The sequence below is a fragment of the Rhipicephalus microplus genome, chromosome 4 (assembly GCF_043290135.1).
Source record: "Rhipicephalus microplus isolate Deutch F79 chromosome 4, USDA_Rmic, whole genome shotgun sequence".
Lineage (NCBI taxonomy): Eukaryota > Metazoa > Arthropoda > Arachnida > Ixodida > Ixodidae > Rhipicephalus > Rhipicephalus microplus.
The window spans coordinates 3,836,991-3,973,323 of NC_134703.1; the positions used below are offsets into that span (position 1 = coordinate 3,836,991).

General features: G+C 45.8%; 7 protein-coding genes across 10 annotated transcripts in view; 2 read left to right on the forward strand and 5 right to left on the reverse strand.

Moving 5' to 3' along the window:
- The window catches only part of LOC119171901 (atrial natriuretic peptide receptor 1-like), a 76,120-nt gene extending 66,068 nt beyond the window's left edge, over positions 1–10,052 (reverse strand). For all 4 annotated transcript variants that reach the window (XR_012894819.1, XR_012894820.1, XM_075892110.1 and 1 more), the window contains exon 1: positions 9,200–10,052. Coding sequence is in view for 2 of the 4 variants with exons in the window: in XM_075892110.1 (XP_075748225.1) it covers positions 9,200–9,935 (736 nt within the window). In the remaining 2 variants the exon portion in view is untranslated. The remainder of the gene's footprint in view (positions 1–9,199) is intronic.
- Positions 10,053–22,742: 12,690 nt separating this feature from the next.
- On the reverse strand, positions 22,743–43,139 carry LOC119172602 (uncharacterized). Its single transcript, XM_037423758.2, has 6 exons — positions 43,007–43,139; positions 30,717–31,069; positions 28,711–28,934; positions 26,294–26,574; positions 24,164–24,439; positions 22,743–23,246 (listed from the first exon to the last, which is right to left on the reverse strand). Coding segments are annotated over exons 1-6 (1,488 nt in total). The 5' UTR covers positions 43,009–43,139; the 3' UTR covers positions 22,743–22,894.
- A 2,723-nt stretch (positions 43,140–45,862) lies between these two features.
- Positions 45,863–47,437, forward strand: LOC142814090 (acetylcholinesterase-like). The gene is made up of 2 exons (XM_075892030.1): positions 45,863–46,471; positions 47,039–47,437. The coding sequence occupies exons 1-2, from the start codon at positions 45,989–45,991 to the stop codon at positions 47,315–47,317; spliced, it is 762 nt and encodes a 253-aa protein (XP_075748145.1). The 5' UTR covers positions 45,863–45,988; the 3' UTR covers positions 47,318–47,437.
- A 1,779-nt stretch (positions 47,438–49,216) lies between these two features.
- LOC142813846 (uncharacterized) lies at positions 49,217–53,788 on the forward strand. The gene is made up of 2 exons (XM_075891808.1): positions 49,217–51,818; positions 53,495–53,788. Exons 1-2 carry the CDS (start codon positions 50,308–50,310, stop codon positions 53,718–53,720), a joined length of 1,737 nt encoding a protein of 578 aa, XP_075747923.1. The 5' UTR covers positions 49,217–50,307; the 3' UTR covers positions 53,721–53,788.
- A 10,283-nt stretch (positions 53,789–64,071) lies between these two features.
- On the reverse strand, positions 64,072–88,225 carry LOC142814091 (uncharacterized). The gene is made up of 12 exons (XM_075892031.1): positions 87,883–88,225; positions 85,333–85,368; positions 80,778–80,790; positions 80,185–80,270; positions 79,649–79,672; positions 78,266–78,466; positions 77,545–77,714; positions 76,594–76,800; positions 74,709–74,818; positions 74,448–74,559; positions 65,251–65,553; positions 64,072–64,215 (listed from the first exon to the last, which is right to left on the reverse strand). Exons 1-12 carry the CDS (start codon positions 88,157–88,159, stop codon positions 64,072–64,074), a joined length of 1,683 nt encoding a protein of 560 aa, XP_075748146.1. The 5' UTR covers positions 88,160–88,225.
- A 16,111-nt stretch (positions 88,226–104,336) lies between these two features.
- On the reverse strand, positions 104,337–106,247 carry LOC142814093 (uncharacterized). Its single transcript, XM_075892034.1, has 2 exons — positions 105,925–106,247; positions 104,337–104,811 (listed from the first exon to the last, which is right to left on the reverse strand). The coding sequence occupies exons 1-2, from the start codon at positions 106,245–106,247 to the stop codon at positions 104,556–104,558; spliced, it is 579 nt and encodes a 192-aa protein (XP_075748149.1). The 3' UTR covers positions 104,337–104,555.
- A 652-nt stretch (positions 106,248–106,899) lies between these two features.
- On the reverse strand, positions 106,900–119,485 carry LOC142814150 (uncharacterized). The gene is made up of 6 exons (XM_075892111.1): positions 119,453–119,485; positions 118,103–118,203; positions 116,605–116,695; positions 111,190–111,351; positions 109,595–109,745; positions 106,900–107,439 (listed from the first exon to the last, which is right to left on the reverse strand). The coding sequence occupies exons 1-6, from the start codon at positions 119,480–119,482 to the stop codon at positions 107,054–107,056; spliced, it is 921 nt and encodes a 306-aa protein (XP_075748226.1). The 5' UTR covers positions 119,483–119,485; the 3' UTR covers positions 106,900–107,053.
- Positions 119,486–136,333: the final 16,848 nt, after the last annotated feature.

A 136,333-nucleotide genomic window follows, 5' to 3' on the forward strand; every position in this document is an offset into this window, starting at 1 on the left:
TGCCATCAGCGTGCTGCGGGTGGCGGATATCACGCTCAGTGCTAATGTTTAGTTTACTTTGAAGCGCACCGAATGGCGCACTCTCGCGAGCGTTCGAGACAGCGTTATACAATGCGCAGCTGTCCCGCTTTTGACGATGGTTTAAAATAGAACTGACAACCGGAGTATTCCGAGCGGGAGCTCTTGCCTGAGTGTGCAAAGGAAGTTCATGTGCTAGAGATACAAAAAGCGAGAACACTCGGGGAAAAAAAATAAATAAACTGAAAGCAACCAACAACACGTCGTGGTTTCCGGAGGTGACATACGGGACATACGGGGGACTGCCCGAAAAGTGATCAAGTTCGAAAATACTCCAAGCCATGTAATGCTTCGGTCATGCAAGTAAAACGAAACAAGTATTCTTATTGGTAGTTCCCTTTTTTTAAACAAAACAAAAGAAATTATGAGTGGCCTTGTTCTATACATTGACAGATTTTAAGAACTCTTACCGTTTACTTCTAGATAACACACGTCTTACGCGCTTAGAAAGGGTATATATTGTGTATTTTGTCATCAGCGATGAATTATGTTTTCGAAATTTGCATTGTACAAGACATCTTACGACTTGTAGGCATGTGATGGCAACAGTATCGAGTAAACGTCTTGATTCACACCATGGATGCATATGTTACACCTTTTCACTGAAGAAGCTAATGGCTTAGTTGCTTATGCTGCTGTTATCGTTGCTATTTATGAACCGCGGCGTGAGAAAGAAGTGGTACAATGATTTGTTTGTACAGTAAATATGGCTGCGTCAGTAAAAATTTATCATTATAAAAAAAAGTTAGCGCAACTTGCATTAATTAGGTCGAGCAAGATTAGGTGTCACATAAGAGCGGCTGCTGGCACCGGTGGCTTTGGCTTCCTGGGGCATTTACTATGTCACTTGTCTCTTTGCCATTCCTTGCTTTACTATAACTTATAAGTCGTTATGCTTGCTATTTAATAGTGTGTAAGTGCCACAGAAATTAGGTAATTTCCATGAATAACCGCACTGGTTCACAAAAAGTTAAGGGAACACACGGGCGGCAAACATCGATCAAGGAACGCATGTTACAGCTTATTTTGTTAACCATTTGGTTATTCATTGCTCGAGTGGTGATTGAGCACGTGGTCGTTCGTGGTGATGATGATTGTCTACGTCATACTGCAAACCTCGAAAATAAGAGCAGTGCTGTAAAAATATTAATTAGTCACAATCGATGCACGCCTCGTCCCGTATTGTCCTGTTCTTCTGTTGTTGTTTTTATTGTGCCCATAGTTTCTTAACAGATCGGTACAACACAACGTGGCAGTGCCGTTATTTTTAGACAAGGACACTTGGCTCGTGGTCGCATCCAAGCCATTGCTCTTTTACCTTGGTCGGATCAAAATGAAAAATAAAATAATAACGAACGCCTCCGTATGTTTGAGCTGTACGTTAAAGGGCCTCGAGTTCATATTATTAGTAGTTATCAATTACGGTATGCTTAGTAATCATCACCTCCTTTTTTATGCACACATGCAATTCATGCAATGCTAAGCATTTTTTCATGCGCATTTCATATTCATTTTTTTCATTAGTTTTGTACACACAGTCGAGAGTTCGACGGAATGCCGTCTGGTCAGGTAAAGGCATTGTTGAATAAAACAGGTCACTGACCAATGTCAAACAAAACAAGACGTTTCGTGACCCGTACGGGTCCCTTGTTCACAATAATACGTACGGGTCCCTTGTTCACAATTGTACACACGTTAGCTACCTTTTGCTAGCTTCAAGAACTGATTGTCCCTAATTTGTGCTAAGCTTATGAAATGATGCTAAAAGTTTAATAATATATGGCCTGCCTAATTTGACAGTTATTATTGCATAAAAGTTTTAGTGTGAGTAGCTGACGTGGCCCCAGAATAAAAGATTAAAGAAAATGCAGGAAAGGTCTATAGCTTGGGAAGCTCTGCGGATGCATGTGGTCCCTTTAAATATATATCACGTTCATCTACGTATCACACCATTGTTATTTTGCGCTGATGTGTTTTGTAAGCCTTTTGCCACTTTGTCAGTTTTTTTTAAAGTTTGCGCAAGAAACGTCGATGTAGAATAAGACCAGCAGCATTATATATAAACAAAAGTTTGTTGTGCTCTAAGGCACGCAACGCCTTTGATTTGAAATCAAGCAAGATGCAGTCAAGTTCCGACTGCCTTTCTGATCAGTGTTGCCGTTGGGTGGAATTGAAAAAGCGCCAGAGCCGTAGCCAAATGTAGCCAAAGTAGCTACGTCATTCAGTATATTGTCGCCAAATGTGTAGTCGAGTATAACAGGAATGGTATTATCAACGGGTTCTTTGCTGTTTTTGAATGAATAAAACCACATATTTAACAGCGCAATAAGTAGCCATGGCACCAACTGAAAACTTTCGTCACCCGATGGCTCGAAAAGTATCCAGTGGGGTGGAAAGTAGCCACCAGTTGCAATCCTGTTTCTGATAAAGAAACACCGCTCGGGTACCGCAGAAATGAAATGTTTCAAATTGTGGTGTTTTACGCGCCAAAATCATGGTGTGATTGTGAAGCGTGCTTAGGGGGACGCTCCGGCGCTATTACGTAAGCGCACGACTGTTTCTTTTCACGTCTCCCCCATCGAGATGTTACTGTCGTGTCGAGAATCGACATGACCTCACGTTTGAAAGCGCGAGAAGTCAACCGCTAAACTGCCATGTTCTGTAAAATGCCGTCCGAATGGGCCCACGTTGCTGTATAGGAGCCCGTAATCCACTTCACTTCCAAAATCTCACGTCCGCGTCGCCCTGATGTGGCCGAGCGTGCGGGCTACAGAGGCAACGGCGCGCTGCTCTCCAACACAAATATTTGGCCTCCGGCGCGCAGTTCGCAGGCCGCCGACCATGCGATTCGTCTTTCACACGCTTCGCACCCCGACACGCTGTGGCGCATGCGCGCCCGGGCTGTCGCTTCGGGGCTCTACTGCGCGTGGCGTATCGCAACACTTTTTCTCGTGCCCGATTTTCCAATCGTATTTTTCGCCTCCATGAGCCACGAAGTAACCGATTGCTTTGGCCCACATGCCGGCGAGTTGAAATGATTGGCGCGAATGGGACGGTGTGACGCCGGCGCGTGTATTTGTTCGTTGATGCGATCAGGGCGTTGAAGGTGACAAAAATAAATGTGATTGCGAAGACGCAGTGGACTATGGTTGCAAAATCTTATCAAGAAAGTTGTCGTTAAGCTTGGAGTGCCTTACGCAGCTGGTTTAGGTTATCACTCGCAAAAAAAAATCATGAAATTTTTTTTTGTAATCATGGCGACATTTGTAAAATGTGTTTTGTTTTTTATATCCGAATTTCTTGTGAACATGCTTTCCGGCACTTTGTGGATGCGCTATCACTTTCAAACTATCAATGAACAAGACACTTGAAGCGGTCAATAGGCAGTTTGTATAACATGAAGTACATTTGTTAGAAATATCGACTCGCAGGCTGTCCAATCGAAAGAAAGTGGGAAGCAAGAGTGGTTCATTTTATACGATGTACTCCTGCGGGCTTGAAACAGAAGGTTCAGCTAGTTGGTAATCGTTCATCGTGAAAGAATATATTGTATGCTGACATAGAAAACCGTATCTGAGACACGTTGCTACCCACGGTCTTTTCTCGTTTCATATCTGCAAGCCTTACTTTTCCCTTTTAAGATGACTCCCTCGAGGATGCAATCGAGACAGTGCGTGAGGCGTTGAGGCATATGTTCGCATCTGTAACTAATAAAAATGAGCAAGCTTGATTCGCAACAGTACGGCTGCCTGTATGTCTTTTAGAGGTTACTTTACTTGAAGCTGGTCTTGATAAGAACCTTGCTTGAAATGCGTGGCAGCACTGCGACACGCCATATAAACGCCACTTTGTCTGTTTGACATTCTTGAACGCTCGATAAATGTTCTCAAAAGTTCTACTTAAAAGGCTATACCCACATTCGCGGTGCACCAGAGAACGAGAAATATTTTTTATTTATCATTCTCTTGAAGGTCAAATGTCATCCGCGTTGAGGGAGAGCATGTTTTAGCTTCGAGGGTTGCATTAGTATATTTTGCTAAAAACAAAAAAAGCGCCGATAGCCAGGCTTCTAGTGACTTTGCGTGAGCCAGAAATATACTATCTGGAAGTGCTTCTTACCTAACTGAATCTGCGATATGCATTAGGCTATTTAACACACATCCTCTAGATTTTTCGACATTGTTTCTTACTTTCATTGAAATTTCAGTGATCAGTAGGCTCTCGTGCTATCGTGTTCTTGTTTACAGTTGCTTTATTTTAACAGCGAAGCCAGTGGAAAGGCCATTCTGTGAGGGCAGAAAAAAAATCTCGCCGAACGATGACGTCATCATGCGTCGCCTATCTACGCGTAGGAAGAAGAAAAAAGCAGTCGAGGAGATGAAATAAATAAAACGAAATAAATTTCTTGGTGAGGTGGTATTCGAACCGCGATACACACTGCGCGAGGTCGAGCTTCGTAACCAATCGGCTTCCAGGCACACTATAAGATCGAACATTTAGGGAAACTGCGTTGCCACGGGCGAAATAACGGAAAGAAGATAGAGAGATTGAGAAAGAAAAAGAGAAAGAATGATACAGAGAAGGAAGCACACAGAAAGTAACAGAAAAATTCGCTTAGTTGATTTCGACGGTTTATAAATAATAATAAACTCTCCTCAATTACTGGTGACATCTATCTATAAATCCTAATAGCTGACTACCGCTCACCCAGCTCCACTGGTCTTCCAGGCTGGGCACAACAATGGGCGAAGCCGTCCTGAAATTCGGACAACCCTTAACAAGCAGTATCTATCGAAGTTTATTTTTCGGCATTTACACAATACACAACTGTGCATTTTGAAAGCTGCCGAATCGATTGAAATACTATACAGCTGGTTCTACAGTACAACTTTTTTACTCTTTTATTTTTTGCTCTTACCAATTACGTCCCTGCAGAGCATCCCGCCTCTCTTGTTGAACCTCCCTGCCTTTGTTCTGCTATCTCTCCCTTTCTCGCTGTTCTTTTTCCTAGGATCAGCAACGTGAATGAATGTCTCTGTGCGAGTTGAAGCGTTTTGCAGCGTTGCTGTCATGCACGTAGCACTCGCCAAGCACAATACTGCGTGAACGTGCCGCTATCGCAACTTATTTCGTTTTATATACGGCTCCCGAGAGCAACGAAATGGTTAACAAGGGATGGAAAACGCAGTCGTGTAAGGCTGACAGATGGAGTGACGAACTTAGGAAGTTCACGGGGTTAAAATAGCATCAGCTCGCAGAGGATAGGGTAAACTGAAGATCATTGAAAGAGGCCTTCACCCTGTCGTGCACTAACACAGGCCGAGAAAGATGATGATGACGACGATCGTGTTGAAATGAAAAATACAGAAAGACCACAGTTTATGACACTGCGTAGTCAACAAGGACAGGACGTCATTTGACAACCTTGACTGCGTGTACGCGCCGTGACGCGCGGGGAACATATGACGTCACACGGTCAGAGCGAGTTGCCTGACCGTGTGACGTCATGTGACGTCATGAGTTGACCGTGTGAGTTGACAGCCTTGCTAAACTGAGACAAAGGTTTGCCCGCGAAGCAGATCGGGTTAATTGAGGGTTTCCGCGAGCGTGACCGCTCTACGCAACCGATAAGTGCAGTGTTTCAGTGTCGGTGCGTGTGCCTCAAGTCACGCGGCAGGCTGCTTGCCAGCTTGACTTCGTGGAAATGGGACCTAAAGACCGCGAAAGCTATTTACGGCGGGTCGGAGAATCACCCGATCGCTGTGAAATCATTCTCCGTCTAGAGAGCCTTCATACCAGAGCATAAAGACTGAATAACAAGTTATCTCAACGTCTCATGCTTTGGTACGCAGCTAAGCTGATATATTCTGATACAAATGGCATAATGTTTCAGGTGCCTTGATGTGAACGACTTCGCAATGCTTGCTGCCATTCGTTGCTCGGGCTAAGTGCTGGAACACGGAAGGTGCAAAACTTAGGTAGATGTTTAATGACGTGTTAACCTGGGCTACCATTGACTTGCTTCATCTTCACAACAAGCTAAAACAACGGTCGTAAATCAGAGGGTTTTTGCGACTGTATTTTCGGGTTAAGCGTGGCGAGACGTAGCTGAGTCATTCATAAAGACAAACTCGCTGAAGAACTCTGGTGTTATGCCTTCCATGAAAATCGTACTGTAATTATTCTTCCGTTCATAATAATCCTCAGCTAACGTTCATGAAATAAACTTTAACAGGATTATTTGTTGTTATTGAACCATGAAAAGCTTTGTTCTGAATTGATTTTCGTAAAGTTTACGATCACACACACAAAAAATTGGTCCGGGAAGCCTTCCTATAATCTTGATTAGAGTACACGTTTTCACGACGCATTTACGATGCGAAAAAAGATATAAAATATAATAAAGAGAGGAAGACAGAAAATGTGAGTGTAAGAGGAAAGAAAAACAAGGACCGGCATAAATAGGAAATATTTCTTCGCTCAGTTTTCGCTCCGAGCAACATGTTGAACGGCTCGTTACATGGCAAATGAATAACCATAAGCTCGGAAGTTTGGGAAAAAAGTGTAAGTCAATGACCGCCGCTTAGATGAGCCTTGCGGGCGTGCATCTTTCAGACTTTGTCAACGCGCATTCAGTATGCGGAGGCATGCTTTAGTTGGAGCCGTGACGGCGCGTGACGCGAATCCATAAGGCTCTACTCTTCGTACTGGCCCTCTTAACTAGGGCTAAAGAGGTATGCACTGCTGCTGGTGACGTCATATATCGTCTGACCAGAATTTAAACTCACCTTTAGAAGGGATGACCTTCTAGAAGCCTTTAATGAATGATTTATACGCATGGTCGGGAGGTTTCGCTCCTGTTAAATCACACGTATTAATTTTTTTCATTCATTACTTACTGCTGACACGTTGCAATCAATAAAAAATGTACTAAAGGCATGATGTACAGATGTAAGTAATTTTATAACTGCCCATAACTACTTTACCTTGTAAAAAATATAGCGAGATTTAGTTCAATCCGCTATTACCACCTTTGTTGAATGATGCATCAGCTGATATCTAAAAAAAATGAACCAATACCCGTTATGCGTGTCGAAAAACTGACATTACATAGTACGTATTCCACAGTGATAGCATATGTAGGGCGAGCATGGTTTGATAAATGAATAATTAGTCTCACCGATTAACAACGACACATTTAATTTTTTGTTTTTTCCTTTGCTGAATTCAAGATGATGGTACTTGAGGGAAAACACACGTGACAATATTAATATTTTCGTAATAAAACTACAAGTGAACGAAACGAGAGTGCAATGAATCTCTAAATTATAGGAGCACTACGCTGGTGTTGGCACACCTAATTAAGACGTCAATTTGTTGCCTAAAACATACATGACTGTGATGTTTGGTACCTCGGAATTATTTATGGTGTTTGGTGACCCATATATGATGTTCGCATCTTATCACATAGTTGTTGCTAAAAATATTCGTGGTCGCAGATTGCTGTCATAAGCGTAACTGTTAAATGAGGTGACAAATTAAATATGGTTGGCGTTTAACATGCTTGGATATTGGGAAGCCAGGGCTTGTGGAAACCACGAAGCGAGAACAATATGCAACATTCAGTTGGCTAGCCAACTGGACGTGGTATTTTTTGTGCGTTGTCTGTACGCCTGTCGGCGAAAATCCGATGCGTCATTTTACACTTAACAATAGGGGCACCATGGCAAACACTGCGATTAACACGGACGAAGACCAGAAGTCGACAGAACGCTGCGCTACCTTTAAACTGAAATGTTCATAAGGAAAACAACAGCACGTTTTCGTCCTTGTTAATCGCACCGTTAGCCACGATGAATCTGCCGCAACTCGCCCAGTATTCCAACCTTTTGAACAACAGGAGCTTTACGAACCTTTAGACACACGTTTCGCAGAGCATCCTGAAGTTTTCATGGACCGAATTTTTGTTTCATATAAAAGAAAGCATCTACATTCTTTCAGTTTTGCATCAACGTCATCAGAAATGATGGTGACGAATTATCATGAATAATCAACAAAGTAAAATAAATAATAAAGAAGACAGAAGTTCAGTGGAAGTTCGAAGCTTAGAAGAGACGAAAAATTCGCGAGAATTTGCGACATACCGTGCTAGCGAACTTTTCAGCCCAAACGAAGTCGCTTTATTTTGCGTCAGGGTCGTTAACTGCCACTGGTATCTTCTGGATGTAGCAAAAATATTTCGCAGCGATAAACAAGGCTTTATCTGCATTCTATCTTGAAGCTCGCTGTCTGTTGCAAGTAAGAAAAAAATTTCTTCAGTTGCGGCCATAAAACGAACAAATTTTGCCATAGTTGAATGTGTGATATAATAAGGAAACTTCAGAATTTCAAAAGTGTTTTTTACAATAAAACACACAGTGTCCGATGTTTCTTCGTGACAATAATAATAACTAACATACAGTCTAGATGATTACTCAGTTACATGTTGGTAACTATAGAGCTTTATTTATACATTATCCTCTGTCACACATTCAGGCTTACGGTCATATAAAATTAAATTTGAAATGTGGGAACGCACCTCAAGTTGATTTCTTGTCACTGTACATCATAATATTCCCGCAATGTGTGTGAAGAGAGAGCCAGAGAGAGTATATATATATATTTATGTATATTCACAAATTCTGGTGACTTAATGCACCTATAGAGCCCCATGGTGGGTCGTTCTTACTTTATTATATTGAGTCATTTGTTGAATGACTCAATATAATATAATATATGACTCAATATAATGTCCTTCCGGCATTTGTAAAGAATCCATTAGTTCATACTTTGATGTATTTCAAGACGAATATGATGACATACGTCAGAAATAACCAAATATCAATGCCAATGTAGCTGAGAGAAAGAAAACGTTGACGTTACACTGAAACCTCAAAAGGAAGTAAAGTTGTGCAAGTTTAGGATTTGATGTTCTGATCCTGCTGCGGCTGCGTACCTTTCAATAGATTAGTTAAAAAAAACATTGGGCTGGGTCCACTTCTTTCATCCAAGCAGACGCACTAAAGCGGAACATGTATTAAAGGTCAGTACACTCGATAAGGCACAATTGAAGCTAACTTACTCCTTGCGCATTCCTTAATGTCAGCCATGATGGCGCGCAGATCGGACATGACCACCTTAGTCTTCTCGTCGCGAAGGAAGTGTCGTTTGCAGGTGATGCTCATGTTGAGGCCCTCGGCGAGCTCGCTCAACTCGTTGAACAGCGACTCGTAATAGACGTTGCGGTCGCGGTACACGATGCCGAACCGTCGCCAATCGAAGTGGCCCAGGAAGGCCAGTATGGCCCTCGCCTTGTCTCTGAGCACGTACGACGTCCGTATGAGTGTCGACGTCTGGTTCGGGGTCCTCTCGAAGCTGTCGCCGAGGCCCGTGACGATGGGGATGTGTCGGTAGCCGGCGAAGCTCTCGACGATGTACAGGTCGCTGCTGCACGACGGTCCCACAAAGGCGGTGACGCGTGGTACCCGCTGGACAAGATCCGTAGCCCTGCCGATGGCGAAGCGGGCCGAACATCGGTGCGGATAGTAGGCTGGAGTGAGCTGGAGTTTTGTTCCGTACACGTGACGACAGGTCTCTTCAGCCGCGATGTCGATGGCTGGACCGATGCGCTGGATGTCGAAGCGGTTCTCCTCCGAGCGCGACACCATGATGACCCCGACGACGTACTCAGTGGATGAAGCGGCACTCGGTAGTAGAAGCATAGCGGTGAATAGGACGCAAAGACGGTGCGAGGTAAAGCCGCAAAAGTCCGTGGTGGCCGTGCGGTGAGACGAAGCAGCTTTTTGGACGCGATCCATGAGGGAGGCAAAGGCACCGGCACGCCCCGCTTAAAGCACGCCGGCTGTTAAGATGCCGCCTTGGGCTGTATAGCGTGTGGGCCGAGTAGCGCGGCACCGGCCCGCTGGCGTGGAGCGACTAAGGTGAACTGAGCAGTGCCCTGTTGCCGCGACTCGCGGGGCGACCGAGGCGCCGCCCGAAGCAGCGCCCAAATGGAGCGGGGGCCCGCCGTACAGGTACCACCGGCTTCCCTCTCGTTCGTTGCCACTAGTTCGTCTTTTCTTGCGCATCAGATTCACTCTTGGGGAGTGTGCGCGGCCTTGCCTCGTAACGGTAACTGCCTGCTGCTGAGTGACGAAACTGATAGCCTTCAGTTTGTAGCGGAAAATACAGAGCGCCGAGTTTCGCTTACGGAGTGCACTTTGCTAGCCCGGCGTTTACTTTCAGCGCTAAGTGGTGAATAATCACGCCGATCAAGTGTTTTCAGAAGAGGCAAATTAGTCTCAGTAGAGGTCTGGTTTTTGTTGTAGGAAAAAAAAAAACTGAAGGAAAGTGGTGAAAAGACAAGCTGTGGTTTTCTGGCGAAAAAACTTAATTAGAATTCGCCGTCACGTAGTCACTCGGTGATAAAAGCACAGAAACCACTTTCTGCAAAGCTGACGATGTCTACACAAGGAAATTCACCGGCAGTCTGGATAAAAAACAAACAAAAAAAAACAGGGGATGGGCAAGTTTTGTACTAAACCTGTATATGCGTTTATAAAGTTTTCACTTCGCGACAATTAAAATGCCTTTTGATAACTCAAGTTTGCCATTGAGAACTATGATTTGGCAATTTGTAAAGAAAGTAGCGTAAATGCTTCGTTTTAAGCCTACGAGAAAAGAATATCTTCACTATTTAACATATATGTCTAAACTGTACTTTACTTAACATCTGCGCACGTAATTCTGTATCGCTGTCCGTTCACTACATCTGTCATTTATTCTTTATTTAATGTGAAAAATATATCTAACTGGAAACTTTGTTGATGAGTGTGTTCGCCTTTTCCAAAATGATATACATGTTAACTACAACCACTACAGTAGCACTAGAAAAACTTAGATAAACTAAGTAAGATCCAACGTGATATTAAGCTATATAGCAGCCCTGCCTCTTAATATGCACAGTTTGCTACCGCTGTTCACAGTTCACTGTCACTACCACTCGTTATGAAGTTTAGTGTTCCTTCCGCCTTCTTCGAAGAAAACGTGGATCATGGGATCATTTGAACTACACACACACAAGACGTTGTATAACCAACCTAAAATCAAGAGCTACGTATATAACTCCTTGGCTGCAGCTCCAGTTTATGTTGCACTCTACCGTGCATCTCCGCTTCTTGTTATGCTCACTTTGTAAAAAGGGCCGCCTTGTGACGCCTTTTAAATTGGAAGAATATTTTTGACTCTAACTCGATTAGCGTGATGCTTTAGACTCGTATTAGACGAATGCTGATGACAGCTAATAGACTAATGGTTAAACAAGGTGTAAAATCCGCTGTTCTACGTATCAATAAGGTCACTTCCGCTCGAACAAATATGCTTAAAGTACTTCCATGGTAAACATTCATCTTATGACAGGGCATTTACTAAACATCATTGAGTTGCTTTCGGAAGACAGCTTGATATGCGACGACGCCATAATTATTGGCAATACAAGGCAAGCATTGCTCTAGCTCCGAGAAGAGATGTAATGCTATAGGTGGACCTACTAGCATGAATGCGGATACACAGGTGTCTATATCGTCTCATCTTCCTCGAAGGGAGACCTTATCGAAGAAATAAAACGAGCTGTGTTCAATGAGGTGGGACATTGACCCAAATAACTAATAAAAGTGGTTTTCAATCCAGATGAAGAGCGTACTGTTACAATGCGAAAAGGTGCTACGTTTGCAACGCTAAAAGAGAAAAAGAAGAAGAAAAAAGGCCTGTGATATACTTTCGGATCTGACTCGGCAGTTGCGAGTCAAACATTTTCCCGCCACCGAATATTTTCCGCTCTAAAACATTTTCGCTATACGTTTTCAAGCGCCCGGAACACGCAGGTTTCCTTTCTTAACCGCGTCGGCTCCGCCCCACGGCACACTTGACAATTGGCTAATATATAAAAAAAAGCGTGCGTAGAAAGCAATAAATTGCCCTCCGTGCTCTAGAGAAAAAATAAAAATAATGGCGACTGATTATACCCCGTTGCGCATATTGAATATTGAATAAGGCAAAGAATACGGCCTAGATTCACGCTTTCCGCGGGGTTTAACGCACGTGCGTGAAGGTGAAAGTGCTCCGGGCGCCTTTCTTTAAGCAAACGTCGAGAGAGGCGGCTGTTGACCGGACGTCCGCTGGGCGGGCGTGTCACAAGGAGGGACACTCCCACTAGTCAAACATGTCCGCTGAGGGGCAGGTTAGAAGGACAGTGACCATGAGCCAAAGCTGATCACATTACCCAACGTTTGTCAGTGTACTTTCGGCACCGGTCGTCACGCCTGCTGTGCAGCACCTACCTCCCCTGTATGCTTTTACGTGTAGCAGGTTTACGGATCATCTCACCATCTTACGGGTAGTAAGATGAGCCTGATTTATTGCCATTTACTTTTCGTGTGTGCAATATCCTGCCTTTGTTATTTCCGCTATTGCGGGATATTTTGCTACAGTGATTAGTTTCAAATTGATTTCTCCGAGTGTTCTTGGAAGACACATTATATATCTGTTACCGTTGATGCCGTTGGAGTGCAAAATTTAATTCACAAGCTTAAGTTATCCTCTTCTTGTGGCGTAGATGAAATCAACTCAAAGTTTCTAAAAAACACTGCATTGTATTCATCAATTTACTTGTCCTTAATCTTTTCGCAATCTATTCAGACCTCCACTTTGCCGCTTGACTGGAAGGTGGGGAAGGTGGTCCCTCTGCACAAATCTGGTAACACACAGTCTCCTCTCAATTACAGACCAATGTCCCTAACCAGTGTTCCTTGTAAAATGTTAGAACATATAATTTACTCCAACCTTGTCTCATTCCTAGAATCAAATTCTTTTTTTACTCCCTACCAGCACGGATTCCGAAAAAGTTACTCATGTGAAACCCAACTTCTTTATTTTACTAATGACATAGCATCGGCTTTAGATCGCGGCTCACTTGTGCATCGCATTTTTCTTGACTTTCAAAAAGCTTTCGATAAAGTACCTCACCAATTACTCCTCCTGAAAATTAGTGCCTTAAACATTGACCCGAACATTCTTAAATGGATTGAATGCTTTCTGACTAATCGCACTCAGTTTGTAACAACTAATGGCTATAACTCACCTCTTTCTAAAGTAACATCCGGCGTACCCCAAGGTTCCGTATTAGGCCCTTTACTTTTTCTTATATATAATAATGATCTCCCAGACAGCATTAACTCCGCTATAAGGTTATTTGCAGATGATTGTGTAATTTACCGCGAAATAAACAATGAATATGATAACCAATTTCTACAGTCAGACCTTGACACTGTCTCAACCTGGTGCAATAAATGGCTTATGACTCTCAACTCTAACAAATCTAAATGCATGTCAATAACCCGGCGATCTATTTCTCCCCCCTGTACCTACAGAATTAACGCCGTTCCCCTCCAGCATGTCTCTTCATATAAGTACCTCGGCGCTTACATTACCAACAATCTATCTTGGCACACGCATGTTACCTACATCTGTAATAACGCTAACCGAACGCTAGGATACTTACGCCGCAATTTTTCTCGCGCTCCGCTGTCCCTCAAAATTCTATTATACCGATCACTAATTCGCCCAAAGCTTGAGTACGCGTCCGCTATATGGGATCCCGTGCAGCAAAATTTAATTAACGCGTTAGAATCTGTTCAGAACCGCTCAGTTCGATTCATTTGTTATAATTATTCCCGTACTGCTAGCATATCTGAAATGAAATCTAACCTTGACCTACCCAATTTAACTGTCCGGAGGAAACTGGCGCGACTGCATTTTTTTCATAAGATATTTTTTCACAATCCATCAATGAAGCGAGACCTCATTTCACAACCGTCATACCACTCATCGCGCATTGATCATCAGCATAAGGTTGCCATTCCGTTTTGCCGCACCAAATTCTTTTCAGCAGCCTTCTTACCGAAAACAGCCGCCGATTGGAACCACCTTCCCTCTTCCGTTGTAACAATAACAGACCCTTTGTTATTCAAGACTGCAATTTCTCAGCAATGCTTGTAACTATACGCAGTTTCCATTATCTATCTTGGTCTTGTATGTGCTTAAATTCTTATACATTTTTAGTTGACTTATGTTGCCTTCCTGATTTGCGCATCTGACACTTGTTTCTTTATTTTGTCTTTTTTTTCTTGTGTGTTATATATGTTGTACCCACCCCCTCTGTAATGCCCTACGGGCCCTGAGGGTATTCTAATAAATAAATAAATAAATCTGTTTCGTTTATTTACCCTTGCGTTAAGGTACCGACGATTTTACAGTTTTGTAACGTTCGCTTGTAGTATCTGTAAACCCTTTCTTGACAGTTTATGGGTACTGTTTTTTGGAATTCCCGATGAGCACAAAGAGAGCTGGGAAACTTCTGAAAATAAAATTATCGCAGTATGCTCAGATAAGTTAGCGATCACCACTACCAGTTCTCAATATGAACGTGTGCACCGGCTGGGTAAATTTGCTTCAAACAAATGTAGGCCAATAATTGCTAAGTTCAGGTTTTTTAAGGACAAACAAGCAATCCTCGCCGGTGCACATCGGCTGAAGAATACTGGCTTCTCTATTAGAGAAGATTTTTCGCAAGCAACACGGCAAGCGCGCAGGAAACTGCTTCAGTTTGCTAGGGAACGGAATTGTCCTTTCAAACTAAATGTCGACAAACTTCGTATCGATAATACTACATATATCTATGACACTTGTTCTGACACTTTAGTAACAGCTAGATAGCTAGTGTCCGATGTACGCAGTGGTAATGTTCAGCAGCCGTCTACTTCATGTTCTCCTTCACTTTCAGTATCATTTACTAATATTCGCAGTTTGTTACCGAAACGTGTCTTGCTTGATTCATATCTCGAGGACAGTAAATCAGATAATCTATTGCTAACCGAGACTTGGCTTCACGCTAACGTATGCGACACTGAGCTATATCATTTTTCAAATCAGTACTCCATTTATCGCCATGACCGGGCACATAAAAGGGGTGGTGGCGTGCTGTTAGCCATCAAACGAACTATATCTTCCTTCCTTGTCGATACTGACACTCCCCTCGATATAGTCTGGGTCGCCTGTCCTACCTTAGCTGGAAAATTATTGATGGGCGTATGCTATCGCCCTCCGTCCTCTGACTGCCTTTTCGTGTCTGAGCTTCACAGAAGTATTTCCAGGGCTCTTGACCTGTTTCCCACCAGAAAAATTTACTTATTCGGTGATTTTAATTTTCCTAATATTAATTGGTCTCGCACGTCTTCTTCGAACAGTACGTCAAGTGAATTCATCGAACTATGTCTTGACTTTAATTTCACCCAGCTTGTCTCAGAGCCCCCTCGTGATACTAATATTTTAGATCTTATTCTGACAACAGAGCCACATACCATAGGTAGAATTGTGCAATTAGAGGGTTTTAGCGATCACAACCTTCTACAGTTTTCAATTAATATTCCACCAAAATTTCCGGGTGTTCAGCGCAAGGTAATCAGGGATTATAGCAAGGCAAATTACGATCTAATGAACTCTGAACTTGATGTCTTCCTACACAATACATTTCTTCCCTCATTCACCAACAGGTCTGTTCAGGATAACTGGAATTCCTTTAGAAACATTATAGCGCTCCTCATAGATAAATATGTTCCACTAATAACAATCTATAAGGACAAATCCAACCCTTGGTTTAATAAATCGCTTAGATCGCTCAGAAATAAAAAGAAAAGGTTATATGCTTCAGCTAAAAGGTTATCATCTTCTAAGTCACGGTCTATGTATAAAAACTGTTTAAAATCTTATTGTCTTGCGATTAGTGAAGCGAAAAAGAAATATTTTTCCGCCGACCTGTCTTCACTTTTACTGACTAACCCTAAAAAGTTTTGGCGTGCCATTTCGCCTGACCGTGGCAGTGACATTGTTACATTACATAACGCCGATAATGTTCCTGTTTCTGCATCTGAGTGTGCTTCAACCTTCAATTCGTTTTTTGCTCGGTTTTTACTAATGAAGACTTTTCTTCGGTTCCCTGTGTCCCCGATCGTGAGTACTGCTTCATGTCTTCTATCATTGTTACTGTTGAAGGCATATCTAAACTTATACACAGTCTAAAGCTGTCTACATCGTGTGGTGTTGACAATATAAATTCCAAGGTACTTAAAAACACATCCGCTTCTTCCAGTCAAATTTTATGCCACATTTTTCAACAGTCTTTATCTTCTGGTCAACTTCCCACTGACTGGAAGATAGCAAAGGTTATTCCGATATTCAAGGATGGCAACAAACACACACCCGGTAACTACCGCCCCATTTCGCTAACATGCATCTGTTGCAAGCTGCTTGAACACATCATCACCTCTCATATATACAGCCATCTTGAGTCAAATAACTACTTCTTTCTAAATCAGCATGGTTTTCGGAAAGCGTTGTCTTGTGATACTCAGCTATTAGAACTTACGTCTGATTTACATAACGGCATGAATAGTAATAAAACTGTTGACTGCATCTTTTTAGACTATGCGAAAGCATTTGACAGAGTTGCCCATTGTCGCCTAATAGCTAAGCTGTCTGCACTTAAACTCGACTCATCAACATTATCTTGGCTTAGACATTTTTTGTCAAATCGACCGCAGTTTACATTTGTCAATAATTTCAGCTCGTCTACTTCATTTGTTTCATCAGGTGTGCCCCAGGGTAGTGTATTAGGCCCTCTTCTTTTTCTGATTTATATTAATGATTTGCCTTGTAACATTTCTTCCTCAATTCGTCTTTTCGCGGATGACTGCGTAATGTATGGAACTATTAACTCTGAAGAAGACCACGTACATTTACAAAAGGACCTCGACCTAATAAATCAGTGGTGTGACCGTTGGCAAATGACGCTTAACACATCTAAGTGCTGCGTACTTTCTTTCACCCGTAAGAAATCGGTTTTTAACTTTTCCTACTCTATCTGTTCAGCTGTAATTCCCCGTTCATCTACATACAAATACCTTGGTGTCCATCTTTGTACTAATCTTGCCTGGTGTACTCACATCGACAAGATATGCGCGAAAGCAAACAGAACTCTGGGATTCTTGCGCCGGAATCTGCATCATTCCCCATCTACCATTCGGCAGCAGGCCTACCAAACGTTTGTACGTCCTCAACTGGAATACGCTTCATCGATCTGGTCTCCGCATCAACAATACCTAATAGATAAAGTGGAATCCATCCAAAACCGTGCAGCCCGCTTCATCACTTCAATGTATAACTGCCACTCCAGCATCACCAAAATCAAACGCGATATTGCCCTTACTAACTTCGATTCCCGCCGCTCTGTCACCCGTCTATGCCTCCTCCATAAGTACTACTACAACTCGTGGACCAGTCGTCTATCGCTTGACATTCCTTCGCGTACATCTAGTCGACTTCATAATCATCTCAGTTTCAGACGCATCTTCGGCAACACACAGTCATTCAATAATTCTGCATTGCCACGCGCCATTGCAGTTTGGAATAGCCTTCCGGATGAAATTGTTTCTGTGAGAGATCCGGCCAAATTTCATGAGCTACTGCAAATTTATATGTTCTCTTGATTTTGCATAAAGATGCTTTATTTTTTTTCATTTTGTTTTTTGCTGCATTTGCTTATAGTGTTTGTTCTTCTCCCTTCCATGTGCAATTTTCTTTGTTTTCTTCGATATATTTCTTTTTATGCTTTATGTATTGTGATTTTTTTGTAACCCCCCCTACTCAATGCTCCTCTGGGGCCTGTAGGGTAACATGAATAAATAAATAAATAAATAAATAAATAAATAAATAAATAAATAAATAAATAAATAAATAAATAAATAAATAAATACTGTGAGCTGAATATTACGGCGCAGTTGATAGCGATTGGACCAAAGTTAGCCTACGATGTTGAGAAGAAATGCTGCGAGAAGTAAAATATTGCTGTCAGAAAAAGAAAGACGAAGGAAGGAAATAAATCTACCGCCTATAATTTAGCAGGCTATAGATGTAAGTGCCGAAGATTGTGAATTTACGAACAATACGTACACCTCGCTTTCACGGTGTTTAGCTAAACAGTGTGTACCTGCTGTTAGAACAAAAACATGGGGTTTTCAGTGAAAAATTCTGTACCTAACGTGCCGAAACCATGAAATTATGAGGAACGCTGCAGTATATATAGGCTATATTATGAATGAATTTAGCCCCCCTGGTTTTTTTTACCTTGAATTTTAGTGCATGATTCACCTCTACATGGATGGGTTGGTTACTTCCGCAAGCTCAGCAGGGTCAGTGGTAATTGCGGAGAAATCCGTCACGATAAAGTTCACGACATCGCATCTGCATTAACCAATGGCTGCAGAACTCGCTGCCACCCGTGGTGCTCTAGAGTTCCTAGCAGAAGAATCACCACAGACATGGTCAACATTCTCCGACTCCAAAGCAGCCCTTTAGAGCACTACCTCGTCATATCGTCATGGACCGGAGGAACAGCTAGTCGCTGAAGTCCGGCTGCTATATTACCGGGCTATAGAGAAGTAGCATGACGTAGTGTGTCAATGAATATAGGGCCACTGCGGCATCGACGGAAATGACCATGCAGATGAAACAGCCCGATCTGCTCATGACGCTGCCCCTTGTGCAGGTATACCATTATCAAGAACGCACGCCGCTACAAGGCTTCGATCACTTGGATCACTGACGCTCAATCGGTGGGTTAAGACAGCATTTACCAACGCCCATCTTCATAACTTGGACCGACACCTACAGCTTCGTCTTTTGTTGGGAATAATCAGAGCTGAAAAAATGCTCTTGTGCCGTGTGTGGCTCTGGGTGGACTTTACGAATGCTTAGTCGTTTCAAATCAGGATGGCCAGCAGCCCGACGTGCGACAATCGTGGCTGCGTGAAAACCATTGCCCACCTTCTCTGCGATTGTCCGCGCTTCAGTGCGCCTAGAAAAAAAAACTTTCGAAAGTTTCAGACAGAGTTTATAATCGCCAATTGTCAGAATAAAGGGTCTTAGGACACTGCCCGAGATTGTCCTCGGCAGGCAAGGGGTTGAGAGCGTTGTTGTGCTTCTTGTGGGAAAATGGTCTCAGAGGCAGGCTAAGCAGTATCGTCGACTGTACTGTAGTTTTTTTTTTCTTTTTTCCTTTTTGCATCTATTTTTCGTCAACTTTTGTTTCCCTTACCTCCAAGCTGATCTGAGAACTAACTAAACTTCCAGTTCTTTCTTTCCTTTTCCTCAGTACGCGATTGTTCTCGCACATTGCTCAACCCAAATATCACCGCCGAGTCCGCACGTCGAACGTGTCCTCAGCAGTGCAGCACTCAATCTACTAAGCCACCACCGTGTGTCTACCTTTGAAGTACCCCGGTAGTTCAAGTCGCAAGAATTGAAATCGTTAGATACTGGCAGCTTAGTTTATATCGTTTAGTTAATGCTGGAAAGTGAATTACTGTAGTTGTGATTTTGCACGCTCGCGGTAACTGCACGATAGCAGCAACATTGCTTTAGTATCATTTACTCGTGTTAGATTTTAACAGTGATGCTGTTTAAGTTACCCGTAATTTTTGCGAGTGGTCTGTCAGAAAGCTATCAAAATTAGGGGTGTGTGATTAGTGAATTTTGGAGCCAAATCGACTACGAATCGAATAGTGACGACACCGAATCGAATATGAATAATATAGAACACTGTTCGAATAGTTTTTTTAATAGTAGGTAGACAATTTTGAAAACAGTCTTGATACACTATATTTTATTTGAAATAAATATTCAGAAACTTCCATAAAACGATTGAAGTTGTTTTTAAAGAACTCATAATACCCCAACTACAAAACTAAAGTAAGCTCGTATACAGCAGGAGCTAAAGCTTTCGTAATACTTTGTAACTGTAGGTTCAAATACAGCCTTCACAACTGTTATCAACAGAACACTTTGTCGCCTATCTTCAAATAAAATTAGCACAAAAATCTAAATAGTTTTCAACCGTACACTGCGGATACAACTAAATATGTAATCAATTAGATAAACCCGCCATCGCATGGCCGGCGCGCTGAAAGCGTTTAATTCATAATCGTAGACAAATATATGTGCCACAGAAATCGGTGAAATCTCGCTGCTTACCTCTGCTTCCCACAATTAAGAAGTGAATAGCTAGCCCTGTGTTCTGACGGTAGCGCCCCGACTAACCTCGAGTACTTACGAGAGAAGGACGACAATGACGGTGCCCGTATATTGGTGCCAATGCTTGGTTTGAACGGAAGTTTCTGGAATTCGGACATCCGTGTTTGGTTGACTTTGTGCTTTGTTTTGAATCTGTATTTGCTGTAAATAAACCTAGAAACAATTTAGTATCACCTAGCTCGAGTCTAGCAACGACCTAGAAGCAACATTAAACGGCCTGCATTACCCAGCCAAAGCCCAGAAGCCACCAAGCGACTAGATCAGTCTTCGGAATCGCCCAGTTACGTCGTTTCAAGACTTCTGCAACCGAATGCCAATTTGCATTTTTTTAAAATCCTGAACAACATATTCGTAGAATGGCGCAGTCACGATACATTTTGGATTTTTACTTACCCTTAACTACCACGTAAGCTAAGGTTCTGGCTATATTGAGATTTACGCTGAGTGACTTGTTGAGCGAGTAGGTTCATTCTTAACGTAGCTTATGGCACGAAAAAAAAAAAAAAAACACGAGAAAAGGGCAAGCGCAAACTACCAACTAATTTTATTCAAAAAATCGCACACATGTATATACAGGTCAACAAAGTCACAAGTCGTATTAGCAGAAAAAGAAAAAAAACTTTTTGGTGGCAAGCACTTAAGTAATCTATCTCGGTGGCATGCAACGTGATTGAGGGCTTCGCCACGCATGTTTTGTTTTTGTTTTTCGCACCATAAGCTACGTTAATAATTGAGATTCTCGTTGTAGACATTTGGCGGTTTTGTTACATCGGCTCTGTCCTTAATTAAGTACCAAGTGAGCTAAGGTTGTAGTTATGTTGATATCTCTATTGTAGATATTTGGCGCTGTTCGTGACGTCGACTCATTATCACAATCATTGGCAATGAATCTTTACCGTCAGAAGATTGCTATATTCAGGCATGTGGCACCTTACGGACGTAACTCAAGCTGCATAGAGAGGGCTGGTAGAGGGAAGAGAGGTTTTGCAGTGAAATCGCAGTGAATTGCGGCAAAGTTTGAGAGTGGAGTTATTAAAATTTCATTGACAGATGCGACAATATTTTTTATTCATGTCACGAACATGATGTTTTTTTTCGAAAGTTCACAATGCCTAATCTGCAAGTCACCCCAATTTTACTTTGTTAGCTGTTTACAACCGCTGTATTTAGGGTCAGTCCTACTGTGCGTAAGACGCAACTGATGAGGCACGTATTATTAGGTGCGTCGTCAACAACAACAACAACAACAACAACAACAACAACAACAACAACAACAACAACAACAACAACAACAACAACAACAACAACAACAACAACAACAACAACAACAACAACAACAACAACAACAACAACAATGACGACGAGGACGACGACAACAACAACGACAACGACGACAACGACGACGACAACAACAACAACAACAACAACAACAACAACAGAACGCAATGTCACTGCAACGGGCCTTCGCTCTACTAACGCCGTAGCTTAGCAACACAACAGGGTCAAGGCAGGCAAACTGAACACATTATATTGGGAATGCAAGGAACAATTTGCCAAGCGAGGCATGTGGCTGTCAGGAACAGAGGGCAGTTTGCTTTCCATCGAAAGTCTGCACCTGCGAATGACAGGATTCGCTTGATTCGAGTGCGCTTAAAAGAGAGGAAATCAGGCGCACAGGAGAATGATCACGAAGACAATTGGGGCAACACACACTTCAGTGAACTTTCGTGCCCTAATAAAGGAGCATTCAGCACGTTTAATTTGTTTTTACTCTATCAAAAGGGTTTGTACATGTCTACAATAATCGCTATGTGCCTTTCTTCCATGTTGACAAATTTCTAAATCGTAGTATAAGCGAGCTAAAGGTATGAGTTTGTTTATTTACTTCCTGCAATTTAATACTGCTGCTACGTATTTCAATCTCATTCCTTGGCACTTTAAGAACATAGGTTTTCAGGCCAGAGGTATAGTTAATGTTCAATATAGACATAGCGGTACAGCCTTTTAGACGATACGTCAATCTCTACGTTTAGTTCTCCGCATTAGGGCATACGCGTTATAGGAGACACATTTGCAGCAGGTTTCATATAGAGGTCACATTTTGTAACTGCTTGGATACCACTCTGCAATAATGTGCCGAAGTCAGAGCTGGGAACTTAGGCAACGTATCAATACAATGCGTGCCTATTAAGGTCACACTGCGAGATGGAACGGTATATGAAAATGCACGTGCTACGATGTTTATGTGTCGCATGTGCGTACGAGCTAACTTCCGAAACTTTAACTCTGAAAGGCGATAGTGTCAAAGCTATTTTATGATTACCGCATCCGCACCAGTGTTGAAATTTATGCAACACAGAATTCATTATTTCAAATCACAGTATATAGGTTTACGTTGGTTTACACAAGTGAGTGTACTAGTGGAGAAAACATACTTTATCGGCTTCCTTGAAAACTAATTAGTGCTTCGCTTATTCCGGATATAAAAAGAAAGGTCCATTCTAAAAAGGCTCATCGATTCACGGCTTTACATTCAGAGTCAGAGGAAGTGTCAGATGAAGACTGACTAGACCAGTCATCGGCACACGATGCTCTCGATGGCCAAAAGTGTCTGGCTTTCGGTTTCCGGCGTTACAAGCGCAGCCATCGTGGCTCCGGCCACCAGGACGAGACCTGGTGCGAGCCCTCGGCTACTCGACGCTACCGCGCTGAGCCAGGCATCTTCGTGCATCAAAAGGAAGGCGAGGAACCAGCGGCCGGCCCACGAGCTCCCCGCTCCTATGCAGCGCACGTGACCCGGAAGCAGCTCGGTGGCCAGCAACGCGGGCACGTGACCCAGTCCCAGGGAGTAGCTGGCCAGGAGCAGGCCGATGGCGTAGATGCCATTCCAGTCGGTGAGCCTGGGACGATCCTCTACTGTCCAGTGGCTGCACTCGTTAGTAAAGCGAATGAATGCCTTAAACGCCTCATCAAACACGAGCATAGACCGAGTGATGCAAAGAAGTAAATCATCTAATGATTACGTCACAATGTGACATCGTTGTGGTGTTACAGATTGCCAATATTGGTTGCATCATGACATTTCTACGATGTCCTACAGCGGGACGTCATACAATGGCGTAATCACATGGCGTCGCTTGCTCAAAGCGGGTTAGATCATCAAGGCAGCGCAGAACCAGATAAGGGGCAGAAAGCTTCTAATTCTTCCACTTCTGGGGGCTGTGTAAAAATCATGTGAAATGCAGGCGGCCTTTAGAAGGCGGGAAACTAAGTCAGTTCAGCGAATGAAAAGAAAGCACAAAATGGCTTCCGCCTTCAAGACGTCTTAAGCGAGTGCATAAAAACCTTGAGAGGATTTTTTGTTTGCTTGAATCAAGCAGTTGAATGCTCGTCTCGCGATGAATTTTGATTAAGGCGGAAAAATAGCCAAGGTGCGTTGATTGGAGCTTAGATTGGCAAGATGTCCGAACACATGAAGTTGAGGGTCGCCTGTACTCTGAGGTACATCCATGGACAATGGTATAAGCAAACTAATTTCCACGGTAACAACAGCTGCCCTGCACGTCATTACTTTTGGTCATGTTTCATTATCTCTTCATTCATGTGAAATGTGTCATGCACGTCCACATCTCGCTGTTTACCGGTCCGCATATTTTCAAGTGGCCATTCCCAAGCCTCCTGGTATTCACTGCTCTTCGAACATAGGTATGTGTTCATCTTCCTTTCGGTGAGACTTAAGCGAGTCGCTGCTTGTCTCGTGCTGGGCACATTAATTCGACACCTCCCACTTACAGTGCGACGCGAACAGTTGCTTTATGTTAAGTACAAAAGGAGAGGCGTCAACCTGAATACGGCGTGCTTGAGTGGGCTGAGTGCGACCATGCAGACGGCAGTGATGAACGCGGACAGCACCAGGAGGTGTCGCCGTCCGCCGATTCTGGTGAGTGAGGCGAAAACTCCGGACAGCGCGACATGGCCAGCGACCATCAGCACGCCCTCTGCATCCCGTGATTCCGTTTCTGCCACCAGCGACAGCATCACCTGATCACCGCGCATCAGGAAAAGCCGAACGCCGGACAGCTCGGGAAGGAGTTGGAGGAGCAACGCCAATGCCATAGACCTGCGTGACAGCCCGGACATAAAAATCATCCACTCTGTCAAGCAGGATGGCCTGCGAAGCGAAGCTAATCCGCAGATGGCGTAGAAGTGACTCGGCGAGGGCTATTTTGGTATGAAAGGCCTTGATGAAAAGCATGTTCGAACCAGTACACAGGGTATAACGCAGCACACCGTTGACGACGAAGGTATCGAGGCTATGAGTAGGCATCAGTGCCATAAGAAAACCAGCTTACATACTCCAATTTTGTGTACATGCATCACCAAAGAACCCAAGTGCACTGCTCGGAAAATATTTTCTAAAGGTTATATAGGGTGCCACATCATTATCATCATCATCATCATCATCATTATCATTATCATCAGCCTGTACATGCCCGCTACAGGACAAAGGCCTCTCCAATAATCCGCCAATCAACTCGGTCTTGTGCTTTCTGCTGCTCCGTTGTGCCTCCGAACTTTTTAATCTCATCGGCCCACCTAACTGTCTGTCTCCCTCTCACGCGTTTGAATTGTTTGGGAACCTCAGCCAGTTACACTTAATGACCAGTGGTTATCCTGCCTATGTGCTACGTGCCCGGCCCATGTCCATTTTTTTCGCCTTGATTTGAAGTACAGATGTCCCATGTCACCGTTTGCTTCCTGACCGAATCTGCTATTTTTCTGTCTGTCAAGGTGGTACCTATCATTTTCCTCTCCATCGCTAGTTGCGCCGCCCTCAACTTAATATGAACCCTATTTGCCATCCTCCAGGTTTCTGTTCCGTAGCTAAGTAATTGCAGGATGCAGCTGTCAAATACCTGCCTATTTAAGGATAGTGGCAGTGTACCAGTCATGATTTCACAATGCTCACTGAATGTGCTCCACGCTATCTTTCTTGCCTTGTTAATGACTTTCATGGTTCGGCTCCGCAGTGACTACCTGTCCTAAGTAGATGTATTTCTTTACAAATTCCAATGTCTTGCAACCTATCGCAAAGCGCTGTATTTTGCCGACACTGTTTCAAAATACTTTAGTTTTGTGCATATTCAATTTCAGACCTTCTTTACTGCACTCCGTATCAAGTGCAGCAATCATGAGCTGTAATTCGTCCCCTGAGTTACTCATCAAAGTAATGTCATCAGCAAATTGCAGGTTACTAAGGCACTCTTCATTAACTCTTATCCTTAACTGTTCACAATCTAGGCTCCTGAAAACCTCAAACCTTATGTAAACAAGCGGCGAATAGCACTGGAGAGATTGTGTCTCCCCGCCTCACACCCTTATTTCTTGGGATTCTGCCGCTCTCTTAATGGAGGACTGGGGTGGCTGTGGATGCGCTGTAGATTTCTTTCAGTATGTTTACACAGGCTACGTCGATTCCCCGATTCCACAGTTCGTTCAGGACTATTGGTATATCCAGTAACTTAAATGCCTTCGCAGAATCTATATTGGCTATGTATAGGGGTTGGTTGCATTTTCACGTAAAGTTTTTTCCCGTAAAAGTTGACTTGCTAGTATCAGATTGTCGTTTGACTTTCGTGGCCTTGTACGGCTTTTTTTTCGTGCTGTTTTTATTCATTGTGAACGACCAACTTCCCCGGCAGTCTATTCTTTTAAGTCAACTCACAGCCAAAATCTACGTGCGCATCTACATTTTCCGTGCTTGCGATTTGATGATGTAGAGTAAATACTTGGAATGAAAATTTATGTCCTACACTCTAAACTCTGGTAGATGCGATTTCGTGCACCTGAAGTATGGATTGCCAAGTCTTTACATTCTTAACTTGGTAACGCTTATAGGGACACACAATGACATCTATGAGTGTAGCAGATGCTGAAAAAAATAAATATTAGAACAATTCTTTTGGAGGCTCACTTTGCGCACTTGATGGGCGTGGCATTGGAGTTCTTTTTGGCAATATCATCAGCTGATCGTATCCTGAACTCGATGGGAACGTCGAGGCCATAAAATTTAAACAACGCGGCCCGGGCTTCAGCCTTTTTTCCGTGGCGCATTAGCCACTGGGGGCTGTCCAGGACGTAGCGTTGCATGCACATCAGCACCAGGGGCGGCAACATGCAGAAGCCGGCCTGTATCTCCCACGTGAAAAATTGGCCCAGCACGTAGGCTAGCAGCATCCCAGCACATCTGGCCACCTATCGTGGACGAAAGCGAAGAAAAGTTAGAGTCTGAGAAAGGTTTTCATACCAACACGTTGGCTACTTCATATTCTAACCGTTTTTTTTTTCGAGTTATTAAATCATTCGCGGCTTCATTTTTGACCACCCAGAAACTGTAGTGGCCTCTTTCACGGCGTCACTTCTGTCGCCGCCTAACGAGCTAGTAATAAAAAGTTACAGCGATCACTGTGACAGTTTTATAAATTATTTGAGAACTCAACCTTTGTGCAGTAACACATCGGTTCCTACATAAAAATAAAAAAAACGTAAAGTAAAAATATATAAACCTAAATCAATCAACCTAACTATGCCCAAGTTTATCCACTTCTCCAGCGGTTATTTTCTGTTATCGTAATGCGTTTTTTATATAGTAAACGTGTATAAGATGAAATCGTGTCACATCATGAAGATGGTTACATTATGTGATCATACACAGCAAGGTATCTTAGTGGTTAACGTGCTGCGCTCCAGAACACGACGTCGTGGTTAATAGTACGGGCTATATGCGGCCGCGTTTTCATTTTGGCAAGATGCAAAGGCACCCACATATCTAGATATATGCGCATGAGAAATAAATTCAGCAGGCCAAAATCAATCCGCAGTTCATTACTACTCATTGTTTATCGTAATTTTGGCATATAAAACCGTCGATTCGTTATGCAGCGAACGTAGGCGTGCGCACAGGGAGAGGGCAGGAGAGGCGCAAAACCAGGCTCATACATTCACATAATTATGAGGAGTGGTCGCTGCGACTTGGAGAGGGGGTGCATAGTCGACCCCATACATTCGGATATTAGGGGAGGGGGAGGGAGCACCCTGCGGCGAACCTTCACCCCATCTGAAGGGAACCCAGTGGATGCCTGTGACAGTGAACACTTGATACGGTGGTTTAGCAAGATAGTGTTTGTTACTCATTAAAAAGATATCAGGTGGCTACAAAAACATACGCGACAAAGTACGCGCGTAACGGTTTAGCCAGAATAAGCGACAGGTTGTCCTGATTTATATATCAATGAAGAACAACAAAAAAAATCCCAGCTTTGCCGCAAAGATGAAGCAATGTTGGCGATAGCAACAAATTGGAATGTCCCGCGAAGAATGGCAAGCAGATCACAACAACGTGCACCGCATTGCTCACGCTTAAATAACACCGTAAACGCACTCACAGGTACAGATGAATGCAAACACGTGTCTCAGTTGTTACTTTGCTATGTCTGAAAAGCGCGCTCTTTTTCACGAAAGGAGACTGTGCAGCGAGTGCAGTGACCTTTGTGCGTACGGTAACTACAACACAATCGTTCCGGTGAAAGCCCAAGGCCATGTTGTAAGATACAGACAATTTCAAACAATTGGCCAAAGGCGTACGATTCTCCCCAGCGTGAGATAAGCACGCACATGGATGGATGGATGGATTGATATGGCTGTACCCTTTAGATCGGGCGGTGGCTAACGCCACCAAGCCGTGTGAGCGTCTAACCCCCCTCCCCCCCTTGTCCTTCGCGGGGCCAGGTACGCGTGGGAGATGTCCGCATGAGAGCGCGTCGCCGAGTCGTGACTAGCAGGGCGCCGGGCTACGACGAGGGCACTCTCTGCACCACCTCACTGGTAATGCGTAATGCTGAAAACACGCTGGTATTTCTCCCGACAAACAGCTTACTGCTTGAACGCTGAAGGACGCGCGGCTTTGTGAGCATGGCTAACCACACGTGCTCCGAATAGAGGGGTAGAATGTTCGATTCTGCACGCCGCAAAGTATTTTTCTGAATTACCTTTTTTTGTTTATTTTCTTTATATATCCCTCTAAATATACAGTGTATGACGGTAGCAACTTACGCTGGCGGTGAAAACTGAAAGCGTCGGTACGACTGTTATCGCAATGAAAACGTGCACTTTCAATCGTAGCTTCTAATTCATTTATTTCAGAAAGTTACTCTATCCGGCTCACAAAAGGCCCGTATTCAAGCTTAACGATTGAGTTATTTGAATTTACTGGCCTCTTAAGGTCGTACACTGGCTTTTACCACGTAAGGTGAAAAATGCCAAAGTGCGTTCCGAGGCTCACTTTGCGCACAGGCGACGCACCTAACTGGCCAGCCGAACTTCGCGATTCACCTCGACAAATCCCAGGAAGAATGCTCGGCGTTCGCTGGGGCAAATCTCGGCAACGTGAACTCCGGCTGAGCTGGAGATGGCGCCGAGAAAAACGCCGGCCATGAGGCGCGCCACGAGGATCGCCGACGTGCCGGTCGAGAGGAGCAGGCTCAGCCAGCTGCCCAGCAGGCCGAAAGTGGACAGCAGCAGCATCAGCCGGTTACCTAGCATTTCCAGCAAGAAGCCTGCAGCGTGGTGCGTCCATAGATCAACCAGGGCCTGGGAACAACCTCCGATACTATTTTGTAACGTTCGCAGTAAGTACGGTTATATAGGTCAGAATTCCGTCGAAATCAGCAGTCACTAACGTGGAAGCGCTACGCGCCGCGAGCGCGCCACAAAAGACAACGATCTCGTGCTGCTCTCAGGGCTTTCCCGGTAGCGTCAGCGTTGGGCGGAAGGTCACCAGTACATAGAGTTTCCTAATATACACCAGAGAGAACTCTGGTGCTAGTGTTTATGGGAGCTGCAACGCACGGCGCTTCACTGAGCACGAGAATGATGGGTAGTACACACATTTGTCTAAACTTCGTACTTCTGGCCTGCTTTTGGCTCCGTGTATGTTCGTGTGACTTTAAGCTGTTTTCTGACGAAACAAAAATCAGCAAATGTTCAACAATTGCGCTTCACCACCCTTTTTTTTAACTTACCTTTCCAAGTTGGGTGAAGAAGTTCAAGAAGGTTGAATCTTTCTTTCAAAACAAATCCGAAACACAGCAATAAACGAAGCCGCAAGTACGATTCGCCGCCCGCAAGTACGAAGACTAGGCAAATGTGTGTACTACCCATCATTCCCATGGTCGCTGAACGATCGCAGCGCCAGAGTCCCCTCTAGTTAATTTTAGGAAACTCTATCCACCAGTAGAAGGTGCGGATGGCGCCATTACGCGAATACCTTCGTAGGCAAGCAAGTCCACATGCACCACACAACTGGGGAAGAGCAGACAAGAGACAATACAGTGAGCTTAGTGGGGGAAGGAGCCACACGAGTTAGGGCCGTGTCTCGATCACGGTGTAAGATACCAACATCTTACGTCGTGGTTTCGATCATGAAACGCGTCTAATTCCGCTGATACGGCAGCCTTTCCAAAAAAATATTCTCGCGATTACATGTTCATTTTAGACTCATGCAGAACGGCAACTCTACTATTACATTTCGAACGCTAGGTGTTTTAGGGAACCTTGAAGGACTGCGTGAAAGATGCCAAAAATGCTTGCCTGCTTTGCAAAAACTGGAGCAAGCAGAACTCTGACAACTAATGATATTTGCAAGAACGATGCCGTCTGCGACGACCCTCCCGAGGTCTGCCAGGGCTTTATTCAATGGACCTGGGTGGTCACCGAGATCAACATGAGGCATCCGGACAGGGGTTTCCGTCCACGTGATTGGCGTATATATAATTTCTTTTTATGAAGCGTTCTCGCTATCTCTGCAGACGACCTGCAGGGAGCGGCCCGCTGGACTGCTACTCACAAGTATCATGTCCTGGTACACGGAGACAGATCCAATAAACGCTCGATGTCTCTTTGTATGCAAACGTGTTGCCGATTGTTCTTTGTCAAGTCACGTTCGAGTTGCAGCACTTCAGTTGACTTGTATACTTGCAGTTAAAAGTGGTGACTTGCACATCTAGGTACAGCTTGAATGATGAATTGTCAGTCAGTGTCTGCAACGTATAAAATTTTATTTCTCTGTCCCAAAGTTCCAAACTACTTTTCGGTGCCTGTATTGATGTTGTCAGATCGTATATCACTGCCACCTTTGCGCAATTTCTCTTGAAAGTGATGCTTGCGAGTAGTTTATTCTAGCGCATTCATAATGCCCATCTACTGTGTATTGCATTTGCGAAGTAGAGACAAGGCCAACTTCTGCTTTTGACGTAGCCTCTACTATCACTGCGCTGCTTCACCGCGGTACTTGCAGCCCTAATAGCAATGCTGGTCTACCATGTGGTATGGCCTCTGACCTGCTCCGAGTGCTGCGGGTGCCGCCACTAGCAGCAGGATGTCGGCGAACCAGCGGCTTTCAGCCATGTTGTGGTGCAGATCGTACCAGGCCTCGTGTTCGATGGAAGGCATAGCCGCCGACGCGTAGCCCAGTGTGGTACCGGCGGCGCAAGACCCGAGGCAGGCGACTAACGCGCACACGACGTGGTGTCCGCTGGTCGCCAGCTCGGTGACCGTGTTACCAGAGGCTGGCGTGCCGCCGCGAACCGAGGGCTGCCAGTTACGGAGGGCCTCGATAGCCTTCTGGCCTGGCTGCTGTTCACTTGATATGTCGGCCGACGGCCGCCGACCCCGCTGGTCGGAGGCTGGAGGCCTGCAAACCCATTAGGACATTGATTATAGCAGAGCTGTTGTGCCCGCCATTTGTCCTATACTCGCGTTGCAGACAAGAAACTATCATCGTCATGTCGGCGCTAGCTCGACCTGTCTTCTGGTTCGCTCCTCGAGCACTTGCGCACGATGAGCTCTCTTCTCTGCGTCGATTTGTCCGGCATGGGACGCAGTGACTGGGATGGGCAATAGAACGAGTGCAGGGAGAGAGAGAGAGAGAGAAAGAGGCAAAAAGAAAGACAAAGAGAGAGAGCACAAAAATTGTAAAGACAAAAAGAAAGACAGAAAGAAATAGGGAGATGAAGACGTAGAAAGAAACACACACAAAAAAAAGCAACAAAAAGAGAAAAAATAATCAAATAAAGAGAAAGAAAGAGGAAGCGAGAAATAGGCAGAGAAAGAGAGAGAAAGAGAAGAAATAGAAAAAAGAAGTTAGAAAGGTATACAGAGACAAAAAGAAAAAGACGAATAGAAAAATAAATATAAAGAAACAGACACTCAGTCAAACCAGATAAAAATCTAGCCAATACTTTTGATTTACAAGTCGATCATGTAAACTCGGCGTGCATCGGAGTGTAACTGCACATGTGGCTAGTCTAGCTAGGACCAACCGAGCGCCGACAAATTCTGCTGTGTCTTAGCGTTGCTCGACTCCATGCCAGTTGCGCAAACTTTCTTTTATTGCATTGACTCATTTTCATTTCTGATTTGTTTCTTCATTTCGCTTCCACTTTAAGTTGTGGAAAGATATGAGATGTCTATGACACTTGTCGCCCCCATTTGAACTTCCGCAGAAGCCAGAAAATACAAGTATGTTGCGTAATGTGCTGTTCTGGGTAAGGTGTTTCGGATTTATGACTTTTTTTGTGTTCAGCAGTAATTACTAGAGAAAGAAAACTCTGTGTTGTTCAGTTAAGTCATGAAGTTGGTGGCTTGCAGATTTCGCTCATACATTCGATGTACATCTGATTACGATCAGGAGATGGACTTCGCATTTGTAGCCTGACAGATTCTTGGGCCTGCGTTTTGCAACGCTCCGTCTACCGTTATTATGACGAAAGTTTGAGAGCAACTCTATTTGAGAAGGTGAGAACATTTTGAGGCTGTGCCAAACACTTTTTGTACTTATATACCAACGTAAAGTTAACAACTACCTTGCAGTATCTCATAGCGAAAAATCCACCTGAAGCAGATGTTTGAAGATTAACCACGATGAAATCCTTTCCTAGTTCTTGTTTTGTTTTGTTTTGTTTCCCTGGGAGGTTGGCTCATACCCACTTAGGGGGATTGGCCAAGAAAGTGTAGTGCAGTTTATCTATAATCATTTTAACTATGTGTAATTAATTGGTATTATAATAAGACTAATGTAAAAATAAAAACAACATAAAAAGAGCAAACGAAAAAAAAAAATCAAGTTGAGCAATTTTGAGATTTGAGGTGTTATGTTTACCACTTAGCTGCGTTTACTTCACTCTGCCCTTGGGAGTAATAAATAATTTTTTTTTTGTTTTTGATTGAAGATCACAAAGGTATACGCTTGGTTGCCTGAATATAATCGCAAACGGCATTGAAAGCATCCCTGTGGCAATGTCCCAAAGCTGAGGCGCCAAAGCTTAGCGCCGTTTCCGCCGTCAATGTAAGACCTATTTTCCGAAATGGCATAACTAGTAACCTTTTTCTAAGTATTTCGTAGCGGCGACAATACAAAAAATAATGATCTAGTGATTCCATTTCTCCGCAGAATGCGCAGAGGGGTGATGTTGTCTGACCAGCTCTGTGTAGATATAGGTTTAGGGGGGGGACACGACATCGAAATTTAGTGATTAAGACTTCGATCTTTCTGGACTGACTCCAGTGGGGTTGCCATGGAAACATGAGGTGGTTATAGTCTGTCCATGTAATTACTTTTTCTATCGTATCAGTGGAGATTGCCGATTTTCGATATCTTATAGCCGTGATATATTCTACATCTGGCAGTATGGGCAAAACTGGCCCATCAAGTGCGGCTCGAGCTAAGGAATCGGCCAATTCATTTAATCTTAATCCACAGTGACCCGGAACCCATAGTAATCTCAGGAGTCTCAACTGCGGCGGTACTAATGTTTTGAATGTGCTTAGAATTCGAGAGTTCTCTGAAGCTGTCAGAGCTGCACAAACTGAAAGAGAATCCGTCATTATTACTGCATTGTTTTGATTTGATGGAAGTTTTCGAAGAGCTAAAATAATCGCCAAGAGCTCCGCTTCAAAAACTGGAGTAAAATCAGGCAGTCTCACTGAAAAGGACCAGTCAAGCAAATCAGAGGCAATGCCTACACCTGCCTTTTGATTATTTACGGAAGCATCTGTGGCTATTATATTTTTAGTTTTTGCATGCTCTAAGTAATCTAATAATATGCTATTTAAAAATTTGAGGGATTGTAATTTGGCGTTTTGCGGGAATATATCATCATACTCAATAATAACATGACAATTCGAGTCATTAGTCTCAATTACATTTCTAATGTTCACATTTATACTTTGTAGATTTTTTTGTACAAACATTATCTGAGGTGTGTGAAACCGTGGCCAATGAGCAAGGAAGAAGGCGTCTGGGTTTGCGATAAAAGCATATTGAGATCTTCTTGCCGGTAAGCTATAAAATTTTAAAAATGCTTGTACGGTCAAAATTCGAAATCGACAAAGTAGTGTAGGCAGGCGCGCTTCCTGGTACAGTACGTTGATAGCCACAAATCTAGGGAGTCCCAGACACATTCGCAGTGCTTCTCGCTCCAAGACAACTAGAGGTTTCGTTTTATAAGCAGGGCCACCCGAGAATAATATGCAGCCGAATTCCATGATGGGGCGCATGTACATCTTGTACAACGTTATCAAGGTGTGCCTCCGTAACCCATATTTCCGGTTACTTAGCTTGTGTAGTAAGCCTGAAGCCCGCTGTGCTTTGGTAGTTATATACTCTATGTGTGGACTCCAGTTAAGTTTGTCATTATAAATGATTCCCAAATATTTTATAGAGTCTACTTGCTGGATGGGTTCCTGTTTATATAGAATTGAAATTGAAAATGGTTCTGCAAGCGGAAACGCCATGAGCGCGCTTTTGTTGACATTTAACGATAACGAAATCGACTGCAACCAAATTTCCAACATGTTAATATATCTTTGTAATTTAAGTTGTAATGAGTAAATACCACAGTCAGCAGCAAAGAGTGCGATGTCATCAGCATAAATGTAGACAGTAACTTCTTGATCTGTTGGAATTGTGCTCATTAAAGCATTAAATAATACTGGAGATAAGACTGCTCCTTGGGGAACTCCGCGCGTTTGTTTAAATCTAGATGAGGAACATCCATCCTTGACGCAGTAGAATTCTCTTGATTTTAAGAATTCTGCCACCCACTCAATAAAATATTGTGGGAAGTTCAATCTCTCTAGCGTATTTAACAATATGAAGTGCTCCACACTGTCATACGCCTTGGCTATGTCAAGCGTTACTAAAGCAGCGTATTGCCTTCTTTTACGCGCGAGCTGTATTCGGCTCTCTAAATCAGCATGGGCACACCAAATTGAGAAATCACTACGAAAGCCGATTTGGTTCGGTTTTATTACTAAATTGTCTGCCATCCAGATACTTACTCGGCTATGTAGGACCCTCTCTACTAGTTTGACCATGTTAGATGTTAAAGAGATTGGCCTGATATTATCGACTGTTAATCCTCCACCCGGCTTTTTTAGTATTGGAATCACCTTTGCTATCCTCCAATCCTGCGGCACCCATGAGTTTTTTAAGGAGTAGTTAATAACATTGGCGACGTCTCGAGGCGATAAATTGAACAGAATTTTAATCATGGGTACTGTGATTCCATCTGGGCCAGGAGATGCACAGGGTAAATGTTTAATCACGTTGGATACCTCAGTCTGTGTCACTTCTTCAAAGTCAGACTTTGTCGTAGACTTGTGCCAGTTGTTTGGCACTACTGAAGTGAATCTGCTTTCCAGACCTTTACCGATAGCCTCTAAGGTAGTGGTCATTTCTTGTGCCGTCAGATTATCAAAAGCTACATTAACTGGTGATGGCAAGATTTTCCGAGCTCTCATATATCGGAACAGTGCTTTCATATCTTTAGGCTTCGACAGGTATTCATAATGTCTTCTGTCATAATCTTGTTTAGCCTGAGCTACCGTTCTTTTAAAGCCCGCAGCAATGAATTTATAATCGGCCCAGTTTTGTGGGGATTGATTATGTAAGAGCTGCTTCCAAGCTGCCTGACGTCTTCGGTGCTCTCTTGTACATTCATCATTCCACCAACGGCTGTATACTCTTTTTGTGGATTCAACAGTAAATTCGGCTCTTTTGTAGGATCGTTTAATGACTGCGTTTATTTTCAGTGCTTTTTTATCATCGCTCTCTTCCGAGTGAAAAGCCAGTGCTGACTTCAGGTCATTCCTAAATTTAGTGTAATTTACAAATACTCTTACATTTGAACAAGATGGAATTATCGGACAAGAAATTTCAAAACTTATCGGTAAGTGGTCACTGTTGGTGCCACAGTCCAGCGCTTTCCAAGAAGAAGTACTAATGGCTGAACTGACAAAACTTAAATCTAAGGCCGACCTGGAGTGATTACGAATGAATGTGGGGGTTCTGACGTTGAGGCACGTCAGGTCATTGTCCATTGTCCACTCCCACAAGCGTTTCCCACTAAGATCAGTTCTAAAACCCCAACTCGTGTGTTGGGAATTAAAGTCTCCAACTAAAACTTTGTCTTTGCACCACGATTTTGTAGCTAGATCCAAACTTCGTGTGTCTTGAACTCCATCCGGAAAATACATATTGACACACCTCGATGGGCGCATGAAGAGGAAGAGGTAGAAGCTGTCTGGCTCACGAGCAGCTCGGTCGCCGGTTTCTGGCTCTGAGCTGTACCGATCTCAACCATTTTCCTGTAAATAAACGCGTTCCTTCGTCACAGTTGTGGTGGAAGGTGCTGGGTAAGCCAGCTACTGTCAAGCGAGACCGGAGAGCAGCCGTCTACTAACGACGGAACCGCAAGAGCACGAGCTTCGCCGCAGCCGTCGACTAGCGGGCTTGCCACCACTACCTCAAGATATGAACTTGGACGGAGACATCCAGCAGCCGGTCGCGAGGGCGCCGTCTTTCCACTACCGAGAGCCACGCACATTTACAGGAAAACCTGGCGATGACGTTGAAGAATGGCTCAGCCACTATCAACGGGTGAGCCGAGCCAATGGCTGGAATGCGGCCAGCCAGTTGTCCCACGTGGGTCTATTTCTCGATGGCAGTGCTTTAGTGTGGTTCGAGAATCACGAAGACACCTTGACAACATGGGACCAGTTTATGGAGGAGATCAAGAAGTGCTTTGGCGACCCTGCGACGAAGAAGAAACGTGCAGAGCAAATGTTGTCGCAGAGAGCTCAAGCTTGTGGTGAGACATGCAGAACCTACATTGAGGAGGTACTGAAACTGTGCAAATGTGTGGACACCAACATGACGGAAGAGGACAAGGTGGGCCACATTCTCAAAGGAATTGCGGAAGACGTCTACCACTTCCTTATCGGCAAGGAGAGTCTTGAGTCTGTGGCCGATGTGATTGGGCACTGCCGAACGTTTGAGGCCCTGAAGACTCGCCGCATCACTACGAAGTTCGGACGCCTTGCCAATGTTACGACCGTCGCCACTGTCGATGTGTGCCAAGACTCCGTGCCTACCGACCTTTCGTCAACGATTCGCCTCATTGTACGTGAGGAACTTCGTCGTCACCTTTACGCGCCCTTGAACGCCCGAGAACCACCGTGCGATACACCGTCCACAAGTATCAATGCTACGAGTTTCGAGGAGCGCAGCTATTCCAACCGCGGCCCTCAGCTAAGGGCTCCACCACCGGCGTCTTCTTATGTAGAGCCGCCTCATGCTCCCCACAGTCGTTACGGCTACAACAGCCATCCACCTCCTTTTGCGTCTCAGTGGGAACAGAGCGCCGCGTACCCTCAACATCCAGCGACGTTCCCTATGCCCCGTGAACGGCCCGTCTGCTACCAGTGCGGTGTTCGTGGACATATCGCCCGATTTTGCCCAATGCGACGTAATCCACGTTCGACATTCCCTCAGAGATCCGCGACGTTTGCACAACGAAGCCAACGGCCTGACTACACCTACTGGCCCCCCAACCCAACTGACGAGCGGCACGCCTACCAGCCGATCAACCGGAGTGATTCGCCCGGATCTGTGCGCAGCTTAACGCCGCCCACCACCCGTCCACCTCGGTCACCATCTCCACGGCGCCGGTCACGAATGTCGTCTCCGCCACCGGGAAACTAGCCAGCGCGGCCGACGGAGGTGAGGTCGCTGGACGTACCGATTTTCATCAAAGAATGCCTCCACCAGTTTCTATGCTTCAGAATAAGGTTCAGGTACTTGTTGACGACGTTCCCACGATGGCATTGATAGACACTGGCGCAAGTGTTTCCGTGATGAGTTTAGTTTTTAAGCAACGACTGGGCCGTAAGGTTATGTTTCACTGGGACAAACCTGCCACATTTCGGGCAGTGAGCGGCGCATTCTTGCGTCCTGTCGGCGTCTGCACTGCGTCTGTTAGTGTTGCCGGTAAAACGTTCAAGGCGGAATTCACAGTACTGGCTCAATCAACGCATGACGTTATACTTGGCATAGACTTTTTGCGAGAGTGTCGTGCGACCGTGGATTGTGGAGCAGGTGAGGTTCTGTTGTCTACTCTCGCCCAGCAGCCTGATTGTGAGAAAGGTAACCTCACTGTAGCTAAAGATGTACTTCTGCCAGCGTGGTCCACGGCCAGCGTACAAGTGACCACTTCGGAAACCAACTCGAGTTTGAATTCACGTGACATAGTGATTGAGCCATTGCCTGTAGCTTGTCTCAAGAAAAACATCTTTGTACCACGGTGCATTGTATCTCTCGCAGACGAGACGGCTCAATTATGGGTGATAAACAGCTCACCCGAGTCGGTTGTACTACCGGCTGGTATGCGCCCTGCCCTGTTCGAAAAGCAGAGCAGCACCTGCATTGGAGCTTTAAGCGATCTTGAAAGGGCGGGTCCGGAAACTTCTGGTATGGAAGCTGAATTTTCAAAAATGGTTAGCAAGTCCATTTCCTCACAGAAGCGCAAAGACCTGGTTGCACTGCTGGCGAGACATGCTAAAGTATTTGATTTTGCACGGACGGTGCCTAGGGCTCAGATACCGACCACGCGCGCTCGTCACAAGATCGATACTGGCTCTGCTCATCCTCTCCGACAAAAGCCCTATCGCGTGTCCGTGTCCGAACGCAAAGTTATTGCTGAACAAGTTGGCGAGATGCTAGCCACTGGTGTAATTCAAGAATCGTCAAGTCCGTGGGCTGCACCTGTTATTTTGGTAAAGAAAAAAGACGGGTCCTGGAGGTTCTGTGTTGATTATCGGCGTCTCAATTCTATAACCAAGAAGGACGTGTACCCCCTCCCCCGCATTGATGACGTAATTGACTGCCTTCATTCAGCTTCCTACTTTTCTTCGGTAGACTTGCGATCCGGGTATTGGCAGATTCCCATGGATCCAGTTGATAAAGAGAAGACGGCTTTTGTAACGCCAGACGGTCTATTTGAATTTAATGTTATGCCGTTCGGCTTGTGTAATGCTCCGGCAACATTTGAACGCTATATGGATACCGTCTTGAGAGGCCTTAAATGGGAAATTTGTTTATGTTACCTGGACGATGTGGTTATTTTTGGACGAACTTTTGAAGAACATAATCATCGCCTTGACGTTGTTCTAACATGTTTGGAGAAAGCCGCCTTGACACTGAACTCAAAAAAATGTCGTTTCGGTGAACGGCAAACACTGGTTTTAGGACACCTTGTGGACAAAGCTGGTGTTAGGCCGGACCCGCAGAAAGTGGACGCCGTCAGCAAGTTTAAGCAGCCACAGTCTATCCGCGAGCTACGAAGCTTTCTGGGCCTATGCTCTTATTTTCGCCGCTTTGTACCTAATTTTGCTGAAAAGGCCCAGCCACTGACTGACTTGCTGCGCAAGGACGTCCCTTTCCACTGGACACCAAATTGTGAGTCAGCGTTTAAGCAACTAAAGTTCGCTCTCACTTCCGGGCCAATACTATGCCACTTCGATCCCTCTGCTTCCACGGAAATCCACACCGATGCCAGTGGAGTTGGTCTCGGCGCGGTGCTTATTCAACGACACAACAATGCTGAACACGTCGTCGCCTATGCAAGCCGGTCCCTGAGCAAGGCAGAGCGTAATTATACGGTTACCGAATTGGAGTGCCTCGCCGTCGTTTTCGCCGTACACAAGTTTCGCCCCTACATCTACGGTCGTCGTTTCTCAGTCATCACCGATCATCACTCTCTTTGCTGGTTGGTGAGCCTACGTGATCCATCTGGTCGACTTGCGCGATGGGCCATACGGTTACAAGAATTTGACTTCACGGTCCGCTACAAGAGCGGTAATCGCCACGCAGACGCTGACTGCCTGTCACGGCTTCCTCTACCAACGACCGAGTGTGAAGCTGATAATTTTGACGATTTTATCACAGCTATTGACTCTCATTTTCCTGACATCGCGGCTTTCCGGACAGCACAGCACGAGGATCATTGCTTAGATCACCTGTTTGCCTCCGCGAATGACCCGGCCAGTTCAAGCTCTTTTGTAGTCCATGACGCCGTCCTTTACAAGAAGAATTATTCTGGCCAAGGCGCCCGTCTGCTTCTGGTAGTTCCACGCGCTCTACGTCCCCAAATTTTTCGGTTCTGCCATGACAACGCAACCAGTGGGCACATGGGCTTCGCCAGAACGTTTCATCGCATCCAGCAAAGGTTTTACTGGCCCAAGATGCGACGCGACACAGAAAAATACGTAGCGGGTTGCGAACAATGTCAACGTCACAAGCGTCCCACGACTACATCACCCGGACCTCTCCATCCCGTACTACCTCCTAGCTCTCCCTTCGAGATTGTTGGTGTCGACCTTCTAGGTCCGTTTCCGCGGTCAGCCAGTGCCAATCGATGGGTCATCGTGTGCGTCGACCACCTGACGCGCTACGCAGAAACTGCGGCTATACCTACTGCAACAGCCTTTCACGTGTCGCAGTTTATGCTTCGGCATATCATTCTCCGTCATGGCCCTCCACGAGTCGTCATTAGCGACCGGGGACGTCAGTTCGTCGCTGACGTCGTTGAAGAGATCCTACGCCTGTCTGCCAGCCAATTCCGCCACGCAACCCCGTATCACCCCCAGACGAATGGCCTCGTAGAGCGGACCAACAGGACGCTAACGAACATGTTGTCAATTTATGTTGATGCCAAGCACAAAAACTGGGACGAAGTACTGCCCTATATCACATACGCCTACAACACCGCGAAACACGAGACAACAGGGTACGCGCCCTTTTTCCTGCTCTACGCCCGCTCCCCTCGCAGTTGCCTCGACACCATTCTGCCTTTTACGTTAGATGTGGAAACATCGGTTGCCGAGTCACTATGCCGCGCTGAAGAAGCCCGTCGCGTCGCACGCCTTCGAACCATTGCATCTCAACAGCGCTCCAAGACCCGGTACGACGCCCACCATCACTCCGTTGCCTACACAAAGGGTGACCTGGTGTGGTTGTGGACACCTGTCCGCAAACGTGGTTTATGCCAAAAGTTTCTGGCCCACTACTCCGGACCATTTGTAGTCATTGACCGTCTCAGTGACGTCACATACGTCATCTCCGGCGTCACAAGCAATGGTCGGCGCTCTAGCAAGACACAGCTGACACACGTCGCGCGCCTCAAGCCATATCACCACCAACCTTCCTATTGACTCGCCCAGTGGGCATCGTCTGCGAACGGGGGAAATGACACACCTCGATGGGCGCATGAAGAGGAAGAGGTAGAAGCTGTCTGGCTCACGAGCAGCTCGGTCGCCGGTTTCTGGCTCTGAGCTGTACCGATCTCAACCATTTTCCTGTAAATAAACGCGTTCCTTCGTCACAATATTAACTAAAGTGAAGGGAGAGCAGTTGGGCAGTGTAATGTCTACTGCCAAAATTTCGCATTCTGGCGACATATGTTTGTATGAGCATTTGACTTTCATACTCATTCTATTACTAATAAAGAGAGCTAGACCCCCACCTCTCGATGGACGGTCTAATCGAAAAGATTGGAAGTTATTTAAATGGAACAAATTATGTACAGATAGCCATGTCTCTTGTAATGCTATAATATCAGGAGCGAATTTAGAAGTCAAGTATATCAAATCCGTAGATGCAGAAAGGATTGATCGGCAATTCCAATGGAGAATCTTAAGCGACCCTATGGTTTCGAAAGAGCTGCTTCCGCTATAGCTTTCTCTAGAATGCTTTCTTTCAAGAAATCCCTCTTTGAAAGGCTCTCCTTTTCTTTCAGATACTTTTTGTTCTTTGTTTGTTTCGGTGAGTTAGTTTTCCTTGACACAGGGGATCTAGATCTCTTCAGGGACCTAGGGTCCAAATCCATGTCATCGGAATCTATTGTATATGCAGCTTTGTCTTCACTTACACTCTGTATATCTACTGCAGAGGGTGCTGTAGACGGAGGATACGATGGTGCGGTTTCAAATTCCTCATTTTGGCTGTGAACGCCTATTGCAGAGGCTCCTGCGGGCTGATAAGACGATGGCGCAGTTTCAGATTCACCGTCAGCTATTGGTCGTGAACTCTCAACATGTTGGGATACTAGGCCTGACTCTCCCGCTGTACCAAATATGCGAGTCATCTGGTTAGCCAAAACTTGAGATAGAGAATCGCAAAGGTTAGAAGTCAGTCGTTCCATGGCTTTTTCTAGAGCCTTTTCTATGGCCTCCGCTATATTCAGGGAAATCGGCCCATTTATTTCCGAGAGATGTCGTGCTGCAACACTGGCATACCCCTGAGTTCTAGTCTGTATTTCCGCTAGGGCTTCTCGTCGAGAACAGCGCCTACGCCCTATAATTTCAAGAATTTGCATTTCTCGAGCCTTTGCAGAACAATCAGGATTATCTGCACAGTGTTGTTCGTTGCAGAGACAACATTTCTCTTCTTTAGCTTTGCAGTAATTTGTTTCGTGGTTGTCACCACACACTCGGCATCTGAGTTCTGACCTGCATCCTTTAATAGTGTGACCGTATCGCCAGCACTTCGTACACTGGAGTGGTCGCGGTGATAGCGGTTCCACTCTGTATATTAGTGGCCATGCCTTGATTTCGCTTGGGAGATTCACTCCAGCAAAAGTTACAATTACCGACTCAGTCGGCGTCTTCTGCTTCTCTACTAGTCGTGCACACCTATAAACGGAAATAGCACCAGTCATGGCAAACATCTCTAATACCTCAGACGGGGTCAAGTTAACATCGACACCGCGAACAATACCTTTCACACATGCCAGATGCGGGGGAATAAAGGCGCTCACCGGATTGGTCGCGAAACTCGAGCACTTCAATAGGTCTTGGATACAGAGCTGATCAGATGAAAAACATAGAACACCACCTCTGCCGAACTGGCGGACCTCTGTGATGCTGTGAAAGTGAGACGTCACAGCTCTAAGCTCCGCCTGGATCACTTTCGGATTCTTCATCCGAATGAAGCCGTCGTTGCTAGGGACGAGGGCCACAGGAACTGCGGGAATGCCGTTGCGTAGAAACTGATCCACTGGTATATCCTGTGGCGGAAGTGAAGCAGACCAGGGGCAAGCCCCTGGTCCAGGTGAAGAAAACTGCATCTAAGTGAACTTTCTAGCGCTAAAAGCGCTTACTTAGCTGTAAAAGCACTATAGGAACACCTAATAAAGACAAAGAAACCACAGCCACTACACAAACTTAGGCCAAAACCCCAGAGCAAGCACGACCAGCTACTTGCGTGTTCGAGCGCACGTTCGCTGAACCTCACATCGCACGTGTTTCCTCGGACGTCGCTATGATGAGGTCTTTCGAATCACGGTGAGGAAGTAGCCGTAGCAGATGTTTGAAGATTAACCACGATGAAATCCTTTCCTAGTTCTTGTTCGTCTGTGGTCCTTCTCTTCTTCACCCTAAAACACGCACGTGGCACGAGTCGGATACACGTGGGCTCGATATATGATGACCACTGATGATGATGATGAATCAACTGCCATGGTTCGTACCCATGGCTGCTACGATTACTTTTTTGAATCTCGCAAACCCACAATGAAGCATGGGTCATGACCAAGAAAGCACAATTTAAGGCGTGCAAAAAAATATGGCTAAATGAGGTAAATAAACATTTAAATATAGTGTGGATGAAACTAAGCCTAATTAAGTACAGTAATGTGTAAAGGAATTTAGTCGGCGTTGCATAAAAGGGAGTAAACAAATAATAACAAATACTTAAGCTGGAATTGAAAGATACTTTAAAAACAACAACAGTGTTTAGAGGAACAATACATGAGACTTTTATTGCTAGTGTTCAAAGTGTACGAAGAATGTTTTACGAAGGGCGGTAGGGCCACTTAATTAAGCAAAAATTGCTCGCTTGTATAACGGTTTCATAATAAATTAACAGATAGTATTGCCTTATTAGTAGGCATGACTGGTAAAGCAGACCGGGGTCAGACGTTTCTGTCATTTTTTTTTGCCAATTATGAGAATTCGAGGAAGTATAAGACAGTAGTGCATAAGGGCAGGCTGCTCATAAGCTCGCAACAGAGTTTTACAGAAATATATGCAAACTAAATTGGGTGTTTTGTTCCTCGTCCTGCAGCGTTCATTTGGGCCAAAAAGAGTGTTATTGCTTGAATAATTCGTTATTTGGTTTTTTTTCACTATGCATTAGTTATAGCTCTCTTTAGCATACCAAAAGCCTCACTATAGTATATGTGTATGCCATTCTTTCGGTGCTGAAATGCAAGTCGCAATTCCTCAAAGTTACAGTATTGAAAATTGTACGTGTTATTCGTATAGCGCACTCAAAAGTCTCAGAAGAAGGCTCATTGCCAGCAGTGTTCATTTCTGGAGCCACCTGCGGGCGACACAGGACAGAGATGACTGGAGCGTACGCCTTTTATGCATGCTCTGTTTGGCATATCTAGAAATATTACATCCAGAAAGGAACACCAGCTGTTCGGCCTTACCTCTATACAACGCTAGCTGCAAGAACAAAACGAAATATGACATCAGACATTATAGCCGTGCCAGCAGTCCTTGCTTCATGGAGCGACGCACTGCATCTGTGCACTATGTCAGCTGAACGAAGATTTTGTTTCTTGTTTTTTTTTCGCTAACCGGAAAGTCTTAACACCTGTCGGGCTGCAATGTCAACATTTTTTGTTTTTGCGCACTGGTGGAGTAGGCTGGCACGTGTAGCAGCCTAGAAAAGCTGAAAGCGCTTTTGACGTTCGCAGGAGTTTTCAAGGTGTCCACTAGTAAACGTAGTGGTCATTATGTGGGCCAAGTGAATTTGCACTTTTGGTGTGTTTGCGCACAAGAATTCAATGATGTACATGAAGGAGGCAAAGGAGATTGTGAAAGCAAGAACGGGAACACCATTGTATCGGTCCGTTTCAACGGGAAAACAGTAAGCAAGAGCATCGCTATAACATCTACTAACCGTTTTGACACTTTGTCACAAGAATAATTTCGATTATTGAACGAAACGCCTCAAAGAAATATTGCGAAAGCGCTGTCACATTAAGTGAAGTTCGACAGCTATTGAAAGAGAGAAAGTCTTTCGGCTTCACAAAATTTCGGCTTCACACAATTTTGCAAATAACCTTCTTCGAAACGACTATTTCAGCCACTGTTTCTTTTCGTTTCATCGTACCAAAGTTCTCACTATTTTTAGTTCCGGCATAATTATCATTTTAACTCGCGAAGAAGTGGTTTGTCGTGTACGTGTCAGCCGCTTCCGGTCATATACACACTTATGTTTTGACGCATTCATGCCGTATGGCAGTCCGGACTATATAGTTCGGTGTAACATTTTTCAGCTGGAATTTCAGCAACTCTAACAGCAGTAGGTCACTCTGTAGGTGAGCGAAGCATATGCGAGTGGCCGGGCAATTATAGCTTCAGGCATTTCGCTATGCTGTTTTATAGACTAAATGTTTTTGTAAATAGCCGAGTATGGGTTTGTCTTATCAGACGTAGTCATACCCCGCCTACAATATTATGCCATTAGGGAGTTCCTATGTGTTCTTTGTTAGTTCTTTATAGGAGCCTCTAAATATGACAGCCTATTTAGAACAAGACTGCGATTCGGAGCTTTACCCATTCTGAATACACCAAGCCATGTCCACGGTAGTATATAATATTAGAAAAAAAATATGCCTTCGTGGAAAGCAGTTTTTTTTAAATTTTGCACATGTTCCTGCTACCACTATAACTTATAACTTACAGCTTGAAATCTGGGACTTCATTGCGAAGTTTAATTACCGAGCGAAAGGGTGGTCATAACTACGTGTAGTGTGCCTCAGTACAGATTTCTTAACTGGCGGGATGCTGAGCGTTTCGTTTGCATTGCAGCATTCATTAATAGAAGTTTGACACAAAGAAATGTGGCTCGTGATTTGCTATATATTGTGAGTTTTTGCTATATACATGACAGTGATTACAGCTGAGCCCTTTGCAATGAACTTCGTTATGAGTAATGCAAATGAAAGGAAAAAGATAAGCAGTGTAAATGCAGCATGTTTCTCTCCCATGGTGGAAATCAGTACTTCAGATGCAAATTGTGGCCGGAAATCAAACCACATTTCCTGTTCTTTCTTCTATCGACAGAGTCAAAGCATCTTCCTGGAGCACCCTTAAATGGGCGACGATCACAGCATTAACTTGTTTGGGGCACATCGCTACAGTGTCCGCCGTCGTTGTGTCAACGACTAATGGACGCGTCCGCGGACAAACACGAACGTTCATGGGCGAGCAGCTGCAGGTATTTCTGGGAGTTCCATACGCTAAACCACCAAACGGTGAACTGCGTTTTCAAAAGCCACAGCCTCCAGATTCGTGGGACGACATCTACGAGGCAACTTCCATGAAAGATTCATGCATGCAAGCACGAGTTCCGTTGGTCTTCCACATACCGACGCCGCTCTCGGAGGACTGCTTGTACCTGAACGTGTGGACACCAAACGTTACACAAGGAGCGAATCTCCCAGTCCTGGTGTGGTTTTATGGCGGAATATTCAAGATAGGTTCAGCCTACGAAACAAGATATAATGCCACCGCCTTATCAGCCCTCAACGATGTCGTTGTTGTGTCGGGCAGCTTTCGACTGTCCATATTTGGATACCTGGACGCGCCGACTATTCCTGGCAACGTGGGTCTGTGGGGCCATTTGTTTGTGCTCTACTGGGTGCAAGAAAACATACTAGCTTTCGGCGAGGATCCGAATTTGGTAACCGCATTTGGCCAAAGCTCTGGTGCTACGGCCATTCACGATATTCTGTTGTCACCATACAGCAGTGGCCTGTTTCGCCGCATTTTTCCTATGAGCGGGAGACAAAGCACAGACAGTGACATAGATTCAGTTTGCCAAACCACTAGTAAAGGAAATGCCGCGTCGAAATTTCTGGGCGGCGTAAATACCTTCAAAGATTTGGAAAATCGCCCGGAGAGCTGTGCTCACGTGTCTTCAAGGGAAATCGGCTGTTGAAGTCAGCGATGCTTCCGAGAATGTGACAGCGCCGAAAATATTGTCTTTTCTGCCCACATTCGACACAGAATTTCCACGTTTATCACCACCTATTGCCATTCCTGAAAACGTTTTCACCCTGTTGACGCAATGGTCAGCGTTACAGCGAATGAAGGAGCATTCGCGTACGTGATGCAACCGGACACTGAGCTTCTGTGGGGAGATCTGGAAGACTATGACGGAGAAGAGTTGAATAATATCCTGTACGAGGATATCCTGCCATGATGGCTAAAGGACAGTGTCCTTACGTTGGTCAAAGTCTACCTGTAGGAAGATTCCCCTAGTAACAATACCGAACTCAGACAAGCTGTGGCGGATGTCATTGGCAATGACTACTTCTATTGCCCGAGCAGATTTTTCGCTGAGTCGCATACAGCGAAAGGCGGCAAGGTGTACCGGTTTGTGTTTGGTCATAGATCCCAGAAATCTGACATGCCGGAGTGGATTCGAAACACGCATATGGAGGATGTACCGTACGTTCTTGGAATACCTTTTGTTGAACACGCAAACTACACCCAAGAGAACAGAAATTCAGCGCTTTCATTATGAAGGCAGTTGTTTCATTCGCCCGTGAAGGGTAAGGTGGCGAACATTTTTTCAAAGTTTACAAATAGCTTTATAAGAACAATTACTTAGAACAGAGTAAAAGAAAATGTGAGGTGAATTTGACATGCATTGTTTAGAGTTTACTGATAAAAGCGCTGTCACCTCAGGTCAACCTAATTAACTCAGTTTACTATGCACAAAGGAGTAATATACTGCCAACTGAATACCATGACGCTGTTGTTAAAGTTGCCGATTCACTCGGTATATTTCCCGCTAACAAAAAATCCATGCTTAAGAGTTCTTGAAACCAGCGACTTACTTATATAGAACTACTCATTATTTATTAAGGCTCGAGTCCTTCGTATCATTCTGCCATTCGTGAACTATGAGGATTATGCTGTATTTAACAAGAGTTGTGAAAAAATACGCCAATTACCGGACGACTCTTTAAAATTACGCGTCTCCCCCTACGAGCAGCCACAGTGGGATGTAAACCGCATCGAAGAAAGGGGGGCGGGGGAGAGTGCACATCGAGTTTCCGAATTGTCTCACTTCCTAACACAACCCTTTGAAAGTTAGAGTGAGAGAACGCATTGAGAAGAGAGGAGACCCTTATACTCGTCGTTGTTGCACCTTTATTTTTAGACCGTACGCGATTTCTAGCGTTGGTGCGCGTGGTATCTCGAAGGCGATGACTGTTCTGGCCTCAAACTCGCGTCGCCTCGTTGATTCAGAATCGGGAGCTGCCTCTCGACGCTGCCGTTGCTCTTCGACTTAACGAAGCCGGAGTTCGGGGTCGATTTGATAACACTGACGTTCCACCTCGGCGTGCTGTGCTCGTGTTGCTTCCGTAGAAGTTTCCAGTCGACGTTGACGTTTATGTTCGGCTTGCCTGGCCTGAACGTCGGGGTCCGCTTGTCGATATCGACATTTACGTTCAGCTACCTGCTCCGCCATCCTCTGTTCCATACTCTTCTCCGCGGCAGTGGCACTGCCGCTGCAACTATAGCGCCAACGTTGACGCTGTTCAAGGCGCTTCGCACACCGTTGCACAGAGAGAACGCCTTGCTGGAAGCACAGCCAACGTGCGCTTTATACAGCACCGTGACATTTGCGCCGCCTTCAGGCTTACCTTTAGAGCTAAAGTGAGAGAAAGAATTATATGCAATGATTTGCTGTGCCCTACCAGTGGTGGAGAGGGGAGAAGAGAAAGAGGAGAGCGCACACCTGCGTGGGTGAGGACAATGAGGGAGAGTTGCGCATGCACAATATTGGCGCGGACGCCGCACAACAGTATCTGCCCCGAGTGTAAGATGCTATCGCATCTAAAAATGTCTTCAATTCGACAGCAATTACCTCAGCCTGGCAATGCCACCTAATAATAGCGTTTGACATCCACTTTGTAGGTAAAAGGACCGCCACCTTCTCTTTTGAAGAACAGCCGCCATATTTTACTCCCGAAGCATCCACAGTTGAAACCTAAATATACCAGGCCGCATTTTGAGAGGCTCAGGCTACGCTGAAGCATCTCTAACAAAATGCGTGTAGTAAATGCTGCTTTCGGTGACTTAACCGATTGAGACGCCATGCTGAGGAATCAAGTATCGAGTACACGCCAGGACGGCGGCTCCGAAACAGGCAGGATGAGAGACAGAGGCGCAGGTCGAGAACTCCTTGTAACATATGCCTTGTGAATTATAGCACCCCTTGGGGAAAAGACGCCAGGTTTTCAGATCTAAATCGAAGCCTCTATTTATTCCTGCTAGTCAATAAAAAAAATCTCGGTACGTGTAGCCTCCTGCATATTCATTTTTCTGGTTTTTTCTGGTATCAGAAAGCACACGTAATTTGCATTCTACGTGCAAGCTCTAGGTGTCCCGTACTTGACGACAGAACCTTTACTCGCCTGCACTTGTTTTGCACGTGCAGTAATATTCAGAGATATGTTTTATAATTATACTTGTAGTTAAGACAGCTGCGTGCGTAGATGGTGGCTCAGGACCGATATTTCTGCCGCTAACATCTTTTTCTTCTAATAAATAGCTATGCATTTATTTGCACTTTCTAGACTTGAAGAATGCGTCAACCGTACTTGAACGTGCAGTTCTATTATCAATAATGATAGAAAATTTCCGCGAGTTCGTGAGGCTTTATTGTAAAGAAGCAGCAGAAGCAACCTTTCTTTTTTTTCTCTCTGTTCTTGTATACTAATGGAGGAAAGCAGGCAGTATTTTTCAGTCTTTCCAAAATTCATTTGTACGGATCGCTCACGTTTTATTGCTAAAAGAAACGAAAGAAGAAGCCGCACGAGTTGTCTAGAAAATCGAAATCGTTGTCGCTCCACTTACGGACATTAGGTGTGAACCACTTAAGCGCAAAATACAGTAGGTCCAGGTCTTGGGCTGGGGACAGCTGCTCCGAACGTCTCATACAAGTAAAAATGGTGCACGCCACCTGACCTGCCTCTTTATGACTGTCAGTGAGAAAGGATGACGACTCACGCCAGTCGTCATCGTTCAGCTCACCAGTTTCTGGAGCGTAGCCTGAATATCACCAGAGAACAATGTGTGCCTCATTGCATTGGCAAACACTTTATTTCCGTCGAAATGCTTCAAGCAAAAGCCTATGAGTATGTGTGTACACTGGTATATGCCGCAGTAATGTACATATACACTGGCATCCGTGATCATTGAAAAAAGTAAGAAAGCACTCATACAAAGACATTCTTGTTTCTATACCTATATCAAGGTGCTTTCTTTATTAATTCTTAGTTTAAAAAAGGTGAAAGAAAGAACTTAGTGCCACTTTTTTACACGTGCTTACATCGTTAAACGAAGAACACGAATCGCGACGTACCACTTGCGATCTATACGAACGCTTGCTTTCTGCGGGTTTCGTATGGCCGAACCGCAGTGTTAAATAAGTTCCTTTGTCTCTGTGAATGAAACAGTGTTTGTGCAAGCTTTAGCAGGCGAGGTGCACTAGCGCAAGTAATGAAGCGAATTAGCTATTCTTTCCATGCTAGCTTTATTTTGGCCACGTATTTTGCTGCTAGATCCAACCCGATAAATTCACTGATGAAGAACGTCACGAAAGCTTTAAGCGGACCATCAACACCGGTAGCTGTGCTCTATTCTTCAGTGGACGTGCAAGAGGTGACAATCTTTCTACGAAGCTGTACCGTTCCTGCAAGCGTGTGGACTCTCTCGAACGACAGCGAGTTGCAGAAAAGTTTCGTGGACCACGTCGCACCGCAAGTTTACATACCGAACCAAGCCTTCGTTCTGATAGCGCACCACGATTCCTTGCCAGCCAGCTTGTTTCGCAAAGTGACCTACTTCGAAAAATACCATTCGAATGTTCACTGGATTGTGTCAGTACGAAAGCACGATGACGTCCTCAAGAAACTCGTCAACCACACTTGCCAAGTCATTACCGTTAGCAAATTCGAGATTAACGAACATTTCGGTGACTATAAACACTGCACTCGAACTAATCGTCGAGTGCACCAAAATGCGCAAAAGCTTTCCCTCGTCGATAAGATATCTTCTACAAATTATCCCAAGCAGGCGACGATCGAATACGCTGTTTTTGATCGACAGAGCAACTTCGCTGCAGGTTTGATTGGTCCCAAGCCGCGCATGGTAATACAAGCATACCAAGCCCTCAACAACACGTTAATAGAGCGACGGGCCAGTGACGAAAGTGATTCGTTGCTCTTAGACAGGCGCGTTGAAATCATCTTGGGCACTCGTAATGTGCATTGTTGGTCCCACTGTTTCTTCTATCCCTACGCTCTCTACTCGCCCGATTCCGCTCGCATTCTCGTGAGGTTTGCAGGTCCTGTGGACCCGTCGTTCGCCAGCACTTGGCAGTCGTTCTTTTCTATCCCCGCACTACTGGCTCCAATGGTAGCGATCATCCTTTTGGCAGCGTGGATCCAGAGACGCCTCTTTCCCAGCGAATCTTCGTCCCTGTCAGGCGTGCTCGCTTTCGTCGTGAGCACATACCTCGGTCGCAGCCCACCTCCTGAAGTGAGCTCAGTCGCCACATCTAGTAAAATCATGATGGCCTCTTGGATGGTGGGCATGCTCTTCTTAATCAATTTCGTTCAGACGGAGATAACGTCGTCTCGAACTGTTCCGGAACGCTCGAGCGAGATTCGGAGCACGGCGGAGTTTATCGCACGAGTTCAATCTGGCACGACACGCCTTTGCGTCAACGCCGCCACGAGCAGGATCATCGAGAGAGTCACACGAGCGGCAGCGACCATTTCCTACCTGGCCCCACTGAACACAGTCCTGAGAAAGTGTGGGCGAAGATGCACCACGGACAACTTCTGGCGAGACTGCGCTCCGAAAATTCGCGGGGGCACGCATGTCGGCATCATTATGGCTTCCCCTTTCATTTTAGGCCTTGCGGTGCGGAACGAGCTTGCGGCCGGAGCGGAAGATTTATTGACTTCCAGTACACTTTCACCCGCACATGGCAGTTTTCCGTTGAGGTGAGTGAAAATGTTACGTGTTTAGCAAGTTCTGTGATGCCTTTTGAGGGGCTCAGAGGACTGTGCAAAACATTTATCAAATACTACTGGCTTAACTTCAAAACAACTTTTGTAGCAGTCATTACTTCATATTTTCTCGGGTTTAGAAACATGCACTGAATAATGGTATGCAAGCTATCACAATGATTTGCTCCTCCGTGTTTTAAGCGGGAGTCTCTGCTAACACCGACATATTTGCACCCTCAAAACCTTCATGGACAGAATGTATGAAGTTTTAGTTTTCGGGCAGTTTTCGTGATACATTTCCGTAGCTTTGGCATGGTGAGTATTAGAAGTTTCATCGCTGCAACCTAATTAAGAATATGATTGCGTTCGTTCTACGCGTGAAAACTACTATATAATTATAAGCCATGTCGTAGTGGGGGCCTCGGGGTTAACTTTGACTGCTTAAAGTTCATTAACGTGTAAGTAAATAAAACCACACGGATGTTTATAGCAATGCTTCCCTATCAAAATACGGCGGCATTGGCGGGCAATCAAGCCCACTCCTTGGAGCGTAGCAATGTGGCACCGTACGTGCTAAGCTATACCATGGGAGGTTCGGTATAGCCACTTACGTACTTATGTCACTGAAAGATGGACCGTGCTCCTATCAATAAATGAGGGGTGAAGGAAACAACCCTGATGGCGTACTATTGTCTCCGTCCGTGATCGCACGCCACCCTCTTCAAGAACACGTTTCGATACGCACACACTAAAATGGCAAGTACTGGTGTTAACTGAAGCATCTCACAACTTTAGAAAGCCGTTGCCTAATGTGTATACAGAAAGCTGCCCCGCGCAGGGGCTGCAGTTTGTGTTAATAACAACATTCGTTTCGAATAACTCTCCTGCGATCCCAAAAATGGAAGACGTTTTTGCTGTATAGCTCATTGGGTTTAAAGTAGACAAGAAAGCAGGAATGCCATTAGTAATGGGGTCAGGGAAACAGACGATCATCACTTGTGGGGAGCTTGTGTCATTGAGTATAAGCGGAAAGTACAAAATATGCTTCCCTCTTCTTATTATCTCACTTTTGTTATCACATAATATAGGAATTACTCATTACTAGAAAATCACTCTTCGTTTGCGATCATTTTTCTTCAACGTTAACACATAGATTTCTACAATACTTCTTTGATGTATTCTCTATGAGTATTGTTGGCGTGGCTACCTTCAACAATCTTTAGATGTTTGGTATCTTTTTTTTTGTTCTAAGTGTCAGTATCACGTTAGGATCATATATTGAAACAAATTACCTGATTCTGGCAACTTTGACGTGTTTCTGGCTGAACGAGTGCAGTTTTATTCTTGGCCTAATAGCAATTATTTCATAATTTATACATACTCAAACAAACAAACAAACATACGGACAAATTAATAGTTATTTATGAATTATATAAAGAGAAAGGGGGTACAGAGACGACGCCATCTACTCCGCACTGCCCAAATAATTTCTACACTACCTGCGAGTCGCCATTCCCTTGCATAATAACCTTTATCTTTTACCTCTATCTCTCATTTCTGGTCCTATATGTCCCGTTCCCTCTTCCATCCTGATCATCATGCCCTAGGCATATCCTTCGTGCTGACCCTTGTGCTTTACTATGTCCTCTTCTTTTCCTGTGTGACCGCAGACACCAGCACCGGCGCTTAGTGACGGCCTTGCTGGAGTCTGGGCTTCTTGACGCAAACACGGCTTCACAGATTCGACAAAGCAAAGTAAATGCTGTTTCGGTCCATGTACCATTCCGCGATTACGGGCTTGTCTACGTCGCGGGATGTGGTTTGTCCTCACTGCTGTTAGCTGTTGAGATAGCGTACCACCGCTTCATCCGACCAAGTCAAATGAATGGTATTTAACTTGTTATCGAAATGGGTATTTTGTGTGCAATTTAGTGAAATAGATGAAGGAAGCTGTTGTACAAAGAAGTGGCTTTACTCAATAGTTGTCATAGATTGTGATGGTATAGCATTCTGTTACACGCCGACCCTTTCACTACCAGATTATCATTATGTTCAACACATTGCAATAAAATGATTTCTCTAACGCTTGTTTGTTTCTTTCAGCAATCTTCGCGTAATTTACAATGTTTTAAGTGGTAACACGTTCGGTAGTTAACAAGTCTAGTACGCATGAACGCATAATTGACTTGCGGCAGTCGGCTGCTTCATATAGTTTCTTCGACAAATCACGCTATCATGCAACAGCGCCGCTGCAGCTACGATGACTGGATGAAACGGTGGGTCAAGGAACCCTGATGTGAATTCGTGCAATTTACCAAAGGCCTTATAGTTGTTTAATAGTTATCCTTATTAGCATAAGTAATCGCAAAAACACACGGGACACACTTGAAGAGGTACAAACGACTGATGGTTTAATGAAATAACTCTAAGCTTATGTAGATAGGAAGCACGTGTGAACCGTCGAACAACATAATCGAATAGCAAGGACACATCACAGCCTACAACAAAATGGCGATACACATTTTACATAAATCTCTGATGACAACAAAAGAACCAGAACTAAGAATAACATGCAAGAGAATAAGTTCATCCTGAGTAACTGAGACTTTCGGCGAACTAACCCGGTCCCTATACTTGAGCTGCAGTCGATAAATAATTTTTCTGTCAGCCATTTGGTGCAGATACTGAATTTACTAAATTACTGCGAGACGCAGTCCCCCTAAGGCGCCGAAAAAAGAAAAGGACGTGATAGAAAGGGCTTTTTTCTTCTTGTGTCGTTTTCTTGGGGCATTCACACACACACACACACACACACACACACACACACACACACAAACACACACACACACACACACACACACACACACACACACACACACACACACACACACACACACACACACACACACACACACACACACACGCACGCGCGCACACACACACACACACACACACACACACACACACACACACACACACACACACACACACACACACACACACACACACACACACACACACACACACACACACACACACACACACACACACACACACACACACACACACACACACACACACACACACACACACACACACACACACACACACACACACACACACACACACACACACACACACACACACACACACACACATGCACACACACACAAAAAAAAACGTTTCGCGGTAAAAAGTTTCTTTCGAGGATACTTCACGCAATCGCGATGCGGGATTTATCATTAGTGAAACCGATTGAGCAATAGAAAAATTCACTTACAAACAAGAAAATTTTGAATTCGCGTATAAATACTGTCCCGTGCCTAACTTAGGAGCTAAAAAAGCAAAAAATATTAGTTAATGGTGCACGATGGTTACATATTCAGATAGAAGAGCAGTCGGTGTGTTCAACCCCAGGTACCGTATATTAGTTGTGGACGAGGGCCGATTTTTCGTCGACTTGGTTGCTTCTCTTTGAAAAAATCTGCGTGTATTTTACAGCAAAACCTGTTAGAGGATCACAAAATCGGCCATTTTTCGGGCACCGTGGTGGGCCGCCACCGCTGGTTTCCGTAACCGCTATCGCACGAAATAGAGAAAAAACTAACTAAATAAAATACTGCCTGGAAGGAATTGAATTCGAACTCTGGCCTTCAGCGTGGCAGCGCAGCGGCTACTACACGACCTATGCAGGATTTATGTCGGAAAAGCATCGTGCTAACATGTGTAATACTAATAAAAGAGTAGCGCAACAACCAGGCACCACACAATGCGAATTGCGTAACGAGTTGGTCTCAGTATGCTTTCGATTCCCTGCAATACAAAACTATTCACACTAAACCTTCATTGTCACCAGCCACAGCATCAATAAAGCGCACATAAAGCTTCAAAAGTGGGCAGCGGGTACTATACACGAATGATGTCGTAGGGGGTGTTGATGCAGTAGTTACCTCAAGAGAGCTTTAAAAAGGCTATGAAAGGCCACGCTTCCAGCTTTCGCAGTCACTGTGCGGTGAGTTCTGCGCAGAGAGAGAGAGAGAGAGAGAGAGAGAAATAAACGTTTATTTAGAAACAGTGTTCCGAGCGAGGCCCGGTGTCACCCTAAGGTGGGAGGGTTCCTCCGTCCAGGAATCCTCTGGCTCTGGAGTTTTTTTTTTTTTGTAGTCTTATGGTTATTTAAAACGCTAAGCATCTTTTTTTTTGCCTGCTGCAGGTATTTTTTGTACATCTATTCACGTGTCTATCTATTTAGCCGCCTATGTCTCGGTGCTCTTGTGGTCTCTGCCTCAACTCTTTCCCGCATGGTGATCACCCCAGGTAACCTCGTTTTTTACTTTTTTTTCTTTCTCTTGAAACACGCGAGTCCCGCGTGTCGGACTTCGTATGGCACGTATTTCAAAGCTTTCGGCAAACTGACAGAGAGAACGCTACTTCGTTCGGGCTTGAATGTGGCGCGTCACATTTGTTTTAATCCGTCTGCCGTCGTCTTCGAGGCGTGCATGACAGTGGATTTGAGATATTCTTGTAGATATATAAGTATGTGCTGTTCCTGCAATGTTGATAGTGCTAGAGAGCATCTTTTATGTTGTATAACACTAAATACTATAGAAATGAAGACCTGTATAGCTTTACTGAACGTGATTAGTAGATCTTTACTGCATATGGTGGTCACCTCTAAACTAAAACTGATTTGCCGATTTTGTTTCTTGTGAGGAATTTATTTTCTGCAAAACATTTCGCCATTTTATCAATAAAACAATGTTTCCCGTCAGAAATGAAGTTCCGTGCATGAAATATAACTTGCGGCAAGCCAAAATTAGTATGAGAAGGTAAGATAATTTGACGAATATGACTTGCTGCTTAAAGCATGAATAATGTGACAATCACGTCGTGCATGTCGTCAAATTTTTTCCGCCAGAAAAGTGTGGCACATGCCCCTGTACCATGGGCTGAAGGGTACCGCATGTATGTGTGCATGTGCAACAGCTTATTGACAGTTTATACATATTTAGGAGCGCCGACAACAGCCAGTGGTCATTTGAACGCTAGAGCATTACGAAAAAGCCGACATTGACAGCGCTGACCAGAAGATTGCGAAGAATAAATGTCGCTGCCCCAACAGCAATCGATACCCAGCATTCTGAACGTCAATCAAGTATCCACCATAGAACCACGTAAGTCTCGTAACTGCTTTTCAAATAGACACCAATGTTCGTGAAGCGTTAATTGTGATCGCAGTGCTGGCTATCCAATTTCATAGACATTACTCCCATGTACTCCCATGATACACGAGTCACGTTGGATGAACATCAATATTAAACTTAAGCTCCATCCACCGAAGTTAGTCTACGTAATACTATTAAGGGCTGCCATCCTCAGAAGCACAAACTCAACGCATCAATTTACCACTCCTGGTGTTGGTGATATCCATGTTGCTGTTGGCATTGTTACGCAGCTGTAAACAAGAAGTCATAATACAGATGAAACTGTTCAACATATGTCAGTGCGTACATTTGTACATATCTTTAAAGTTATTTTGTAGCGTTTTGCTTACTAAGAAAATTACAACACAGTCAATTTCTCTCCGCATGCTTCGCATAACATTCATTCCCAAGGTACGTGGGATCTGCCGAATTTTTTAAAGTGCACCTAACATATTTAAATGCACCGCCACTACTTACCTTAGTAAAGATGCAATATATCTGTGATTCGTGAAACTTCATTACAAAAATGAACCTGAGGCTAGATTTTTTTTGTTCACCAGCTTTGCCTTATCCAAATGAAGACAAACAGGTAGCGGCTTTTAGTCTTTCCGAAATGAATCTATAAAAAAATGGCTTCCGTTTTGAAAAAAAAAAAAATGAAACGACTCACTCAAGTTTGTCCGCGACATTGAAGCCGTTGACACGCCACCCACGCGCGTTAATTCTGAGTCACTTTAGCACATATGTTTAGGGCCCAAGTGTGGCGGTGAGAAGGAAGGCGCAGAGCTTCCAATACAAGTAAAATTAAGGCGCATGCTACCTGAGGTGTTCATGAGCGATTGCCGATAAGAAAGTGTCACAACTCGCGCCGCTGCCAGCGTTCAGCTCGAAGATTGCTGGAAGCTTTTGTGGGTTCTTCCAGGCCACACTGAGTGGTATAATGCATCGGTAAACAGTATTAATGGAGGTAGAAATCCTTCAGCAACAGTGTGCGAAAATGCGTGTTTGCCTAAACACGCCTTCATGAAGTGGTTGTTGTCGAAAATCTGAGGTAGTTAGAAAATGTCCATTTGCTTATTTTAAGGCGTTTTTTTAAGTCTTTCAAGGCTTATAGACGTACCTCTTTTGTTAGCTGTAGTTTTCGCATAGCAATAATGAGCGAAAAAGAAAAATATCAGTGCTACCTTTTCGAATAGTGCTTTCTTCGCTTAGTAGGAGAACCCAGTTCGTGTAGACCCTTTTCACGCGTAGGTCCTTCGGTTTTTGGTAGAACCACGCATTTCAGAGTGCGGTGTAAATTACAAGTTTGTCAAATGGGAGAAAACAGTGTTGGTGCAGGCTCTAGCAAACAGGGTGCCACCCTGCCCGGGATGAAGCTGATGGACAAGTTTCGCTTGACGAGTTTAGTTGTGATCATATTCATTTATTCGGAATCAACCCAAATGAGCTCACTGATGGGTAGGGTCACAAAAATTATCACCAGACCATCAACTCATGTGGCTGTGCTCTATTCATCAGTGACCAAGCTGGTGGTGACAACTTTCTACGAAGCTGTCCCGTTCCCGTAAGTGTGTGGACTATTTCGAGTGACGGCGCCTTGCACGTAAGTTTCATTGACCACGTTGCACAAGCAGTTTACATACCAAGACAAGCCTTCGTTCTGCTCCCGAACCATGATAACTTGCCTGGTGGTTCTTTCGCAAAATGGCCTACTTCGAAAAATATCACTCCAACGTTCATTGGATTTTTGCAGTAAGAAAACACGACGTCCTCCTCGAGAAGCTTGTCAACCACACTTGCCAAGTGGTTACCGTAAGCCAATCCGAGGTTGATGAGCATTTTGGCGACTCTAAACACTGCACTCGGCGTCAGCGCAGAGTCCACCAAAGAGCGGAAAAGGTTTTCCTCGGTGGTATCACCATATCACCTACGGAGTATCCGAAGAACACTAAAATAGAATACGCTGTATTTGATTGGAAGAACAATATCGGTAGTGGTTCGTATGGTTCAAATCCGTGCATGGTAATGGGAGCGTACAGATCTCTTAACAATACCTTGATTGAACGTAAACCCGAGAATGAAAAGGAGTACATGTTGCTAAACAGGCGCGTTGACGTTGTCTTAGGCACTCTTAATGAGCATTGCTGGTCCGAGTGCTTCTTCTACGCGTACGCCATTTACTCGCCCAACTCAGGCCGCACCTTGGTCAGGCGTGCAGGCCCCGTGCTGGCGTCGTACGCTGGCACTTGGCAGTCATTTTTCTGTATCCCCGCAATGTTGACACCCCTCGTAGCGATTATGCTTTTGGCAGCACACATTCAATCTCGCCTCTTTCCTAGAGAATTGTGGTCTCCCTGTCAGGCGTGATTGTTTTCGTCGTAAGTGGCAGCCCACCACCGGAAGTGAGCTCTGTAGCCACGTCTAGCAAAATCATGATGGCCGCTTGGATGGCGGCCATACTTTTCTCAATCAGATTCATTCAAACCGAGATCACTTCGTCTGGCACTGTTCCAGAGTATTCCAGCGAGATTCGTAGCACGTCGGAGTTTGTCCTCCGGGTGCAATCTGGGACGGTACGTTTCTGCGTCAATGCCGCCACGAGCAGGATAATTGCATGAGTCACCAAAGTGGCAGCAATGATGTCCCATCTGGACTCACTGAACGAAGTCCTGGAGCACTGTGGGCAAGAATGCCTCACGGACAGCTTTTGGCGAGACGGCGCACCGAAAATTCGTTATGGCACGCACGTCGGTGTCATTATTTATTCTTCTGGCACTTCGGGGTTGGCGGAGCGCTACGAGCTTGTGGTCGGAGCAGACACTTTATTGACTTCTATGATGCTTTCGCGAGCACATGGTAGTCTCCCGCTGAGGTAAGCAAAGAACTTGAAGAACATCGTCGCCTTCAAGACTAGACGATATAGCGTAATGGTGTCCCTCGTGCGTAGCCTTCACAGATGTCGCAAGTCAAGAAAATTTGTGAACAGAACGTCGCTGTTTTAAGCTGTTACAGAATGTATACTGTATGTACAATTGTCATGTGCCCACTTCGCCACAGTTCTTTTTTTCATAAATGGCGAAGTACTAATTACTCGTCCGAAAGGTGTCACGTGCACTTGCCTAGCTGCACACCTCGTCACTCCTTCCTCAATTAACTCCTTGCTCTGTTTTGGAACACCCGTGGGTACATGCGCGAATAAACGTGAATCCAGGCGAGGATGATAACAAGGCTGATAGCAATGTTGTGGATGACTAGATAAGACCTTGCGTCAGCAAAAAAAAAAAGAGAATTCAATCTGACACGCGCAAGAAATATATCGTATATTGGGCTTTGGTTTAATTTAGACTCGGACTCGCTAAAATTTTCCTGAGACGAACTCAGTTGGACTCACACCCACGAAAAGTTTCATCAACCGGTCTCACATAAACTCAGATTCACGAAAACAGTACTGACATGGACTCCCTCAGACTCACGGCTCGATCTGAGTCTGAGTCCGAGTGAGCCGACTGATGAGTGCATGAGTTGGCCGACTTACGTCAGCGAGTACGTGATTCATCGAAGTGCCTTCAAAGCGGATTTAGGAAAGAAGCCTCGTTGTACAAGTTCTTATAATATTTATTTTAGTGAAAGATGGGACATGTGCACTTGGGTAAAGCAGTAGTTGACGAAACAACCCAAACGACATGCTGTTCGTTCTTGTTTTTGCTTAAGCACTACACCTTTCGCTAACATACGTATCGACAATAAAGCGCACATCTGGGAAATATTGTCCATGACTGAAGCATCTTAAAACTCATGAATAAAATTTTGGAAGTGATTGCACTGCGCCTGTACACAAGGTTGCTCTGCTGAGTTGCGGAAATCTTTGTAACCAACAATTACACATTAGTTCTCGTGGAAGCAGACAGAGTAAACGATGGTTTTGTTAAGATGTAACTGTAATTTATTTTTATGCTTTCATTGAATCCCGACCCTGAAGGCACGCATTTAGTGGGACGAGGTAGTCGGACTAGCATCTGGAATGCAGCTAATAATGCGGACGTTTCTGCAACGCACTTTAAGCACACGTGGCGAGGTTATGGCAGAATAAGTTCTTGTTGTTATTTCGTTAACTGTGACTCACACTTATACTGTTTGAGATTGGGGAAAATTGCGAGTTTCGTATAAATTTTTACCTTCCTAACCTTATCTATGAAACGATTATTGAAATTGTTTGCTTTTAGACTATTGTTCGTTTACCATCGTTATTGTGCAGCGGTAACACAAATATCTCCAAATTATATATATATATATATATATATATATATATATATATATATATATATATATATATATATATATATATATATATATATTATTTTAATAATATTGTCGAGATATAGATGTTTACCGTACACATGAATACGTGAACGAGGCCCGTAGGCAAATGGGTGCTTTAAGGGCCGTCCTCCCAGCCCCCGAAATTCGTATCTAGAGGGTGTTTCACCGAGAATAAGTAATGAAATAAGCGTTTTTCAAGGCGTTCAATAAATCGCCCCCACCCCCCGAAAAAAAAAAACTGGACTACGAGTCTGGCGTGAACTAATGCGCAGTCAGCCGAATATTTAGCTGCCATGCATCAGTGAGTGTTTTTTTCTGTGTATCTTTGCCACATAACTGAAATGAGTTTAGAGAAAACGTGTGGACAAGTGTATGGCCACAGAGTACGCGTGCACCAAGCAATATTTCGTAACTTCGTTTCATAATATGACTCCGAGAGACAAGAAAGTGGCCCTTGTGCCCAATATTTGAAGCTTCGGCCGACTGTACTTTCCTACATAAAAAACTGACTGCCAACACAAGAAATCTATGATGAAAGTTCGTTGGTACACTGTCGGTTCAAGATTTGGTTTAATATAACCAAAAACCGATCAAGAAATCGATTGACTACTGATCCCTGTTAACCTACAGTATCAAATTTAGAGACACGAATCCGTTTCTCGCTCTTAGCGTGAACTCACAGGAAGCAAACGTGACGAGCTCCCGTTCGGAAAGGTCACCCATCGAGCGTGGCAGATTCGTCAACATCCACCGTGTCGTCTACAGCAATGCCAACGGTCTACGACTTAGAATGCACTTGTCGACCTTCCAGTATATACCCGAAACTCCTGTGTTGTATGAAAAATCAAATCACACATTACATCACTTTGATTAAGAAGAACGTATTGCGTATGACTTTCAAGCAGAACGAACGCTTTCGAGCGATGTGCTTATTGACGGCTACAACATGTCGTTATGATTCGGTAGAAGATAGACGCCATAACCTCCCGAGGTGGCTCTTGATAGCGCACTGTTGTTGGTGTATAGACGGGGGCCACAATACCAGGGAGCCGCACTGCCATGTAGAATGTAATAACCCAACCTATTTTTACTAGGTCATGCAGTGGTTTTACTTTGTTTATTTATTTATTTTATTTAAAATACCCTCAGGACCAAAAAGGCATTCAAGAAGCGGAGTGGGTAAATACATAAAAAAATCCAAATAAAACAATACAATAAACACAAATAAAACAATACAATAAAAGAGAGATAATACGAACATTTCTGCAGAATGTATAAAAATAGTTATTTCCAAATATACAAAAACACATGCAATAAGCATAGGTACCAGATTTTCTTGATTACACAATGTTAGCTAATGCTAGCTCAATCCAACGTAACTTAGACGTTACGTCGGGTTAAGGTCGATTGTATACTAATTCGCCATCTACGGAAGTTCGTTTGCCTAACACTATTCAGGCTTACCATCCTCACAAGCACAAATACTACATATCAGCTTTCCGCTTCGTGTGTTGGTAGTATTCATGTTTCTGTTGGCACTGTAACGCAGCTGTAAACAACCAGTTGCATAAAAAAAAAAAACGCCAGGCCTGCGTGGTAGGCGCAGCACAGTCCCAGCTAAAGCTAGAAGAGGGGCCTTTCAGAGCCTTTTTAAAACGCTTATTGGGTAACTACTGCAAGCATACTTGCTTGGTACCCACTAGGGATATATTAATAAACGTTTGGGTAGTAGGCCGTCATTCGCTCTGCTATTTTTCGTCATTCTTCCGAGAAGCGTGGTATCCGCTAAACACTTGCAAGGAATTTTGTGCCAATTGTCCATGCAGTGTCTGACGATGATGAGGAATTATGGTTGTAGTGGGTATGCACCACAGTTAATAGAAAAACAAGAACAAGCTTTTGTAATGGGCTGGAGCATTAGACGGCCCACTCGTTAGGCTAATCGCATTGTGCCAAGACTGGTTGTTCTTTAACTGTTTTAAAGCGCTTTATAAGTCGTATTAACGCAATTGCTTTTGTGACATCAAGCCTGCCTAAGGCAAGTTTGACAACAAGTCACAAGCACCGGTGCAGCTCAATGGTAGAATACTGAGCTGGCACCCAGCGGACTCGGGTTTGAGCCCCACTGTGCCATTGGTGCTAGGTCATGGCTGCCTAAGGCAAGTTTGACAAGTTACAAGCACCAGCGTAACTCAGTGGTAGAATATTGGGCTGGCAACCAGTGGAGTTGGGTTCAAGCTCTGCTTTATCATTGGTTGGCGTTTTGCTCAGTAAAAAAACTGAAAAAAAGGAAAGTTCCCTTCACATGCTTCGCATAACGTCTATTCCCAAAGTACGTGGGATCTGCCAATTTTTTTTATAGGAATAGTACCCGACGTGATTCAACTACTAGAAAAGATACGCGAAACTCGGGTCGTGTAGGTGCTGCAGTGTCCATATTTATCTTCGCAATATTAAACATGATTCAACATGACTCAACAAGTGCTGTAGCTAGCTATACTTTATTTGCGAAACAATTTACAATTATTTTTCGTGTTTGATCAGACGAGTAGCAAACTGTAGAAGAATATTTAATAAGTTGCATTCACGCACCCATTTTCATGCATTTTCAGTGCTCGTTATATTTCCCGTTACTACGTGCTTAGCCTGCAGGAGCACGTATACACACAGGTAGAAATCCATGCCACAACCTAAACACACGTAACTATCCCACGCAGTCGCTTCTAATGCGGACTGCTGGCCGCGCGCATAGCGGAGATGCCGTGCTTGACTCGTCCGTATGCGCTACCATTTCTGCATGGCCAGTAGATGTCACGCTGAATCTCGAAGAAGGCCCAGCCGCCCGTCATGTTTCCGTAGCGTGCTGCCTGAAAAGAAGTACAAGCCAAAATGTCACCGTAAGAGCAACGAATATTCCAGAAACGAATGGGAATATTATACAAATTTAGGCTTGCAGCTGATTCCTTTATCTTCTGATCTGGCGTTACTCTACGATACAATGGCGTTAGGCAATACAGGCGCTCAAAGGGGCGCTGTAGTATTCGTGCTGTCACTTCAACGTAAGCGCTTACAGCACATAACGTACAAGGGTATGATCCGCCTACTGAGCTCAGCCGAGGTAGCGCGAGTGACCGCGCCCTTCCACTAATTGTCCCCCGTTGCTGCTCAAAAGTTCCGACACCCCCTCCCTCCTCTGCTACCCCTTCATGCTCTTCCATCCAAATGTAGCCGTCCGGTGAGTTTCATTGCTGCTTGTTCGATCCCACCTGTCTATACCTCAGTCGCAAGCTTTCGCTCGCGCATAGAACGTACGACACGTGGGACAATGCTAATCATCGGACATCATACGGCTCTCATGGGAGTCACGGTGACGGCAAAGTTGCGGCCCACCAATCAATTGTCTAAAGGACATATCAAACTCATATCTTCACACTTTCGGACCTGTTCAGGCGTTGTGTAATGTGCTGGTTGATGACGATAATGAGGGCCTATTACCAGAGGTGCTTCATTGCAACACTGATTTACTCGACACATTTGCTCCCGCAAAGCCGGGCGCCAAAGGCAGCTCGTTGTGAATAGCAGGTAAATGCTTCTTTTTCGTGTGTTCATCGCAGAGCTTCTCTATTGTACCGTCCAACGGTAGAGGGTAGGGTAGGGATGTAAAAGAGCTCCGCTACTCCACTTCCTAGTAATAAAGAATCCTGCGTACGACTATGCTATCACCCCTGCTTCTTCGAAAGCCTTGCGGCGATTGAATGAACAAGCCTACAAACAAGCAAACACGAATAAACTAGCTACCGAACTAGCCAATTAACTAACAAAATAACTAATTTAAGAAACCGCCCAGTTATTTTACTGACCAAATGTTGAACCATACTAACTACATATTGTATTTTCCTTACCTTGGCATTGAGCGAGTTGACACTCTCGAACACAAGCATGTAGCCTCCGTGCGCATCGCGGTAGGTTATGGACTCGGACATATCGTCCGGCCAATACTGCGTCTTTAGGTCGCCCAGTGTTTCTCGACAAGTGGAGTCGATGTCGGTAATGAAGAAGTGATCGCATTGTCTTCTGCGCGGACCGATGCTGGGCGAACTCTTGGCGCTCACGTACACCATCACGGACATGGTCGAAGAGAAGAACACTCGCAGGCCGGGAATCTCGAGCTCCTGTAAAAGTCTCAAGGCCACCTCGGCTGTCTCCTGTACGTTAAAACGATTCGATGTCAGTAAAGAGAAACAGTGAATAATCCGCAATGTTTGAATCGAAATTAATATTAAAGTGATACACGACATCCCAGCGTTAGCAGCAATTTAATGCGTTACAATTTAATGAAAAAAAATCACAGCTTTGCCGCGAGGGTGAAGCAATGAACGCGATAGCAACAAATTGAAACGTCACGCGCAGAATGGAAAGCAGACCGAAACGTGCCCCGCGTTTCTCACGAACAAACGACGCACGAAACGTACTCACACGTACAGATGCACAAATAAGCGTCTAATTTGTTACTATGTTTTGTCTGAAAAGCGCGCGCTTTTCTCAAACGGAGACTGCATTGACTGCAGTGACCTTTGTGCACCCGGTAACTACAGCAGAATCTTTCCAGGTAAAGCCCGAGGTCAGCCAAGGCGTACAATCCTCCCCTTCTCGCCACCGCGAGGTAAGGGCGCGCGAGGGAGCATCGCTCCCCTTCTCTAAGCCGGGCGATAAAGCGTTCGCCGCCGTGCGATATGGCAACGCGCGCTCATTGCGCTATCTTGCTCGTAATGCTGAAAACACCATTCCCCCGGGGTGCCAGTGAGCAGCGGTAAGTGGTAGATATAAATAGCTTGCCATTTAAACAATGAAGGACATGCTCCGGGGTGACTTAGTGGTTAACGCCTCGCTTTCACGACACAGATGTCTCACGTTTGATTCCGCGCGTTAGAGTGTTTTTAACGCGATAGCGTTAAAGAACTCGTGTCGTAGAAAACCCGCCGCCGCCGTCGGCCCCGGTGGTTGTGAGTGAAAAATCGTCTGTGCGTCTGTGACCGAAAATCAAGTTACCAAGATAGCCGCGGGAGGCCGCTACTTGTCCACGCGTGCGTGCGTGATCACACTGAAAGCCGTGCATTCAAAGAAAAAAGAAGTGCTCAAGGTCACGGGGTGCGGTAGTTTCTTTGCCCTGCTACCCCTCCCTGCCTAGCTTCCAGCGCTTTCGTCGGGACGAGAGAAGAGATAATGCAATTGCAGCATGCGACAAACCTTTCTAACTCCATTCGCACTGGACGGATTCTTAAAATTTTTGCGGCGTGTAATTCGTGAGGCAATAAGCTCTTCTAGTGAATTCATTCCATGGTTATTTGGAAAAGTGTTTCAGGGCCCTTTTAACACATTTTGTTCGACAGGTGTCACGACGAAAACGAGCCCACTCGGCGAAAATAGAGTGCGCTGGTCCAATCTACTGTGTGCGCGTTTGTGTGCGTGCGCGGGTATGTAACAAAACATATGAATAAGTATGCACTTAGCAGTTGAAGGCTGCACTAGGGGCCGGATTTCACTATCGCGTTCACCTCTTAAAGGGGTGAAGCTTAGGGGTCCCCCAATTTTTTCCTGGATTTTTTAAATTCTTGCGTTTCCATATATATATATATATATATATATATATATATATATATATATATATATATATATATATATATATATATATTGCAACGAGCAAGGCTGCGTAAAAACACAGGTTATTATTCAAGAAACGTTAGCCGCAACAAGCTGGTACAGGCAGAAACCCGGCAAGCACGAGCCAGCAAGCACGAGCCACACACGGACGTCAACGTCTTCTTTCACGCTGGCACAGAGCCGGCGCCACTATGCTTCGGTACAATTACTCCCCGCGCAGAAAGGAGCCAACCTGGCGACCTAGGGAAAGGACACGACAAGGGGGTCATAGCACGGTTTGAGGCGTGATACGTGTACTGTTTCACGCCCACAGCAGCGTTGGTCGAAAGGTGGATCAATGGGCTCAACTTCATAGTTGACAGGAGATGTTTGCCGCACCACACGGTAGGGGCCATGGTATTTCGATGAAAGCTTCGGGGAAAGACCGGGAGGGGTAGACGGGACCCAGAGCCAAACCAGCATTCCTGGGTTATAGTGTACAGTAGACGCAGAGGAATCGTGGTCAGTTTTCTGGCGCCATTGGTCTTCTGCGGTAAATGAGCGAGCGAGTTGACGACACTCTTCGGCATAAGCAGCTGCTTCGGAAATGGGCGTCGCTTCGGAAACATCAGGCCTGTAAGGGAGAATGGTGTCCATGGAGCATGATGGCTCACGTCCGCACAGGAGGAAGAAAGGAGAAAAGCCAGTGGTTGTTTGTGGCGCAGAGTTGTACGCGTACGTGGCAAAAGGGAGCACTTGGTCCTAATTAGTGTGGTCGTCAGAGGCGTACATGGCAAGCATATCTCCAAGGGTACGGTTAAAGCGTTCCGTCATGCCATTGGTTTGAGGATGGTATGCCGAGGATTTCCGATGGACAGTGCGACATGCCTTGAGCAGCTCGTCGACGGCGTTCGAGAGAAACACGCGTCCACGGTCACTCAGTAATTCACGAGGTGCACCGTGTCGCAAAATCAGATGGTGAAGAAGAAAGGACGCAACGTCTTTCGCAGTGGTAGCAGGTAGCGCAGATGTTTCAGCATAGCGTCTCAAATAATCAACGGCGACGATAATCCACCGGTTGCCTCGAGGAGTGTTGGGTAGAGGACCATAAATATCAATTCCGATGTGGTGGAATGGTCTCGCTGTACAGGTTAAGGGTTGCAAAGGGCCAGTAGTGCTGTGAGAAGGTGTCTTGCAGCGTTGACATGTAGCACATGGCCGATCGTACTGGCGAACGTGCCTATACATGCCGCGCCAGTAGTATCTTAGACGAAGGCGAGAGTAGGTCTTGAATACTCCAGCATGGCCACACTGGGGGTCATCGTGAAAGGCAGCGTAGATGCCCGAGCGCAAATGACGGGGGATGACAAGGAGCCACCTACGGCCATCCGTCTCGTAATTGCGGCGATACAACAAGCCTTCATGGTCAGCAAAGTGTCTTGCTTGACGATAGAGGGACTGTGAAGTCGATTCTACCGAACTGTGAGAGAGGAAGTCGAGCAGAGAATTGATCCAGGAATCCTTGCGCTGCTCGGCTGACATGTCGGTGATGCTCAGCGATGACGAGTCGCAGATGGCAGTTGGTAAGCAGGTAAGATCAGGAGGCAGCGGAGAGCGAGATAGGGCATCGGCGTCTGAATGTCTGCGTCCTGAGCGATAAACAACACGGATGTCGTATCCCTGAAGGCGTAAAGCCCAACGAGCGAGACGGCCAGTAGGGTCTTTCATGGACGCTAGCCAGCAAAAGGCATGATGATCTGTGACAACATCAAACTGGCGTTCGTAAAGGTAAGTGCGAAATTTTCCTATAGCCCAAATGATAGCCAAGCACTCCTTTTACGTGACGGAATAGTTGGACTCTGCCTTCGTTAGGGTACGGCTGGCATAGTCGACAACGTACTCTTCGCAGCCATCCATGCGTTGAGCGAGAATGGCACCGAGGTCGACACCGCTAGCATCCGTGTGAACTTCAGTAGGAGCATTGGGATCGAAGTGGCGGAGAACTGGTGAAGACGTGAGTAGCCGGCGCAGCGTCGTGAATGTGACATCGCAATGGGAATTCCAGCCCGAGAGACCCGCGCTACTGGAAAGAAGCTGAGTTAGGGGGGCGATTATAGAAGCAAAATTGCGGATGAAACGCCGAAAATACGAGCACAAGCCTACGAAGCTATGGAGCTCCATCAGGGTGGTAGGCTTGGGGTACTCGGCAACGGCACGCAGTTTGGCAGGGTCCGGCGATATTCCTTCTTTCGAGACGACGTGGCCGAGAATTGTGAGTTTGGGGGCGCCCAAATGACGTTTTTGTGAAGTTCAGTAGCAACCCGGCTGCTGTAAGGCACTGGAGAACTTGTTCCAGACGGGGAATATGAGTTTCGAAATTTGCAGAGAAGACAACTATGTCATCTAAATAGCAAAGACAGATGTGCCATTTAAGTCCCCTGAGGACACTGTCCATCATCCTTTCAAAAGTCGCCGGCGCATTGCAAAGACCGAAGGGCATTACATTAAATTCATACAAGCCGTCAGGGGTCACAAACGCCGTTTTTGGACGGTCTGGTTCGGCTATTGGCACTTGCCAATATCCAGAGCGCAGATCCAGTGAACAGAAAAACTCCGCACCTTAAAGGCAATCCAGGGCGTCATCAATGCGTGGCAGGGGATAAACATCCTTGCATGTGATTTTGTTTAGTCGCCGATAATCTACGCAAAATCTAACGGAGCCATCTTTTTTTCGCGCGAGGACCACTGGCGACGCCCAAAGACTGTGTGAGTGCTCAGTGACACCACGTTGGAGCATCTCATCCACGTGTTTAGTGATGACGTCACGCTCAGCCTGCGAGACGCGGTAGGGGCGCTGACGAAGTGGATTATGATGACCGGTGTCGATATGGTGAGCGACAACTGACGTGCGTTCCAAGGGAGGTTGTCCGTGGTCGAAGGAGGCGCGGAAACGGTCAAGTAGTTGAATGAGCTGATTGCGCTGGTCTCGCATAAGCCCGGTGTCCACGCTTCGCGACAGAACGTCTTCGTCAGGTAGTGAGGGTGCGGTGGCAGCCGTGACAGCATCCACGGACATCGGCGTCGTATCGGAAGGGGCATCGAAAGGAAAGATGGCATCATAAGCGTCAAGATGCCCAATACATTCGCCATGTAATAAGGTAGCGGGACAACGGAACAGATTGCACACGTACACGGCACTGGAACCATCGGCAAGCGTTATGACGGCAAACGGGACGACAAGGTTCCGGCGACGAGCGCATTCTTGCGACGGTATAAAGAGTGCAGTTGAATCAGGGACGGAGATGCACAAAATAGGCACCGCGGCGACCGAAAAAGCAGAGATGACGACGTCAGTGGCGACGGTCACCTTTTTAGGTGAGCAAGGGAGATCTATGAATGTCATGCTGAACGGAAACAAAACGAGTTGTGCACGGGCGCAGTCGACAACCGCATGATTAGCGGAAAGAAAGTTCCATCCCAGGATGATTTCATAAGACGCATGCGGAAGGACGACAAATTCAACGATGTACAGCACCCCCTGAATCACAACACGAGCAGTGCATGTGGCAGTAGGCTGGACGTGCTGCGAACTCGCTGTGCGTAAGGAAATATCAACCAGTGGAGTCGTCACTTTGTTGAGTTTCCGGCATAACCCTTCACTCAATACACAGATAGCGGCACCTGTGTCGACAAGAGCAGTTGTGGTGAAACCGCCCACAAACACGGCAATCTCGTTAGGAAGCGAAAGTTGAGGCCTTAGAAATTCCGTCGGTGGCGCAATTCTTGCCTCGGGAACTGCGACTGTTAGTTTTCCTCCTGTGCGTGGTTGGAATGGCGAAGCGTGGGAGAATGAGACCGAAGACGGGGTGAAGGAGATTGACGTGGGCTGAAGTCTGGTCGACGTGAGCGGGGGTCAGGTGCATCAGGTGTAACATGTAATTCTGGTTGCGGAGGAACGTTGCCGGAATGTTGAGCCTCATTAAAATAGAGTCTACGGCGACGACAGTAGCGCGCGACATGCCCTGGAATACCGCAGTTGTAGCAGACGGGCCGGTTATCCGGAGTGCGCCAAGAGTTCACAGGTGCTCGAGGTGGCGAGAAGGGTTGATTTACCGGATGAACTGAAACAGGCGACTTGTAGTAGTTGGTTGCTGGACTGTATGAAGGGAGCGGCGGTTGGGCAGGAGGTCGGCGGACGGCTTCTGCATAAGTCAGCGGTGCAGTACCTGATAATGGGGACGTGGCGAAGGGAGAGCCTCGGCAACTTGCGTCTGAATAGCACGGCGAAGTGAGTGGTCCAGTGCTGTGGGGGTTTCGTTGATGGTGGCCACAAGAGAGAGCTGTCGAGCAACTTCTTCGCGGATGTACTGTTGAATTTGGGGCATCAATACGGTGTAGTCGGGGCCACTTCTTTTGCACTCCAAAGCAGAACTATCTGCTGTTTGCGTATTAGTGCGACGAGTAGAAATTCGCTGCTTGCGCAGCTCATCAAAACTTTGACAGAGCTGAATCACGGCCGTGACGGTTTGTGAGTCTTTGGCCACAAGCATATGAAAAGCGTCGTCATCAATGCCTTTCATTATATGCTTTATTCTATCAGCCTCCGTCATCCTCGCATCGACTCACCTACAGAGACCGATCACATCCTCAATGCAGCTCGTGAAGCTCCCACCGTTTCGCTGAAATCGTCCCCGCAGGCCAAGTTCAGCGCGAAGCTTGCGCATAGCTGGACGACCAAAAAACGAGGTCACGGTCTCTTTGAAAACCGACCAGGTGGAGATGTCGGCTTGGTGGTTGGTAAACCATAGGTTCGCCAAATCTGTCAGATAGAAGATGACGTGAGTCAGCTTCGCAGGGTCATCCTACTTGATAATCGCGCTGGCACGCTCGTACTCTGCCAGCCAGTCCTCTACATCGTGATCTTCAGTGCCGTTGTAGACTAATGGGTCACGCAGATGAAGTAAACCAGGGCACATGACAGGCAGCGACGTGGAAGAGGCTTGTGGGTGATCGACACGCTCGGTCATTGCGGAATCAGATGGTAGCTTACGGCTGCGGAGCTCCAGGATGTTACCCAGCACGTTTCCACCAAATGCAACGAGCGAGTTCACGTAAAAGCACTTGTTAATAATCAAGAAGCGTTAGCCGCAACAAGTTGGTACAGGCAGGAACCCGGGAAGCACGAGCCACACGGACGTCAACGTCTTCTTTCACACTGGCACAGATCTGGCGCCACTATGCTCCGGTACAATATATATATATATATATATATATATATATATATATATATATATATATATATATATATATATATATATATATATAGCATCGAACGCGTTTTTCGAAGGTCGTAGGTTCGATTCCTGCTCACGGCTGGCTATTTTTTCATCCACTTTTCTTTCTTCTTATTTACATTCCATTGGTTCTAATAACTTCCCCTGTACATTCCCTGACATTACTGTCTGTTAGATCTCATTAATATTGTGTTAAAACACGGAAAAACGAGCCCTTACGTATACACTTTTTTCCCTTATCAAGAAAGAAAAATCCAGGAAAAAAAATGACTCCGGTGTGCGGAATAGAACGTGGGACCTCCGCGTCGTGAATGCGAGGTGTTAACCACTGAGCCACTAGTTTTTTTTTTATTTTCTTGCCTCTTTCCAGACACTATGTACATAAACAATGCCGTTGGTCGCGAAAACAAGTGCTGAGAATAGACACTACCTATAAAATTCTTTCAGAGCTGTCGGGCGGTTCCACCCTCTACAACCACTCAGGAACAGACTCCTGTGTTTTCGAAAGTTGCACAAATATAGCTGCACTCTCGAAAGAACATTCTTGCGGGTCGTGCATCTGAATCACTGTGAAATACTGCTATAGGAGCCCGCCATAAACTGTGGAGGCCTGTTAACTATATTAAGTTAAATGTCAAACCATCCTCATTTTCAACCGGCAGAAATCTTACCTCGTAAGGGTCTAGCGGGAATTCCTTTTTGATTGTCCTCTGCATTACATCCCAAAAATACACTCCCAACCAGCAATGCAAAAAAACAACAAAAGTTGGTCAATAGTTTCTGGCTTCTTACTAATGAGACAGTATGACCTATAGTGTAAAAAAAGACACCCCGCTCTTCTGTAAATACCTTGACGTGGAAAGTGCCGATGTGAAATCTAAAAAAAAAGACTTTGTGGCAGGAGCCACTTGCCTTATTTTAACCCTATTTAGTGCGTCCTGCCCTTGACCTCCACTTTATATGTCCCGTACAATAGAACGGGGAAAACTGGATCAGAAACATCTCTGTACAGTTCTTTGCGTGACGCTGAAAATAAGTGCTCATTGGAAATTCTAACAGAAAAAAAAGAGGATACTTAAGATCACCTCCTTGAGATATCTGTGGACAGCGCCATTCTTATGGTCTGTTCCCACTACATATCCAGGTAAAGCTCTCGTGAGCATCAGTTGGCACACCTTACGCAGAAATGAATCACTCGCGTTTCGAAAAAATAAAAACCTGTTTATGAGGTGCCTTATCAGTAGGTGTGGTAGTCCCAAACCACCTTTCATTACACGCCCAAATAAATTAGTTCGACTGCATCGTTCCCAACTTGAGGCCCACACGAACACCGCGAAGACACGGTGGACATTCTGTATATTGACCCGCGAGCAATGCAACACCTGCATCACGTACCACAGTTTCGAGACAAACAACAAATTGCAAACCTTCGCTCTCGAGAACATTGATAGGTGATTCGCCTGTGACCTACTCGCCTTGGACTGAGTTATCTTGCCTGTTCTTGCCAATAGTCATCATTGTCTTTGTAGTGTTCTATTGGTACCACTAGGTACTTGACAGGTGACGCACCCCACTTCATATTGGCAAACAACTACGGTGTGGATGACCACTCTCTGTTCCAAAAACCCAAGCATATTACTATAAAAGGTGGCACCAGCGAATGTTGTGCAAACCACAGAGTTTCTTGAAATTAACTAGGGGGGACTCTGGCGCTCAGAATGTTCAGTGACCATCGGAATGATTGGTAGTACACGCATTTGCCAAGTCTTCGTACTTGCGAGCGGTGAATCGCTCTTGTGGCTTCGTTTATTGCTGTGTTTTGGGTTTTTTTTAAATAAAGAACAAACCCTTTTCAACTTCGCGAGCTGATTTGCAATAGTAAGCCTAAAAAAAATAAGGAGGGGAGGCGCAACCGCTGAACATTTGACGATTTTTCTTTCATAACCAAACAGCTTCAAGACACATGAACATACACGGAGCCAGAAATACGAAGATATGACAAATCCGTGTAGTACCCATTGTTTCCATGCTAAATGAAGCGCCGTGCGTTGCAGCTCCCATAGACACTAGTGCCATAGTTCCCTCTAGTGTATAGTTAGGAAACTTTATGGCGTACACAGCCGGTTGAATCTCAGTGGTACTGTTCATACAGACGGGGCACTTACCCAATTCGGTACATCGCCGATTTCCTTTGCTTGGCTGATCATGTATGCGTAGCAGGACCTGTACTTGGCAGCTAACGTTATGTGGGTCTGTATTATGACTATGTCGACGTTCCTAAGGGTAAAAAAAATAGTGATTTCATTGAATGTTTTTTTTTCTGTAGTGGCAGTGGTAGAACAACACTTAACAGTCGCGAAATTTACCTAAATAAGATTCGCTCAGCTAAAGTGCGTCGTTTTTTGAAAGTTCACTGGATTACGTACCTTGTACTGCCTCGAATTCTCGCAAACGCCTCGGCGTTGCTTGTTGTGACGAGCCACACGCCGAGGAAGGTCATGGAAGCACTGCTAGGTCCCAGAGCTTCCTTGAAGTGCTGAAAGATTCATGTAGAAAAGACACTGTTATTGCTGACGTATCTACAAGGACCAATAAGTTACAAGCATTGAAGAATGCAGTCAATTCAAGCGCACTGTAACCAATTTGTCAATAAATGATACCTACGTATGATGCTAGCAGTGCACCGCATTTTGCGTGTATTGTCAGCCCTACATGTGCGCCCACGCACGCACGCACCGACGGACGGACGAATGGACGGACGCGCGCGCGCGCGCCCGCGCGCACACACACACACACACACACACACACACACACACACACACACACACACACACACACACACAGTCCCTCCCTTTCTCTAAAATAAAAATAAAAAGGACGCCAAACGGGCCAAAACAGATTCCCGATCACGGTTGGTCAACTTCACGAGGAAAATTCCAGTTAAAAAGTTATGCAAGAACAAATGTAGGCATAGACATTTCGTTTCAGTGGCTGTTTCGAACGTAACAATATAACGCACGTTAACCGTTGACCGCGACTCGTGCAGACACATCATGGTCTTGCATTGTGGCATAGGATGTACGTTTCATGATTCCGTTTGCACAAATGTTGCGGCGAGGACGCTGGGGCGAAGATCTACCTTCCAATAAAACTATAGGAATGGACTACCATGCTATATGACTGCTTGAGAAACAGTGACAGACTTTCCATTGCTTTTCAGAAGTGTGATGTTCAACACATACTGTTTGAAGACAAAATACTTATAGAAACAGATACCCTTTGTGGCTATACAGCGCGTGACAATAGTTCATGCCGTATTGTAGATATTCGTGCAATTTCATGAGTGGAGCTCTCTAAGCTATTTGTGGCGCCGGGTAAAGAACAGGAATATTCCTCATTATGAAACCGTATATAGGTGCTCGCTTCGTTTGCTTCAACTTCTACTTAGCTCCTACAACACCTGTGCCGATTTATCCGGCATCAAATACAGAAACAATGACGACTAAAATTACATCACCTAACAAGTATTCACGTAAGATGTGTAGACACGTTTACCCTTACTTAGTATTACTAGTAAAAACCAAACCAAAAGCTTGGCATTACTAGTGAAACTTGATTGATTGATTGGATGGATATGTGGGGTTTAATATCCCAAAACCACCATATGAATATGAGAGACGCCTACTACCGAAACTTGGCTAGGGCGAACACTAGCTCCGCGGATTGAGAGAGAACATAGATTAACACGCTTTCGATTCCAATTTATTTCTATATATTGTTCACGACTTATCGCAGACACGTTATTGAAGCTTTCGTCACTATCGTTCTTTCGGTATAGAAGTGCCAATATTATTGTTGTTGTCGGGATACAATCTTTAACAGTGAAATATATTCCTCAAATAGTTGCGTCATGCAGTCTTCGCCCACCACGAACAGGATACGGCGATTAAAGACGCCGCGAAGATGCTCACATTGCAGTTTGTTCAAGTCTATCGTACTATGAAACGTTTTTTGTTTTTGCGAGCAGGGGCACATCAACGAATGGGAGCGTCTCGAGGTTATATCAAATTTCCAAAAGCAGCTCTGAGAAAAGAACGGCGCAGAATCTCTCCAGAAGTCATCGCGGCTATATTTAAAAGACACCGGAAGAGCTGCCATGCGTAATAACACAATATGTTGTCTACGATTGTGTTGATGTGGAACATCTGTGCTCACCGTCAAGACTGCTGTGAAGTGCCCAGGTTTTCGTTGGAAAGTAAGTTGAACGAGTTGAGGAAAAACCACCCACATTACCAACAAAATGGCACTCACCTGGAACGTCCTTCCAAACACGTCGTCGTTCAGGGAATAGTCGTGACTGAAACCAAGCATGCCGAAAGCGAGCACCTTTCGGACCGAGACCAGCTCACGCAGTTTGTCCGACAAGCTTTCGAGCTTACGCATCGTTCCTTCGCGTTCGCTTTCTTTAAAGGATGAGAAGCTGACACCTCCCTTGGTCTTGTCGGAGTGGGCGATCGCCTGCGGTGCGGAAAGTAGTTGTTTCCTAGAAGGCTGGACGGGCTTGCAAAGTGAATTCGCATCTCGGAGAAACATCACAGAGTTTTAGGCAGGTAGTGAACTTTATTAGTGTTTGTGTGGGTATGTGCGTGTGTGTTTGCTGCGCGTGTTCTTGTGTGTGTGCGTGTGTGTGGCAGAAAATAAAAGTGAACCAGTTCATCATGGAAATACGCAACATAACGTTTCCTAGCTGTAACGCTGCGTCGTAGGAACAGACTGTGTATCATATTTACTAGATTGGAAGAAGTGCGGATAGAATAAAAAAAGCGCAGACAACCGGTTGCTTATTATAATCTAAAAGATTGAAACTAAATAAAGTTCAATTTTTTTGTGTTGAGAATTGCTAGGGTTTTGCTGGTCAGAACCATGAATAATGAGGGATGCTGTAGTGGGGATTCTCGGACCAATTTCGATGACCTGGCTGGTGCTCTAAATAGTACCCAAATCTAAGTACATAGGCTCCTCTGCATTCAGTCCCCACGAAAATGTAGCAGACACAGATGGGAGTCAAATCCGCGCTGTAAAACTGGTTTTTATTTCTGTAAGACATTATATTAACCAAACTTTAGGGCATATGTACGGATAATTAGACATATCTTATGCTTTTTTCCTGCAGTAAGCTTCACTAAGCTTGTAATGAAAAAAATGACGAAGTGAGGAGAAGACAGAAGGCAAATCGCGTTAACAAAGACTGTGTGGGCGCACCTTCTTAAAAACTTCCCATGCGTGGGGCCCTCGGACTGGTTTCAAGTCTCCGCCAACTACGGCCAGCTCGGTGAAGATGGCGTAGTCGCACATCCCTTCAGTGATGGCGTCTTCGGCTGTGAGCGTCTCGCCCACTGTGCAGATCATCGGCTTCAATGTTGTGGTCATGGCTGCATACGATCAAGCACACATTCCTCTAGCCTCCATCACGTTCCCATCACTGCTGAATTTTCTTAAGCCTGAAATGCCTCATCAAACGCGACACGTGACCGTGACCGTTGGCGTCGATATGCCAACGCGAAATCAGGCAAAATGTCATCATCTAGTGATGACTAACCCTATGACGTCATTGTGACTTTACAGATCGTGACATTTTGTGACGTGATCGCGACATCACGCGATGCTGTGGTGTGGTCCCGCTTGAGCCACATATGGAGGTGCGGTAAAACCAAGCGAGGTGGAAAAAGCTTTAGTCTAGAAACACCAGACACCTAAGGCAGTTCAAAATTGCCTGTGTGTAAAGCTTTCTGGCTGGTGTATTGAAATCGAATGAGAAAAAAAAAGGTGTATTTCATCTTCTAGTCGTGTTAAGCAAAAGAACGCGCGAATTTTTCATTTCTTACACCGTATAAGGGTTAACAGTATAAATAATAACTGACTCCATAGAATGAGAACTCTAAACACTACAAAAACTCAAAATTCCGACTGCATTTAGGCTCACAAGTCGTTGTCGTAGTGCTTGTTGTCGTAGTGCTCGTTGTCGTAGTGATAGTTGTCGTAGTGCTCGTTGTTGTCGCAGTAGTTGTTTGTGGTATCACTGTCGGGGCTTTTGGGACTTGCGTGGTAACGACTTTTACGGTGAGGCTCGTCCTTTTGTCACTTTTCATGGTAGGCTCGGTGACAGCACCATTCTCGTCGCGTTCTGTATATATCAAAGAAGAAACAAGAGCCAGTCGCGCAAGGACTCGGGCTAAGATTCATCAAGTTCGCCCCTGATTCAGAACAGAGTTATCGCGGTATCGTTTTTTGCAGCACGTCATATATTGTGTTACTCATGCAGGAAAGCCAGACCGTGAAGCCTTGACCTGGAGTCCTGCGCGACTATGCACTATGATATATCTCGGGAATCGACTATGAGATTGCATAAAAGCTTGAACCATTTATTGGAACAAGAAAAGGGCAGAGCAGAAGAGCTACATGCTCATTCAAAGAAGGACTTGAAAGTTTTTCTTTTTGCAACAGGTTATTCGTGCACTAATTGCATACGTTTTTTTTAGCAGCAACGATTAAAAATGGTTCTTGGTTTGACTGCACTCGTTTCTAGAAAACAAAGCTGGCAATACATTTGTTACGTGTAAACGAATTGTTCCGTGCGCTGTTCAGAGTTCCAGCTATTTGGTAAAAATGGCAAGTCCTGTATGTCGATTGTATTCAATAAAAATATTGCTTTAAAGCACAAAAATATCAAAGGTTGTCTGGCATGGGAGTAAATGTTTTCATGAAATGTTTTCTTTTACATTGTATACGACAGATAACAGCCCAAATAAACATAGACTAAAGTTACCTATAGGTAGCATATACAGTAACTAACGTAGCCATGAAATGCAGGAATACGCTGACTATACAGTCATGACTGAAGCACCCTTGGCTATCGTTCTTTCACCGTCCGTGTCCAGCGCTGTTTTCTTTTTCCGTCTTTGCACATAGCTTCATAGCCATAGGGGAAAAAATGAATACGTGTTACAGCTAAGGCTATATAAAATAAACATGAATGTTGTATACAAGATACGTCGCGAGCTGTAATACTGGATTATAATACCCGTCAAAAATTATTCCTGAGCAAGGCTTATAGTGCTGCCTTACCCCGTATTCTAGAACGTCCCTTCACTCAACGCTTCACTTTCACTAGCGAAAGCCGATGGGAGCGCCATCTCTAGGCACGGCAATTAACTGCATATCAGCGATAGTCTGCTACGATTCTTGAGTAGCGCAGCGTCATTATCAGCCGAGCTGCGGCGCAGTGCTCAACTCTGTCACGTGAAGGGTGAAAGTCGAGTCAAGGAGCGTTTGTGAATACGGGGGTGAGTCACCTGTGAAGACTTACCTTTTCCTACGGCTTCTTGATTGTCTGAAAAAAAAAAGCAGGCCATAGATAGTTTCAGAGGCTATACAGAGTGGTGTAGCAGCTTAAGATCTGTGATCGCGTGAAGCTTAGCTAGACATGTTCTCATTATATATTACCTCCTGATACGGTGTGCTACCGTTTAGATAAAAAATGCGATATTGCGTGCATTGTGATGATACACGACATCGTTTTAGGTGCATTTGGACAGGATGGCGTCAATTCTGAAAATGATAATGCCTACTAACTACAACGAGATGGAATAAACTTATGAGTGCACTAAATTTTTCAATTTAAGCAAAACATGTTTAGCTGGCAGATGGCTAGTGTGAACTATAATAAATAAGTGAAACAGGTTATAGACACAAGGAGGGCTTTAAGAGAGGACAAATGTTCAGAAAATGGATCGCAAGCCAAGGTTGCTTTGTTTTGCGACTATTGATAATACCATTAAATTTACGCAGTCTTAGCTTAATGGTTTACAAAAATAAAAGATGCGGATGTCCTAATGTACTTACAGACTGTTACGGCCAAGATTAACGTCAAAATAAGAAACAGGAGGAGGCCAACAAATATCACTTTCAGGAACAACAGCGTTATGGACCTAGGAAAAAGAAAGGAAACATTTTTAGTGTGGTACAGACTACTTCATAGCAGGAAAAATGCACACATTTCAAGCGCTTACGTCATGCGAACAGCTCATTAAGTTATTAAAAGGTAGTGTGTCTGGGCAGCTTATAGGAAAGAAAATCTGCCATTAGGCTGAAGATGATGATGATAATGATAATACTGTAGAAACCCGATATATCGAACCTGAAGCGGATCATGTCACAATTCTGTATATAGGCGATGAGACATATGGAACAATCTATACATGAAAGTATATAAAGAAATTTTGCACCTATTCGACATGCACAATTATCTGTACATGGGATTGTCAGTATACATATTGGCTCTCTGCGCGTATTGCTGCATCTATTAAGCAGTGATTATTCAGAATTGTCGCCACAACCTTAATTTCTTTAGATATACTTGCTGCTCCTGCGCAATCTTAGTTGTGTCGATTCACTGCAAAAAAATAATGATAATACAAACATCACAATATACTTACCGCTTCCTTTGATCTAAAAGAAATGAATACCATAATTAGGAAAAGCCTGCATTACGGCCTACTCAAATGTCTATATGTCGCGCCTTGAAATCGGGTTTTTATATTCAAGGAATTCGACTTCTGCTGAGCAATAACAACAGTAGCAGTACGTTAAAATTGACGTCTTCTTCGAGAAGGTCGAGATGTTTATCAGTGCTAAACAGTTTCAACATTCAACATTGTTTATTTGCGGGAAAAAATTCAGAATTTCCCTGGGAGGCAAAGACTAAAGGCTAGAAGCCTAACGAGGTCTCACCCCCTATTAACTAAAACAGTCTGAACCAGTGGTATACATTTACACATCAGTAAAACGCACCTATACACATCGGTTACATATTCTACACGTATTTTACACATTTGATTGGTAGAAGATATTGACATACCACAATATATTTATTCTATATATTCAAAATGATCAAGCATTTAGAAGATGCTTTCAAGTCAAGTTTTAAGTCAGTGATCGGCAATCTTTCGAAGTGAAGGGCCTAATTTCATGAAGACGACAAGGGTGGGGGGCGCGTGGCATGTACATGGGGGCAAACAAGGGGTTTTGCAGGTGAAAAAAAACATGAGGCCGCAGGTTCAACTCTCGTTGACGCAGCTTTTTTCTTTCTTCTAGTCATGTGTATTTTTTGACGTCGTTTACGTGACAGAAATATGTTACTTAAGCCTTGTAGACTCCTGAATAAAACCCTTTCTTGTTGGAAAAATCATATCAGATATAAATCACGTTTTATTGTAAGCACGCACATTACAAGGCTGCCATTTACAAAGAGAAGTTATAAGTTCAAAAAGCCGCCCAGATCTTCCCACTTGGGAAACTCGAGTCAATGTGTAGCAGTGTGATAGAGGTATCGCGTAAAGATTGCGGAATTCGGTATGCTTTGGAATAGCTCAAGTGTTATTTCGTCTTTATTATTCTTAGTTATTGAATGAAGGAAAGCGTTGGCTTCAACGAGTGATAGGACGCCAATGTTGGGTTGTGCCCAAGGAGGATTAAAGAAAAATTTCTGGAGTGGAAGCTCCCGCAATGCCTTGCCAGCAGAAGTGAAGCCGCCTTTTGCCACTGCCAAGATGGCGGAAACATGCTCTTTTCTGATAGTGCGCACTTAAAGATCAAGTGACTTTGATACGTTATGTAAATGCTACGTTAGTTCTATATTAAAGGATAGTTGTTGCCGACGAAATAACACACAAACACAAGTACGGATGACTGAATCTTCAAAGAACTTTGCCTCCATTTAGAGGCTCACTACGAAAAACTAGTAACTTTAAGACGCACTTGAAGCACTATGTGACCCGAAAAAGTTCCCACATTAAACTCATTGGGCGTGCGAGGGAAACGCTTCGTTTTTAATCGCTGAACGGTGACACTTTAGCATGCCCCTAGTAAGATGGCCGCCATGGCCGCCATCTTGCCAGAGGAACGGCTTTACTTCTGCGCAATCATTTCCACTCCAGCAATTTTTTTAATCCTCCTTGGTTGTGCCGTACTACTGGTTGAAGGTACTGCTGCTACCATCGCATCTACTCAAGCCAAGCAAAGCGTCAAGTCAGCCGAAAGGCAAGTAAAGACGCACTTGACTGAATTCCAAACGCGCGATCCAGTGCCTACTTATACGGGGTGGCCATTGAACGGTTGCGCAGCGCGTATGGTCGGTTTCTTACTAGCAGACGCTGCCTGCGTCGGCCTTGTGAGACAAGAGAGGGAGAAGGGAGCGACAGTTAGCGTGAGACGCGAGCATGCGGCACGAGACGCGACACGCAAGCATGCGCAGTGGGGGTGTGGATGGCGCCGCCTCTGCACTTACAACTTTAGTTGAGGTTTAAACTGCCATTTAGGCATTCAGACAAAAGACACAAGGGGAGATTTGGGGGAGGGTGTTAGGTGGTAGTCGTCGAGGGCGCCGCATTGTACAGTCCCGCGGGCCTCAGGCTAGCGACCTTTTTTTAAGTTAATGTTTCAAGTGATGTAGTTTTCACTGTTCGCAGATACGTCTTTTATTTCATAGTACGATTTGATGATTGATATGTGGGGTTAAACGTCCCAAAATCACGACATGATTATGAGAGACGCCATTTCATAGTACGTGTAGTGACGAAATAATAAAGTATTCAATATGATGGTTTGTATGACCGCTCCCGACATCGCGCTGGTTCAATAAATGTCAAGACGTGCGTTACAAAAGACCTGCGAGCGCTCCTTATAGTATTCACTTCTTACTCCTCACGTTTTGGAGAACGCATCCTTAACGAAAATTATTTGATTCTATTCAGAGTTATATCGCTACTCATTTTGTACGTGTTTAGACAGTAAACAGTGTGTGAATAATTCTGTTAACGTTAAAGGGGTCCTGAAACACTTTTCCAGCATCGCCGGAAAAGGCTGCAGATCCGCAGCCGTTGCTCCCGAAAGCAAGTATAGGCCTAGCAGAGTGCTGTACGTGGTCCGGAATTTCTAACTCCCAAATTAACTACTATTTGCCGCGTCCGCACTATACAAACGATGTCATAAACCCAGATGACTGCGCCATTAACTAAAGCTACATGGCCGTTGGCCATCGGCATTGAATAACGAATCATTCTCTCAATGCTGTTGAACGGAAGGCCAGAGCTTAGTTGACCTGTGTGAAAACACAATTTTTTCTGGCCTCCTATACACTTTTCACTGTAACATAAACGTGGTGTGTGGTCAAAATAAAAGTTGATTGATTGATTGATTAGTAACTGATTGATTTGAGAATCATGAGATGCATATTTGCCGCGGACTGTGCGGTAAATCGCGACTCGAACGCGTACTCAGTCGCAATCATATTGATAAAACAACGTAACATGTTGCCCCCTTGTCATCATGCTGCCTTTTCATCTCTCGCGTAGTAGCAGTAAACAACTTTATTAAGGCAGCTGATGGTTTCCTAAGTGGCGAGGGCTGTGAGGCCATGCCTGGTTGCCACCTCGTCAGCGCGTACCTTTAAGCTCGATCGCTGTAAGGTAAGGAGAGTGAAAGCGCCGAAGGTGTGAGAAAAGTCTATAAACTCCACTTGCACCTGACGGATTCTAAAATTTTGTGGCATTCATTTGTTAAGCAATCAACTTTTTCAAGGAAGCTCTGCGGTGATTATTTGGAAAAGTGCTGCAAGGTGTCCACTTTTCAAGGGACACTGTGGAGTTTTAGACAAACTCGGAAAGCGTCGACTAACTATAGCTGAGGCTCCATTGCGCATGGGAGATGAATATTCATTATGCTCCTTTTATCCACACATAAATGTCTTGGATACAAGAACAAAAGAAGACGTACTCTGACTTATGGGACCCTAGTTGACGAATGCACACTCGGAGCATGGGCAAACAAATAATATCATACACTGTTTACAAACGCAGTTTCGTACAAGGTGAACAAAATGCATTATTCTACAAAAAAAGTGATAGACAACCAATATTAAAACTTAAGGAACATATAAGAAGTCTTGCAATAAGTATGTTAGCATTTCGGCTCCATAGCTGGTCCAGCCTGTAGCACCACGTGCAGCAGGAAACACAATTTCGATCAAAAATTCAATAGTAGCATCCTCCTTCTCTTTGCACTCTCGTGCTAGTCGGAGATGGGGCCCGTTAAAGTATAGCAAGTTAAAGGCATTCCCAAATTTCATGAACTCCGCGGTAGCAAAACATTTTGGAGGCCTAGCGTGCGTGGCCCTGTTACCTACTGGGCGTCGCCCCTCACCAGGATGGCGTGTCGGCACGCCGTGGTCGACCAATAACACTGAGAGATGCAGGGCTCCTTCAAAAGGGGAATATTTGATCAGCACACTGTAATGTGACTGGTCATGTAGGTGCAGGCACTAACTCTGCAGTGCTGAAATACGTAAATAATCAGCCTATTCACATTATAAGCAAAAACGTCTCGTGCGGGTATAGCTATAAAAGGAAAAAGAAGCTTACCTCCCCAAAACGTGTCGAAAGTTGTCCACGCCCCTGTAACTGATTTAAGAGTCCCGTTTAGAGTGACTTCCGCAGTATTTGTGCTCTCTTTCTGCATGGTCTCAAATTACGATTATAAACTGGTGTACACAGTCATTACATCAACCCGCAAGCCTTATTACCGCCCAACGACCACAATTTTTGAGGAAGCAGTTTCAAACTATAATTGATAAATAATGACATAAATTAGTATATTGGCTTAATAATATTCTCGTTATACTGGGTTGGCTTACCAATATTCTCCTTATAATAGGATCCATCTCATAGACAGGAGCACTTCAAGTATTTCATGCTGTATGAACAGATAAGCAATGGGATTTTATCAACGCTTTTATTGGGCATTGAAGTTACACATCTCAAAGTTTCTTTGGAGGACAAGTCGGCTTATTTTCACATTTTATTCTGTGTCTGCTCTGTCTGAATGTTCTTAGTTCATGGGATTTTCACTGCCTAGTCCAACCTCTATACCATATGATTGTGCTTGGAACGTAGTTGCAATTGCTATAAGTGCACGTTTTAAAAATACCTTACTCACCTTGAGTTGCCGGTTCTTGCACAGGGGGATCTTGGACTGAAACGAGCAAAGTGCGAAATAATTAAGTATAGCAGCGCTTGCCTCTCTCGTCCAAAGGTAATTAGATGCTTGTTTTGTCTGCAACAGCTTCCAATAGATGAACATATTAAGGCACATTTAGAATCAGGGATCTTCTATATTTGTCCCAGAATGTTTACTTCAAAAAAATTAAAAGACCACGAGCCTAATTCTGGTATGCCAGCACAACGCATTCGGGAGAAACCGTTTGAAATGCTAACTTACGTACATAACGTTTTACATATTACCAGCAGGTAACTAGTCGTGGTACAAATATTGTACTTTCAGGTCCCTACAAACTTGCTCTCCTATGGATGCACACGTGTGACTCGTGAAAGAATTAAAAATCCCGCGTGCACGAGCGTTGTTTCCCAAAATGTGCTACGCGTGTGGTGTACAACATTCGGTTGACCTGTGAAAAGGTATACATGGGCCCAACTGGCCGATGTAATATTGCTAGGTTGAGTGAGCATTACGCTTTTTAAAATTCAAATGATGCATTGACTGATTAGGGAGAGGGGCACTGCGATTAACCCCAGACCTGTAAATAGTCGTTTACATGGTCGAACGTGTGCATGGTCGAATTGAGCCCTGGCCCGGGATTGTCTCCAACGGTGTCACGGTGTGACGCTGTACCTTGAAGCGCTGGCACGAGAGACACTCAGGAGTCCATTATTAGGAATAAATACCACTCACAATGCGAAATAAAAATGCTGAAATCGGTGATTAGGTTTCATGTTCTTTTAATTTTTGATGTGATATAATCACCGCTTCTGGCCCGTTGTCGGTAGCTTTAAATAGCACTGCCAATGCAGATCACGGAGGCCATGCTGCAAGAAGCGTGTGCTCAAGATCTGCTACCCCAGGTGCCGCAACAATCACACACTCTTGGAAAAAAAAGTTACTAATCAGTTAGTAAACGCGTGTGCGTACTAGTTTCTGAAGTAATTTACTACCTTCGCAGCATACTTTTACTAGCCACCAGCTAGTAGAGCTAGTAACTTTAGCCGTTACTAACCAGGAAACCATTGTTAGTGTTTTGAACTTAGCAACTACTAAGCCACCTTCGTTGCCAGACCTTTTGTAGATCCCACAGTACATTTTGCAGTAATGGTGCCATCGTAAGCAATATTTAGGCAAGCTCTAGTTTTATTGACTACCTAGGAATAGAAGTTTCGCGCTACGTAATGGCACACACACTAGCAAATAGAAGGAGACGAGGTGATGCGGAGAAAATAACAATTTTCTTATAAATTTTGGGACTGCTAACCAGCACGCGGTGTGCGATCCCAAAGCAGGGGTACATATAGCCTTCAAGCTGCTTCTACAGTAGAAATTTGCTATGTTAAAGTCTTGAAGATTTACTTGTGCATGCGTTTGCGTGCGTGTTCTCGGGATCTGTTCATATGAGTTCTCAAACTCATATCAGCATATAAGTATGAAGACTCGTATCAGCATATGATATTCTTATATGGGCATATGATGCGCTCATGATGATGATCATCACCATACGTATTGTAATATGTGAATCTGATTTCTCATGTGATCATGTGGCCACTTCTCATAAGAATATTGCTGCGATGCGCACTTAACCGCATTATAGTTACATGGCATTGTTAGAAACCATTAAATAATTTATGAGGGCCGTGTCTGTTCGTTTTTTATCTTATACTTTTGTAATGGAATCATTTTGATATGGCAACGCACAGGCACATTTAACGAAATAGGCGTAAACCTCTATTTGTGGGGATTACTAACAGTTTAGTACTGGACTAAGCACTTGAGTCAGCACTATTTACTTGCTAACTAGGTAGTAAATTTCACTAACCTGCATTTTACTACCTTCTTTTTGCTAAGAGGCTAGTGGTTTATGTGACATGTGAATGGTTAGTATTTAGTTAGGGAATATGCAGACCTTTATTTTTCAGAGTACACCATTCACTACGAAACGTTCATAGCACGCATGAAGGCTCCCTAACTGTTCACAAGAACTCCGTCTGTTCTTTCAGTTAGCTCATTGACAAACATTTAGCAAATTATCTTGACAGCCAATGCCCCGATATCATTAGTACCCAATATAGCTCTTTCTTTGAACCTGAACCATCGAGTTTTGGCTTTAGAAGACTTTTTTATGTAATCTGAAAACCGGATGTGCTTGACTGAATATGCTTCGAATAAAAAGGCGAGATACCAATATCCACTAATAAGGTATGTACCTACCCACTGAGGACCGATACCTTTAATTGGGTAAGGGCTGATCATCACAGGAGCGTCTTCATCATCGTTAAAACAATAAATAACCATTTTCAACACATTGAAACTAGCACGAATGAAGACGACGCAAAGACGACATAGACGAAGACAAGCGCCTGTCCTTGTCTGCCTAGTCTTTGTGTCAGTCTTTATTTATGTTAGTTTGAATTAGTTAAAATACAGGACACAATAGTCGAACCATTTCCCCTACAGAAACAAAGAGGCAGACAGGTCGCTCACTCAGCAGCGGCGCGGGTGGTGGAGGAGGTTGGCTTGGTGTAGGCACCGCAGGCATTGCATAAGGATTCGGACCTGCCCACGCTGCCACAGGTACGTTGGCGGGCGCGTTGCCAGCTGCCGGCTGGGCTTGCTCTGGCGGTGGTGGAATACGTGGCCAGTAGGTCTCCGCAGCAGGGACAGCGGGTGAGGCCAAGCCAGGATTCGGAGTGACCGGCCATGCGGAAGCAGGGCCAAAGGAGGAGGCCGAGCCACGATTCAAAGGAGTGGCCGTCAGCATGGCAAAACGGGAAGCTGGGATCTTTGTCAAGCGTAAAGGACAACACTACCGCAGCCAACGAACACGTCTGTCTCTTCGGTACGTGCTTGAAATGCGTGGCACGTGGCGGTGGTGGTATATGTGCCGTCAGAAATTCGTTGATGGTAGTAAGGGTAAAAATTTCAATCGCCGACTATTTAAAGCCGCCATCCGTGTTAAAGAGATGCTGACACCAATTTTCAAGGTGAATTTATGTTGTCCTACAGATGTACTGCGTTTACTTCAGACAGTTTCGTGCAACATTGAAAGTCAGTAGGCGCAGATGAGCTGGACTTTGTCAAGGCGTACCCACTATAATCGACACCATCGTGAGGCTAACCTGTATATGGTTTCAATTCTAGGGACTTCACGAGCCAGTATGGCTTTTCGGGGTGACGTCACGCACCAAAACCGTTCAAATTGCCCCTTGGGCGTCGCCAAAAGATATTGAAAATGGTGTCTTGGTCATTACCAAAGGAGCCAGATAGCAGAGCAGCCTAGGAAATGTCGCACATTATGCGAGAAAGTCAATAAGTGAGTAAGTGAGTAAGCAGCTCATACCATATTGCGAAGTCAGGGTGCAGTATATAGGAACCGAACCCATAGGTTCTAAAAATATCCTGACATCACTAATTCAGGGTGCACTGATGTTTGCCAGCACATTATTTTTTTTCACTTCAGGATGTCTTGCTGTGGGAGTTCGTTATATTCTATTATTAAACGTAGCGCAAAGAACAAAAAAAAGAACACAAACACATTTTTTTACGCTCTTGAGGGCTTGGCCTTTCATTTGACAAAAAAAATCGATGGCAGCTGAATATTTTTGTGTTGGTACCCCTTTGAGTAGGATTGACAATAGGACGAGTCTGCATGGATTTATCATTTCGAAATGGTGCCATGGAATAAGGATTTGCGTTCTTGTGTGGTACGAAATGATACACATTATTTAGGTCGTGAAGGTCAATGCAGGTAGACGCGAGCGGCTTCCACGTGCTTTATATTATTTACTTGACCCAGCCAAGCACCTGGCAGTGCCCCACTTTGCTGGCATGTGCCAAGTAACACTTTTCTTTGAAGTGCTCATGACTAAGCCCTTTCGAATATTTTTTTTCTCGCACGCTCGTTGTTGTAAAAGGGGCTTATCCGAAAGAACGCACTCGCTCAGGAAATTGTAAAAGGTGATTTCTCCTTGCTGAAGTATATGAACACACCGTATATGCATGCCTCTTATAAAGCTTACACATTCAAAGAAATAACGCTTATGCTTCCTGGGAAAACCTGCTTCGACGAGACTGTGTGAGCGCTCGATTAATACTTGGAATAGTTTTTCTTAACAGGGTCCTCAGGAAAACTTGAACGTTAGTATTGCTTGCTTCAAGCAGGAGTCTTTTTTTCCTCCACAGCTTCGCAAACGAAAGAGGGTGGTACCTGTTGGGTACAATGGCTTAATGAAGTTGTACTCAGCCGGTTACAACCGGGCATGCGCCTACGACGATATTGAAAGATTGACAGAAAAAGTTTCTTTACCTGACTATCTAGCTGGCTGCTAAGGGGTTTATTTCAAATTGGGGGTCATTTGGTTATAGTCTCATTAAGCATTTCTCATTATTAACGTTTAGGCTATATTAAAGTAGTTGTGAATCGTTTCATAGGACTGTTCATATAAAGCTCAGAAGGACTTGTTAACGTAATCGAGGAAGCGGAAAGTCAAGTTTGATAATTCATACAGGTAGCTGTAGCCACGACTAAACTGTAGTGATGCCACATCAGAAATCTTGACATGGTGCTATTTCGAGAGTAATAATTGTTTATGCCTTGTGACATATCCAGGATATACTTGTTTGAGGATGTGGGAGGGCATAGAGAGGTTCTTTTAGGACATGCTACCACATATTAACGGCTGCCCCCAGTAGATAATTGTACTGATGCATAGTTTGAGAACATTGATGCATTCGTCTTTGTAAACACGTGCCATCTCTTATCAACCATCTGTTCACGTTCGTCAGCCATAGGTGAAAATGCGCGAAAGGAAACACGGACAATTATAGCACGGGACTAGCGCTAGCCCTGTGTCTATTTGATCGCGTTCCCTTTTGCGCTGTTTCGCTATGCATACGCATTAACTGACGAGCATTCAGACGCGGTTATGTTGTTAATCAGGTGACCTATTTGGGGCATCTTTTTATTTTTCTTTGTCATTCAAGGCCCTTGCTTTTTCCAAGATCTACCAGCACAGATGTCAAGGCAGGGCTGTGTTCGACATAGAATTCGAGGAGTGCGATAACACCTGCTGCAACGACACTTTCAGCAGGCTTCAAGGCAAAGCTTGCCGCATGACCTCACTGCTTGTCATGTAAAAGCAGTGCATCAACGCTGAGCAGCCTAAATATTTCTTTCGTTGTAGTGAATTTTAGCGTAGTGCAAAGTTCCCGTGCGCACTTGTGAGTGCTTCCGGAGCTTATTTTTGTACATGATGCAAAAAATACAATGAAACAAGCTAATAAACGCATTCAAAGAATGATACAATGAACTTCACTGTAAAACCCTCTTTTATTTTGAGGGACGTACACTGTCCTTCTTTATGAAACAGTGGCTGCTTGAAGCGTCATTAAATGATAACGAAAAACACGTTCACATTTGACGCCATCTATTCGCAAACAAGATAATGTTGTGACCGGTAGACAAGTGCTGCTAGATTATGTTACTTCTCCTTTCGCGCAACGAGAAATGGTGGACGATTCTTGCAGCTCACGCTGTGCATTTGACTGCAGGCAACGCCTTGCAGACACCGCTGGCTGAGCGAGCGGCGAGGAAGTGGAACCAAGCAGCGTTCATCTACCGGACATGGCTCGTTAGCTTGTTTTCCAATTGATGACGACAAATGTGAACTAGTTTCTGTTTAGAGAAATTTATTCTCACAGACAGTGAACATCAATTACAATCCAACAGAACATCGCGACAGAACAAAACATCCACAGGCACACCAAAAGTTGTTACAAAAAGATATGTTTACATATGTAAACAGAACAAAACATACACAAATACACAGGAATTGTTACAAAAACATGTCTACATATGCAAAATACATGGTAAACAAAGAACACACAAATGAAATGTAAAGATCTATATGTCAGATATTTACATAGTATTTACAAGTTATTTGTATGAGTACTAAACAAAGATTAACCAACCAATACCAGGCAGGCCGGAAAACAAGCCTTACGACAAACACAAAACGGCAGGACCAGTGTCGAAGGAATTCCTCCTCACCCAGACAGAAGAGTTCCTCCGACAAAACAGATAGTATTTCTTTGTACAGTCGCTCCGAAATCGGGAAGAGAGCACGGCGGCGACGACCTGCTGCAACAGCCTCACAACGGTTACGCCAAAGACAGTAGGCACCAGCAACAATGAGAAGGCAGGCAAAGCGGCCTCGAGAACAACGTCCAGAAGAAACAAAGCGGTTTACTCCAAGACCACGAAATCCTGCATGCACAGCCCTCCAGAAAACACGAGCAACGACACATTGCCTTAACACATGCTGATTTGTTTCCCGTAGGGAGCAGTTCGGACATGTTGATGACTGGACCATTCTCCACCTTTCTAGGCGATCAAGGGTAGGAAGAACGCCCCACCCCAGCCGCCACATGAAGTCCCGGAGGTGGCCAGGTAGAAATGATGCCGTCAGCGCGCTTCAAGACATATGACTAGAGCGGGTGCGGCGTGCCGGAGGAACTAACGGGAGCAACAAAGCGGCTGTTATGTCAAGCATAGGATTGTCTGACACATCTACCTCAGGGCAAGTCGACTGGATATGACGAAAAAACGCGACAGCTGTTGCATAAAACGAAAGAAGTACTACTGATTGTGGGCCCCGATTAAGGTGCACATTAGGCAATAAATACCGAAGGTGAGTGCCTAGAAAATAATATGCGAGAGTTCGGGTGGGGGATTCCTCTCCTTGTACGAGGCGCAAAAGGAAGCGCAGGGCCAATAGCCGGCAGCGTATTGATACCGAAGGGGAAGCAAAACCTCCCTGGGAACACTGCTGTCCTAACGCCGCACGAGAACCCAACTCAATGCCACCGGACCAAAAGAAGGAACACAAGGCAGACTGCAATGACCTCACGATGCGTAAAGGCGGCTGTTCAACGTGAGAAAGGTGCCAAATGCGACCGCAGAACACAGTCTGCGCAAGGTACCGCTCAAGAAGCGGGAAGTCAAAATCCCGGGCGTTCTCAATTTCTTGTTTTACTTCATCGAGGGCGTTTGACCAAACGGAGTTACAAACGCCGTAGTGGTTGTATAGAATTCCTAAAATGCGAAGAGACGCAGCCGGCTGAAGAATAGATGTGGAGCTAAGTCTGGAGTTAGTATAGCCGATGAACAAATACCGGGATTTAGAGAGATTTAGCGCGGCACCTGAAATGTCACCATACTGGAAGAATAAACGCAGGCTGTGTGAAAGACTATCTTCATCTGAAAGGTACAGGGTTATGTCGTCAGCAAAAGCTGTGACTTTCACGGTACTGCTGCTGGGAAGCGCAAGACCCCGGACATGCGAATCCGCTTCTAGAGCACACTAAAATGGCTCAAGGCTGAGGACAAACACAACAGGAGACAAGGGGCATCCTTGACGGACCCCACGTGTAATAGAAAAGGCAGCACTCTCCCAACCATCTAGAACGAGTGTGCTTTTTATACCAGAGTAGGCATGTCTAATTATTTCAACAAAAGTACCAGGAAAATCAAGGGCTGTGAGCACTTTAAAGATATACGTGTGCTCTAGTCGGTCAAATGCTTTCTCTTGGTCCAAAGACACAAGGAGACCACGCGCAGATCGCGACAGAGTATAGGCTATGATATCCCGGGTGGTAAAGGACAAGCTGTGTATTTCTCGTCCAGGCATAGATGAAGCCTGGTGATGACCCACCAGAGTTTTCAACAGAGCCTTCAAACGTTGAACGTTCACCGTCGCGAATATCTTATAGGCAACGTTAAGACGCGTGATAGGTCTCCAATCTTCAGGATTAACAGAGGAAGCATCACCTTTTAGAATAAGCACAATGAGTCCATCTCGAATACTTGATGAAAAGACACCATCCTCGAAACATCGCCGGATAACCGCGGTTAAGACAGTACCAAGCTCATTCCAAAATGACGAGTAAAATTCAACTGGAAAACCGTCTGGCCCAGTGGCTGTCCCCCGTTTCATAGATTGTAGTGCTGCCTTTAACTCTTCGACTGATGGGGGGACGTGCAGAGAATCAGCAGCTTGTTGAGCAACGCGAGGCAAACCTCTAAGCATAGGCGGTATTATATCACAGTTTGTCCGCATGGCTGAACATGACATCTCTTCAAAATGCACCAGAAAGAGAGATCGATCACGCGTAGGAAGCGGCTGTGTAGGTGGTGTCTGCGTGGTCGTAAAAACAGGTGACTGTGGCTGCCCAAAACACGATTAACTCTCTTAGCGTAGCACCTCGGGGTGGGCACAAGGGTTGTGCCTACAATGCCATGCAACCGCCTCCAGAAACGAGGCGGCAATCAAACGCTGGAAGCGTTCACGTAATTCATGTTACCAATATCGCATCAGGGGAGACGGCGTTTCAGCGCGCAAGGCGATGCGTAACTTCGCTGCAGTAGAGAGTTTTAGTACTGCGGAATGGTGCTACGTACGCATCACGCAAGCGCCTTGCGTCACGTGGCGTCGTTTGCCACTAATCGGCTTTTAGTACGCCGTAGTACCCGTGTACGTAACGAGCGTGAAACGTGTTGCGTCATCTGGTATATCAAAATAGAAGTACGTGTTGTTGACAGCTAATGTGAGCCAATCCAAGTGTTATAGCCAGATTATGGCCGTGGTGCTTGCCTTCGATGCCGCCATTTCGCAAAATGAAGTCTCGCGCTGTCGCGAATTCGTTCGAGAGCGGCGCGATCACCTCATACGTACGCACGCACGCATCTCATGCGTGCGTGCGTAGCAGCTGCGTACGTAACGCGATACGTGCGCGTTACGGTATGCGCATGCGCACTACGCAGAACGTGGCGTCCTTACGTACGCAACGCCGCCACGTACGCAGCGTACGCAGCACTAAACCTCTCTAGTATCGGCCATCTCCTCAGAAACGCGACGACAAAGTGAACGCCCTTCAACTGAGCAGTGCAGGCGCCACTGCGTTTTAAGCGCATCCCAATCAAATGAATCAGACGCAGTGAGTGACACGCGTATCGCATGGGACAATTTTGAAAGAGAGCACGCATCCTGGAGGACGCGAACATCATGACGCCATGGTTTCTCCGAAAAAGAAAATGGAAATTTTAGTTCTAAGAGAGTCGGACGATGGTCAGAGATGTACACAGGCGAAGGTGGGATGGGCGGAACACGTAAGTCGGAGACAAACGTCTCTAAAGCATGCGGAATATAAGCTCGGTCGAGTCTGCTGGAGGAGTGTCCGTGGCGCCATGTCCAAACAAAAGTGTTCCCGTGCATGACATTATGCGCATCCAGCAATGAAAAATGCTGGACAAGGTGTCGCAGCCGACGTGAATTCTAAGCAGACCGACCCCAGCCGGGACCTTGTACGTCGCATCGCGTATTTAGCAGACAGTTAAAGTCTCCAATTAGAATTACATGATGACCGTCTAGGAAAAACGTACAAGTTTCGAAAAAAAATCATTAGACTGTCTGGTTTGTGTAGGCGCATACACACATAGTATCCTCATTCGAAAAGAAAAGTAGGTACAATATATAGTGCCATAATTCTACCGACGCCGTCATAAACAACGTGGTGACCTCTCAATAAAGCCCGATTAAATATAATATTGCCTACTCCCGTAAAACGAGTTGTAGCGAAAGAAAAATAGCAATCTAAGTTAAACTTTTGTTTAAAAGCCCTAACGTCGGATAGTGAATAGAAATTAGTTTCCTGCAGGCACAAAACATCATAATTTGGAGCACGTGCTACACTAATCACCTCGGCCTGCTTTCCCGGACTGCGAAAACCTTTTATGTTGAAGGAAATAATATTCAATGCGGTAGCCATCGTAAACAATGAAGACAAATTTGGATACTAGACTCACAGTTCTGACAGACGCGGGAGTGGGTGCCCAGCAAGCAGCACAATCACTTCTTACGACCAGGCGACCCACACGGGGCCGCATCAAAGTCCTCAGGGGACTTCTGTCTCTGCTGGGGGCCTCCGAGTTGCTGCTGGATATTCGGTGGCGCTTGGTGCCGAGGCTCTTGAGTGAAGATGGCACAAATTCGTCAAAACTGTTCCGGCTGATTTCGCTTGGAGTGCTGTCGGTGTCTATCTGCAGGGCCGTGTCACTCCTAGTGCTGCTCGAGTCCTCGTTGATGGAAACCTCGTCACCTTGGGACAAAGTCTCTCCAGTAATAGAAGGACTAAAAGAAGACTGGGCAGCCATTGGGTGAGCATCAGATATGCCGTCATCATCTGTGACGCCTTCACCGAGAGACGACTCCTCTGGCGAGGGCTCCACCTGTGGTTCTGTGGGAACCACCACTGGTCACGGGCCGCTAGATAGATCGTCCGCACATTGAGGGGCTGCCTGGTCGGGGCTGGTCATGGAGACGCTGCGGGCGTTTGGTGTGGCGTCTGGTGTGGCGTTGTGATGCACCCAACTTTGTCCTGGCAAATATCCGGGCCTGGCGTCAATGATACGACGTCCTTATTCTTGCCTGGTTGAAGTGGCGGGTAATTCTTGAAGGCCGCCTCGGAATACGATGGCCTGATGGTGCAAGCGATGGTGGTATGCGGATCCCGACAATGGCGACACGGCAGCGAGTAGCCCTTCCCGTCGTGACCGTAAACGCCGTACTTTCCACAAAACGGAGCTGTGCAATTCATGCGGAAATGCCCACTGTCTCCACATCGACGGCACACTCGCTGGATTCCTTTATAGTCACAGGTCACTCGATGGCCAGTGACGTTGAGGTAGTTGGGCACCAGCGACGATGTCTTCAATTCCATCCGGACGAATCGCGTCCCAGTGGTCACGGTTGGGCGCGACACCATGAGTCCTCTGCTGATGTGCAGCACCTTCCCGTAGGGAGACAATGCTTGCGCGAGGACCTCGCTGGGGACGCGGCACGGCAGGAACAGAACGGTGACTTGAGTGACTTGGGGTCCCAAGGGTACGACAGCAACGCGCTCTCCTCTGATGATGAGGTGGGACGCGTCGATGATTTGAGCCAGAGCGGCCTCACTGTTAACGGTGACTTGGTAAATCCGGCCTCCAAAGTGCTGTACAGAGTAGACCTCTTCGATTCCTACTATTGAAGACGTTGCGTCAACGACATCTTCGGGACGAGTCCCCTCGGGGACGACTACGTCGAAGGCTAGCGCCTTCTTCGGGGGCTTGCTTGCTATTACGGGCGTCCGCCAGCCCAGGGACGCCCTGAGACGCTAACGACGACAACGACGGAACACGAGCACAGGGCGAAGCTCTTTATAGCGGCACTCGTTCAACCCTAGTAGCTATTGTAGTAGTGTGTAACCAGTCTTACATTTTGACCTCCAAGGTGGTGCCGGTGAGAGATTTTTTCTGTGCGTTGTTGAACAATAAAAGATAGTGCTCAATGTACATGCCGATGGCTGCTAAGGTGGAATGAGAGGCAGGAGAATTCGGCTTTTAGTTAACGCGCTCGCTGCGAATTTTTTATTGTTCAACAACGCACAGAAGACAAGAAAGGGTTGCTACGTTATACTCGCTGGGCGTAACCTCCTCGGTTTTAGAAAGGTTTAGCGAGCGTTGGGCCGCAGTGCCATGAATACGGTGAACTAGTATATACCATGAACTCGAGGTGGTTAAAGGCGGGAAGTGAGAGACGCTCTAGGTGCCGACCAGTGCGGACGTGCGAAGATCGGCTCCTGCTTTCAAGAATGCTTTCCTGTGGTATTCACGAGTTTGTCGCCGAGATTTCAGTCCCATCGTGTGCCTAAGTTCTGAAGAAATCAGCAGATACCACCTTTGTGCTGGTGAGTGGACTTTTAAACTGATTTTGGGGCATTTTTACACGGCAACGCCACCGGGGGATTTAAGCCTAACAACCAAGGAGGCGATTGTCGCCAATGCGCCGACCCGGCGCCAACGTAACTCAACGCTCTGCGCGTTCCAGAACCTGCAACTGAGAATGGAATACCAAGTAGATGGAGAGGACATCTCTCCAGAGGATTGCACGGAAGACATGGGTTGGAAGGAAGCCGAAACGTGACGCTCAAGGAATAAGCAATCCGCGATTAGCGTTCCTGCTGCCAAGGGTTCGACCAAGGCTGGCGTTGCGGGAGACGCTCGAGCCTGTCGTAGTAGGTATGATACCAAGCATACAATCGTGCGAGCTGGACGCATGTTGCCACTACCCAAGGGCTTCAGCAAAATTGTGCTATAACCACGTGGAGGATTAAATATCTCGAGAATTGGCACTGGAGCCGTGGCAGACGCGATAGTACTGGCGGCCAGCATCAAAGAGGAGAAGGCCATGCAGGACATCATCCGTTCCAACTTACAGCAGAACATTATGGTGGCAAGCACTGCGGACCAAGACAGAGCTTCAAGATACCTCAAGGTCAAGCAAATTGACATTGGAGGCGACGTTTTCGAGGTTAGCGCGTACGCCACGGCACCCCACGATACTTGTAAAGGAGTGATTCGCGGGATCCCCGTAAGCGATACTCAAGACATTTTGACCCGAAAGATTGTGAACGCGAACAACCCGGTCGCGCTGCAGGCCAAAAGAATCAAGGACACCGGGACAATCATCATAGCGTTCGAAGGACACAAGGTGCCCAGATTCGTGAGATATGGACCTTCACTTTTGCAGTGCTCCCTTTACCGCAAGAACATCGATATTTGTTACGTCTGTGGAAAGCTGGGACATCGGTCTGACGTCTGTCCGAACCCAGCTGAAACCATCTGCAGAGGCTGCGATATCAAGAACCCAGATAGCCTGCACCAGTGCAATCCAAGATGCAGGCTGTGTGACGGTCACCATCCCACGGCAGACAAAGAGTGCAAGAACAGGATCTTAGTGCTATACGTCGTCAGACGCAGACGTTGGGAAAGATCGGGAGCAGCCGCAGAAGCCCGGGACGCATCAATCACATCGAGTCCAGACATCAACGACAAGCAGCTTATTCCAGCCTATGGGACCCAGAGCATCCAGACTACTCAAGAACAGGAAAGGTGGCCCCACTCCAGGGGGAGGTCACGTTCCAGAAGAGGTTCTAGACCCAAGGCCCGCTCCCAATCACGGGGGCGCTCGAGTTCTCAAGGTCACCATCAGGGTCGGGATCAGCCTGGGCGGCACCCGAATGGCCGGCTGCCTGGCGTTCAGTTCGAGATCACGGCTTCACACCCGGGGAGGACGCCTGCAGTTACATCGAAAGGCAGCTGTTCTGAGCGAGTGCGCAACGGCGCGGCAGAGGTGATGACAGGTAAGCTGCCAGAGCATGACAGAATTGCACAGCTAGAGCAAGAAAACGTGAGACTTACAAAATAGAATGAGAGGCTATCCGCTGAGTTAAAGGAAATAAAAGTTTTTCTCACTAAGCTAACCAGCGTGCAGTCTTCACAGCCAATGCCTCAGCCAGTTGATATCCCTGTGGCTGAAAACGTGGGGGACTCGAGAACCACAAAAAAGAGGACAGTCATAGCAGAACACGTGGAAGCCAACCAAACGACTATGTCAGATATTAAAGAGGTCTTTGACACGCTCAGCAAAGTAGTAGCCAATCTTAACGAGCAGATCGGTGGGCTACAATCAAGCGTGGCAGCACTAAAAGAGCATATCACTTTGCGCATTAAAAAGGTCGAAGCATATCTGCACAATACAGCAAGGCCTCCTCATGCACCAAACTCACCCCTTCGGCCACCAATACTAGTGGTACCAAACCTGTCGACAGGTGCAGCATCAGGCTCTGGCCGCCCATGTAATAACCATGATGGCAGCGCTACGTGAAGCATTTCGTATCTGGCAATGGAACTGTTGAGGTTACCTTAAAAAGAAGGCAGCCCTACAGCAGTATATCAGGAGCGGCCAAGAAAAGCCTCATATTATATTATTACAAGAAACCCTTTCACCGCAAGCAACGTTGCCTGGATTCCGGCCTGTAATAGGGTATACTGAAGGGAGGGGAGTCTGCACCTTCGTATGCAACAAACTAACGCACGTAACCCACGACCTCAAGATAGAAGCAGGCCGGTCGGAACACGTCATGGTAGAGATCGTGCCAGGTACCACCAACCGTCAGAGCATTTTCATTCTTAATATAGACAGCAGTCCAAAGGAACAAAAGCAAGGGTTCAAGACGGTTCTAAAAAAAGCTGTTAATATCACCGGGGAATGTCTACTCGTCATAGCAGGTGATTTCAACTCCCCTAATCAGACATAGGGTTACAAGTACAACACTGGGAAAGGAAATCGACTTTCGCAAAGTGCCAGTGAACTTGATCTCACCCTAATCACAGACCCCAGCCTACCAACAAGGATTGGTACATCTTGCTGCAGGGATTCCACCCCGGACCTTACATTTGTAAGGAACATCAAGAAGGCCCAGTGGATGAACCTTGCTGTAGACCTAGGGAGGGACCACTGCATTCTTGCCACTACCTTCTCCGTGGAGCGTAAAAAGCAGAGAGAATTCCACTTCACAGACTGGGATAAGTTCAGGAAGATAAGGATGGAAAGGGAACAAGATGGCCACAGACAAGGCTTGGAGCAGTGGGTCAAACAGATTAAAGATGACATCAAATCCGTCTCCTCCACCATTACCACAGATTTTCCGGTTGAAAGAATGGATAGCCGGCTCGCTCATCTTCTTGAGGCAAAGCAAGCACTACTGAACCGTTGGAAGGGTCAGCGCCTGAACCGAAGACTGAGAAAGAAGATAGCTGAGGTAAACAGATCAGTCGAGGAACATTGTCGCGCACTATCGAGGCAGCAATGGGACGAAATGTGCAACTCCGTCGATGGTCAGGTGCGCATTGGCAAGACATGGAATATGTTAAAGCATCTCCTCAACGAAAACACCACCAAAACAAATCCAAAGCATGTTATCGCTCGAATGTTTCACAAAGAGATAGGGCGCACTACAGAACAGCAAGTTGTGCAGCGGCTCGTGCATAAGTACCTCCCAATCAAAAGAGGATTCGCACCACCAAGTAGACAGTACCAGGGCAGGCCCGATCCAGGTCTTGAGGGTGACTTTAACATCGAGGAGATCAGAAGAGCCTTGCATGATCACAACGGCAGGTCGGCCCCTGGCCCGGATGGTATATTAAACAAGGCCCTTCGTAACCTTGATGATGATTCACTTGAAACCCTGAAGGATATGATCAATGCAGCATGGAAAGAAGGCAGGGTGCCAGAGCAGTGGAAGCTGGCCAGGACGATCTTTATTCCTAAGCCAGGAAAGCCCCCTAACTTGGACAACATGAGGCCAATATCCTTGACATCATGTATCGGCAAGGTTGCAGAACATGCCATACTGCACAGGATAAACAAGTACTTGGAAGATAACGACATATATACACACAATATGGTTGGATTCAGATAGGGCTATCCACACAAGATGCATTGAAGCTTATCAAACACCAGGTCATCGACTACAAAATGAGAGACGTGAGAGCCATTCTGTGCCTAGATCTAGAAAAAGCGTTTGACAACATCCACCACTCATTTATACTCGAAGCAATTTCCAAGCTTGGTCTGGGGAAAGCCTTCTATGACTACGTATGGTCCTTTCTCACAGATCGGAAAGCCGTGATGAAGATTGCAGATATCGAGACCGCAGCAATTGAACTAGAAGCAAGGGGCACGCCGCAAGGGGCAGTGATTTCACCAATGCTGTTCAACATTGCCATGATTGGACTGTCAAAGAAATTATCGAGCATTGAAGGATTGAAGCACAGCATCTACGCAGATGACATTACCATCTGGTGCACAGAAGGAAGCGAGGGGCAGATTGAGAGTGCTCTGCAAGAGGCGATTGACACCGTAGAAGAGTACCCTCGGCCTTCCGGGCTCAAGTGCTCCTCAAGTAAGTCAGAACTTTTGCTTTATCGGACTGCACGCCGGGGACCGAAGCCCAGGGGATGGAAGCCGTTTAACAAGATAGACCTCCACCTCCGTACAAATCAAGGGGATGCCATCCAGAGGGTCGACTCCATCAAAGTCCTGGGCATGCTGATAGAGTCTACCGGCGCCAACAGCAAATCTATAGCGAAGTTAACTTGGAAAACAGACAGTGCGGTGCACCTCATACGCAGAGTGGCCAACAAAAGAATGGGGATCAAGGAAGACAACCTCATCAGGTTGACGCATGCGTTTGTTCTAAGCCACTTCACGTACGAGGCAGCACTGCACAACTGGTCAAGAGCAGAGTCCGAGACACTGAATGTGCTCCTCAGTAAAGTTATCAAGAAGGTCCTGGGCCTACCCATACATACCAGCACCGAGCGTCTGCTTGAGCTTGGCATTCACAACACGCTCGAAGAAATAGCAGAAGCCCAAGAGAGAGCACAGTTTGCAAGGTTATCTACAACAAGGTCGGGGAGAATGATCCTGCAGAAGTTGGGCCAACACCCAATGGCAATCAGGCACAATTATAATGATATCCCCGACAACATCAGGGAGAATATCACGGTGTCTCCTATACCAAGAAACATGCATCCAGAACACAACGTCGGAAGAAGAGTAGCGAGGGCCAGGACTATACTTCGTGAAGTCTTAAACGAGGAACGAGGGGTCGTATTTGTTGACGCGGCTTCCTACGCCAATGGGAAAGCGTTTGTGGCAGTGGTGGTTGATGGGGCTGGTCATGTCGTCAACTCAGCGACGGTCAGGACGAAAGACCCAATCATTGCGGAACAGGTGACCATCGCCTTAGCACTCAAGATGGATAACATTGAAGTCGTCTACAATGATTCCATGGCAGCACTACGGGCGTTCGTCAAGGGGACGGTCTCTGAACAAACGCTGAGAATACTGCAAGGCAAGAACATAACACATCATCTTCTGAGTTGGTTCCCAGCTCACCTTGGGCAAATCAACGATCCCCCCCCAATCTCAATGAAGCAGCACACGAGGCGGCGCGAGAACTCTCCAACCGCGCCTCCCCGGGGATGCGTTCTACCGGTGAAGGGGATAACCGGGAAATTCTTACAACATATAACGAGCTCACTAAACATTTCTACCTGTCTAGAAAGATTTTCACTCCACCTCACAAAAATCTAACCCGGCCCCAAGCACTTACATTAGGCTTTTGCAAACGCGGATGTACCCTACTTTGAAAATGTTACACATCATGTACCCTGACCTATACCCAAGTAATCTTTGTCCACATTGTGGGGAAATAGCTTCATTAGAACACATGCTCTGGCAGTGCACCAAATTCGCTCATATATCGAACATCACCTCTGCCAGATGGGAGGCGGCAATCCGCAGCTCATCCTTGGCAGATCAGCTCTGAGCTGTCCACAAAGCCCGCGAGGTGGCTGAGGAGCTTGGCATCTCAGTCCCCACGTGGGAGCTGCACGCAACACAGTGATCTGTGTTTTGGAGGACCAAATAAAAGTTTATCCAATCCAATTCAAAGGTGGGAAGTAGACACGAAACGCAAGCCGTAAGAAAATGTGCGTGTGCCTCCTCTCGTTCAGTCCTTGGAATGTCCGCTGGATGGCGGTGCTTCTATATGACGAATATACGATGAAATTATGCGAGATGGGGGTACTTGTAGTGTTGAATGGGTAGACGAACGGACACACAGACAGATGCATGGATGGACGCACGGATGGCTGCTTGGACGGATGGACGCATTGACGGATGCAGGAGTGGATGCATGGACGAAAGCAGGGACGGACGCACAAATGAACGTGCGGACGCATGAACAGACGCACACACGGACGGGCGGATGGACGCATGGGCGGTCACACCGACGCACGCATGGATGGACGGAAGCAAGAACGAATGGACGGATGGATGCTTCGCCTTACAATCCATCATTCACTCCGTGGATATGATTCCATTTTTGAAGACGATAGTCTTTCTGAGGGACCTTCGATGTAAAAAGTTTGGTCTGTCTGTCTGTCTGCCCGCCCTTAACTGTACCTCAAACAACACCAAACGATGTCCCAAAGAGCGGACGCCATCCGCAGCGCCCACCAATATTGCTCAAGTTCTAGCGTTAATTTTTGTGGGATTGTCAATTTGAAAGCATTCATTGCGCATATCTGAGGCACCATAACAACACGTCGATATTTTCTATGTGTGGCTTTATACTAGAGAAGGCACACAAATATTTCTAACGACGGTGGCGTTTATCACGCTATGCTGAGAGTACACACGATGCTCAAGAAGACAGGTGTCCGAACGCTTCGCTAAGACGACACGGTGGCGGCACCTACCCGTTGCCTTGCGTTCTGCACTTTATCACCTCCAAGACGGGCGCGCACCTCGCGCGCTTCGTTTTCCAAGATAACTGCCAGATAGCACTTATGTCTCACGTGCGACGTGACTCGATGCGTTCGTTCGCCTCCGCTGCACACTTGAGGCACTCTGACGCAGCGCCTCCAGAATTACACTCACCAATTTTCTTGCGCAGAACATCATAAACGTTTTGTTCACTCTCTGCCGCTGCACAGCGCAGGCCATGCGCTCGTGTGTTCTTTTTTTTTTATAAAAGACTACAGTGTACAGCGGCCCCGCCGCGATGGTCTAGTGGCTAAGGCACACTCGGCTGCTGACCCGCATGTCGCGTGATGGAATCCCGGTGGCGGCGGCTGCATTTTCCATGGAGGCGAAAATGCTGTAGGCCCGTGTGCTCAGATTTGGGCGCACGTTAAAGAAGCCCAGGTGGTCTAAATTTCCGGAGCCCCCCGCTATGGCGTCACACATAATCGTATGGTGGTTTTGGGGTGCTAAACCCTACATATTCATCAGTCATCAGCAGTGTACAACAGTTGGCTCATGGGTATTCACGTGTTGAGCTCTCATCGGAAAGTTTGCGTTGATGCCGCTTAAGCGGGATAGTTACTGTGGTGGCCTCCGGCAGCCACTACGTGTCCGAGCGGCGAGCGCTCCAGGATCACATTGAAATGGAGTGGCCCGTTCAGAAAGGACACCTACAGGTAAAGATCATTAAGATAAGGTAGCTATTGTCTTTATTTGTAACTTCATGTGTACACACAGAAATCGCAACTTATATGTAGAGGTAACTCGCATGTCATAGGTAGAGTAACGTGTTGCTTCCGAAACCTGTAAAGAACTCACACAGCCCTTTATTCTAAACTACGTTTGACAAGCACTTGTACGCAGATAGCATGCCTAGTAACCAGGTGACATGACAGTGGGCTGTCAATCCGACGATCGCTTGACGCAGTTGACACAGCACGTGACGCCGTAGACGACAAGCTCGGCCAGGAGGAAGAGGGCCGACGTGATGAGTACGTAACCGCAGAGAATAAACACTGTGCGAAGGTCTTCCAACCGCAGTGGCTGGTAGGCGTTGCTCCGGTCCTGCTTTTGACTATCCAAGAAGCAGGAACTTTCGTGGGGGTAGACCTCTTCGTCTCGCATGAAGGGCCATGGCATGGCGTTCAGCCAGAGCACTCTGCGTTTCGAAAAAAATATATCATGAGCATAGGGTAGTCCACTTACATAGTAAGTCGTGGAAAAACATGTTACTGACAGAATAGTACTAGTTTCAAAGGACCTTTTTTTCTGTTGGTACACACAAATGAATTAAACGAACAAGTTAGAAAAAGCCTAGCGGACACTAATTATCTATAACTACAGTATAGTGATCTTGGGGTAAACCAAAATATATTAAAGTGACGAAAGTTGCCGTTTGCATGGGTGGTATTCGAACCCACAACCTTGTAATTACGCGGCGTCAGAGGGCGCCGCTCTGCGCCATGTGACGTAACTTCTCCACGCGCCTGCGCAGAACCATTCACCGCAGGCCACGCGAAACTGCTCAACCGCAGCCCGTGTACAGCTTACGCTATAAAATATTAACAAATATAATACTAATGTGTGTACACAATACTTGTTTTGGCTGTATTTTTTTAATAGGAGCCGGCTGCTTTTTTGCGGGAGTACCCACAAATGAGAAAGCAAACAGATAATTAGTTTCACCTCAATGGTAAAGCGATCAGTGCGAACACATTGTAATGTTGAAAGCGAAGCTGGTAGCTCTCTTTTCGACGCGGTCTCACGTAACTCTACAAAGTCGTATAAGAGCATACGGCCGCTGCTGGGCGAGAAGCATTTTTCGCGTGGGCTTTTCGCGTTCACAGCGCAGCATGCAGAAGAGTATACGAGCCGTCTGCTGATACCTGCCGAGATAGTTTCTGTTCGAGCAACGCATGTACTCCCCTCCCGGCGCGTTCATTCATGCTCCTTCAAGACAGCGGAGATTTTTCTTGCTGTATGAGCATGACTCGATGGTAGTCTTCACACGTGGCGAGATGTTATCTTATGCGCCCTCCGTTCGACACAGACGGGTCGGATTGCTTAACATCTGCTTCAATCATGTTCGTCACACCTTTAACACTTGGGTAGAACAAAGGATGCGCGGGAAAAAAATGTTATCGATTTGAACTTGATACGGAACAACGCCTACGCAAAGTGATAATAAATATGTAGTGACAGTAATTGCTAGCGTAATGTAATTGCGTCACAACAAACTGTCAGTTGAGTAAAGACTCCGGTGAAAGCGCACCTTTTGTCAAATTCGGTGACAATCCAACGCGGAATGTCGCGACGGAAGTACCAGGAGCTGCACACCAGCCGGATGCTCTGTTTGCTGATGTAGAAGTAGCCGCGAAGCACCGAGCACTGCTTCGAGGCTTGCCAGCGAGCGCTGGTGCTGTCTTGCAAGATAACGGCACGCCGCTGCAGCAGCGTGTCCAGCGAGCGGGGCGTGTACATCTGCATCAAGGGCAGCACGCCCTTGCGCTCCACCGAGCGTGCGTAAACCTCCTGCACGCTCTTGAGACTGGACGTCTGCGCATGAGGGCAAGGTAAGGCAACATCAAATACCATCTGATTACGTACCCTTTGCTGCTATCACACTAATTAGCTGGCCAGGATACGTTTATTTGAAAATATAAACCCATGCTGAAGTTTTCCCCGGTGAAATTGGAAGCGGTTTCGCACATTCTTATGTTTATTCGTTTAGTGTACCCCGATCACGATGCACGAGCAGTGACTGCGTTCTCCGCATTCATGTCAACCTTTTAGCATTACCGCTGTCTTGACTGGATATCACGGTTACATATCACATAAAGAAACGTTACCATGATATCAAGGGTGTTATATATGAGGATGACGCCCATGAAATCAGCAGAAGGTAATCTCACCTGATGGCGTGCAAGACAGTGTGTCCTATGGACGTTTTAACTGTTGTATGCGTGTGCGCTTAGAATAACCACTGCGTTTGTATCGCCAGTATGTGTTGTTCCAACTCATTGCCACGAAGGATGAGCAGCAGTGACGAAAGAAGCCGCAAAGAGCTGCAAATAACTTGTCCCATGAAGTGCTGGCAATTGATGAATTTGTCCCAAAATTGACTTGATAGAAATCTCATCGGGAGCCTTATACATTTGCCTAAGACGACTAGAAGCTGAAATCCAACTTCTTTCTTTTTGTGCACAGTTCATGCATTCATCCTCTTTGAAAGCCTCACCTGATTTCGCGCTGCGTTCATCATCGGCCCAACTTTGAACAAGCGACGATTTCACGTGAAGACGTTCATAGTGCACTCATGGGGACATCACGAATTGGTTGATCTGTGACATCATGTGATGATGGCTTCACGTGAATGTGATTTTTCTTTTTTGTATTTTGCATTACTCACATTGGTTCCGACGCCGTGGGATGCCGATGATCAATTCGCGCGTTTTATCAGGCAGCAAAAGCTTTCGCCTTAATGAACAAATGAAACAGCAAAAACCTACGTTATTGGCATGCACTGGGATCAAAGTGAGATGCCGCAGAAATATATAAGGCTTTATCACCCGGATTACGTATAGCATCGGCGAGCTTTCAGCGATCATGGGCAGCATGTCCCGATGGCGTTGCAAGTCATCGGCACTGTTGATGCGTGTCGTTTCCGACTTGACGAGTAGATTTGCCTTTACCTCGCCGTTGAACAGGTTCACAAGCACGAAGCAGGCGATGAGCCAGGCTCCCAGAAGCACGCGATTCGCCAGAGGCACGAAGCGAACCTGCGTCGCTATTACGACGAATGTCAGACTGAACGCTTAACGTTCAAGTGGCGTGCTTATAAAAAATAATTGATATGCGAGGTTTAACGTCCCAAAACCACCATGTGAATATGAGAGATGCCGTAGTGGAGGGCTGCGGAAATTTTGGCCCCCTGGGGTTCTTCAACGTGCACCTAAATCTGAGCACACGGGCGTACAGCATTCTCGCCTCCATCGAAAACACAGCCAGCGCAGCCGGGATTCAATCCCACGACATGCGGGTCAGCAGCCGCGTACCTTAGCTACTGGACCACCGCGGTGGGGCTGCTTTTAAAACATTGTAATGGCATAGTTTCAGTAATAGGGCGTCACGTTTCGGGACTCGCATGCCACAAACAATTTTTAGCATCCGTCAAGTATACGAGCGGAGTTACAGGGATTAGTCGCATGCTCCAAGTACATCATCTCTACCAGCGAATGGGCTTTTCTTTCTTGTGTTGCGAACAGGAAGGTGGGGATGACAAGGAGGGAGGCATTCGTGAGCGGTTTTCATGACCATCATCACTTTCTTGTATTTTCAAACACGCGGTTCTATTTCAGTCTAATCAGGTGCGCGGGCAGGAGGCGGCATCCAGCGGCGGCCACAGTAACTACCAAGCACACTATGCTCAAATAAGCGAATAGCCGTGGACCTGCGTGTATGACATCATTTGCAGAGAGAAGAGGAGTTATTTTTCGCGGACTTTGCTAATTACTTGTTTGTCAATTCTAGCCTGCATACAGCGCAATATTTAGCTTGAGTGTCCTCGGGGGCATCGACTGACAATCGGCAGTGCTGTCTGACCAAGCTCAATAGGTTTTGCAAGGCTTTTTTAATTGCGGATCAGTTTTGGGGCCCGGGTTGTCGTCCTTCGATGCATCTATAAGGCAGCACGAACACGCACACGGTAAAGTGTTCTGTCTATGCTGGCAGTGCTCAAACCAAGTTGAAATTAACGATGCCTAAAATAATATAGCTAAGAGAAAAACTGGCAGATCCCACGTACAGTGGGAATCGATGATATGCGAAGTACGTACGGGGAAGGTTGATATGTCACTTTCAAATCAGCACAACGTTATGAGGCGGACGTAAAATATGCCGTACATGACATCCATGTCATAACTGTCATGTTTAGACGTGTCATTTACCTTCATGTCACTGGAAGGTGATAATTGCATCAGGCAGCCGTCCTTAACACTATCAGGTGCCGAAGTTTCATATCTCACAGATAGCTTCCACGTTTCATTAGCCACATAGCGATTTATAGAGTTTTGTCACTTCGAGCTTGCGCGATGGTTCTTTTCTTCTCTTTGCTTTGCTTTTTTCAGATGTCATATATTCCGCTTCTTTTAGGAATAAACTTTAGCTGCGAGTCAGCGCTGTAGTGTGTCTTTTCTTTCCCGTCCCTGTTTACGTCGCGCTAGTATTCGTTTAGGATCAGCATTATAGTCGGTATCAGTAAGAAAACTGCGACCAAGAAATTATAAAGAGGTGTATAACACCGAATAAATGTTTGTTGCAATAGTAAAGTGCTCAATAAACTTGGTTATACGGTATAACGCCTCCTTCTTTGGCATGGACTATTTCTTTTCATTTCCCAAGATTGGACTTCGGCATAGTACACAAGATAGTCAAAAATGCGTGATCCGCGTAGCGTGTAGGGTGTCGCACTTCTAAGCTCGAGGATGTGTGGCACTTCGATTCTCGGCCACTGCGGCCACATTTCGATGGGCGCTAAAGGCAAGAAACACCCGTGCACACGCGTGCACGTCAATGAGCCCCAGTCGATTAAAATTTCTCGAGCTGCCCTGCACTGGGGAAGGGGTGAAGGAGCAACCTCTTTTCTCCCCTTCATCCCTTCCCCACTGCAGGGTGGCAAACCGGATGTGCGTCTGGTTAACCTCCCTGCCTGTCCTTGCATCTTTATCTCTCTTTCTCTCTCTCTATCCCAAGCTGCCCTTTACGACGTCACTCATAATCGTAGCTTCGTTTTGGGACATAAGGCTCAATTGTTTTATCAATAAAGTAAATGAACAAAATAAAACACTTCTGTTGGCAATCACAAAATTAAACGGTTTCTTGGTTTTTAAAAGAAAACATATTTTTTTTAGAATCGGCCAAATGTAATGCACTAATGCCCTTACCCTCGAAGAATAGGACTTCGATGTATGCGTACAAATATTTTGACACGTCCGTAAATATGTTTGTCTGTCTTCCTTTACGGCCAGCAACCCGATAGGCTATTGTAGACATCGTTATCAGGACAATGTATGAAGTAATGAAGAGAATCCACGTCTGTAAATAATCGAAAATAAAGAGAAGGCGATTATTATGGCACCATATACTGCATAAAATGACTTATTTTATTTCAAATGGGATGCAGGACATTGAGAGAAACCCATCATCTCACACCTTTTTTAAATACATAGAAACTCTAAGGTATTAGCGGTTGAAATTTACAGCAGCGAATTTAATTCTACTCTTTGCACTTAAAAGAAAACAGAAAGCACGGTAAAATCGCAGTCTTAGAAAATGGGGAGGCAAAAATAATGTTCGCGTTTATCCCCACTGCGCACGTGCTGCATGCTATCCTCTTGTGCGCAAAAAAAAAAAAAGCGCACCCAACGAACACTGTTTTTGCTTGTCCTATTGCTGAAAGTCAATAATATATATTGGAACGTGCCAATGTATTATTTGTTTGCTGAGGGTATCGACCTGATTCGCAAACAAACTAGTCTGCCGAGAAAGGAAAAAAAAGTCATCCTTCATATATAGCCCAAAACAATAGAACAGACCTCAGCAAAGATTCAAGAGAAAAAAGGGCGTCACGTGTTCCACAAGAAAAGAGAACTTTGTCTTGTTTCAGGCGTGCAAGACGATGAAACGCGTTACCAGTGAAGTCGCTCACAATCTGTAGTATACTATCTCTATAAGGGCCATAGAAATACCTCGACACCCGGGTCAACTAAAGGACAACGTTACGCGTATGGTGTGACTATGGTGGACCAGTTTCGCAATTTCATGGAGGGCTGTTTAGGGCTCATGAAAACGAAACAACAGTTGTGATAGTATTGCGAGAAGCTACGAAAACTATATAAAGAAAGACTACCGTAACTCTTTAAAGTGCGCGTGTTACGAGGATTCGTGATCACAACTCTTGCAAAATGGTTGTAAATAGTGCGAAAAATTTCATTTGTGCACGATATTATGGAAACACAAAGCCAAGACAATACCAAACTGAGCCGGCTACACCCCGGTATCAGTATGAAGCAGGTTACTAACTGGCGTTAGCTACATAAATTTGGTTCTAATATTACCCAATGAAATCCACCAAACGCAATACTCGGGCACATATCCACGGTGTTTGGAGTGGCCGTCTTTCAGATACTTTTCCCACCTATACACTGAGGCCACTCAAAACTAGCTTGTCCTTACTAGAGGAAAACCCGTTTTAGAGCTACCGCGAGGATCAGGAGAGCCCAGCTTCTCTGCTCAATCAGGCTCAGCGAGCCCCGCAGCCCATCGGGTCCTCGGACTAAAGTAGACCAAATCATCCTTGCCCTAATACTCTAATGTGAAATAAAGTTTCCATACTTCTGTGGCTCCAGAAGCACGAATGATATGTATGTTTGAGACTCAAAATGTTTCTATGATCGCTGATAAGCGGCTTCGTTAAAGGAAGTTCAATATGTATTTAGGGCGCCAGTACTGTACACATATATTAGAAAATCACACTTACCGTCCTGTCAAACATGTTGATAAAAGCTCCCGGATCGGAGACGAAAGGGTCTCGCATGCCACTCATAATTTTGATGTAGTCAGTGAAGAGCTGATTCGTTGAAGGGAACTCTTTCCAAAAGAGATATTCCAAGGCGAACGGGCCCGCAACAACATCGACGAGCTAAAAGCCGGAAAAAGAGGCGTTGTAATGATAGTTTGAAACGAAACAAAAAAAAAAAACAAAACGATTGAGCACTCGGCTTCTTCCATGATTTCAGATATATTTTTAGAATTAATTGCTTCTTGAATAATTGCATATGTCAGTGCACCGGGCCTCACGTAACCCTGGGAAGGGACAAAAGTTATTAGCGTAAAATCGATCCATACAGTTGATCCTTGAGTTGAGACAAGGTGCTTTCTTCTCGAGCGTCTTACACACAAAAAAGCATATTGATCCCGCAAACGACATCGTGGTAACTGTTACAGAGCCACGAGCTTGAGTTCGTATTCTTCATTTGGTCTTCATCATAGTAACATGGTCAAACGCACTAGAGTTAATCCGAAATAGGGCAGCATGGTTCATCTCACGAAACTATAGTTACCACAGCAGTGTCACACGAATTAAAACATATTTTCACCTACAGTTTTTAGCGATATGTAGTGACATAGCCATGCTAACATTATTACACAAATATGTCCACTCTGACAGGTCATGTTCACTTTACCAAAGCGGTCGTGGTCAGTGTCAGCTGCCATGTTAAGAGGAAAGGCTATATTTATTAGTGTTTGATATTGTCTTCGTTAGCAGACGTTGCACAAAAAAAAAAGCTTCAGTCTGACGCATCGTTAGTAGTCCGCGGCATTTTCTTCTGAAAAGTGGATGTGCACAGGCTTGAACCAGGAATCGCACTCCAGAGTGGCATCATGAGACGGACATCTGGTGGCTCCGCCTTCGGAGACTATGGCCGAGTGCATGGGCGAAACTACTTTATTAGTCACGGAGGTAATCGGCTGTGGCTTATTGGTCACCCGGACGAAACATCTTTGTTCTTTTGCATCTTCACACACGCTAGGACAAGAAACGACGAACGCGAGGAGGAAATCGGGGCCAGTGGACGTCTGTTCCGTCACCGGCTCTCACCCCTGGCTTCGTCTCAGTCAGAGGCTTGCGCACGGGGAGGGGGGGGGGGAGAATCAGCAGCAGCACTTCCACAAAGCAATTAGGAGGAGGCGCGCAAGGCCTGCACCCCTCATGTAATGGGAAGGGGGGCGCTGCGACTCGGCGGCGGGTAGGGTTCCTCGATGCGCGCGCCCCCTTGGAGGGTGGAGCCACTTTCTGAAGGGGTGAGTGCCACCTTCCAGTCGGCGGCCGCCATTCGGCTGCCCCCGTCTCGTTGGGGCTGGTTGAGTGAGACACGTGCGCGGTGTTTTCTCGGGCGAAATGCCTGGTTGTTGTGTGCCACAGTCCACAAACCACTCTCGAAATGGCTACAGGATGTTTATATTCCCGAAAGATCTGAAAAGATGGTTCTTGTGGCTTGTAAAGATCAAGCGAGAGAACTGGCAACCCACGGATCACTCGTGTTTGTGCAGCGTAACTTATGCCATCTCAGCATTTCCAGAGTTATAACTTAAAGCGCTGTGACACGGGCACTTTCAATCGCGATAAAGCTTGATGTAACTGACTCTCTTCACCAGCTGCAGAGCGGTACGTGCCAATCACTGTTGAGAAATTTGATTCCGATCGGGCTTAATTCCGATCACCAGTGCACCGGGTGCATTACACGTTTATTTGCATGCTGTGTACATGCGTGTTTAACTCGTTCATTTTGGATCACACAAAATGCGTAGTTCTCAATCGCTTCTTGTACACAAGCTGCAATTGCGCGAAGATGTGCGCTTACGTTGTGCGCTTGTTGCTGCCGGCGCCTTCAACTATTCCTTTTAGGGGCAAAGCTCTCTATGCCGTGGGTCGTATGTCGCGTGTCATCGTATAGTCGTCGTATTCGTAATAGCCAGCTTCATTGCATTGGATGTAATTTAAAACAATATCACAGCAAATCCTCGGAGTGAATGATGATGAGTGGGGCGAAGCGTCCATCAGTCCGTCCGTGCTTACGTACGTAAGTCGTGTCTTTCCGTTCGTTCGTCCGTCCCTGTGTTGGTCCACGCGTCAGTGCATCTGTGCGTCCGTCATTGAGCCCGTACGCTGAGTCCGTATGATGACTCATGGTACCTAGTTGACATGATATCGCAAGGAAAAATAGTCTCGTGGAGATGCTGAAGAGAAATTGATGATGAGGAAAATCTTTTCACTGAAGCGTTGGCTTATAGAATGCAGCATTTTGAACCATATAGGTGAATTTCTTGTGTAGGGAATGTTGAAGAAAACTAATTGTGAGCAGTGCAGGGCTGCAATGAAAGGCTCGACGAGCCATGAACACGCATATTTAACTGCACTGAAGGAGTGTGTTCAGGATGGCGAGAACTTGTGTTATCCAAGCGCTGAGGTTATGAGCTCACTCATATATTGTGAAGAGGACTTGAAAGAAATCACATCCGGAGCAGACAACCTGTTCACCCTGATGTCCCTTCTCAAATCTGTAACTGAATATTCAATCAAAAAGGTGAGGTGCAGCTTGCAGGTATGCCAGCAGTAGAAGGGTTCTTTGGAAAAAAAATGTTGATATCAAGTTATGCACGAGGAAAGCTGCGCATTCACCTGCGCCAGCTGGAAAGAACGAGAACCTGTGGAAGTGGAAGCAATACATGCGCTGCGGTTAACTTGCAGTGAGTTTTAACGCTTGTTTTTGAAGTACAATAAAGTCATCGTCCAAATAAAGCTGTGGAATCCGAAATTGCTGCATCATAAATGCAATTTGCTTGCTCATTGTTGTGAAGTCGTGGGGTCGTCGCTTCATTTTAACGATATCAATGAAAGCTTTAAAAATTGTTAATTTACAATATATTACTATAGAAAACACACTAAACCCAGTTTGATAGTCAATGTTTGCGTGCAAGCCATGGTTTATAGCCATAAAAGCCACATGTAGATCACCAATTAGTATAATATGTTATCAACAATTTTTGACCAATATGCTGTTTGCAGTAAAGTATAAGAGATGAAAACAACGTAAAATATACTGTGCACGTCAGGGTGTGGTCTGTAAACAATATATAAATTCAATCATTGAAGAAAATTATATGAAAATATGGTACGCTATCAACGTCTTAGGGGCGAAGCTTCTAAAGCCGTGGGTTTGTCCATGCATGTCTGTGACCGGTTCGTAACCACCTAGTTGTATGACTCGCTAACAATGTGGCGCTAGTGTGAGTGACAGACAGCCGGACGGACAGACAGACAGATGCACGGACGGACTGATGGACGGACGTACGCTTTGCCCCCCCCCATCATGAATGATGATGAGTGTAACGAAGCGTTCTTCCGTACGTGCTATGCTCCGCGGATATACTGGACGGACAGACGTATGAATGGATGTACGGATGGACAGACGCATGAACGGACGCACGGACAGAAGCACGGATAAACGCTTCGCCCAACACATCATCGTTCACTCCGTAGATATGCTGTGATGTTTCCCTTTTCTTTTGAAAGCATGTACTTTTAGGGGCGAAGCTCTCTATAGCGGCACTCGTTCGTCCCTCGCAGCCGTTGTATATGTAACAAGTATAGTATTTTGACCTCCAAGGTGGTGCCGGTGAGAGATTTCTCCTGTGCGTTGTTGAATCATAAGAAGATAGTGCTCAATGTACATGCCAGTGGCTGCTAATGGAGAATGAGAGACAGGAGCATTTGGCTTTTAGTTAACGCGCACGCTGTGATCCCCATTAGCAGCCATTGGCATGTACATTAAGCACCACCTGACAAGAAAGGGTTGCTACGTTATACTCGCTGGGTGTAACCTCCTTAGCTTTAGAAAGGTTTAGCGAGCGTTCAGCCGCAGTGCCATGAATACAGTGAACTAGTATATACCATGAACTCGAGGTGGTTAAAGGTGGGACGTTGACCCGTAGCACAAGCTGTAAGAAAGTGTGCGTGTGCCACCTCTCGTTTAGTCCTTGGAATATCCGCTGGATGGCAGTGCTTCTATATGGGGAATATATGATGAAACGATGCCAGATGGTGGTACTTGGAGTGTTGAATAGATGAACAAATGGACACACAGACAGATGCATGGATTGACGTATGAACGGAAGCAGGGGCGGATGCATGGACGAACGCAGGGATGGACGCACGAACAGATGCACGCACGGACGGGCGGATGGACGCATGGACAGTCACAAAGACGGTCACAAAGACGGTCACAAAGACGGTCACAAAGACGGTCACAAAGATGGTCACAAAGACAGTCACAAAGACGGACGCAAAGACGGACGGAAGCAAGAACGATTGGGCGGACGAATGCTTCGCCCCGCTCTCCATCATTCACTCCGTGGATATGTTGCCAATCTTTTTATTCTTCTTTTCAAACCAGCTAGCAAATGGCAAACTATTTTCACACTGTGGAATGCACACAACACAGACACATTGAAAGGTCATTCGACTTAGGTGCGGGCGTTTCACATCTTTAACCTATATAAATAGTTAGCGACTAGTTCAAAAAGACGCTAATTGAAGGTGTTAACGCGCCTTGCGTCGACAGTATTCTTCTGCTGCGAGCAAGTCCAGCTGCTTATGTCACTTTAAAAAGGAAGACTGCAGACTAGATATCTAAGACCTTCACACTCCCGATGTAAAGAACTTTATTTTTCTCACGTTGTTTGAGCACTACACGTTTTGACACAACAAACTCTGTATGCAGCCGTGCAACACTCGGCTGACCGTCGTGACTATAGGCGGCTTGCGGAGAGGGCATCGTAATGGCGGACTCTGTAGCAGATGACGTGGTTGTCTCCACCCTCCAAAGCGGGGTTGGTGGTCGCGCGCATTGAGGAATCCTGGGTCTTACTATAGTTGGCCTGTGTCGGAAGGGGGGGGGGGGGGGCGAGTAGCTTACACCATGCCACGTCACAGTTTTAACCATTCTTCCAGTGCCACTACTACCACGACTCGAGTCGACAGCGGCGTGACAACGAACTTCGACATGTTAACGACGCGGGCATTAGCCTAAGGGCCAAGCTGCCGCACGCAAACACAGTGCGCAAGAGTGAATCGGCGACGCTTTTTCACCCTCCGCGTGGGTATGGCGGGGTCCTATAGCATGTGAAGTGTGTCTGTGTGGGGCGGGTAGCACATGTACAGGCCTTAAGCACGCAGGCGGCGGCGATTAAGCCGGAGTTGCAAGCCAGTGGGGGAACCGCCATCTACCGGTCTGGTTTCCTCCTCGCACTCATCGCTATCTTCCTCAAGTCCGGAGAGATCCCGGACTTCCTAACTGTTATCTAAGCATAGAATAATGGTCTGATGACTTACCCCCTTGTCGATCATCATGAGACTTCCGACCATTGTGCCGTTTTCTGTAACGCCCCCATAGTAACCATCCAGAGGGGCAACGATTTCTGTGCTGCGTGAGAATCGATATCAGAACGCACAAGTTTCGGTGGTACAACCCCATTATGCAGAATGGTTTCTCTACGTTGACAATTTAGGCCGAAAGCGTTAACAGATACCGGATATATATACCGCATATTAACCAGGTTCCAAAACATCTCCTTTCATCCCTTCAAGCAAAAAGAAAAAAGAAAAGCCAAAAAAGGCAGGTGAATGTTTGGAATCAGAGTTAATCTTATTCAGCGTCACTGGCCACTGATTTCTCTGTTAGCGTTCCGGTCGTGATACAAATGGCCTCATTGTGGAAGTAAGGGTGTAATGCATTACTTTCTAAAGTATCAAGCTCGTTCTCGCGTCAAATGTGTGGAACCAAAGGAACCGAAGCCTCAATAAGAAATTAGAGAAGGGCACGTCGCGTAAAGAATCCTTTATTTGAGCCCATCTTTTCTTCAGGGAAGTCTTATTTATTAATAACGCGCCTCGGTAGCACATGTTTAAAACTTCGGGTGCTTCCTAAACATAGCTGTAGCGTGTTGAATACCAAAGTATGTGTAGTTCTCCGCATGCTGCTGCTGTACGAAATGTACCTGTCTTTCAGCTGAACACTTTCCAACAAAGAATGACGTATAACTTTTTTCTGAATAGCATTTCATTTACGATTTAACTTCGCGTATACTTAAAAAAGGCACATTTTCGTCAACGTAGCAGAAATCATACATTATATGCATAGACATAGAGGTAAGCTTACTTGAGTGGAATCAGAGCCGGTTCTTTTTTTTTTTACGTTAAGCTTTGTACAGTGTCAATTTTCATAAAAGGTAACACGGCGACGCATGGCCTGCGCGCTCCGGCGGCTCCTAGCCGCGCGTTCAAGCGGGAGCGAGAGCAACCACAGTCTCTTCTAACGTCATCTCGCGGCGACCATAACAACCACGCGTTGCTGATATGGGACCAGCGCCAAGATTGCGACCCCCTCCCCCTTTAAGGCGATTATGCGAGAGCTGGTAATCGCATTGAAGGGGGAGGGGTTGCGAGCTTTCCGTTCTATATCAGCAACGAATGGTTGTTTTGCTCGCCACGAGATGACGCGAAAAGAGATTGTGGTTGCTCTCGCTCCCGTTTGAACGCGCTGCCAAAGCCGCCGGAGCGCGCAGGCCACGTGTCGCCGTGCTCCTTTCATGAAAATTGACACTGTAGATTTATCGGTGAAATAGTGAAATATCGGGAATACCATTAAAAGCCCTATTTGAATTTTTTTTTATCTCATGCTGAGACCTGGACATGCAAACGCCACTACCCTATGTCTAGTACCGCGTTCTGCGTCTCTGCAACTGATGAACGAGAAACCAGGCTATAAATCAGACTAAGAAAAGTATCCATATTTCGCGAAAGATAGAAAAAAAAAAGGAATTCCTCTTACGTCATATTCATAGATGCCGTAATATTTGTCAGTGCGGCTCCCACGTAGCCGTAGATTTTCTTCTCGTCGTCTTCATCGTAGACAAATGTCCATGGTGGGTACTGAGCTCGACAAGAAAGCAATTTACTTACTGTTATATAATTGCTACGTTAATTACTGCCAAATCTATAATGAAAGATTATTAGGCGAGCAGTGCTGCTTGAGGCAATGTTGTGACACGTGCGCTTGTGCCCTTCAGGGCCCCCACTGGTACACTTGTCGAAACTTTGATTCCAGAGACGGTCCCTGCTTGGCCATTTTTCATGAGTTTCACTTGCCCCCGAACTTATCTCTCATTTGCATCGTAGTCGAAACATTCTTATAATTTTGGTGCAGTTTGGGGTAAAAGGGCGATGATTAAGAAGTACTCAAGTATGTTTGACTAGGGAATAAACAGTATCCCTGTAAATAGTTCACTTTGCGAATAGAATATGTTATGTTCGATTTGTTGAATAGCCGCCGCTCGATAATTCGACAGTTGCAACGCCTTCCGACACCACTACTGAATGATATTGAAGGAAGGCTGAAATTTATACTCCGTATTCACGATCATTACACGATCTTTCTGCGATCCTATCACGTTATAAATTTCTAGCAACACAAATAATCTAACGTTATTGTTTTGTTTTGTTCCACTCAGAATGGTAGATAACGTCTTTGACTTCAATGAGATAGATTAGAAAAAGATTAAGAATGGGTTTTTTGAGGAAACTTTTGAAACTTCGCCCTACTTTGTAAAAGTCATTTCTTTCAGCAAAGTTCTGAAGTCTATAGCAGGACACACGAAAACATTTCTGTTTATTTCATGTAATATGTTGGACGGGCAAGTTTATATGCATGAAGTTATGCTCTCCTCAGCTCAACTTGTATGCAAGGATAAATTAAATTACATTCATACTGGTATTTTGTACCATTCGACATGTTCCTGCTGTTTTATCTCCAAGTTAGACTAGCTGCATCGTGGAACAAAAACACATGAAATTGCATCGTACTTGTTCTTACGAATAATGAAGTACTTTCGCCGGGTGCAGTCAAAGTTGAGAAATTACGGAATAGTTTAATAAATATATGTTGCGGCCAATATTTTTATAGTTTTAGGCGAACAAAAATGTGCCTTCTTCAGACCAACATGAAAATAATTGTTTTGCGACTGTAATCGACGTGAGAAAACTTCATCACAATCAGGAATGATGACGGGGGGGGGAGGGGGGGGGGGCTCCATGTTTTATCTCGCCTCAACACACTTGTTGAGCATTTACAAATGACGCTCTGCTAGGCTGCACTAGAATCCTACAAACCTGCGCTTCTTACCGTGATTGCTGCCACCTTCATGTGCCTCATGGTCAACTGCTTTCGGTTGATTTTCGCGGAAATCGTGATGGTGGCGCGTTAAATAGCGACCCCTACTCGCTGCGGCCTTGGTAGCACCAATAGCATTCTGACATCGATTTCGTTTACGAAAAACAGTTAAGCAGCTACGGTTTACGGGGGCGCAACTCATTAACCTCGACTTATGGGAGCGCAGGTTGCCCGTGGCAATAAATCAGAAGTTTGAAGAATCATTAAAGGATCTTTCATCCCTCTGAACTTGGTAGTGACATGTCTCGTGCGGTGTTGTACGAGACCGGCGCTTTTGTAAGGATCCCGCACAACTATCGGCGCCCGCATCGAGGCACGTATAGAGAAAACATTTTTTGAGAACAGCGTATCGGATGGGGAAAAAAGTGCGTATCGAGGTCTAGTCGATGCAAATACCAGTCCTGCAAACAACAGATCTTCCGTGATCAACACTATGGCAACCAGGTTTTCCGTTTTCCATACAACGACGCGTTTCAATTAAAAAAAACGCGATGATATAGTGCATGTGTTCATTCACTGTTGGGAATAGGTCTACTTTGGAGATGGACGTGCCACATAGGACGTTCTAAAGAAGGGCGGCTAGCTTCACTTCGAGGACACTGTCGACCCAGCAAAACTTAGGCCCCCACCCCCCATCTTGAGGCCCACGCTCACCCATATACTAGTGCACCTCTTTTTGGTTCATCCTTTTCACCGAGCCTCACCCTCGCCCGTCTTAGCGAGCTGCAGCCCTTCCTTTCAATAGAGTCCCACTGTCGCCACGCCGCGAGACCCCATGTACGCGAAATGGCGGTGAAGCATCGACTATTAAATGCATTGCTGTGAAAATGGACAACCCAGTTAAAGGCTGAGTGCGTATTCCTTGGTAGAACACGGGCTATGGTACTCGGCTGCCTACCAAAATATCGCCGATATAGTCAAACTATATCAGTCGCAAATCTTGGAACGAAAAAAAAAAAATTGGCAGATCCCACGTACAGTGGGAATGGATGAAATGCGAAGCACAAACAAGTAAAGTTGATATGTCACTTTAAAATCCCCACAACGTTACGAGGTGGAGGTAAATGATGCCGTACATGACTTCCGTGTCATGATTATCATGTTTGCATGTGTCGTAAATCTCCATCTTCTATTCACGTCACGTGATACCAAATTTGGTATATGTGGAGCTAGCAATGCGGCTTCGAGCACGCTATGAGCGAGGTATGTTGTCATGTTCCTACATGACACGCATGTCAGGATTATCATGTTTGCACCAGCCATATAATTCGTCATCCATTGACGGCACGTAACACCAAATTTGGTATATGTGGAGGTAGCAAAATGGCCATGAGCGCATCATGAAGGGCCCAATATACTCCTATGTAGCATCGACGCGCGCGCACGCTAGGCACAGCAACGCTACGTTAGCGAAACGCGAGCACTCTATAGTCTGACGCCAGGCGCGACCGCCGCGACCAGCGTCAGTCGGCCCGGCCCGATGGCAATCGGTGCGAAATGCGACATGCTGCATTTTGCACCGATGCGTTACCCAGACGACACCGCATCTCCTTCTCTTCATGACAGAGGGACACAGGACGTGCTGAAATGCGCATGCGTCAAGGCGACGCAGCGCATTGCGCGCCTGCGAGTGTACGGCAGGACCGGCGCCTGCAGCGTGGCGCGACAAAATGAATGCCGGCGAGCACGCGCACCGCGTCACGTCGAAATGTATTGGCGCCTTGACTGTGGCATGTAGACATGTTCTTATATGACACGCATCTCATGATTACCCTGTTTGCACCAGTCACATAACTTAGTCATCCATTGATGCCACGTAATACCAAACTTGGCATGTGTGAAGCTAGCGAAACTGCCGCGAACGCATCATTAGCGCAGCATGTAGCCATGTTATTACATGACACGCATCTCATGTTTATCATCTTTGCACCAGTATCATACCGCCCCGCCGCGGTGGTCCAGTGGCAGGTACTTGGCTGCTGACCCGCAGGTCGCGGGATCGAATCCCGGCTGCAGTGGCTGCATTTCCGATGGAGGCGGAAATGTTGTAGGCCCGTGTGCTCAGATTTGGGCGCACGTTAAAGAACCCCAGGTGGTCTAAATTTCCGGAGCCCTCCACTACGGCGTCTCTCATATTCATATGGTGGTTTTGGGACGTTAAACCCCACATATCAAATCAAAACCAGTATCATACCGTCGTCATCCATTCACGTTCCGTAATACCAAATTTGGTATAAGTGATGCTAGCGAAACGGCCGCCAGTGCATCATGAGCGGGGGTGTAGTCATTGTATCGTATCTTTCGCAGCGCGCGCCTCGTGTCAAACCCGCCCAGTAAAGATATGCCTCTGTTCGCATCACACTCCCGTGTCATGCGTCGTTCGATGACAAAACCGATACATGGTGTGAGAAGTGGCTAGCCAAAGCCACGACTTCTCTGGAGGAAGGCGACCACAGAACAGCCATGGACTTTCTCAAGCCACCAGACCCGCTGCGTCTGTCAGGAGACACCAACAAGAAATGGAAGCTGTTCATTCAGAGGCTTGAGCTTTTCTTGACCGCATCCGACCCTCCTGCAAAACCTCGATCGAGCAAGATGAAGGCGGCTGTACTCTTGAGTGGTGCCGGCGAAGAAGCACTCGAAGTATTCAACACCTTCACGTTTGCAGAGGACGAGAGCAAGGAAGACTATGCTACGATTGTGGAGAAGTTCGAGGAATACTGAGCTACACAGCACAATTAAATACATGAGCGCTACGTCTTTCGGAACATGAGTCAAGCCCCAGGTGAGCCACTTGAACACTTCCTACGGGATTTGAAAAAGCAGCCACGTGAGTGTAACTTTGGCACACTAACAGATTCCATGATCTGGGATCAACTTGTTTTTTGGCTAAGTGACGATAAAACCCGCTAAAACTGCTCAGTGACAACAAATTAACCTTGGATAAGGCAGAGCAAGTTTGCAAGGCAGCGGAGGCAACGGCAGCTCACCGTGGAATATGGGAAAACCAGCAAAATCAAGTAAACCGTGACTTCGCAAGACAAGGCAGGGTCAAGGCAACCGTACATGTCTCAAGTGCGGACGCACGCACGCTAAAGGAAATTGGCCTGCATACGGCCGCATATGCCGAAGGTGCCAGCGAAAAAATCACTTTGCCGTATGTTGCAGAAGCGCAGCTCAAGTTGACGTGGTAGAAGGCCATGAAGACGACTTCGAAGTGCTGAATTTGTCCGTAAGACGGTGGTCTAGATAACGTGACTGGGTGCTTCAGGTGAAAGTTCAAAACGTCGCCGTGGCACTGAAGATTGACACGGGATCGCAAGCAAATTTGTTTCCCTTCGGAGTGTTGAGCAGGATGCATCCGAATCCAGCACTGAAGCCTAGCTGCGCAGTAACTCGCTCGTATGGAGGTGGAGTAATCAAACACGCAGGGCTGACTCGTCTAGAAGTGACAGTGGATGACCACACCACTGCACTCGACTTCTTCGTGGTGCAAAAAGGGCAGGTCATCCTGGGCCTTAACGCAAGCGGGCAACTATGACTGATTCCTCGCATACACGCAGTGTCCCGTTCAAGCTCCGAAGAAACTGTCAACGAATTCCGTCACTTCTTCATCGGTACGGGTTGCGTCAAACGCGCCTACAAGATGCTCCTCGGCCAGGAAACCGTACCAGTGGTCCAACCAACTCGACGTGTACCCATGACTCCCCAGAAACTACTTAAGGAAGAATTAGAACGCATGAAATGGGCCCATATCATCACAAAAGTAGACGAGCCGACGGACTGGGTGAGCCCACTTGTAATTGTTGGTAAAAAAGACGGGAAGCTGCGCATTTGCATAGACCCAAGAAAACTGAATCAATGCCTGAAACGAGAGCACTACGAGATGCCTAGGCGTGAGGACATAGAAGCTGAGCTGTCTGGCGCTATGCTCCCGCTTAGATACAAACTCGGGATTCCATCAAATACCGCTCGATTAGGAGACTTCTAAAGTTTGCACGTTCTCAACGCCGTTCGGCCGGTACCGCTTCCTAAGATTACCATTTCATATAGCATCCGCATAAGAGATGTTTCAGAAAACCTTAACAGAGATTTTTTATGGTCTTCCGGGCGTTTAAGTTTACGTTGATGATGTTCTGATCTGGGGCTCAACTCGGCGAGAATATGACGTGCGCCTTGGAGCTGCGCTACAAGCAGCCGAACAAGCTGGCTTAACTTTCAACCCCGCCAAATGCATCATTGGCGTAGAAGAGATGATAGAGTATCTTGGCGTTGTGATCAGCAAGGACGGCAACAGACCAAGCCCCTCGCTGATAAATGCATGCTGCAGACGCCCGCGCTGGAAGACTAATCGGCAGTCCATAGAATGCTAGGAGTCGCGAATTATTTCGGCAAGTACCTTCCGTCACTAGCAGAACAGACAACGCTCTTGCGAAGCCTCCTGAAGCGAGATAAAATGTTTGAATAGACTGCAAACCACGCGATTGAGTGGCACCAATCATGCACTGACCCTAGCAGGCAGCCCGTACTTTCCGTTTTCGACGCCACTAAGGCGACTAAAGTATCGTGCGATGCATCGCAGAATGGCATCGGAGCGTCACTGCTCCAGTGCAACGATGAGACATGGAAGCCGGTCGCCTATGCCTCACGAGTGCTAAGTGAAGCCGAGCAGCGCTATTAACAAACAGAGAAAGAAGCGTTGGCTATTGTATATAACTGCGAACGCTTTCACCACTTTGTGTATGGCCGAAAGGTTTTCGTACAGACTGATCATCACCCGTTGCTCGCTATCACTGAGAAACCAGTTGGTGAAATGCCGCCCCGGCTGCAAAGATTCTTTTTGAGAATAATGCGCTATGACATGGACATCCGATTTGTTCCAGGAAAACAGCTTCTACTGGCCGACATGCTGTCACGGGCTCCCACCTCAAGTCGCGCCGGTGACATCTGCAGTGATGACGTGGAAGTGCATGCTGTGAGTGTCGTTTCATCCCTCTTCAGCAATGAAACGTGGGAGCTGCTTGCCACAAAAACGAGCCGAGACGCATACCTGAAAGGGGTGCTGAATAATTTAGAACCCGGGCTACCCATTCAGGGTCCGCTGAGGCCGTTCTCTTCGGAGCTGATGCAGGTACGAGGTGTGCTGTTGAAAGGCTGCAAAGTTATCATTCCTAGCAGTTTGAGAAGGGACACTTTAGACAAAATTCACCAAGGGCACATGGTCATCAACAAATGCAAAGAAAGAGCAAGACGGCTTGTCTTCTGACCGGGCATTAACGCTGACATTGCAGCATTCGTGCAGAAATGTGTTATTTGCAGGAAGTATGCATACATGCCGCCACAAGAACCTTTGCTGATACGCCCTGTGCTTACACAGCCGTGGCATAAAGTGGCATCGCTATCTATGAGTACGGCGGACGGTCGTATTTCAGCGTATACGACGCCCTGTCAAATTTTCCAGAGGTGCAAGAGCTACGAGACACATTGGCGAGCACGGTCATTCAGACAACCAGCGCCATATTTTCTAGGTATGGCATACCATTGGAAGTTCCCAGATAATGGCCCTCAGTTCTCATGCCATGACTTCAGGTCCTTTGCAAAGGCATACGACTTTTGACACGTCACATCTAATCCAGGATTTCCACAATCAAATAGTTTCGACGAGAAAGGCGTCCAGGTTATCAAGAGAATTCTAAATAAAACGCATGAAGCAAAGCAAGATTTCTGGCTTGGTCTCCTTTCTTACAGGACAACGCCACTAGAGTGTGGACGGGCCCCAGCGGAGATATTACAAGGCAGAAGATTGCGCAACACCTTGCCGGTCGTCGGGACTGGACCGGTACACGCCGTCATGAAGCGCTCCCAGACCGACCGTCCCGGAGGACTGCTGCCGCTGCTCGAAACAGGGGCCACGGTTTGTCTACGTTCAAAGAGGGCCTGGACAACCAAAGCTAAAGTTATCAGACCGTCCGGACACCCCAGGTCCTACGACGTCACGACAGAGCAGGAGCGGCAACTACGACGGGATCGTAGACACCAGCTGCTAACCAGCGAGACCTTCTGGCTGGACCTTCCTGAAGCCAGCGAGGATGAAGCGCAGCCTACAACGGCGCAGGCGGGGCCAATGACCTTGCCTTTGCCGGAGTACAGTGATGCAGCACCGAGCACGGGCGTAGACGCATCACCAATTTTACGGAGATCACAGCGACAGCGCAAGGCGCCTAAACGCCTAGCTTGCAACAGAAACTTTGTTCAAGTGCCGTGAATGAAACTTAACACATTTTGAATGTATCTTCTTGGATTTACATTGCTCTATGCAGCAAGGAGGATGTATCGTATCTTCCGCAGCGTGCGCATCGTGTCAAACCCACCCAATAAAGAAATGCCTCTGTTCGCATCACACTCCGTGTCATGCGTCGCTCGATCACAAAACCGATACAGTCATGTTTTTACATGACACGCATCTCATGATTATCATGTTTGCACCACTCGTATACCTTCGCCTTTCATTCCCGTACCGTAATAAGAAATTTGATATATGTTACGCTAGCGAAACGGCCGCGAGCGCATCATAAGCCCGGCATGTAGTGATGTTACATGATACGTATGTCGTGATTTTCATGTTAGGGTCTGTAGCTTGTGTTCGCCATGCGATCATGTCATACCATACTAGTTTTGCAACAAGCCATGTGAACGAAACCACCGTAAGAGCTGCAGGACATTGAAATTTAAATCGTGACATTCATGACATACATGCCATGATTTTCTTGTCATGACTAGTTAAATATATTCTTGATACAGTCATGCTATACCGTACCAAGTTTGGTATTGGTACCATTATTGAAACGGCCAGGACAGCTAAAAGTCGTAGGTGGCCAGGTAGATAGATAGATAGATAGATAGATAGATAGATAGATAGATAGATAGATAGATAGATAGATAGATAGATAGATAGATAGATAGATAGATAGATGTTGCCGAAGTTCGCTAAGAAATGTTTCGCATTTAAAATGTCGGAAACCTATTGCCACGTGGATCAACACCCGCCGACGATTAAAGTGTGACTGGGCGAGGAGGTGAAAAATAACCAAAACAAAAAAGTAAGTTTTTTTCAAATAGTAATTGTCTACATGTCAAACTTAACTATAAAGTTACTTTATTGTTTATGTGACACTTGGCTAAATGCTTGATTGCCTAATTTTGTGATCCAGTGCCGTAAATGGGTGCGTACCGACGCCATAGGCTATCGGGGCTTGTGTTTTTAGTTCGGTGCATTGTCGGGTTAGTGAGGCATCGTTCAACTGTGCGTGGTGGTTTCGTACGTACCCTCCGTGGTTTACTTTTATTTGCTTATGTGTTTTACTGGCGTGACGTTCCAAAGCTGAACTAGCTCACAGAATGTGTAAATACTAGATAGCCTATCCTGTGACTGCCGACTGCTTTCACTGGAGCGCGGCTGGCGTGCCCTCGCTTTTGGGGACAGTCAATGCTACACGCAAAGCAACGAGACGCTGCACTCTGCGATTGCTGAAGTGATATTCTCAAGGCTGCTGTCTCGTTGCAGTAGTGTTTCACGATTCGGCAACGTGAGGTTTTGAAATATTATGCTGTAATGCTCGAGAATAGTTGTGTCACAATTTCATCTGCGAAACGTTCGGTGTACATTGCAAGTGCTTCAATTAGAGGACATAACAAAAAAACACTTTGCTTGCTCGATCTTTCTTGTTAATCTTTCTTTTTTCTCGCCCACACAGTAGCGCGTATATATACCGGCACGTAAAAGGTCGGCAATTAGGAATAGGAAACAAAAAAATTCGATTTCGCGCCAAGTAGTGCAACTGCACCATGTTGCTACCGCTTCCAGTTGTGACGTCATATTTTATTATTTTTTTGTTAGCTGTTGGTTGTCTCCAATGACCTCCAGAAGAGATCAGCGGTTGTCCCTTCCATATGTAGATGTCGACTGTTGCAACTCGGAGACAGCTACTTGGTACATGGGCTTTTACGAAGGTATCAGTTTACGTATACCTTGAATGCTCTTCGTAAATGCAGTGGAAAAGACGCGCTACATCTGAGACTTCAACAGTTTTTGCATGCCTATTACAACGCGCCTCATCCGACCACTGGTGTGTTTACAGCGAACTGGTTTCCAGGACGGTGGCTGCGACGTCGACTGGATGTTGTCAAGCCAGAAGTGGGATGTAGGTTTGCGTATAATCAGTTTAAGGAAACGATGGCTTACCCACGTCGCGATCTTTATGCTGCAGTCAGTGACCGAGTGATGGTTCGTAATTATCCTGGCAGACCTAAAAGGGTTCTTGGTGTTGTTGTGGGGCAGTATGGCCCTTTGTGTTTCACTGTTCGTGCTACCACTTCCAGGGACAATTTCACCTTTCGTCATCACTAGGACCAGCTGCTCGGGCGCACCACGCATCCAGACCATGAGGCCTCGGACCAGGGGGATCCGAGTTCCTGGTGTTTCAGCCAAGCGTCGACACAGTGACATCGTCCTCTCCTACTGCCAGTGATCCTGACGCTTCTCAAGAGATACAGATGGCGGGTGCAAGACACTACCTGACCAGGAACCATCGACAACTGAATAGATATCAAGTTAGAGATTAGCTTGTACAAGTAGCCAAAATAAAAGGGGGGAAAAGTGGTGTCCTACTCATCATCAAGTCTACATCATAAAGTCGACAATGCGCAGGCGTGAAACAGATAAAATGCAGGCGCAGAAATCTGTCCGTGGCTTATCAGGACAGAACTAGGCAGCAATGTACTATCGGCCAAAGAAGAAAGCGGTCCACGGCTTAAGCGGCCGGAGCAGCTGCAGGGTCACAATGCGGCGCTTCTATACGTCGCACCATGCGCTGGTGGCGATAATACGCAGGGTGACGTGCAACTTCGCCCTCACCCTCCCGCCAGGCCTTCTCACGTTTGATAAATTCGTAGTGCACCGATCGGTTGCTGTGCTGCTGACGGTCGCGACAAAGGCAACCGTGCACCGCCGCTGGTTCATCACATGGCGCTGTCAAGCAATAGCGGTTGGACCTATTAATCCGCAGCACTGCGAAGGAATGAATACCTTTCCCGATTTTGGGTGGCCTATACTCAAGTTGTCTTTTATATTGGTGCCAGTCGCCTACGTCAACCATTCCTCTAAACTAGACAACATCGCGCAAGCGCCGTGACGGTGATACCAAGGTGCTGCGTAGGTAGCGTAGACAGTAACCATAAAGGGGGGCAAAGTAGCTGCGCCGCCTTGTGGCCCACTCCTGCTTTATTTCTTTGGCCGATAGCACGTGTGGCCAAAAACTCCGCCCACACCTCACAAACTTGTCTGCTCCTTTTCGCATGAACCCACGCTGACACAACAGCTGCCGTCAGCATCAACGCGAGTGACACCAAGAATGATCACGAGATAACACCACCAGACGACGTTGTAATTGCGGCACTGTTCGACAAAATGTGGGATGTCATCACGACGTCATATGACTTCACTGAGATGTCGCACACCGTGGCATCATATAATGAATTTATCGCATGAGATCTTCATTTGGTCATATCTGGTTCGGTACCGGGGGTACGTTAGGTGCAGAAAGAAAGCATTGTCTCCGATCCCTGCGGCAGTGAGTGAGTAAGTGAAACTATCAACTGAAAATAGACGCGTTTATATACAACGTTTATATACATAGGCTTCATTGATTACGAGAAAGCGTTTGATTCAGTAGAAATTTCAGCAGTCATGCAGACTCTGCAGAATCATGACGTCGATGAAGCATATATAAACATCCTGAAAGAAATCTACAGAGGATCAACTGCTACCACAGTGCTCCATAAACAAAGCAACAGAATACCAATCAAGAAGGGTGTGTAAAGCAGGGGGACATAATCTCCCCAATGTTATTTACCGCGTGCTTACAGGAGCTTTTCAGAAGCCTAGAATGGGAACACTTAGGGATAAGAGTTAACGGAGAGTACCTTAGTAGCCTGCGCTTCGCCGGTGACATTGCATTGCTGAGTAACTCAGGGGACGAATTGCAACTCATGATTACGGAGTTACACAAAGAGAGCAGAAAGGTGAGTCTTAAAATTAATCTGCAGAAAACGAAAGTAATGTACAACAACCTCGGAAGAGAGCAGCGCTTCGAGATAGGTAATAGTGCACTTCAAGTTGTAAAAGACTATGTCTACTTATAAGGCAGGTAATAACCGCGGAGCCGAACCACGAGATTGACGTAGCTAGAAGTATAAGGATGGGGTGGAGCACATTTGGCAAGCACTCTCAAGTTATGACAGGTAGATTGCCACTATCCCTCAAGAGGAAGGTATATAACATCTGTATCCTGCCGGTACTTAGCTACGGATCTTCTCACATATGTATTACATTTCTATGTTATTTTTAAGTACCATGTGTTCGTGGGAAATCACTATTGTTATTCAACATGTTGCAAGTTTCTAGTTTCAATTGAAATGGTGTATTATATTTGCATATATGCTAAACATCTGTATTTATGTTGGTTTTAGTGTTACTGCTGCCATGTGAGGGCCTTCATGCACATTCAAGTTGTACTTTGCAGCTTTTCGCCTGAAGGACCCCCAACAATTTCGTTGGAAAATAAAAGCATTTCCGATTCTGATTCTGAAACCTGGAGACTTACAAAGAGGGTTCAGCTTTAATTGAGGACGACGCAGTGAGCAATGGAAAGAAAAATGGTAGGTGCAACCTTAACAGACAAGAAGAGAGCACAGTGGATTAGGGAACAAACGGGGGTAAAGGATATCATAGTTGAAATCAAGAAGAGGAAATGGACATGGGCCGGGATGTAGAGCATAGACAGGATAACCGCTGGTCATTAAGGGTAACTAACTGGATTCCCAGAGAAGGCAAGCGGGTTAGGGGGAGAGAGAAGGTTAATTGGGCAGATGAGATTACGAAGTCTGTGGATACAAATTGGCAGCAGCAAGCACAGGACCGAGTTGACTGGCGGACCATGTGAGAGGCCTTTGTTCTGCTGTGGACGTAGTCAGGCTGATGATGATATATAACGTCACTTGGTTGAGTCCTCTCCTGCAAAGCTACGTTGTAGCGACAAAAAGCTTTCAGTGGCAGAAACTGTGAAGGAAATACAGTCGACTCCGAAGAAAAGAAAATGAGGATGGCTTTGACCTTCTCGTCAACATAGGTGAATTACACAAAAGACGCTGTCCGTATTTTTAGATATTATAGATTAATGATTTTACATTTCACAACGACGTGAGTTTACTTGCGTCGTGATTTACTAGACCCGAAGATATTGCCACATTCCTTTTTCAAGTGTGTTAATTCACCCGTCAAACTGTGTTCAGTGTAAACCAATACTACAATGTTTGAGAAACTTCATAACGGCAGTAGATAGTTCTGTTAAGATTATGCCCACTTCGTGAACGTTAGACATTATTCTGGAGCCGACGTGGCCACTAGCGATAACGCTAGATAATTCAACGGCACGTGTATAGATGCAGACGTGCTTCACCGCTAATAAGTTGAACGCCGGGCGTCGCTGTTCGTCGCTATTAGTGCCCGTGTGTTGCTGTAATCTGACACACAGTTTTCTTGCCACAAAGTCGACGGGATAAACAGTTTCATCTGAACATCGAGTCCGCGGCCTTCGTCCACGTCACGAACCCGTGACAACTGGTGGAGGTGCTGGGCACACGACTTGACGGGGACGTCCGCTACATGAAAGAGGCAGCACCTCCACCAGAACGACCCTTCGGGTGGTCTCGCAAGGTGAAGCCTGATACTGCTATAATTCGACCCTTCCGTCGCTTACAAGTCCGAAAGAAAGACCTCCGACACCTACTGTCTGTCTCGTGCCCCCGTCGACGCACCGCAGGATGACCAAGATGATGACTGCTTCTTGGGAAGCGTAATCGCCGACGGCTTCGCTGAACGACAACGAGCTGATTCGGAACTCGGGGTCTGCTGTTGTCCCGAAAGTATTGAAGTGAGCACTGACGTCGCTTGTCTTACGAAACGGCGTTCTACAAAAGAACTCGCCACGTCGAGTAAAGTACCTTCGCGTCGTGCCTTTCGCATTTTCCAGGCCCTGCACGATGACCCCACGGCTGGACACCTGGGTGTTTCCCGCATGCTCGCCAGAATACAGGAAAATTCGTTCTGGCCTCGCTTTGCTGCCAACGTTGCTGGCAACGTGAAGACTTGCCGATGTTGTCAGTGACGGAAGACACCACCAACTAGTCCAGCTGGACTTCTGCAGCCCATCGAGCCACCATGCCGACCGTTCTAGGAATTCGGTATGGACCTACATAGGCCGTTTTCGATCTCAACTTCAGGAAACAAATGGATCGTCGTTGCTATTAACTACATCACGTGATATGACAAAGGTCCTGTTTAAAAGCAGCGCATATGTGGTAGCAAAATTCTTTGTTGAAAACATCTTCCTTCATCAAGGTGCGCCGGAAACCCTCATCACCGACTGAGTTACGGAATTTACGGTTGACCTAACTCATGTGATTTTGGTTTACAGCCAGAGAAGCCACCGCCGGATGACAGCGTACCACCCAGAGACCAACGGCCTCACTGAGCGACTAAACAAGCACATTGTCGACATGCTGGCCACGTACCTCGACGTCGTACACAAGACGTCGCACGTCATCCTTCTGTACCTGACCTTAACATACAACACAGTAGTGCAGGAGACGACGCAAATGTCTCCATACACGTTGGTCTGTTGAAGGAACCCGACGACGCTCGACGCCATGCTGCCAAACTTCACTGATGAACAAAGCCTCGACATCACCGTCTACCTTCAGCGCGCGGAAGAAGCTCATCATCTCGCCCACCTGTGCATGAAGAATCAGCAGGTGACTGACAGCCGCCATTACAATCTTTGACGATGCTCCGTGGAATATGCCAGCCGGTGAACGCGTTTGGGTGTGGACGCCGATACGCCGATGTGGAATCAGTGACAAACTTCTGCGACCGTACTTCGGACCCACAAAATAGTTCAACGCCTCCACCGATTTGACTGCGAGGTTGTCCCCGACAGCATTACAAACTGTGAATGGCGCCTTGCAAGAATTCAAGTCATCCATGTCGTTCGCCTCAAGCCATTTCATGCGTGAGCCTGAGGACTGTATTTTTGGTTTTGTTGCGATGTTTATTGCTTGTACTTATTGTTTACTCTCTAACTTCAGTATCGTACTTTCATGATTTATGAAAGCATTGGGGGACGACGCCTTTTTCGCAGGGGGGCGATGTCACACTCTTTCTTCAAGTTTGTTATCACCCCGTTACACTATGTTCAGGACAAACTACGCCTACGGTGTTCGAGAAGCTTCGAGACTGTAGTACATCGTTTTGTTAAGATTACGCCCACTTCGCGAACATTAGAGATCATTCTGGAAACTACGTGGCGGCTAGTGATAACGCTAGAATATTTGACGGCACGTGTATAAGTGCCGACGCGCTTCAACGCTAGTCAGTTGATCGCTGACCGACGCTCTGCTCTCCGCTATCAGTGCTCTTGTGTTGCTGTAATCAGACCTTCATTTTTCTCGCCACAAGATCAACCGAATAACAGCTTCATCTGAACATAAAGTCTGCGGCCTTCGTACATGTCATGACCCCATGACAATATAACTAGTCCCAGTATCCTGGATAACTCGCGACTAATGTACCTATATATTGATTGGTAACATAAATAAACGACCCGACCAGTGCCCTTCGCATGCTTCTAGACAACTTGTAATTTCATTTGCTGGAGTTTAACATCCGAAAACCACTATTCAATTACGAGGGACGCGACAATGGTGTGCACCAGTAATTTTGACCACCTAGTGCATGGCCCTCAAGCCTTTTCGTCTGCGCCGAAAATGTGGTTGCCGCAGCCATGATTCGATCACGCTACCTTCAGGACAGCTGGTGAGTACTGAAATACCACACCACCAAGGTGGATAACATACAAAGCGGAGGACACAACGTAAGTACGTATCTTCACTGTGTTGCGTCAGGTATTATGCTTTGTGTTTAGGTAATGGAAAATAGTTGTCCCCTTCTCATGGCCATCACTCTGTAGTGAAAGCATACCGAACTCTCATTATCCCGAAGTAACCGCGGTGTTTAAAGGAGACTCTTTTATTTCATATACGTGACATTCCACTGTTTGAAGCTTATAAAAAGTTGACTCGCTCGAGTCCCAAGATATGGCACATTAAAGGCGTCCTTGTAGCGACAATTATCAAGATTGCCCGCAGCGGTGCACTGTGGTATCGGTCACACTTATCAGTATGTCACTAATGGGATCTACACGTTTTCTCATATGCCCGAGAACCAAGCGTTTTGTTTCAACGAAGAATTGATTCTGTAGATTGGCAGAATTTACAACCATAATGGCCCACTACCATCAGCTGCAGTGTGTGCAGATGTGGCTATATTTTGCAGCGCCTAAAGGCATTTGTCATACGAGAGATCTCCAAGTTGTTCTCGTTCTCAAACAATGCGCTAGAAATCAACTAAAGCATTCTTTTAATTACTGACACCCTTGTTGAGAATCACGACTGATCTAAGCATTGGGCTATTTTCTGTGATACCACCATAGTGGCCGCCAAGTGGGGCCACAATTTCCGTGCTGCGTGAACATGCATATCAGAATGTGCCAGTCATTGCGTCCCCCTCCACTTATGCATGAAATGTTTATTGGGTAAGAACCTTATGGCCATAACATTGCCTCCTATATACCTGATACCACGTATCAACAGTTTTATAAACTGCTCCTTTGCTGTTCTCTATAAAACAAGTCACCAGCTCGCACCGATGATAATAGTATTGCACCATTAAATAGCACTCCCCCGTGAATAGCATTAGATGTGTGCGATAATTCTGCGTATGTGTTAGAGAAAAGAAAAGAAATATTTGTTAAAGTAACAGAAAACATAGCTCGTATGACATAATATTAACGAGAGTTTGTGCAGATAACAGAAGGACGTAAAGCTAGCTCTACTGGTGTGGGCAACAGAATGGACTCTTTTTAAAATTAGGCTGGTCTTTAAGAATAAATATATAAATGTATCAACTTTATGTTCATTTCTCAAACATACAGATGAGCGGTGAAGAAAAGCTGAAATAGGTGAAATGTCAGGATTCACTTTATATAGCAATATTGAACATACTTAATTCATCGCTAAAACGGGCACAAAAGCACCGTTATGCTATGTTGAGCATTTCGTACAACGTATCCGGAACTGTTAAGCAAAAAAAAAAAACAATTGATAAATGTGACTAGCAAATGCCATAATTCCCAGATATATGGTAAAGAAAATGCATCTCACGTGATATTCATGGATGCAGCAAAATTTGTCAGAGCAGCTCCGATGCAGCCGTAAATTTTCTTCGCACCATCTTCATGGTGTGAAGACAGGTACTGCCACTCGGGAAGAAAGGCGCTTCCTTACCGCTAATTATTTGCTGATATCACTATCATCAAACAAGTCATGAAATGTCATTGGACGGGTAATGTCGATTGAGCCAACATTTTAACGTGTGAACATCCTCAGGACAGCCAGCATTACACTTGCTAAAACATTGGAGTGAGGAGGCTTCAAGTAATTAGATATTCGTGAATGGGGAATTCACGGATATCTAATCACTTCAAGCCTCCTCCTTCCACTGAAATTTTGTTTTGGTTGGCTCACCGCTATAGAGTGCTGAAGAGTAATTTGCGGTTGCTGTAACCCTTGGATATGTAAGAATAATAATTGCACCGCCACGTTACTTGCTTCAAAAAACTAAAAATATCCTAGGACAGAGCTGTAAAAATGAATAACAATAAACCTCTAACACTCGCGAAAAACAAGAGCAACCACAGAAAATTACCGGGACAATTGGCACAATGTCGCGTAAGGTTGAGGGAGCCTTCGCCTCACTTATCATCATTCAGTCCATAAATATGCTGTGATTTCTTTACGGTATTTTAGAAGTTATAATTTTGAAAAAGGTCTTACCTCTTGTCATTTATATAAACAAATGTCACAGTTTCGGCTCAAGGCCGAATCGAGGAATGCGATAGCAACACATCGGACTGTTATACGAAGTAAATCTAGGAGATTTAGGAACCATACGAAATGTCGCAAACACGGTCGAATGTGCGTTGAGCTGCAGCGTTTCTTGCATGCGCAGCAGCACGTTCTTCCTGTGTCTGGGCATGTAGGCAAACCCGTCTTGCTTCAGCGCGTCTAGCATTCCTTAGGAGCTGTTCCACAGGTGTTCGTACGACATGCGATGGCATCACAAAGGCCGATGCACATACAATATTTCCACTGGCGTTTGTTTGACGTTTCCTTTCTTGGTGGCAATCTATTATAACGGTAACGGTTTCGATGCACTTTAAAAACGTCCACTTCAGATTGTCCCAAACATTTTGTGTGTGTGTGCGTGTGCGTGTGCCTGTGCGTGCGTGTGTGTGTGTGTGTGTGTGCGTGTGTGTGTGTGTGTTTGTGTGCGTGCGCGTGCACGCGTGCGCGTGTGTGTGTAGAAAAAAGTGGTTAACGATTCAGAGTACTAGGTACTGTTATGCCACAGACATGGTTCTCGTTCGAGAGCGCTTTTCTCACGAGATCGAGCGCTTTGCCGGCGAACTGTCTCCCCCCTCCCAGCGCCACCTTCCACGCAGAAGGCGGCACCGTGCAGTTCCGGTATGGCTGCGTCTCCTCCACCGAGCCCCGGGAACTGGTCTCAGAGGAAGGAACAAAAACGTCATTTAAGGCTGTGCCGGCCCCATGTTTGAGAGGATTTTGCCCCAGCCGACGTTGTCGAAGTGGCCGGCTCTG

What these genes read in the sequence shown, in the direction of transcription:
- LOC119172602 (XM_037423758.2), bottom strand. An exon ending in ACCCGCAGCACTCGGAGCAG is followed by an intron (nt 28,935 to 30,716) that starts GTCAGAGGCCAT and finishes ACCACGCTGCAG; the next exon opens with GCTTCTTGCTGGAAATGCTA. An exon ending in CTCAAGCACGCCGTATTCAG is followed by an intron (nt 23,247 to 24,163) that starts GTTGACGCCTCT and finishes TAACGAGTGCAG; the next exon opens with CCACTGGACAGTAGAGGATC.
- LOC142814090 (XM_075892030.1), top strand. Translation starts at nt 45,989, where the DNA reads ATGGGCGAGCAGCTGCAGGTATTTCTGGGAGTTCCATACGCTAAACCA. An exon ending in TCGGCGAGGATCCGAATTTG is followed by an intron (nt 46,472 to 47,038) that starts GTAACCGCATTT and finishes GTCTACCTGTAG; the next exon opens with GAAGATTCCCCTAGTAACAA.
- LOC142813846 (XM_075891808.1), top strand. Translation starts at nt 50,308, where the DNA reads ATGAAGCGAATTAGCTATTCTTTCCATGCTAGCTTTATTTTGGCCACG. An exon ending in CATGGCAGTTTTCCGTTGAG is followed by an intron (nt 51,819 to 53,494) that starts GTGAGTGAAAAT and finishes GTGTGACCGCAG; the next exon opens with ACACCAGCACCGGCGCTTAG.
- LOC142814091 (XM_075892031.1), bottom strand. Translation starts at nt 88,159, where the DNA reads ATGCTGACGGCCACTCCTTTGAATCGTGGCTCGGCCTCCTCCTTTGGC. An exon ending in TCAAGAAGCCGTAGGAAAAG is followed by an intron (nt 78,467 to 79,648) that starts GTAAGTCTTCAC and finishes TGATATATACAG; the next exon opens with AACGCGACGAGAATGGTGCT. An exon ending in TGTTTGGAAGGACGTTCCAG is followed by an intron (nt 74,819 to 76,593) that starts GTGAGTGCCATT and finishes TGAATCTTTCAG; the next exon opens with CACTTCAAGGAAGCTCTGGG.
- LOC142814093 (XM_075892034.1), bottom strand. Translation starts at nt 106,247, where the DNA reads ATGGTATTTGATGTTGCCTTACCTTGCCCTCATGCGCAGACGTCCAGT. An exon ending in GTCACCGAATTTGACAAAAG is followed by an intron (nt 104,812 to 105,924) that starts GTGCGCTTTCAC and finishes TTCGAAACGCAG; the next exon opens with AGTGCTCTGGCTGAACGCCA.
- LOC142814150 (XM_075892111.1), bottom strand. Translation starts at nt 119,482, where the DNA reads ATGAGGCACATGAAGGTGGCAGCAATCACG. An exon ending in TCATGATGATCGACAAGGGG is followed by an intron (nt 111,352 to 116,604) that starts GTAAGTCATCAG and finishes TCCGGCTTTTAG; the next exon opens with CTCGTCGATGTTGTTGCGGG. An exon ending in TCAACATGTTTGACAGGACG is followed by an intron (nt 109,746 to 111,189) that starts GTAAGTGTGATT and finishes GATTATTTACAG; the next exon opens with ACGTGGATTCTCTTCATTAC.